This window comes from Trifolium pratense, linkage group LG2 (genome assembly GCF_020283565.1).
Source record: "Trifolium pratense cultivar HEN17-A07 linkage group LG2, ARS_RC_1.1, whole genome shotgun sequence".
Classification (NCBI taxonomy): Eukaryota; Viridiplantae; Streptophyta; class Magnoliopsida; order Fabales; family Fabaceae; genus Trifolium; species Trifolium pratense.
Window position 1 is genome coordinate 4,167,503 of NC_060060.1, and position 144,179 is coordinate 4,311,681.

The following is a 144,179-nucleotide window of genomic DNA, read 5'->3' on the forward strand; positions in this document are numbered from 1 at the left end:
AATTTTATGTATTGAAGGAAAAATGTATATAAAGTTTTAGCGAGTTTCGCCAGCAATATTCACTATAACACTATCTTTTCAACATTAACTTTCTTATTAGACGAAATTCATATAAGTTTCATCATTTTATATAGAATCTATTTTTAATAGTATTATATATATATATATATATATATATATATATATATATATATATATATATATATATATATATATATATATAACAAACTAATAATCCTTCAACAATTTATTTCTCATCTGATTTTGCATTTGATTTTTAAATAAATATAATAAATAAATACTATATATATAGTGGTGAACTTAAAAAATCATTAAAAAAATTCAACACTTACATTTGCATGTTTGTCCCTGATGATAATGCTTGTTCTGTTGTGCATGAGATATTATTTTCTGAACAGAATTGGTTGATGTTTGTAGTTTGTGAGAGTAATTCAGATACCATGCTTCCTGGTAATTGAGAGATCCAAGGATGAGATAAAGCTTTTTGTACCATTGAAAGGGAATTAGTTTTCTTGAAGATCCTACATATTGCCCATGAATCCTGAAAATTCATAAAGGGATAATTAATTAGTTAAGTCAAAAAGAAATTAGAGGCTAAACAAACTATTGAATCATTTTGGATTAATTATTGTAGCCATGCATGTATATACATGTAACCATAGTAAAAAAAAATATATATACATAGTAACCAAAAATAGTTATAAAATAGTATAACTTCCAAGTACTTTTGACTTCCACCAATGTAAATCATTTCTTCATTATCTTATATATGTATATTATATTATGGAATTTATTTATCAAATAAGAGTGAATAAAGTAAGAAAAACTAATCAAACTAATCTGGACCATTCATACATAATTAAATGGTCAAGATTTGTCCCCTTAATTCTTCTTATCCCCTTTGGAAAAAAAATATTGTTCTTAATTAAATATATATGTTTAATTTTAAATTACTATATACATTTTTTTCTTCTTTTCGAATATATCCCTTATCTAATTTATTTTCGGAGATAAAACGATAACATTGAACACGTATATATTCAAATGGTAATTTCAAATTACTAGATGCATTCTTTCTTCTTTTTGAATATATCCCTTATCTAAAAATATGAATACATCTCCGATGGTAAAAGGTTGGAGAAACTTCTGATATGGTGGAACACGAGTTCAAACCACCAATTAGTGCATGTGTGAATTTTGTCGCTAGTTTTTATTTTAAAAAAAAAAATAAAAATAAGTTGTACGAAATTACTAAAATACTTACATTTGGAGAGAAGCTTTTATCTGAAAATTTTTTGGGAGGAGAGTTTGAATCTGAAATAGAAGGTAACCTAAACTCATGCATCATCCAATCAGTTTTAGTCCCTTTAGCAGCTCTACCTTTATAGAAGACAAGTGACTTCTTCAAACCAATGCATTTTCCATCTGATGAGTATATAGGCCTATCAGTTCCTGTGGCCTTCCAAAATCCAGCTCTTGTAACTCTATTGGGCCTTGAACTGTTTCTATATTTTCTGTCCCTTGGACAATAGAAATACCATTCTTTCTCACCACTACTAGCCAGCTCTACTTGTTTACAAAAATAAATAGAAAAATTAAATTAATTTTTTGTCACTAAAAAAATTTCATATTTCATTTTTCATATTCTATTAAATGAATGTCATTTTCTTTTATAAATTTTTAATACATAATAAACATTTTTATGAAATTTAAAACATCATTTTCATTGTGTCTGAAAATCATTTTCCTATCATTGTACCTTCTCTATATATCCCAATTATATACTACAAGAATCTTTCATTTTTTTTTTTAAAAAAAAAATAATTAAATTTTAAATATATATGTAGTCCCTACAAATTTAAAAAGTTTTAAGTTTAAACCCAATAAAAAAAAATTATCATTTTTAATCCTCACCTTTTATAAAAAACAGGGTACATGGTGTATTTAGTCCATCCTGTTTTTCTAAAGGCATGGACTAATAATTCATAAAATTTGTGTAGGGATCTAAATAAAAATAAAAAATGAATATTTTATTACTAAAAGTATATATTTATCCAAAACTTAAATAAACACAAATTTTTTAAAATAAAAAATGAATTGTTTTTATTTTTTTTTACTAAAAAAGAGCCTTAAAATTTAAACTTTTTATGTTCACTCCATCGAACATTTGAAAAATAAAAATGAGTTTTATGTAAAAAGAAGAGAAAACTAGAAAAAAAAATAAAAAATAGTGATTGTGAGTTATAAGAGTTCTTACTTGGAAGGTCCCATGGATCATGTTTGTAAATATCCACTTGCTTAATAAGTTCAATAGGAAGAGACTTTTGTTGAATTTTTCTCTTAAGGTAAAAACCAACAAGCTCTTCATCTGTGGGATGAAAACGAAAACCAGGCATCAAATCATCAACCTTATTATCCATCTCAGTTCTTTCTTCCATTTTCTCTTTTTGTGTTTGAAATAAATTTTTGTTCAAGATAGAGAGTGACTTCAAGATGTCAATATACTTGATATGAAATCTGCAAGAAGTTTGAACCTAGTAAGTGACAAAGAAATATGAGACATTATTCATATTATTATATTTATTTATTTGGTTATACTCTTTACATATGAATTGAAACACGAATTCGAATTCACCACAATCAAGATTGCACGCATTTATTAAGTTAGTAATTCTGAGCCGTTGGATTAAAATCATACAACTCTGATATGCTTTTAAAGATTGTGAGGTTCACATTGTTAAAAATTTTGGACATGGGTGGATTCATAAATTTTGATTAATTGACGCATGATTATATATTATAATAAATGTTTATATAAAAATAAATTAATGTATATTAGCGATAAAATATAGCGATCATTAAATAAAAATTAAAAGTTTACAAAATTATACCATTATATATATTCAAAAATTGAAGATAATGTAACATCTTAAATTTTCTTTAGATTAAGATCAAATATCTCAAATTTTCTTTTAAAACTAGTTGACAAACTTAAAATTAGAGTCGTCTGATATTAATCCAAACGATTTCATCATGTTGTACAAGTGAAATATCTAATAAGTGATAATCCAAATTCATGGAAACAAAACCAAGTTGTGCTTTGTAAATTTTGGAAAACCAAACAAATATACAAGTTAAAAGCTCTTAAAAGAAGTTTCATGTTTTGTGCTAACTCACAGTGTGTACAAATTTGGTTAGTCCAAGGTGTATGTTTCCAAAGCTTTTGCCTCCTTCTTACTATGCCTCAAATGAAGTTTGGTGGTAATATAAAACTTATGAGAAAATATTATTTATGCTTCTCATGAACAACTTTCAAGGAAGATGTTACTCAAGTCAAGCAGAAGTATATGGATCACTCTTTACATCCTCATCTAATATATATAAATTTTTTTTATGTGAATAACATAATTGAGGATCAGAAGAGACTACAGAATTAGTAGCTTTCTAAGGTATTAATTAAATATTATATTGTGATGTGATTATTCCATTTTCACACTTTGATGATGCTCATAAACAGTTCATATAATCTTCAACAAATCAAATACAAGCACAAAATGACAAGCCAACCTTCTAATCTAATTATTCTTTTATTTTTTTTCCTTTACCATGATATAAATATGAAATTTCTTTCGAGAAATTTATGGAACATACAAGATAGATTCTTTTTTTATAATCAGATTTTTTTTCATATACAGTAGATAAAAATTGAACTTCTAACCATATATTTAAGGGCACGAAACTCTTACGGCCAATTCTTTTATTTTGTTTTGGTGTACAATTTTTTTATTTTCTATAACCATATAATTCTATTTTGGATTTTGGTTCGGTAAAATATTAGAAGACCCACAAATTCATTATATTATAATCTTAATGTTGTTCTCAATCTGATTAATTATTTGCTTAATTCTTTTGAGGGGCCCCTTTGTGACAATTTTATCATGTTCCCTCCATGTTCCGTGGCAAATAAGAACAAATTGTAGTATTTTAATATTGCAATTAAAAATATTTTTTTCAATAAGTTATTCTTTGTGATAATGAAGGCATTCCCACTTAAGGTGTTTTGAAACACAGTATACTTAAGTAAACAATCAGTTGACCCTCTAAAAGGACCTAATAAGGGACAGAAGAATTCTTGTTCTTCAATTCTAATAAAAATGAGTTAAATCTCGCATTACTTAGAAAAGTGGAGGTTGTGCATTTTATAAGTGAGATGTCTCACAAACTTAACGCCTTAAGATTTTGAGTGAATATGTGGTGTCCAACTCACTTATATGGTTGCTCCTAAGTCTAATGTGGATGGTCTCTCGGGCTGTCCCCTCATGACCCAACAGTGGTTTCAGAGTCGATTGTTCAACAAAGAGTTCGATCGACTCCTTGCATCGAGAGTATTCCTAACAATGGTGGTCAGGCAATGTGTCTCATTGAGCAACATCTATGGCGGTGAAAATGTTTGGATGAGAAAAGCTTCCGCTAAGCATAATGAATTGAATAACTCACACTTGAAGGATATATTGTGTGGCAAATGTGAAGTCAGTTAAGTCTTACATTACTTTAAAAAGTTGAGATTTGACACTTTCTAAGTGATAGACCTCATAAACCTAATATCTTAAATTTTGGATAAAAATACAGTGTTTTAAACCCAATATAAATAATACTACTCTGTCCCAAAATATAAGGGAAAATTGATCAAAGAAATTTGATGTATCTAGTCCAAATTTTTAACCAAATACATCAATTTTCTTTGACTAATTTTCCCTTATATTGTGGGACGGAGGAAGTATCTCAGAATGCCCCTCATAACCCAATATCGCAAGTTTAATATAGTCGGATACATTAGTTTACAATTATATAGTCAAATTGTTGAGGGCATGAACCTCTCATTGAGCTTAACTGAATGACCCAACTCATTACGATCCATTCAAAAAAAACAAAAACTCAATCAAATAATTCATCGATATAATAAATACTTAATAACAATATATCATAATTTATATTAACAATAATTTCTAATAATTGATTATTGTCAATTCATAAGTAATTAATTAATTAATTAATCTAACATGAGTATGTTATTGTAATTTAAGGTCAAAAATATAATTTTATCCTCTATGAAATTTACGATTCTATTTGATGAGAACTAATTAAATAAACCCTTGGACCAATTACCTAAACTTTGGTTAACCAAAATCTAAAGTGACATTTTAGCAGCATAATTAAGTTTCAAATTTTATTCCAATTTTTATTCTTGATTTTGCTTAGTTGATATACTAAGTTACTATCACCACAAATTCAACCCTTATCTGTTAAAAGAAGAATCGCTGTAAAGAAAATTTTGACAGATTTGTAAATAGATGAAAAGTTTCTTTTTGAACAAGGTAAATAGATGAAAAGTTAAATTAAGTTTCTATCATAGCTGCCATAAAATCTCTTGCATGCATTCAAATAATTAACCAAGTCTAGATTAACATAATTAATAAATATAAATATTACATGAATGGATTGATTGAGGAACCAAAAACATGGAAACAGGTGGCAAATTTCCAATCAACTTCGTAATTAATTTTTCGAAAATTGAGGTAATGTTTATTATATTACTAATAATAATAATAATAAATAAATTAATAAATGTGTTAGGATGAATTAGTTATAAAATTAACAATATATTTCATGCCATCGTACAAATTTATCAATAAAAAAAGGTAGCATAACAAAATGTAATCATCATGATTATATATTGGCATCTAGAGTTTGACAAATTAATGTAAGCATTTAAATTTTTTTTCTCATTTGATAAAAGAATATATTTCTATTTCCCTTTTTAAAGAATATATTTCAATTTCCCTTTTTACATGTTTACCCAATTGCTTTTCGGATTAAGTTAACATGACTTAGTTGTCTATTTTTCTTTTCATAAAAATGAATCTAGTCAAATTGAGTCACAAAAGGTTAATGAATCCCTCCAATCAATCTAATCTTAATTTAATAATTACAATATGCTAGAAAATATTCAAAAAGGGATTTTGTTAATTTTTCACCATAAAAAATTATTTCATTTAAAATAATAATTAATATTATTATAATAATTATGAGATCAAACCTTGTTTTATACATTTGAGTTTAGCTCGTAAATTATTAGTATTATGCCACTTTTTTTTTCTTTGTCTAATATTTTAATGGCTAAAAATATCACTTTAAAGATGGATAAGTAGAGTGTCCGAAGTCAATTTTCTTTTTATTCCAAATTAAAAAAATATTAATGAATCCACAAATCATATAATTCAACTAACAAAAATACCAAAATTGTTATGTCAGACGTCATGACCGAAGTTCAAACTCCAACTTCCTCAATTTTTGTTTATGAATTTATGATAGCTTTACCATTTTATTTATGTACCAAAAGAAAATAATGAAAGCGAGTTTAACGTAAGTAATTATCAATATATGATAATTATTATTCTTATATATTGGAATATTCTTGGTTTAAAACACTCTCTATCTTTCACACGGAGTTACGTAGTTCCAAATATTTGTGTAATGCAGTGTTATTTTCTCATTATCCTCTTTCTTATCCAATTGGTTCATAGATCATAGATTTCAAGTTGTCATTTTATTTTCATTTTCCAAATACACGTTTTCTTGACAATTTTTAACCTTTTTTCTTAAATAAAAAATTGTAAACTTGTCGTCCGCTTGTTGCTTTATATAATGAAATACAAATAAAATTAAAATAGGAAAATTAAGCTAACCTCCTCTTAGGTGTCTATTAAAATCACACTGACACCCCTTCTAATTTTAAATTTTACACTAATCTCTCTTAAACACTTAACAAATACACAAACAATTCTCTTCTCTATTAACACCGTTAAATTTTTTTAATTGAAAACAGTTGGTTTTATTTTTTTTAACGGAAAATATATTACTCCCTCGGGCCTTATTTATTTATTAGCAAAAGTTACTTTTTAGATTCATTAAAAAATCAATGTATCTAACCTATATTAAAGCTAGATACATTGATTTTTCAATGAATCTAAAAAGTAATTTTTGCTTATAAATAAGGCCGGAGGGAGTATTAATTAAAGTCGGTCTCTGCACAAAATGAACAGAGACCGGTAAAAAATGGGCTACAAAATAAAAACGCAGTATATAAGCGAAAATAGTTGGTTCTACTGGTTTAAGATTTTTAGGGTTCTTATTGAAAGAGGGAAAGGAGCACTTACAACTTCCTTTATATTGAAGTCGAACTCACATAATAAACATTCCTCAAAAGTCAAAATTTTGAACCTCTCCTACAATTAAAAATCAAAATATAGTTTTACTATTAGTAATCTGTTCATGACATCACTGAGTTATTCTTATCGTAGTGTGTTCATCGTAGTCTTTTTTAGTCAATTTGCTTTGTATTATTTTCATATATATCAAGAGTTTTGTTTCCAAGTTGAGCTAAGTCATGTTTATTGTGAAAATTACTAAAAGGAGGTTAAAGGGTTTACTTCTCCTTCTAAACAATAGGGAGTTCCATAGATGCTAAATCAATAGAATTACGATGTTGAACTCAAAAACAAAAATAAATAAATAAATAAATGACAAAAATACAAATAATATACCATAATGTATTAATTATTTCTTGAATATTAGATAAATACACACAAATTGTTTATCTTCATTTTCATGTGTTAAATAAGAATCTTGAAGTCCTTCATATCGATCACCAAAAATACCACCAACCAATTACATGCACCAACAAATTATGAAGTTTAAATTAAAAAATTAAAACTTTAATATTAATAAACCATACACAATTCCCTCATTCTCGTGTATTAAATATGATTCTTTGAGTCATGCATATCAATCGTCAAAACACCCACAACCAATTATCACATGCAAAACCATAAATATATTAGAATTCATTTTCTCCTTAATTTTCCATATAATACTGAAGTAACAAGGTTTGTCACAAGGAAGGGGGGTTTGAATTGTGACCCTTTAAAATTTTCTACTGCAAAATAAAGTTAGACAATAACAGCCTACAAAAGCTTGATGGTTAGATCAACTGGAGAACGTTCTCCTTAAAATGTAAGTGCAAATAATCAAGTGATTAGTGTGTATAGTGTTTGCACAAAATAAAAGAGTAAGGGAGAAGAGAATCACACAAAGAATTTATCCTGGTTCACCCCTTAATAGTATGGGCTACTCCAGTCCCCACTTGCGTGAGATTATCCACTATAATCTAGACCAAGATTACAGAAACTTCCCTTTGATCTAAGCCCAGATCAAAGAACCCTTTATGACCTAAATCCAGATCACAAAGTATCCAGCTATATTCAGCTGATCTACCTTTACAAGGTAACCTCAATCAATTATACCCAATTGACTTGAGAGAATCCTAAAGATTTAACAATGATTCTTTTGGATCTAAGCTTATACACCTAACCGGATGTGAAGCTTACAAATTGATACACTCAAAGTACTCTACAAAATATGATCCTAGATTTCTAGAGAGCTTTAGAGTATGAGTGAAAAGAAGAGCTTGATTGCTTGAGATGGAATGTATTTAGATTGCTTTGTGTGCTTCAAGTTCTTGCTCTTCCCATTAAACCAACGTGCTATTTATAGATGGAGATGCTCCCTTGTTGCTTGGACATCACACATATTCGTTGTGAGTGGAGAAATAGCCGTTGAGAGACAAACAAACCAGCCCATGTGATTCTGTCCTTCAGATGCTTCAGGAGATCGTTCTTCTCATGGTCTCTGACAGTCACTTGTACTTGTTGGTCAGAAATATTCTTTGGCCAACTGTAAATGGGTTGTCTCTGAGTGTATATCCGTTGCAAATGTATTTCCCATGTGTGGAAATAGAATTTGAATGCCTTTAGATAAGATTGCCACCTAAGTGCAGAAACTGGGAGATCATTCTCCAGGACGTTGGAGACCATTCTCTGAGATGGTGTGGATAAGGTCCAACGAAAATATAGCTGTTGCAAGTTGTTGCAAGTTGTCAACCAGCTGTAAACTCTTCATCAAAGGCATAGAGTAGCCACTGTTCACTTGTCCTTCAAAGGACACATGAATAGTGAATTTTATGGAAGAATGTAGCCACCCTTGTCATACTCTTGTACTATGGTTCATATATGATTCTTTATGCAAGCTGTTAGTACTTGTTGTTGAGTTCTCATTGGTCTAGATTATCTTCTTTAATGATGTTCTTGGAGAACATAAAGCCTTGTTGCAAGATGTGAAGTTATTATACCTTAAAGAAGCTTATTCGAGTAAGCTCAAGAACCAAAATCAATTCCTTTCCTTAAATGACTTATTTGAACTGTTATGATCTTTAAATAAGTCCAACTTAAAAGTTCATTCTTGTCTTGCGCAAAGTTGACTTGAATAAGTGCTTATGCTTTTGAACATGTTAGTCTGGAGACCAATCTGAGATCAATCTCTGAGGCAGATTTGTCTAAAACATGTTTGATTCTTTTCTTATGAGTGAAATAAGGTTAATTTAATCCTTTGCATCTGTTCTTAAATTAAATCACTCAAGAGCACTTGTTAGATCACAAAATGATCAGAATCAAATTAAAATTTAATTAAGGGTTGTTATCTTTAAAACATCAAAATAGGATTTTGTCTCAACAATCTCCCCCTTTTTGATGATGACAAAACCTTTAATTAATTTTTGATTGTGATTCTGATTAAACCATATTCAGTAATAATACTTGTGATTTAATCATATAAAGCTCCCCCTCAATTTTAGCATTCTTTATCAATTTATAAAATATGCAAATGCAAATTGAGTAAAATATGTAAATACATAAATCAAACATATCATTCATTAATCAACCTCATAATCAGGGAATATGACATTGTTCAAGTACATGATTAATGATCAAAACATAATAATTCAAAAACATAATCTAAGTTCTTAGAATTCAAACAACATACAATTAGAAGTTGAAACCAAAACAACTTCCAATTATATCTACAAATTCTAAGACTGAAGTACATAAGGCAAACAACAACATAATCAAAAGAGTTTTTAAAACATTTCAAAATATCACAATCTTCCCCTAATTACTACAGAATTCATTCTCCCCCTTTTGTCAACAGCAAAAAAGGCTTGGGAGGTATGAAGGAGTGCTACTGAGGATCTGCAGGAGAGGAAGGATCAGAGTTAGAGTCTTTGCCAAGTTCTGGAAAATCTGGAACTTGTGGAGGAGGATTTGATGGAGGTGGATTGATACGCATTGCTGGGCAAAATTCTTCAATGAGCCAGGTCCTAAAGAGCTGGTGCTCATGGATAGTGTAGTTCATCAGAGTGTTGTTGATCTTGATGGCTTGAAAGAGCTTAGCCATATCTTTCTCAACTTTTGACCTTTTGATGGGTCTTGAGTCAAAAGGAGGTAAGTTAGCAGAGTTTTGGGATGCAGCAGAATCAGTTGATGGATAGCTAGTGCAAAAAGAGTTCATGGAAGCAAAGTTTTGAGGGAAGGATGGCAGAGATGGACCAGCATCAGTATAGATAGGCTGATGGATTTTTGAAAAATCTGAAGGAGTTGAAATAAAATTTTTCAGAAAATCTGTTGTGTCAAAGGAGGTTTGTGGAGAGGTTAATAATGGTGAGAAGATGGATGTATTGACAGGATTATTAATGGTGGAAAAGTTATTATCCAAGACAGAGGTGTGTGGATTTTGAGGGTTGCCTAAATCATTTCTTAGGTTATCAAACTCTAGGGATACAAAAGGGTTGAACTGAGCAGAAGTGGTTTTCTCACTTACAGTTTCTTTGGTTTGATCTGTTGGAGCTGAGACTGGGAGAATGATCTCTGGATGGTCTCCCTGCTGTGTTGTCATGACTTCAGCTAGAAGGTTCAGATTGCTATCCTTTTCAAATTCCTCTCTTTTTCTTTTCTGGCTTGGATCAGGAATGGTGTGGTCTTCAATATCTCCTATGAACTTCATTCTTCCAATATTCTTTAGGGAGAATGTGGTAGATGAATTCTTTCCTTCTTCTCCTTCAAAGCTTACTTTGAACTTGTTAAAGACTCTTGTTAGAAACATTCCATAAGGAAGAGTGACTTTTCTGGATTCATTTTCAATGACAGAAATCATATGCTTGAGCATGACAAAGGGTAGGTTAAGAGGAATTTTGTTGAACATATGATACATTATTAACATATCATTGTCAGTGACTTTATCCTTGCTACCTTTTCTGGGAAAGATGGCATGAAGACACATGTTGTGGAACATTTTGAACACAAGTTTGAGTTTGGAAGAGGATGGATTTTTGAGAGGGGTTCCGGGTTCAAAAATTTCAGACATGAATGTTTCCTTGTTTATTCCTGCCATGGAGAACCAGCTTTCTCCATATAGTTTGTGACCAGATGAGGGTACATCTAGGAGTTCACTTAGAAGTTGTTCAGAGACCTTGAATTTTACTCCTTTGAGTTCAGATGCAATGTAGGTTTGTTCAGAGGAAATGACAGCATTGAAATAAAAAGCTGAGATAAGGTTAGGATAATGAGTTTCTCTAATGTTGAACAAGTTTGTCCATCCAAGAGGGTTGGATTGAATTTCTGTCTCATTTTCATGATCTGGAAGGGATTTAAAAGAGGTGGAGGAGGATGATTTAGTACCTGACTTTTGGAAGAAGCAGGTGGAGGTGAGCGTTTTGGTGATTTGGAGGAGGATGAAGAACTATCCTTCTTGTTCTTATTTCCAGATTTCTTTAATCGAGCCATTTTTTGTGTGGATTGAGAGATGAACAGTGAGAGAGTAGAATCAAGGAGGGTTTGATGAATAGTGGAGAGAGAGAGAGAGATAAGGTTTTTTCGGTGGTTATGATGAAGTGTATTAAGTTTGTATTGATTAAATAAATCAATAAAGAGAGAGTGTATGGAGAATAGAAAAAGATTGATAGATATGTTAGGTGTAGCTTAGTACCATAATGAATAGTGTATAAGTGTACTTAGGGAAGATAAAAGGAGAGAGGTAATAATAATGACACTAAGGAGAGAGAGATTTGCGTGTGAGACATAAGAGAGGTACAAAGGTCTGAAAAAAATGTTAATTTAGAATTAAAAAATTAAGAGATTCTGATGTATTTTAAAAATAACTCATGTTCTACTTTTCGTTCAGGGAAAGAATGTTCTCCTGGCGTTCTCCAAAAGAAAGAGATTTCAACAAAGCTTAGCTAGGATTTTTTATAATTTTTAAATTTTCTTTGATAAAATTAAAACGATCTTCAACTAAAGGTTTTGTAAAAATATCAGCTAATTGAGATTCCGTATCAACAAATATTAATTCAACATCTTTTTTGCAAACATGGTCACGTATGAAATGATGCTTAATTTCAATATGTTTGGATCTAGAATGCTGAATGGGGTTCTTTGATAAATTAATAGCACTAGTATTATCACAAAGAATTTTAATATTTGTGTACCTTAGAGAGAAGTCTTCAAGTTGGTTTTTGATCCATATCACTTGAGAACAACAATTTGCAGCTGATACATATTCTGCTTCAGTTGTTGAGAGTGCTATGGTGTTTTGCTTTCTGCAGCACCAACTTACAAGAGCCTCACCAAGAAATTGACAAGCACCACTTGTGCTTTTTCTTTCAAGTTTGTCACCAGCATAGTCAGCATCACAATAGGCTTTTAGGTCAAAATGTGATCCCTTTTTGTACCATAGACCAACATCTGGTGTTCCCACCAAATATCTAAAAATCCTTTTGACTGCTGTAAGGTGAGATTCCCTTGGAGATGTTTGAAATCTTGCACAAAGACCAACTGAGAATACAATGTCTGGTCTACTTGCAGTTAAATATAGAAGTGATCCAATCATTCCTCTATATTCTTTTTCAGACACAGTTTTACCACTTTCATCTTTGTCTAAATTTGTTGATGGATGCATTGGAGTAGTCATGATCTTTGCTTCATTCATGTTGTACTTCTTGAGAAGATCTTTGATATATTTTTCTTGACTAATAAAGATTCCATCATCTTGTTGCTTGATTTGCAAGCCAAGAAAGAAACTGAGTTCTCCCATCATGCTCATTTCAAATTCACTTTGCATAAGGTTTGAAAAATCCTCGCACATTTTTTCGTTAGTAGCACCAAATATAATATCATCAACATATACTTGCACAATTAATAAATCATTTTCATTTGTTTTTCTAAAAAGTGTTGTATCAATTTTTCCTCTAGAAAAACCATTTTCAATTAAAAATGAGCTTAATCTATCATACCATGCTCTTGGGGCTTGTTTAAGTCCATATAAAGCTTTGGTAAGTTTAAAAACATGATTAGGTTTGTGTTCATCTTTAAAATCAGGAGGTTGATGGACATAAACCTCTTCATTTAAAAATCCATTTAAAAATGCACTTTTCACATCCATTTGAAAAAGTTTAAGACACTTATGAGATGCATATGCAAGTAATATTCTAATTGCTTCTAACCTTGCTACTGGTGCAAAAGTCTCATCATAATCTATACCTTCTTGTTGATTATAACCTTGAGCAACAAGTTTTGCTTTGTTGCGAATTACCTTACCATTTTCATCCATTTTATTTCTGAAGACCCATCTAGTTCCAATGATAGAATGATCTGCAAGAGCTGGTACTAGCTTCCATACTTCATTCTTTTCAAATTGTGAAAGTTCTTCTTTCATAGCAATTTTCCATGATTCATCAATGATAGCTTCATCTATGGATTTTGGCTCAATTTGAGAGATCATAGCTAGATTGTTCTCATTAAGTTGAAATGATCTTCTGGTTCTTACACCTTCTGCAGTATCGCCTATTATTTGTTCTTGAGGATGATTGTTTACAATCTTCCACGTTTTAGGAGGTTCTTGAGGTGGTGATTCCTGTTCTGCAACCTGTTCTTTTGATGAGCTTTGCTCATCTTCATCATCTATTTCTCTTACACATGATATATCATCATATTCATCAAATTTTACATGCATGCTTTCTTCCAAAGATTTTGATGTTAGATTATAAACTCTATATGCTTTAGATGTTAAAGAGTATCCTAAAAAGATTCCTTTATCAGACTTAGAGTCAAATTTTCCTAGATTGTCTTTAATATTTAAGATCTAACAATAACACCCAAAAATGTGAAAATAAGAAACATTTGGTTTTTTATCTTTCCAAAGTTCATAAGGGGTTTTGTTCAAAACTTTTCTAATAGACATTCTATTCAAGATATAGCAAGCAGTGTTGACAGCTTCAGCCCAAAAGTATTTTTCAACATTGGATTCGTCTATCATAGTTCTTGCCATTTCTTGTAAGGTTCTATTTTTTCTTTCAACAACTCCGTTTTGTTGAGGAGTTCTTGGACAAGAAAAGTTGTGAGAAATACCATTTTCATCAAAGAATGATTCAAAGTGGGAGTTTTCAAATTCTCCACCATGATCACTTCTTATGGAGATGATATTTGAACCTCTTTCATTTTGAACCTTTTTACAAAAGATTTTAAAAGATTCAAAAGATTCATCTTTATTTTTTAAAAACAAAACCCATGTGTATCTAGAATAGTCATCAACAATAACAAAACCATAGTTTTTACCACCTAGACTGGTAGTTTTGACAGGTCCAAACAAATCTATGTGAAGTAGCTCAAGAGGTTTTTTAGTTGAAATAAAGTCTTTTGGTTTAAAACTGCTTTTAGCTTGTTTTCCCTTTGTACAACTTTCACATAGTTTATCTTTGTCAAAACTTATCTTTGGTAATCCTCTTACTAGATCAAGTTGAGAAAGTTTTGCAATTGTCCTCATATTTACATGTCATGCCCTTTTATGCCAAATCCATTTATCCTTTTCAAGAGATACAAAACATGATTCAACAGGCAGTTCATCTAGATATATGACATACACATTCTTTTTTCTTAATCCATTAAAAAGTGTTTTTCCAGAAGATATTTGTTTAATTTCACATGTATGAGTTTTAAAAATGACTTCAAGACCACTATCACACAATTGGCTAATACTTATTAAGTTATGTTCTAGACCTTCTACATAATGAACATTTTCTAATTTAGCAGAATTAATTTTACCTATTATACCTTTACCTTTGATGCTAGCTTTTTCATTATTTCCAAAGGTAACGGTTCCTCCTTCCTTTTCTTCAAAGGAAAGGAAGCTGTGTCTGTCTCCAGTCATGTGCCTTGAGCAGCCACTGTCCAAGTACCATGGCTTTTTCTTGACTGCTAGCATACATTCCTGCATTTGAGTTTAGTAAGACTTTTGGTACCCATATGGATTTGGGTCCTTGTTGGTTAGTGTTTTTAAAATGCATTCTCTTATGAGATGGTTTTGTGTATGCATTCCTTTGAGACCAGTTTTGGAGATTATCTGGAGAATGATCTCTCACAGAATTTTTTGATCTTTTCTTAAAACAAAAGTATCTTATATGTCCATGTTTATGACAGAAGGAACAAAACAGTTTTTTTACTTTTTGATCTTTTTTAGGTAAGAAAACTTTATCATAAATTGTTTGATGAGTTTTGAAGCCTATTCCATTTTTATCAATTACTCTTTGTTGAACACCTAGGATGTTTTCAAAGGTTTCAGTTGCTTTTACATATTTGGCTATGTCTTTTTCTAAAAGTGAAATATTCTGTTTTAGTCCTAAGTTTTCTTGTTGAACAATAATTTCTTCTTTACTTAACTTAGATACTTTATCTAGATCATTTTGAACTCTTTTTAAAGTGTCTTCTAAGGTTTTATTTTTAGTTTCATACTCATCTTTTTCTTTGATGACTTTAGTAAGTTCAAATTTATACTCATCTCTTTCTTTAATAATTTCAGTGAGTTCATTTTTAAGTTGATCATACTTTTGAGCAGTAATTTGTGAATCATACAAGAGATTATCAAATAGTTGTTCAGTTTTCATGCATGATGAACAAGGTTCAAGATTTACCTCATCAAAGTTGGTTCTGGTCATTAGGCAGACATTTGCTTCTTCTTCTTCTGGTAATTCTTCTAGATCGTCCCATGTAGCCATCATGGATTTGTTGTAGGGAGGTTTTCTTTGCTTCAGCTTTGGACATTCATTTTTGTAATGTCCAGTTTGATTGCATCCGTAACACTTTACTTGGCTTAAATCAGTTTCATTTCTTCTTGGTGGAAATGAATTTTTGATTTGATTTCTTCTCATCATCAGCCTTTGGATTCTTCTTGAGAGAAAAGCCATTTCTTCCTCATCATCTTGTTGAAGAGGATTCTCTTCATCACATGTTATTTCTCTTTTAAGGTTCTCTTTTACTTGTGATTCTAGAGCAATCATTTTGTTATTTGCTGGTTTCTTTTCTTGAAGTATTGCTTCATGAGCTTTTAAAGATCCAATGAAATCTTCAAGATCCATTTTCTTAAGATCTTTTGCTACAGTTATTGCAGTTACTATGTGTCTCCATTCTTCTGGTAGACATCTTAGTAGCTTTCTTATTCTCTCATGTGTGGTATATTTTTTACCAAGAGAGTTTAGCTCATTTATGATAACTGTAAACCTTCCATACATTTGATCTATAGTTTCACTGTTACTCATTTCAAACAGTTCAAACTTTCGTACTCCTATGTCAATTCTTGTTTCTTTTATGTGGCTGGTTCCTTCATGGTGTGTTTGAAGAGTAGTCCACATTTCTTTGGCCGTCTTGCATTCCATGATCCTGTCATATTCTTCCCTGCACAAAGCACTTTTAATAAATAATTGAGCTTTAGTGTTTAGTAGTACCCTGTCAGATTCCTGAGTTGTCCACTCAAGCTGTGGTTTTGGTGTGAATGAATCTTTGACCAGTGGAGTATAGTCTCCAACTTCTACAACAGTCCACATGTTGATGTCTTGTGATCTAAGAAATAGTTCCATCTTGTCTTTCCAGTAATAGTAGTCATTTCCTTCAAAAAGAGGTGGTCTAGTTGATGATCCTCCTTCTGAGATGAATTTTGCAGGTTTAGACATTACTTCCTTCCTGAATCTTTTCCTCAAGCACTTGTTAGATGCTTAGACTTTAGAGGCAGTGCTCTGATGCCAATTGAAGTAACAAGGTTTGTCACAAGGAAGGGGGGTTTGAATTGTGACCCTTTAAAATTTTCTACTGCAAAATAAAGTTAGACAATAACAGCCTACAAAAGCTTGATGGTTAGATCAACTGGAGAACGTTCTCCTTAAAATGTAAGTGCAAATAATCAAGTGATTAGTGTGTATAGTGTTTGCACAAAATAAAAGAGTAAGGGAGAAGAGAATCACACAAAGAATTTATCCTGGTTCACCCCTTAATAGTATGGGCTACTCCAGTCCCCACTTGCGTGAGATTATCCACTATAATCTAGACCAAGATTACAGAAACTTCCCTTTGATCTAAGCCCAGATCAAAGAACCCTTTATGACCTAAATCCAGATCACAAAGTATCCAGCTATATTCAGCTGATCTACCTTTACAAGGTAACCTCAATCAATTATACCCAATTGACTTGAGAGAATCCTAAAGATTTAACAATGATTCTTTTGGATCTAAGCTTATACACCTAACCGGATGTGAAGCTTACAAATTGATACACTCAAAGTACTCTACAAAATATGATCCTAGATTTCTAGAGAGCTTTAGAGTATGAGTGAAAAGAAGAGCTTGATTGCTTGAGATGGAATGTATTTAGATTGCTTTGTGTGCTTCAAGTTCTTGCTCTTCCCATTAAACCAACGTGCTATTTATAGATGGAGATGCTCCCTTGTTGCTTGGACATCACACATATTCGTTGTGAGTGGAGAAATAGCCGTTGAGAGACAAACAAACCAGCCCATGTGATTCTGTCCTTCAGATGCTTCAGGAGATCGTTCTTCTCATGGTCTCTGACAGTCACTTGTACTTGTTGGTCAGAAATATTCTTTGGCCAACTGTAAATGGGTTGTCTCTGAGTGTATATCCGTTGCAAATGTATTTCCCATGTGTGGAAATAGAATTTGAATGCCTTTAGATAAGATTGCCACCTAAGTGCAGAAACTGGGAGATCATTCTCCAGGACGTTGGAGACCATTCTCTGAGATGGTGTGGATAAGGTCCAACGAAAATATAGCTGTTGCAAGTTGTTGCAAGTTGTCAACCAGCTGTAAACTCTTCATCAAAGGCATAGAGTAGCCACTGTTCACTTGTCCTTCAAAGGACACATGAATAGTGAATTTTATGGAAGAATGTAGCCACCCTTGTCATACTCTTGTACTATGGTTCATATATGATTCTTTATGCAAGCTGTTAGTACTTGTTGTTGAGTTCTCATTGGTCTAGATTATCTTCTTTAATGATGTTCTTGGAGAACATAAAGCCTTGTTGCAAGATGTGAAGTTATTATACCTTAAAGAAGCTTATTCGAGTAAGCTCAAGAACCAAAATCAATTCCTTTCCTTAAATGACTTATTTGAACTGTTATGATCTTTAAATAAGTCCAACTTAAAAGTTCATTCTTGTCTTGCGCAAAGTTGACTTGAATAAGTGCTTATGCTTTTGAACATGTTAGTCTGGAGACCAATCTGAGATCAATCTCTGAGGCAGATTTGTCTAAAACATGTTTGATTCTTTTCTTATGAGTGAAATAAGGTTAATTTAATCCTTTGCATCTGTTCTTAAATTAAATCACTCAAGAGCACTTGTTAGATCACAAAATGATCAGAATCAAATTAAAATTTAATTAAGGGTTGTTATCTTTAAAACATCAAAATAGGATTTTGTCTCAACAAATACTACATGTATATCATTATTATTTTCATATTTTCTTTTGTATTTTTCTCTTTTCCTTCCATTTGCTTCTTGATTATGATGTTACATTTTGTGTACACTTCGATGTTGTTTCTGTGTTTTTTAAGATAACTTTGATCTTTTGGTGGGTCGAAACCTTGATGTCATTGATCTTTCTGATGGTTATGACCGTTAGATAATAGACCTTTAAGTACTGGGCTTCACATGTTAGAAGTCTAGTCCGAGTCAAAAAAGATGTTAGAAGTCTAGTCCATTAGGTATTATTATATATTTTTTTATGTAATCCTTATCAATGGCGGAAGTGGAAAAAAAAATTTGGCGTGGGCCACTAAAAATTTATAGTAATATATATGATTTTTTTTAAAAAAATGTTCCTTATAAAAAGGACTGGAAGGAATAATTTTGCACAATGTACTAAAAAGGACCGGAAGGAGTAATTTTGGGTTTTTGGTTTAATCTTTCTGTTTATGGCATGGTTATGGAATTCTTCCAGCGAAATCAAGAAAACAGATGAAACCGCTCTCATGTCTAGTATGATGTTTTTGTTCGTTGAAGATAATTTGGATCTTCTTATCGTTCTTCGAAACATGGTGTCTACGATCTTTTTTATGCTTTTGACTGGTGTTTCATCGAACCTGGTGCTAGATTATGTATATTCACCAAAAAAAAAACTAGATCTTGTATGTTTTATTAGATAAATATTGTTTGGTCAAAAAATTAGAAAAATACTCTAAATAGCCAAAGCTTACCTACAATTAAAGAAGTTAAAACTAGCCCTACATATAAAATTATCATTTACCTCAAATTACCATCTCTAGAAATCTATTTCACTATTACATTTTGTTTCTGAATGTATCAAAATTACAATATTAGATCTACAAGTGTTTTTTTCATTAATTATTTTGGACTTCAAATATGTTTTTAGATAGTTAATTTGGTCGTCGTATATTTTTTCGTTAGTCAAACATACAGATGAATTTGAAATATTTAATTTGGTTTTCAAATCTATTTTTCGCCAGTCAATTTAGTTCTCAAAAGGCATTAGGAATATATTTGCAATTTCAATATATTTATAGACCAATGATGGTTTTTGAGCACCAGATGCTATGAATATTTTGAAAAGAGTTCAAAGAGTTATGTATAGCAATGTGCTGTCTCCCAGGTCTCTAGACATAGTATTTAAAAGGATTGATTTTGTCATTCAAAAAATGTTAGCAGCACAGCTTGTTACTTATTTACCCTCCATTTAAGTGTAATTATTATACGAATATATATATTAACAAGATGATAGTTTGCCCCGTTTTTTGTTAGAAATTGGATCCGGATTCTCTATTGTAATATAGTTGCACACAGTTATGTATATTGATTTGAGCAACTAAATTGACTGGCTTTTACAATTAGTTTGGCAATCTTTAGTTTGACATTGAAATGCATAATTTTGTTTCCAAACAGATATATTTTAATTTAATTCAAATTTGGCCTTTCTTATTATTCTTCAACATTAATTTAAGGAGAATTTCTTGATGAAAATTGCTATTTTAGCCCCCCTTATTGCTCTTAGACCCCCCATTATGACCAAATTACCCCTATTGCACACTTTCGGAAGTTAGAATCCGAAGTGCTCTTCAACCTTTAGCTATGAATTCTCTTCCCAAAACTCACCACTTTCCTCAACTCTCTTTCACTCACAACCATTCTTCATTGCAAACATCATTCTCTACATTCTCTTTACCTTCTCACCAAACACCAATATCACCCTTATTACTACCCTCCATCAAATCCTCTTTCTCATCCTCACCAAAAAACAACAACAACAACAACAACACTTTTCAAAATTCAACGACAACCCTCCATCAAAGTGTCACGACCCAACTCCAATCGTGACCGGCGCACGAACTAATACTAGTCCGGCAAGCCTAATGACCGAATTTAACAAACAATAAATATATTATTTCCAAATGACTATTTACTTTAGAAAAATTTTACTGAAATTTCGACAAAGTCTCATCTGTATTTTCAATGTTTCCAAATCAGAATAAATCCTGTTTTACATGATACATCATCAACTAGAGTTTTGAGAAATACATGTTTAAATTTATACATTTCAAAACAAGATATTCCTAGACTCAAAATAGCTGCAGATACTCGATCAACTCCAAATATACATATACAAAATAGTTTTTCATCAAGAAGGCCTACCAAAAGAGTGACATTGACAGATCTTTAACTCTGCTAGAAGCTTTCTATTCAGTTGACTTTGAATCTGAAAAACAATATAAGATGAAGGAGTAAGTCACAAGGACTTGGTGAGAGATAACAATCATTACCAACTAGATGGGAAACACACAAAGACACGAGCATTTGATTTTTTTAGAAAGCTTGTAATAATTATTGTATAGTAATAACTACGTAATATAAATAATACTCGATCCAAATCATTATAGAGTTTGAAATTTGAAATAATAAAAATATAGAAATCCAATCAAATAAAAAGAAGTCATAACGAGAAAATCAAGAGACGGCTCCATCTCGTTGATAGCCCTTTCCTCCTAAGAGTGGTCTTTCACTTAGGGGCGGCTCCATCTAACGGATAGCCCTTTTCTCCTCGATTACGAAAATACATCCTCATCTTTAATTATGGAGTCTACAGCTCGTCGATAGCCAATGCGTTACGAGAGAATCGAGAGACGGCTCCATCTCGTTGATAGCCCTTTCCTCCTAAGAGTGGCCTTTCACTTAGGGGCGGCTCCATCTAACGGATAGCCCTTTTCTACTCGATATTATATAACTAGGTGCACCTAGACCGTTACCCTCGTTATCGGTTACTTGATTGAAATCATTATTCTCAAAACATATTTATCAAAATCCACGTTTCACGAGATATTGAAATTTATGTAACAATACCACAATCAAACCTCATTTTCAATTCATTTGCTCAACAAGTCATGGATAAGTCCAAATAGAGTATAGTTAATTTGATGACATGGAAATTATATAACAATGACGAGAAAATGTTCAAAGGGTGTGTTCCCCAATTTTATAAATACTTTAACATAGAAAATAAGTAACATAAAATTGATAATAGTAGTTAAAATAAGTAGTAATGATTATCATCAACTCACAACTATGACGAATCAACTTCGTTCCTAACAATGCCTTCCGGAATGATCACCGAAGCAATTTCCACCGAATCTGAACATCATACAATAATTTCAGCTCTGGGGAAACTTATTTAAGATCACACTACCAATAGATTTGAGAATTAGACAAACCCCCAACTTGTTAGAGTTAGAGTTTGAAAGGGACTCATGAAAATCTAAGGACTATATTACCAGCAAATCCCCTTGTTGTGGGATTTAGCCCAACTTTTGCAGCAAGACTATTTTTTGGAACCTAAGGAAGTAAAAGAGTTAAAGAATGATTTAGAAGAAGCTATAAATACAAAGTTTGATATAAGAAAACATATCATGGATTTACCGTTAGAATAAGAGCCCCATTTCGAACGTTAAGTTGATTTGCAATTAAATCTGGAGCAATATCCACGTTCAAACCAGCTCTAACAACCTTAAATTGATAAATAAAAAATAAAAAGGACTCAAATACAAGGGTATATATCTTGAAAAGTTATAAAATATGCTGCTATAGACAATGTTTGTGTTTATGTAGAAAAGATAAACATGGACAGTGGCGTACGTATGAGCATAAAGACATAAACGTTAAATTGTACAAATATAATATATCTAAAGGATGCATTGCCAAGATAAAGAGTTAATATCTAACTACTTACTTTTCCAAACTGAATCAACTGAGGAACGATTCTAAGTACAGTTGAAGATGGAATAGCAAATCCAACACCAGCTGAAGTTCCTGCAATACCGACAAAAATGGCAATGAAAGTGAGGAATACAAAAGTGATATAAGAAAAACTAGAACTTTTGGCTTATGAAATCACTTCCTCGTGCAAGGAAATTCAAATACAGCAACAATTCGATGAGATGAAATGAAATGAAAAGTAGTTAAAAATTATTCTCGTTATCGGTTACTTGATTGAAATCATTATTCTCAAAACATATTTATCAAAATCGACGTTTCATGAGATATTGAAATTTATGTAACAATACCACAATCAAACCTCATTTTCAATTCATTTGCTCAACAAGTCATGGATAAGTCCAAATAGAGTATAGTTAATTTGATGACATGGAAATTATATAACAACGACGAGAAAATGTTCAAAGGGTGTGTTCCCCAATTTTATAAATACTTTAGCATAGAAAATAAGTAACATAAAATTGATAATAGTAGTTAAAATAAGTAGTAATGATTATCATCAACTCACAACTATGACGAATCAACTTCGTTCCTAACAATGCCTTCCGGAATTATCACCGAAGCAATTTCCACCGAATCTGAACATCATACAATAATTTCAGCTCTGGGGAAACTTATTTAAGATCACACTACCAATAGATTAGAGAATTAGACAAACCCCCAACTTGTTAGAGTTAGAGTTTGAAAGGGACTCATGAAAATCTAAGATTTTTACTATCTATTCTAGTTCCACTACTCATCCAAGATAGATATCATTTCTAAATTTTTATGAATCATAAAGTTTTACCTCAAGGAGTATCCATGAACAACTTTCAAGAGATGGGTTCTCTTCTTCTTCCTTTGAGCACTAACCCCAACCCCAAAATCATATCCAAAATTACTTGAAGGACTGAGATTGCTTTGCTTATATGTAAAATTTTCTATGATTTATGGGAGAAATTGGTGATTTTTGAATGAAAGAAGTGGAAAAATTGAACTTGAAATGAAGGTGAAGTGTTGGAACTGAGAAATAGAAAGTGAAGAGGAAATGGAAACGTGAGACAACAATGGCGGTGCGGTGTGTTATTTCTTTATTTATTTATTTATTTATTTTTATTATTATTTTTTTCTTAAAATATTAAACGGTGCGTTTCACAAAGCCTTTTTCCGAATTGCTCCAAACCCTTTTCAACCTCTTGAAAAGAATTTTATGCATGATCAAAACTTAAAAGTAGCTTATTATTGCCTTTTTTTCTCTTAAACCCAACTCTAAGAATAGTGTAGTAGTAGTAGTAGTAGCAGCAGTAGCAACCTAACAGATACATTTTAATTTTTTAATTTAACACAATTCAAAATTAAACCTCCATTTTCTTGTGTTTTCCTGACCTTCAACATCTCTAATCGTCACATGTCATTATCAATTTATAATCCTTTCCATCATCTTTAAAATGAACAAATAAAAACACATTTGTTCTTAATTTACAATATATCTTGATGATGCATATATACTTCTCAAGAACTTTGTTCCTCAAGTACCACAGGCAGCTCCAACTTTTCATCACCCCTCTGAATCAGAAACATTACTTTATCTCCTACATTATATTCATCTAGTACTTTCAACAACTCTCCTCTGCTTTTGACCTACCAAAGGATGCACCAAAGTTTTCAAATTAATGAAAATATATCGTCGACTTATAAGCATAGGAAAGGTCAAATAAAAGTTAGTAATATGAAATGAATGTTTTGGCTTATTAATGAGCATCACTTAACTAAGCGCATATAGGTGTATATTTTAAGCTATTTCTATAACAAATGTAAAATAAAGTTGAACTGCTTTTGGATAAACTATACGCTGTTTTCATAAGCTATATGGAGAGCTTATGGAAATAAGTTGAAAACAACTTATAGACATGTCATCTACTATTTCCACAAGGTCTCTCTATCAGTCTTACAAATGCTTATGTCAGTAGATAAGCTCAAATAAAGCAATCCAAATAGGTCTTCAGGGCCGTTTGGATTTGACTTATTTTTTAGGTTATGAAAATAGCTTATGCAAATAAATAAAGCTTTATGTTAATTTATAAGTTTTCACTAACAAAAATTGTATATCTTTATAAGTTGTTTTCTCATAAACTACCTTGAAAAACTTATAATAATAAATAAAAAAGTTTATTTATTTGCGTAAGTTGTTTCACATAAGCTCAAAAACAAGTCAATCCAAACAGGCCCTTAGTATAGGTATGTATTAGAGTTTTGGAAAAAGAAGGCTCACAGGCTTATTGTCAACTGCAATGATGATATCTCCAAGGACTATATTACCAGCAAATCCCCTTGTTGTGGGATTTAGCCCAACTTTTGCAGCAAGACTATTTTTTGGAACCTAAGGAAGTAAAAGAGTTAAAGAATGATTTAGAAGAAGCTATAAATACAAAGTTTGATATAAGAAAAAATATCATAGATTTACCGTTAGAATAAGAGCTCCATTTCGAACGTTAAGTTGATTTGCAATTAAATCTGGAGCAATATCCACATTCAAACCAGCTCTAACAACCTTAAATTGATAAATAAAAAATAAAAAGGACTCAAATACAAGGGTATATATCTTGAAAAGTTATAAAATATGCTGCTATAGACAATGTTTGTGTTTATGTAAAAAAGATAAACATGGACAGTGGCGTACGTATGAGCATAAAGACATAAACGTTAAAATCGTACAATTATAATATTTCTAAAGGAGGCATTGCCAAGATAAAGAGTTAATATCTAACTACTTACTTTTCCAAACTGAATCAACTGAGGAACGATTCTAAGTACGGTTGAAGATGGAATAGCAAATCCAACACCAGCTGAAGTTCCTGCAATACCGACAAAAATGGCAATGAAAGTGAGGAATACAAAAGTGATATAAGAAAAACTAGAACTTTTGGCTTATGAAATCACTTCCTCGTGCAAGGAAAATCAAATACAGCAACAATTTGATGAGATGAAATGAAATGAAAAGTAGTTAAAAGTATTGCAAGTGGACCAAAAACATTTCCTGAGCTAATAATATTCAGATTGTTGTGTATCATAGTTAAACTCATGATTATGATGGTAACAATGATGAAGAAACTTGCCTGTCTGAGTAAATATTGCGGCATTGATCCCAATTAAGCTTCCTTTCGAATTCAGAAGTGGACCTCCGCTATTAGATTCACACTAAAAGTAATAAATGAAAAGTGTGATATATGAAAACAAGTTATCACTGATCATCAAAGAGCACTAGTTGAAAGCTTATGGAAACATGCACAACTGACGAGATGTCCTTAAGCTATTTTCATAAGCTCTACAAGATAACTTATGGAAACAGCTTATGGTTTATACGAAAACAGTTTGACTTTATATTATCTTTTGTAATAGAAATAGCTTATACATAAACACTTGTATGGTACTCCCTCCGTGACACTTTATAAGCAAAATTGACTTTTTAGGTTCATTGTATATTTAATGTATGAACAAAAAAAATCAATTTTGCTTATAAAGTGTCACGGAGGGAGTAAGTGTTTATGCTATAAGCACTTAATTAAGCTGTTCATACAAACAGGTCAGTGAATTGCACAACTCTAGGGAGAAAGTTGGTAAAGAAAATTGAAAAGTAATTTCTTCTTAGTTCAAATATATGTCAAAGGGGGCATAGTATTACCTGTTTCCAGGATTTATGGCCGCGTCAGTTTGAATACCACCACCAATTGTTACACCGGTTTTACTAAAAATATCTCGGTTAAGTCCACTAATAACCCCAACTGTGAGTGTGTGATCAAAGCCAAATGGATTTCCAATCGCCAAACATTGCTGTCCAACTTTTAGAGACGCTGACTCCCCCACCATGATAGGCTTTAAAATCTCTTTAGGAGCTTCTACCTGTATTTGTAAAGTTATTAATATATCATCATGTAAGATACATGCACAAGTTAGTTAACCATTTAAGTTAGATAGTAATAGAAGATGTGATTTACACATTCATTGGTTTAGGGTTTCAATGCATCAAATTGAACACGGGGGTAAAATGCGCAAGATCATTTCCAGAGAACATAACAGCAAAAAGAAGTCAAATTTGGAAGCAAAATATTCTATATGGATGTTACCACTTACTATCTCAGTAGTTTGTATACGATGTAAATTTAAATAGATATGTTGTTAAGTAGATTACATACTAATAACAAGTGATTTACACGCAAATAAAAATAGTTCAAAAGTTTATGAATGCAGATCTTTTAATACCCATGTGGAATGTGTATGAAATGATCTGCATTCCGTTATGGATATGAGTTTCAACTCGAGAGCATAAACATACAACACAATCAAGGCCTTAATATGTGAATAAAGATCTTCTCATCATCTTATACGACATTCAGAAATCGCACAAGATACAACATGAATAGAACCCAACTTCAATTGTTTGTGATCAAATCCAAAAAGTTGAAAAGAAATACCTTCAAGACAGCTAGATCCTTTAAACGGTCAGCTCCAATGAGGGTACCTTCAAAATTCTTTTGCACCCTTTATAAAGGAAAGTGTTAGAGATACATATATTGATTATTAAGTTTAAAACAGAAAATGCAAAGAAATTAAGTGTCCTTGAGCCTCACCCTTCTGACGCTAGAATATTAATTCGTGCAACAACCTGACCGGGACTTGGATTTCTCGAAAGCGCATTGCCAATTACTGAGTAATACAAGAATGTAACTGTTAGAATTAAGATAAAAAAGACATTTAATATCCAAAAACTTCAACGAATTCTTATTATCGGGTCAAGAATTCATGTCAAAATTATGAAATCAAAGTTAATGTGATCAATAGAGGGAAAAGATAGATCCAAATAAGAGAAGCCGTATGCACATCCACTCAGTGTCATAGTTCACTAAAATCTTGGTTAGGAGAATCAATGCTAAATGTTTGTGTATCTGGTTTTAGATATGCACGAAACTACATTCAGACTTGGGCCTTATTTGGATAAACAGTTAATAAAGCACTTATAGCATATTTTCATAAGCTATCCTGAAGAGCTTATGGAAATAAACTGTTTCCATAATATCTCCCAAACAGTTTCACAAGTGTTTATGCCAGTAAATAAACTCAAATGATTCAATCCTAACAGACTTTAAACATAGAACTGTAATTTCTCCACTGATTCTCACCGTGATAATTTGTCACAATGTGGCCCTCTTCATCCCAAACTACTCCAGAGCCATTTCCTTCGGGAATCTGCCAGTATGAATACAAAATGTGACTACATTGTTTGATTCCTACCATATATCATTAATATAATGTTGATCAATAAAATCGATAATCAGATATAGGTATTATTTGAATGCTAAATTACCTCAACCACACCAGTCACATTAAGTTGAGGACGCAACGTCACATCAAAGATGTTAACAACAGAGTTTGTGTTATTTTCAAAGAGTTGAACAATTCGGTCCTGCCAAATGAAGATTCAAATCATTAATTGAGAGACCTATTTTCTAATTTCTGAATCAAATCTTATTATGAATAGTAAAAACAGATGACAGTATATATAATATTACCAATGACAGTAAATATAAAAACAGATGAATAGTACATTTACAATTCGATTCAATAAGATACATTACCAATGAAAATATAATATTTTTAAGTAAAAACAGATGACAGTAAAATTATAAGCTGATATATTATATATGAACATCAAAATAATTCAAGATTCAAGTCATAAATTAAATGACAACAGAAAATTGCACGGCTGTACGAAGTTGACAAAAAAGAGGTTGGCTGCACTAACATTAGAATAAATTGGGATTCATCACATTAAATCGACATTCAAGATGGTATTCATATTCAAAACAGATACACGCTAGGGATTCATATCAATGGAGTTTAGTTTTGTAATGAATCGAGATACGACTTGTATATATCATAAGATATTGATAACCATGATAGGAATAACCTTTTAGGAACATTGCTATTGAAGGATTCAAAAGTGTCATACAACCAATATAGACAAAGGAGGGGCTAGAGTTGAAAGGTTACCTCTGCAGGAAAGAGTGGTCCAGAAGAAAACACGGGTGGTGTCACTTCTTCGATGGTCACGGATGTATCTCCCAAGGCTAGGGCTGTACATTTACAATTCGATTCAATAAGCTATTATAGGAGTGAAAATCCTATTGAAGTAAGATGAAAAGAGATTATGAACATGTCATCATGAGTTATTTTTATGAGTTTATCCATATACTAACTTACTAAGATAAGTGCTTATTATATGAAATGAATCTAAAGAGGCTTTTGGATAAACAATTTAATGACGTGTTTATCATATAAGGATTTATTACAAATTATTTCTACCATTTTGAAAAAGAAGGGTAAACTCCATATATGTTCTATATAAGGAGTTTCGTAATGTTTTTAAATAAGCTGAAAATAGCTTATGGACATATCATAAATTATAGGCAATTTTAGTCCAGAGGTTCCTAATCTTAATTTGAAGTTTCAGATTCCTTCTTTATCTTCTTTTTTCTATGTCGGTCCTTTAAGAATTGAAACGTCAACACCATTAGACTTGTTACAGAATCAACTTCGGAAAAAAGATAAAGGATGAATCTAAAGCTTTAATTAAGGACCTCAACTGCTTATCTTAAAACTATGCCAAACAATAGCACAAGTGCTTATTTCATAAAACACGTTCAAATAAGCTATGAATAAGCTATTTTAAAAACTGTTTATATACAATCAAACAATTGAAACATGAAAACAGAACTGTGCGGACCTGACAAGTACCTTGAAGAACAGAAATAGGGAAACAGTGTCAAACTCGCCATTAACACACGTCTTGTTGGGGACACAACAATCTTCCTCAGCATGGCATCAGAATCCTGAGTTTGATCTTGAACAGTCCTATAAACACACATCAACAACAGTTACAATTACAAGTTACAAAACCCTTCCTAAGAGTAAAAAAAAAAAACTTTTGTGATGAATGACATGCAAAAAAAGATTGAAACTTTGGCCATAATAACAAAAATAATAAAACACCCACTTGCATATTTTTATTTGAATCTTAAGGGTTAAATATCTTTTTGTTTTTCTGTTGTCATACCAACTTTTTAGTCCTACTTTTTAAGATCTGTTTGGATTGACATTTTTGAACTTACCTAGTAGCATAAGCACTTGTGATACTATTTGGAAGAACTTAGAAACAACTTATGACATGTTTATACTTTATAAGCTTCAGGATAGCTTATAAAAACAACTTATAGCTTGTATGGAAGTAGTTTTACTTTATTATATCTTTTGCTATAGAAATAGCTTAAGTACAAACATATATATGCTAAACATTTGTGTTAATGAGCGCTTAATTAAGTTGTTTATTCAAATAGAGTTAATCTACTGACATAAGCACTTGTGAGATTGTTTGAGAGAACTTAGGAAAATAGCTTATGATATTTCCACTAACTGTTTACAGCTTAATTTCATAAGCTCTTAGGGATAGGATAAGATATAAAAACAGCTTATAGCTTATATAAGAAAACTCCATTTTATCTTTTATTATAGAAATAACTTATATATAAGTACCTATATAATAGTAAGCACTAATATTTATACTACAAGGGCTTTAACTAATTTGTTCAAACAAACCATTAAGGGCCTGTTTGGATTGACTTTATCTACTGACATAAGTTTTGTCATATTATTTGGGAGGACTTATGAAAACAGCTTATGACAATTTTTGTTAAAAAAATTCAACTTATTTTCATAAGTTCTACAATATAACTTATGGAAATAGTGTCACGTTGAATATATATAAAAAAAAAAAAAATAAGTAAAAAAAACAATTTATTGTTATTTTATCTTTTCCTATAAAAATAGCATTAAGTAAAGTTATACATAATAAGTGCTTGTGTTATAAGCTGCAAATAAGCTATTTATCCAAACATACCCTAAGTCTCTTTAGCAACTAATTAAGGAATAAAAGCATACAATTTTGTAAAGAATGAAAATTTGAGATAATTACAAGCACTAAAAACATATATAACACAAATTATTATATAAGTTGAAAGAAGAAAAGCGTATATAAGGCCCGTTTGAATTAGCTTATTTTTAAACTTATGCAAAAAGCTTATGCAAATAGCTTATAAAAATACAATTTTCACTGGTCTGAACTTATAAAATAGAATAAACTTAATTTATATTGCATAAGTTTTTTTGCATAAACTCAAAAATAAGCTAATCCAAACGGGCTCATAGTATATGAAGGTGAAACCTTGAAATGGAAATGGATTGGTGAGAAAGAGCATCATTAGGGGAGTTGGAGCAAACAGAAGAAGATATGCAAATCTCACGGCGACTTAGAGCAGTGCTGCTTCTCTGAGTTGGCATTGACATACACCACAAGTTGCATGCTGATACTTGCATTTTCTTTTTCTCTCTCTGAAGAAAGAAAGAGAGATAAGAGAAGCTATGTTGTTTATTTGAGTTTGAGTCAGATATTGTTTTGTGATTCTCGGAATTTTGACGCATGTATAATTTTTTTTTTGGTTACAAGACAGAAATGTACAAACTAGTTTTAGTTCATGTTTAAAATAAATTTAAATATGTTTTTAATTCATGTAAAAAAAATAAAAATTGTTCATTGCAATAAAACTCTTATATTTTGCCAAACTTCCGTCGGTTCAATGATGATAGGTAGTGGTGATAGGCGCTGAACTTGATAGGGAGGACTGCGATTTGATACCCCGCAATTGCGATTGGGAGGGGACCGAAACCACTTGATGTCAGAACTAATCCCCGAACCAGATTAAACTGGTGGTGAAAAATAAAAAAAATAAAAAACTCTTATATTTTTAGTCATTTTTTTACCAATCAATAAAACTCTTATGTTTTTAGTCAATTTTTTTTATTGAAATTTAACATTGTAATATTCATTTTTAATTTCAGAAACTAAAATTAACTATTCAATATGATAATTTTTATCTGTATCTATATCTATATAGAAAGAGGATACAAAATATTCACAAAAAAAAAAGATGATACAAAAAATTTTGGTGTGGACTTTTCATAATATCAACAATACCTTGATTTTTGTTTTGAGCTGCAAAAAATTTTTATTAACAAATTCACCATAACATAAACATGTCTTTTTTTTTGTTCTTCTTTTGAGCAACAAAATTTTTTTATTAACAAATTTACCGTAATAAAAGACATGCATTTTCTTTAATTTTTTTTACATGAATTTACATAATAGATACAGACAGACGCGGAACGCGCCATATCTAATCGTTAGTTAAAATAAAACAAATATGACAAGAGAAATATAAAAAATTTACATATAAAATGGAAGAAGAAAAAACTTTGTCTAAGAATGTAGTGGCTAAAAAATTTAAATTAAAGATAAATAAGTTGGTGTCTGTTCGAACCGTAATTTCAATATTCAATATAATATAAATTGAGCTATGTTCACGTGAGAATATTTTAGTTTTCTATTTTCATCAAAACCAAAAAGGAAAAAGTTAATAAATAAATAAATAAAATAGTGAACAAATAAAATAAAAATTTATTCACCAAAAATAAATTAAGATAAATTTGTTCTTTCCTTGGATAAATTTCCAAGACTACCCTTGTACCTAATTTCTTCAGAAACTTGCAATGGCGGCACATATCATTATCCATCCATCACCAACCATTGTTAAGGGTTTAACCTCCCTTCACTCTCCTTCTCCCATTTTCCATTCTTCTGCTTCATATCAATTTTCAAAACCCTAATTCAGATGCTTATCCCCTTTTGAACAAATTCGATTCTGTTCCCAAATTTCAATGGCTAGAGGTCCAATTTCATCACTTTTCTACTTATGCACTCGAAAAAGAAGATATTTTTCAAGTTTCAAAGCTCTTCTCATCAATCACTCATTGATTTCATCTTCAAATTCTCAATTTTATGACCATTTTCGCTCCTTTTCGACCCATTTGATGAACTCTCGTTTTGTTCCTGGTTTGTCTCAAAGTTTGAATTTTTCTGGCTGTAGAAATCTTCCCATGAGACCTTTTTCAACAGACGGCGAGGAGGGTGGCGAAGAAACTGCTTTGGAGACGGAACTCGAAAAGGGTGTTGGTGACAATGTTGATTTTGAGCTTGGTAATGAGGTTAGTGATGATGTTTATGCTTTATCTGAAAATGGGGTTGTTTTAGATAATGGCAATGATGAATGCAATTCAGAGATTGTTGATTCTGTAGAATGTAGTGATAATAGTAGTAGTAGCGATGATAGTAGTAATGATAATGTTAGGCATAGTAATGAATTAGAGAAGAAGAGTGAGGTTGATTTTACGCACGTGGTGTCGCGTGATCCTGTTGAATTGTATGGTGAGCTTAAGAGTGTGGAAAAGGGTGCAAAGTTGATTAGAGCTGAGGTGGAAGTGTTGCAAGATGTGTTCCACTATTTTGCTAAATCAGGTTGGGCTTCGAATCAGGCACTTGCTATTTACATTGGTTTGTCGTTTTATCCAACTGCTGCACACAAGTTTCAGAACTTTTTCAGGTCGAAATGTCCTGAAGATGTTGCTAGGTACTTGATTTCGCTTGGTCCGTGTGATGAAGCTGTGAGGTTTTTGTTTCCTGTATTTGTTGAGTTTTGTTTGGAGAATTTTATTGATGAGATCAAGAAGTTTAGGGAAATGGTTAAGTCGGCAGACCTCAGGAAACCTCACACTTGGTTTCCTTTTGCGAGGGCCATGAAACGGAAGATAATTTATCACTGTGGGCCTACCAATAGTGGTAAAACTTATAATGCTTTGCAGAGATTTATGGAGGCGGAGAAGGGTATTTATTGCAGTCCACTTAGATTGTTGGCTATGGAAGTTTTTGATAAGGTTAATGCCAAGGGTGTTTATTGTAGTTTGTTAACCGGTCAAGAGAAGAATTATATCCCGTTTTCAAATCATGTTGCGTGTACTGTGGAAATGGCTTCGACTCAGGAATTGTATGATGTGGCTATTATTGATGAGATTCAGATGATGACAGATCCATGTAGAGGGTATGCTTGGACTAGAGCGCTCCTTGGGTTGAAAGCTGATGAGATACATGTATGCGGTGATCCTAGTGTTTTGGATATTGTTCGGAAAATTTGTCAAGACACAGGAGATGAGTTGCATGAGAAACATTATGAGAGGTTCAAACCGTTGGTGGTTGAAGCAAAAACACTGCTTGGAAATCTTGAAAATATTAAGTCTGGGGATTGTGTTGTTGCATTCTCAAGGAGAGAGATATTTGAGGTTAAGTTAGCCATCGAGAAACACACTAATCATAAATGTTGTGTGATATACGGAGCTTTGCCACCGGAGACTCGTAGGCAACAAGCTAATTTGTTCAATGATCCAAATAACGAATATGACGTTCTAGTTGCTAGTGATGCAGTGGGGATGGGCCTGAACCTTAACATTCGAAGGGTGATTTTTAATAGCCTTTCGAAGTACAATGGTGACAAAATTCTTCCTGTTCCAGCGTCACAGGTTAAGCAAATTGCAGGGAGGGCTGGTCGAAGAGGATGCCTTTATCCTGATGGACTCGTCACTACCTTGCATTTGGATGATTTGGATTACTTGATCGAGTGTTTGAAACAACCATTTGATCATGTGACGAAGGTTGGCCTTTTTCCTTATTATGAGCAGGTCGAATTGTTTGCCAGCCAACTTCCTAACATGACATTCAGCCAACTTTTAGAAAAATTCGGTGAAAATTGCCGTTTGGACGGATCGTACTTCTTGTGTCGACATGATCATATAAAGAAAATCTCTAATATGTTAGAGAGGGTTTGGGGGTTATCTTTAGAAGACCGATTTAACTTCTGTTTTGCCCCTATTAATGTTAGGGACCCAAAAGCTATGTACCACTTGCTCAGATTTGCTACAGCGTTTGATCAGAAGGTTCCTGTAAACATAGCTATGGGCATTCCAAAATATTCGGCCCGGAATGATACAGAACTTCTAGACCTTGAGAGTAAGCATCAAATATTATCTTCATATTTATGGTTATCAAACCACTTTGATGAGGAAAAATTTCCATATGCGAAGAAAGCTGAGGCAATGGCTTCAGACATTGCTATCTTACTTGGTGAATCACTCAGCAAAGCAAATTGGAAACCTGAGTCAAGGAACATAAGGAAACCAAAAGAAGAATCTCAAGAATATTCAAGACCACAGTCTCTTATTAAATTATATGACAAGTAAGTACCCTTCATCATATAGCTTCTTTGTTTTGGTATTTATCTATTTTACTGTTACCCTTCCTTTATATGACCAGTAAGTGTCTCTAGGATTAATTACAATAATATGCTTTGAGATATATAGAAAAATTTGTTATGGATCCTGTTTATTCAAAATTATTATATATAAATAATCAAGTTAGTGAGCAAATTAGAATTAGATTAAGGTCCTTGTGGAGACTTGTTAATTTAACAGTTTATATAGGGTGTAGAACATGTGTGAAAAAGCTTCCTATGGTTTGTGGCCCTTTTGAGGGCTACAAAGTAAATACTGCATTACGCATTTAATGCGTGCAGTCCGAAATTATGTGTTGATTTTGTAGGGTTTTAAATGAAGAACTTAAAAGAATAAAGACTTTGAAATATGAATATGGTTTGATATTAACTAAGATTATGATTTGTGATACAAAAAGACTAAGCATTAACCTTAGTTTATACATACGACTCCAAGTCCAAATCTGGATAGCATAGGCAGACAAATCATGATAATAACAAAACTATGTAAACTAATCTTACTTTAATATAAGAAACCAATCATATGAAATAAACTAAGATACTACTAAGCCGTAAGCTTGTTACAAATTTTACCCTTTGATAGATCACATCATGAACAAAAGTCGAGACCGAATTGCAGTTGGGACAAATGTTGTCCATATTACAATTAAGGAAGGAAAAAAACCTAGTGTGATTGTGTGCAAACGGATCATTAACAACAACCAAGAGTTATCCCATCAGGTGGGGTCAGCTATCTGATATAAACGACGACATAATTGGCACCATATCAGACAAATTGGCACCATATCGCAAGTAATGCAAAACTAGTGCCAAACTGTAACCATGACTAAACAAGAATTTTATAAAAAACACATCCGGTCATAGATCAGATCATCAGAGAAACAAGGATAGATCATCTAGGTAGATGGCGTCAAGGTTCCACTAAAGCTGTAAATGAGAGAGACCGAGAAGCTGTAAGCAATGCATTTTGGCTAGAAATTGTTTTCTGCCCAATCCTTTGGTCATATAAGGGTAAACATGAAGGCATTGCTAGGTATATGAGTAAAACAAAATTTGTCACACACTTAGATAATTTATACACCAGCATTCGTGAATGTGTAGGAGAACTATTTCAGATTTTTGCTGTGAAATACTCCCTCCGTCTCAAAAAATTTGTCTCAATTTGACTGTGTGCACTATTCATACAAGCTACTTTGACCATATTTTTTTACTAATGTATAAAGATATATTAGCATATGAGATCTTGTTAGATTTGTCTCCATGAGTACTATCAAAATATCAATTTTTCATAATACACAACTAAAAATATTAATGATCAAAATTGTGCATCGGCAAATGTGCAGTAGTAAAATGTGACAATTATTTTGGGACAGAGGGAGTACAACTCAGCATTAAAACTGATATAAAGTTTGAAGGATTTTGCGTAAAATGACGTCTTTGATTCATATTGTCTAACATTCCTTATTTCCCTAATCTTTCATTACTAACTACGTATATATTTTTCTATTGTTCAGGAAATGGAGTGAAAATTCGTCACACTCTAACCGTTCAAAGAAAATAAATTTTGTAACATGATGATGACCTTGGAGGTAATTCCCAATGGATAACTTTTCATTTTTTCCTAGAGATATTAAGACTCATGGAATCCAACATTTTTGTGAATTGTTCTGTAAATAATGTTACTGAATATGTGAATACCTTAAATGACCTAACTGTTACAAACGTGAAACATAAAGAACCACCGAATGTATTTGGCATATATAAATACATATGAAGTTTCACTTCTTTTTTTTGACAATGAAGTTTCACGTTTTAATTTTATGAATTTTTGTTCTTGTTAAATGTAAATTTGTGTTCTCTTACCAAGCCATGACTTTTGAGGTTTCATATTTGGTGTGCAGATCATAATCAACAACCACTACAATAGGATTATGAAGAGAAAAAAGAGGAAAAAAGACAACTTTAGGAATGAAGCATACTGACATTCATAGAGGGGAGAAGAAAGAAAGTAGGAACTAGGCATTGTGCATCTGTTTATTTTCTTAGATAAACAAAATTGGAGCATTGTTATTATTTAATTATCCTTGTGTAGACTAGAAATTTTGTTGTAGGCTTCATTAAAATTGTTATTATTTAATCCTTTTGTAGCTAAAGAGGCTTTTTGCCTTTAGAAATGAGGGCTAGAGCCCCAAGATATGAACAAGCTTTTATTATGACTTAACTGATTTTTGTGATTTTTTTAAAATAATATATAAAATTTATTTGGTTTACCTATAAATTATATAAATTTTTGAAACCAGAGGGTTAATACAAAACAAAAAAGACATACGTCATCGATATCTAATGAGTGTTCGCTAGTTTGCCACCATAGTGTATAGTGTAATGTTGTTTGTGACATCTAATGAGAGTTAATTATTTTGTCACCGTCTGTGTAAATTTGTTTTTACACACGACTTTTAATTCAATTATATTTTCTTATGAAAGTATATGCATTACTTTCTATACATATTTCAACATATTAAGGTCATTTAAGGCATAGAATTGTATCTTACTTATGGAACAAACAACTCGTTGACCATAATCAACTAATATCACCACCACACAAATGAAAACATGTGCAAATAGAATCAAGCCTTCTATATTATTGATTATTAAGCATTTTTTTTTTCATTGTGAAGTTTTTCAAATAGACTTGAAAATCTGTAAAAAATCATATAATAACACTACAGAAATTGAAAATACTCCATTATGACTTGGAGAACACTCCATGGAGAAACTAACAAACATCAGATACCTTCAAATTATATACACTTGTAAATACAGATAAAATAAAATATAAATTAAAAATATTTTGAAAACACAATTCAATTTATGAAAGAGTACCTCACCAATAATAAAAAGTATTGCAAAATTTATTCCGCAACTGCCTCGTTAAAAACCTTTTCAGGAAAAGAGTGCAGTGCAATACAACAAAATCAACAAAATACATGACAAGCAAACAAAATTTAGCACTCAAACTTATGACAGACAAAATCACAAAGGTTCCATGATAAAAATGTTTTAACAGGGAAATAAAAGCACATACTGCTTCAAGCAAGATAGCGGTACGTGTTTCTGTCCGTATATCTCTCTAAAAACTCACGCTCAATGAGGGATTCAATCCCTTTTTTAATAGCGGCAGGATTAGGCAAAAATTGTGCCAGCAGCTGTTTTGTGACCTCGGCGATGATGTTATTATATTCTAGAATCTTTCTAGTTTTCATTACCCTCACAATTGCTGCCTCAATCTGTGGCTTTCTATCTTCCTCCACTCTTTTCCGAGTTTCTACACTTTCTTGTTCAGACTCCCTCTGCGCAGCTACAGTCCCTATCCTTACCTTGAAGAGCTTGTTAGTGAATTCGTCATTGAAAAAGAATGCATCATCTTCAGCTATGTCCTTGCTCATTGGCTCTTTCCGAAGAACATTTTTGCCTTTGACTAAAGCTAAAGACTGAAGGCACCTCTTCAAATCTGACATGGGTATTGCTGTAGCCTGCTCTATCTCCTTGCAACTCAACCAATCATCATTATTGAAAAGCATGAGTATAGACATCTGGTATGTGGAAACATTCAGCTCATGCTTCCGGCCCATGCCAAATGTAGCCATTAAATCAGCAGTCCCCGTATTAGTTTTCAAGGACAAACTCCGTCCAATGTGTTTACCGAGATAATAATTACGAAACTTCTCATATGCACCTAGAACTTCAGATGGAAGATTACATTGAGGACTGGACTGAATAGGCCATGAATCTGTTGTAAGCACCTGGACAGATAGTGTAGGGCTATCTCCCAACTCAGCACCATGGCATGCTAAGAAACCTTGCATCATATCATAAGAAGTATTCATGTCTGTAAGCATTCCCTCTAACTTAGAAGTGAATTGATATCCACATTCTGTTTTGAGCTTAACAATCAAACTTCTTTCTGCCTCATCAGATACGTTCTTCCCTGAAAGAAGCCTTTTTGCTAGGTGTTGCTTATGATACTTTTCAAACACGTCCTTCTCTTGCAGATACCGGAAAAGCCTCATTACTTTGTCTAGTACAATCTCCACATCCTCCTCACCAACCCCCTTCAACCCTCTGCGAAGCTTGTCATCCACAAACAAAGAAATGAACTCTGGAGACCGAGCATTCAAATTGATAAAATATTCAAATGCAGAGTTCAAGGCATTCTGAAATTTCATGTCGTTGTTAAACGCCAATGTAATAGCTTTGTCATATTTTTCCTTCAAATCCAAAAGATGCTGCACCAAATCCACAGGATCTTTCAATCTCTCGGGATCCATAATTAACTGCTTACCAGTATCCCGTATAAAAGAAGTCATGACATCTTTAACAACTGTCAGTCCAGAAGGTGTCCTGGAAAACAAGTTATACATTCTTTCCAAGTCCTCATATTTGTCACCCATAAGCATATTAACAAGGCCTGAATTCTCCATATGAACAAGTGTCTGCATATGATTTTCAATCATTTGTTTCACTACCACTCTAATTATCTTTGACTCACAGCTAGGATCCAAGTAGTCAGATACTCTCTCCCATTCTTCATTTATACGCCTCTCAGCTTCCATCAGATAATCCCGACAATCGCCAGAGTTAATTAATTCCCGGGACTCACTACCATAAAAAACTTCAAAATCTGCAAGAAAAGGCTTCTTAAAGTTCTTCTCGTAAACAGGCATACCGAGATCCATTAGCATCTTAGTTATGTTCCCCGTCAAGCCTGTGCTAATTACTTCACCCCTCCTTTCTCTAAGCACAAGATTAACAAGTGTATTTGGAAGCTTATCACGAATTCCTTTGGAACCGATCACAAAATCTATCCAACGACTGTAACCAATTTCATGAATAGTTATTGTACCCTGGGTTGTTTTTATGAAATTTCTATCCATGTACAACAGTATGTCATGGACGAATCCCAATGCCACTTTATGGTGCATCCATTTCCTGTTGAGCTCTTCCAAGAAATTTTCATCTCCAGCAGATTCAATTAATGCTAAAATTTCTCTTATTTCAGCAGCCAAGGTCGTCATAATTCCACAGTAAAGTTTTTCCCCATCTTTCAGTAGCACCATATGATAAGCACTCCTGAACAAACAAATTATGAATATAAATCTCATATGCATACACACACACATAGGGTTGCTAATTCACAACATTCTACATTTATATATCCATTTATAACGACGTACAACATGTACAAACAAACGATAACATTAAGCATAAACAACATAGCAGTCAAGTGGCACCGCCTTATGAACCTTATGTTTCTTAAACCAAGTGACAAGGCTACCATGGTAATGAGTAGCTAAAGACACTTTTGTTGGGATTAGATGTAATTAATTTTATTAGTATGTGTTTATCTTGATCATGGTGTTATGTATGATTCTAGATTATCTATTAAGGTTGATATTATCTTTGATTTCAATGTTTTATCTTTGGATTTAAATTGTTATAGACATATACCTTTTGAATCTAAGAACTAGGATGATATCTATTAAAGTCTAAATTCTAGAGATAGATTTAGGTTTAATATTCACTTGAAGTATCGAATCTTAGTGTTATTGTATTGATTGACGATCCGAGACATCGGAGGTTAATAGGTACAATAGATATCTCGGCGTTATCCAGACACGGAAACATTCGACGAGCGATACGTGATAATATTGGTAGATGACTAAAATCTATATAACTGATTAGGGGAATACATGCGAATGAGTTAGCGATGTCTAAATCCCAGCAAACTTATCTCTCTGTGATTTTAATCATTTCTTTACCATCACTATATTTTCGTACTTTCTCATAAACAAACTCTGTCAACGACTTTATTTAAAATTATATTAATTGTTGAACGGCATCAATATTGCATCAGTCCCTGTGGAGACTAATGATCAAGTAACTGATGTGCTAACTTGGCAAGATTTGTAGATAATCGCCTTACTGTGATATTACATAATAAGTAATTTAAGAGAAATTGCATTAGTGCTTCAGCTCTATTTACATAGCAGTGAAGTACTTGTAATGGGGTGATATATGTTATAAAGTATAAACATAGCTCTTTGCCTTCCAATATAGTATCCTCATATTATTTTTCTCTCATAAAACAACAACAAGTTTTTTCGATTCTGATAAGCTTAAAATCAATTTCTAATAGCCCTAAACTCAATTTCTATAACACTTAAGGTATTTCCTGATTTTAGCACCCTCAAATTCCACAAAGATTGAAATGTAATTCTAAAACAACAGCACTAAAAGATTACACATCTTAAAATTTAACAATTCTTGAGAAAAATCCACATCTAAGACATGTAATATCCATATCATCATCATCATATATAAAATATCAAAAACTATATCATCATTTATCACAAAAACTATAATCATCAATTATCATGCATAGCATATCGGCTTGAAAAGAAAAAGTGAGTAAGATGAACAAACGTGTAAAGCTCATGAAAGGAACGGGTTGAATTGTTGTTGTATATCTTTTGAACTTCCTCTTTTATAATCTTAAGTGCATTTTCAGAATAATGGGGGTCAGACATCAAGAACTTCCGCATGGTTAAAAGAAACTGGAAAATGAAAAAATGTAATGAATGAATTAGCTCTGCTAACAAAAACTATACTTAATGACTAAGTAAAGTTAGCGGTCTGCTAAATAAAATAATCAATATGGCTCTCTCCCTTTTTTCTTTTTTATTTTATAATTAAGTTTTTAGTATTAGTTTTTTCTCCTATGTCAGGACTTGAACTCTGGAGTTTGGATCTCCTGCTCCTTAACTCTTAGCTCTCTCCGTTTTAAAATGAGTGTAATGTTTGTTAAGGTTTTGTTGGAACAAGTGTGTAACTTGTAGAAGGAGGGATCCGACCACACTTAACCACCCTGTGTGGTCACACACACCTTTTATTTTCCGCAATTTACTTTTCTGTCATTTATTTCCTGCATTTTACTAACTACCCGCAAAGATATCTTTTTAAACAAACAAAGCGAAGGCAACTATCCTTATTCCTAAGCGAAACTAATAACCTTGACACAATTCCCTATGGAGAACGATAAACTTACTACTTTATTACTTGGTAGCGATTCTGTGCACTTACAGAGTTACCGTCAGATGTGTTGATGAATTTCTGTTAATCCTCAATTTTACGTTTCGGACTAGTTAATTATCTCGTTTCTCATCTCATCTCTCAGTTATGTTCGAGTATCTTTACTAGTGAATTTTTCTTCTATTTTGATGCATGTGTTAATGTTATCGTTTTCAATCATATGCTTGAATCAATTTTGTTTTCTGCTTTTTTCTTTTAATAGTTGATGAATTTTTGTTTAATCATGTTACAGTAGGGGTGTGCATGGTTATGAACCGAACCAGATTAGAACTAAATTTGTGGTTTATGAACTTAACCAAAACCACTTTCATCTAAAACCAAAAATTTGGTTCAGTTCAAACTAGTTTAGAAATTGGTTTATAATAAAAACCTGTTATTATTTAAAATGGTTCTAAAACCAATTATAAAATCTATCCAACTTTTTTATAAAATAGATAATAATCGATGAACCCAATCTAATCAACTATTTTATAAAATTCAAAGGGTAATATATTTATTTTTGTAAAATTTAATGAATTAAATTTATTCTAAAATAGATACAATGATATATGATAAATAAAATATGCTTATAATTATTTTAAACCATATAAATGAATTTTTTTATAATAATAAAATTTATTATTATAGCTCAATGGTAGTACGAAGCCCCGAGAATGAATTCCATAATTAAAGTCAGCATGATAGTAAGAAGTCCCTCCTTGTGGTTTTCTACATTATTCTTAGCAATTGTGTGTGCCTCTTTCAAGAGGCACAATACATCGTCATTAATTATCTTGAACACCTCCTCTGAATATTGAATAGCTCTTATAATATCAGTATGGTGGGGCACTACATTAGGCCCCATCCCATACAAACATACAATGCTCCTTGCAAGTGCAGAGGAACATTGTAAGTCATCCATGGCACCTAAATCAATCTTCTGGATTCAAAGTGTCGATTCTTTTGCAGCTTGCCCGCCATACATAATAGTCATCTTCCCTTTCAAAAAGGCATAGCTCAATGGTACTTTGTTATTGTAGCGATTCTAGCTGGAATCTTTCTAGTCATAACTGCAATAGTAACTTGTTTAACGACATATTATAAAGTACAACTGCATAGGTTGAGATACCAATCAAGGGTAGACTTGGAAGTTGCTATGATTGTTTTGACACATTATTCAGTATTCAGCCCCTTCCAACTCTCGGCATTCGTATCCATCATCATCATGAGGGTTGCTGCTGGCGTTTAGATATTCAACATCAAGTTTGCCGCCATCCAATTTTTGATCATCGTATCATGTTTAGATAGTATTTAGTTGGGATTAAAGTTAGGAAGTTATTGTTATGAGCGTTTATGGTTTTATTTTGATCATCGTACAATTTTAACAATGTTATCTGTCATTATTATCTCATGTGACTTTAGGACTAACTTATATTGCTTCTCTTCATAACAGTTGTCGATTTCTTTATTGGAAACTCGTCTCACAAGATCTCCATCAAACAACACATTGCTTTTAGCTTATAGTTGATGAATTTCTATTAAACGTCAATTTGTTATGCTTTCTAAGACAATAAATAAGGTTTCTCGGGTCTTTGCATGCCTTGTTTTATTGTACATAGAAAGTAACTCATAACAAAATTGTTTGATTGTCATGTTAATATCATTGATTTTCTCATTAATAGTTGAAGTTGGTTACCTTACTCTCTAAAGTGTCCCTTTAGAAGAGCCAAATCCAAGAAATAACAAATCATGAAACTAAAAATCTTAACACAAACCAACACGGGGATGTGAATGAAAAAGTTCCTCAAAATGATTTTCAACCATAATAATTTCAAATGAATACATGAACCACAAGGTTCCAAGTTGCAAGTCATTAATTAATTTACAAAACATAATCAATGATCTTAAGAAACAAAAATATAATAATCTAATACAAAATTGTTTCTTGGACACAACTTCTCTGTATGATCAATGACTTCCATATAAAATTACAACTAGTATACAAACCCTAACCAAGAAGAAAATAAGGATTAAAACTATCCCAGACAGAGTGGTTTCCCATCTCAGAGAACAAGTTGTTAGCAACATCTTCTGTCATTATTTTCTCATGTGACTTCAGCAATAGCTTATATAGATTAGAAATCAAAGGGTTTCTAAGGAATGGATTAATGGCTCTTCCAATCACAACAACATTAGGTAGAAGTTCGGCATTGTTATTGTCCGAGACAATGAAAATGCAGTTCGAAAGGGCATAGAAACCAAGTAAATTTGCATATATGGGTAAAAATGTATCTTTGTGGTTACCTAGGCCTCCTACCCAATCAATTTGCTCTTGTTTCCCGGTAATGTTTTCAGCATATGACACCAATTGACGGGAAAATCTACTTCGCCATCCATGTAAGTAGCTCCTTAGTTCATCTTTGTCAGCCCATGACTTCAAAATAGGTAGCTTTTCCATATTGGAACAACAAATTTGGCTGATCAACAGCTTCTCTTCATAATGGTTGTCAATTTCTTTATCGAAAACTCGTCTCACGAGATCTCCTTCAAATGATACATTGTTTTCAGCTTGTAATACCCATTGACAAAGGTAGTTGAAGTAATCAATCCAGTGACCAAAAATAGAAGAGAGATGATCGAAACAGAATCTTATCACTCTATCTACTTGGATTGGAACCAATTCATGAGGAACTTTGCTTCCAATTCTTTCTGAAGTAAAACACTTTTGAACATCTGAAGCAAGACTCAATCTAACCGAGTCGTCTTCGTCTTCCAAAAGCTTGATGCATGTGAACCATGCATTAAGCACATGATGAGCATACGAATTCACACTTCCATTTTTTACAAAACAAGAAGGCAATGTGGCAGAGGGAATATGATCGTTGTAAACAATCGAGCCAAGGAGCTCGGCCTGCTCGAGTATACCAGACGCTATTAAGGATCCAGCCGCTGCGTGGCGCATACTTGTTTGTTCTGATGGTAAACTGCATTGCTTAATCATGTTACAGAAATAAACAATGCAATCGAACAACCAACTTATCTTCTGATTCCTTTCGCCACAAACCACAAACTTCATTGCTTCGTTAGATGGAAAAGAACTTGCAAACAACATTGTAATTCTCTTAGCACATACTCCAAGACAATAAATAAGGGTTTCACGGGTCTTTGCATGTCTTGTTTGATTGTACATAGAAACTAACTCATTCCAAAATTGCGACACAGAGTCAAAGTCCATTTCACCAACATAACTTGTGTCGGTGCACTTGTCATGGCTAGCTTTTTCAAATTGCAGCAAATTCCAAGCTACAAGGATCCTCAGAATGTAATACTTACACTTGTGGTTCTTCTCTGATCCTAAAATCTTCACCAATGTTCCATGAAGATTAGTTTTTGCCCAGAGGTGAATAATACTAATGTCGTCAATAGAAAAATCACAGAGCTTGCTACCAGACTCGGTCGCTTTCAAGAACTTCAGCAGCCACTTCAGTGTTGCAAGTCGAACTTCATATAATGAATCAGACAAGCAGCGAATCAACCTATCCAAAATACCAGTCGATGCATTCTTCATATCATGTTTCGGCAATGATTTTGTACTGGGAAGACAATATTTCAGTGGCAAATGGGTTGAATCTTCCTCATTCTTAGATGTTTGAAACAAACAACCGAAATAGGAAATGGCCGCTTGTTCACGGAGTTCAGCAATGGTTGCGTCATAATAAGGCTGCCCATAAGATTCCAAATCTAAGCATTCTGTCGACAACTCCAAAAGTAGGTTGCGAATGGCAAAAAAATGTTGGGTTATCTGGCATGTCCTTGCAATATGGAGCATTTGATCCAGAACTCTTATGAATGTTTCATTGAGGATAGGGCACTGGCATCGAGTAGGTCTTCCAATCCATGACCGGGGTATAAGAATTTGGATCAACTCACCAATGAGATCTTTCTTCGAGTTATCAGCAAGATTACTACAATTTACTTCCAGCAGAGAACTCAACTGCAAGAGAATTCCATGGATTAAGTTGTAGGAAATCCCGCGGGAACCTGATTTGACAAAGTTTTCTACACACGGCAGCTCGGAAGCAATGCTGAGAAGGACTGACAACAACTTCTCGTTTGATACAAGACTTGTTAGAGCTCTAGATGCAAGAACACGGACTCGTAAATTACTTTGGGTTGAGCACCTCCTAATCCAAGGCATTAAAAGAGATGGGTCTAGTTTATCTCCTCTTTCCCCAGCAATTGATGAAGGCTTCAGCCTTGATAAAAGAATCAGAATCGGGTACAAACTCGGATGCAGATTATTTCCCCTAACAGATTCTAAATCTCCTGAAGATGTAGGACCCAGAAACTCGGTTGCAACTTCCAGTTCATTGAAAAGAAATGAATGCAGTGATGGATACCTTGAAACCAAAAAAAAAAATGTTACGAAGTCTTTAGTTGTCAACTATTCACATTAACTAGCAGATACAAACTAAAAACAGACAGTGCTATCTAATATCTATAACTATAAATGTGAGACAGAGTCCGTAGGCTGATATAAATCACAATTTCATGAAAATATTTCCATAAACAAAAACCAATTTCAACTTTGAAAATTAGAAGGAAACAAATCATGTCAAGACAGTAAGAAGGAAAGACCACAAATGATCCAGTACATGAATTTTACTACTCTCTGCAATATAAAAGTAGACAAATAATGCCAAGTGAACGATTTCCATAATGATCCAATGAAATCTACACTTATCAACAGAAAATATTCAAAATAAAACACAGGATCGGAGAATATGATTGTAATCTTAAAACAAATCGATATGATAATGAATTCGTGATAAAGCGAGCCATTTCATGTTCAGAATGTAAAAATGCCCCAACTTTCAATCCCCTTATCATGCGTCAATGTGCTGAATATTTTCAAAGATCAACTCACATATTAAATGGAATCCCAGAACTAGTTTTATATCTCTAATATTCTAGTAAGACTAATATTAAGAAAAAGTAAGTAAATTTGGGATTCAAACAATTTCTTCAAATTTGACCTAGTAAAACTAATATTAGAAAAAGTAAGTAAAATTTGGGATTCAAACAATTTCTTCAAATTTGACCTAGTAAGACTAATATTAGAAAAAGTAAATAAATTTGGGATTTAAACAATTTCTTCAAAACTTGATGGGCTAGTATACTAATTCCTTCTTTATTTCAACCGTCAATCTATTATATAAAATTGTAAGCTCCAGTTTATTCATTACATATTCGATTTTAATTCCACAACATGCAAACACAAAGAATGCATCCAGGAAAATAAAGTAGTTAAATCCAAGAGTAACGCATACCTGTGAAAAAACTCAAGCCCGCTTATTGCTCGTCGTGCTGATTCTCGCTTATGAACATTGAGGAATCCAATCATGCGACGAACCAAAGCAGTGTAAGCCAGACAAGCACTGTTTCGGATTTCCCAGTATGGAGATGAGAAAGAGCGAATAGACAAAATCATAGCCTCGGCAGAGAAACCAGATGTATCAGTAGCCAAGTTAGAGTCATTGAATGCAGCTTTTAGAACGTTAAATGCATGCACTGTAGGAATGACACCTTCATCTCTGATCTTTGATGACATCTCTCTCACATTTCTCTCAGCTTCCTGTGTAGAACTATTTTCTTTCATTGAACCATTTGACTTGCATGGGTTGTCTTTCAAGTTATCACTTTCGACCTGATTCAACATAGACCCATTTCCCACATCAAGAAGCCACCTTAATGCCCTTGGAAGGAGCTTCTTTGGTGTGCCTTCTGGCTCTGATAGGAACAGAGCAGTAAATGCAGCGGGTATTCCGGCACTTCTTCTCAGTAAGTCATCCACTACTTGTCCTTTGGCCACTGTTCTTTGCATGAGTTGCTCCATCCATGACTCTGTCAATTTATGTAGCCTGAAGAAGATACACAACTTAAGTGGCAGAAAAATGATTTCCGATATAACAATTTGGTCATACTGATATAATATAACATTCATTTATGTAGAAAATAATCTTCAATACATGAATGATGAACAAGGCATTCTCTGTGACAAAATAGTAACTACAAAATTTACACTTCATTTATCATACACATATCATATTGAATATGCCTTTAATTTTGGTTATTTATAATTCTTAAAATTCTATATATGTGTAGTATAAATATTTATAATCTATTCTATAGAAATGATCTTGCTGTTTATTATTCTGCAGTAGCATTTTTGGGATTAACCGTTTCACACCTTATCAGGGATTGATAACTATCAACAAGAGTTAAACTTAGAGATTTGTGTTTGGTAATGCATCATGTTATTACACATTAAATATAGATTATAGAAGATTATATGGAGTTTTCCTTTCCTCTGTCTATGTCCTACTCTAACTAAAGTAAACCTTATAATTTCGACAATAAAGTACTTTCTTTATAAGCAAAGCTACAAAGCAGTTCATATAAATAAATAAATTACAAAATTCATACCTTGGGTCATTGGAGCAAAGTAAACGATTGCAAAGAGCTGTGAAGCCAGCACGCGTCTTATCAATCGCACCGTTGTGCTTCATCTTCAAGAGAACTTCTAAAAAATGATTTCCAATTGTTTCAAGTTGTTCCAAATCAAGCACAGCATCAGATGAACTGTTAACAGTGTCAATAGAAGCCCCCTCTAGCTCAGACGAATCTGAACATGCATTACTTGGCAATGGTACCTTTCTTATAATAGTCCCCAAAAGAAGGCTCACCTGAACAAGAAAACATAGTGAAATCATGGTAATACTAATAACCAAATATGTGTGCATGTACAAAATATGTATATATAATGTCACAATTCCTTTTAATTTAAAGTAAATAAGTAATTATTTTTTTGACAAATAAGTAAATGAAATCATAATTTTTTGAAAAACTTAGATACAGCCTTTTTAAACTCCAAACTTTTCAATTCAATGTCGCTGAAGATTGTACGGATAGCATTTTTATATTTGATAAATAAAGGCTGACTAACAGATTCTCGCTGGTCTTATATGACAACTACCAGTGGAGGAGATAAAAACTCCATACTTTTGAAAATGTGTGTGTGTGTAACCTCTTTCATAGTTAAGTACCTCTTTCATAGCCAGCCAACAACCAACCATGACAATCTGTTCTGATGCTCTGATATCATGGGAAGGCTTTGAATTATTGTTCTCATATTCAGATGAAGGCATATGCTCATTGTCATGATCTGGTACATCCAACAAAAGATCATCACCATCAACCATCTCATCCATATCTTCAGGCAGATGCCAAGCATCTGCAGAAACCACCCATAGTGCCAACGAAGTTATCCGCACAACAAGGTCTAAAAGTCTTTCCAGCAAATATCTCATCTCTGAGATGCTTGACGATACGACATCAGAATTCCAGTTCAACTCCTCAAACGCGTAACGTAGAGCAAGTAATACACCATGGACAAAGCTGTTCTTGCATGCTTTAGTAAGATCTTGCTCTCCACCTCTTACAACAACATCCAGCCAGTCAATCATTGATTTCAAATACAGTATTACAGGATTCCTTAATTTACTAGACTGATTAACCCCATTTACTAATTCAGACTTTGAGCTTAAATGGGAAATATTGAATGGATCTTCAATCAACCAACCTAGATCTATTGCATACTTTCTAAATATAAGTCGTAAAGTCAGAGCACCGGCATCACTTTCCCTTACACGTGGACTGCAAACTAATTTCATAGCCCAAGCAATTACCTTCTTCAGCATCTCTTCACTTGAAATTCCAGGTAGTGGGTTCGGATAATGGAGTAATATCTGAAACGCGCTCTCTCTCAACCTGTCCCAACTATCAACAATGGAACCGACCAACAATAGGGTTGAATCAGAAGAAGTCATACCCTTGCTGTAAGGATAGAGATGAATTTCCGACAATGAATTGTCGGACTCCTCGATTATCGATGACTTAATAGACCAAGTGTTTATCATAATCAAGATGAGATCTGTTGCCATTATTTTTCTCTTGTAAGGAGCAGAAGGATAGCATGAGAAAAATAAGAAGCCACTAAACCACCTCATAAAGTGGAAAAGATCATCTGCTCTTTTCATTGTCAATTCCTTATTCCCTTCTGAAGGACAATCCTCTTTGTTACCTTTAATACGTTCAAGAAGGTTCCAGCTTCCTTGCTTGAATTGTCTCTCTAAGGCTGTTCGAACCCTAGAGAAGAACTTACGAAACAAGCTTCCCCACTTCATCTGAAAAGCTGTAGAACAGCACCTCATATTTAAAGGCACAGCTTCCTTCATTAAAGTGAGCTCTAAATGAGAAGGAAGACTCGACGTTTTGGGATTCAAGAAAAGAGACTCCGCAGCATCTACACGTAGTGACTCATCAACATGGGTCAATGCATTTACTAGCCACAGAACATGGATCTTAATATCTATTCCCTTAATGCATACAAGAGCATGGCTTTGTGTTCCAATCCCATGCTCTTCTTCATTTGTGGAAGGATTTTCACACCAATCAATGTCCCCTTCAACCAAAGCTAGTGACCGAGATACCTTAAGCAAGGAAACTAGAATAGCAATTTTCTGTTCAAGATTCAATTCCAGGTTTGCACAAACAAGTTCTGGATATTGCAGTCCCTTTTCATCCCCATCTGGCCCAACCGAAACAAAAGAAAGCATAGGAAATATACTATCCACATCAATTTCCAGCAAAACTGGCAGAGCATAAGTATTTAAATTGGTGCGATGTTTCGAGAACCCAGAGGCCAACCCATACATAATTGGGGGAAGACAATACCCTCTATAGAGAGCATACCCACCTTCAATACCATCCATCTCCCAGCACTCATCACGCAAATATTCAAGAAAGCACTTCAGAAACGACGTTGCGGCACAACACACATCATCATCAACATAAGCATGTATTGTCTCGAATAACAGGTCTGGACACATATCCAACATTTTTTTCGCTCCCAGCCTCTTGGTTAGCAATGCTAAAGGAATGTATCTCCCCTTACACCGTGACCCCAAAGAAAGAAGATCTGCTCCAATCTTCCCCAAAAACACTTTAATCTGTTTGTCTCCCTCCGACCAACGCAGGGAGGATTGAATATCCATAAAAAGATCAAAAATGAGATGAACCTGTTTCACTGTCTGACTCAAAGAATCCTCCAAGTTATTCCAAATAATCCTAAGTATCCGCATCCCCATTTCCTCGGGAATAGGATCGTAATCTCCCGACAGATCAGTAAGATTCGACAGCATCGACGTTTTTATCTGCTGCAAACAAATTTGCATCACAGTCAATGCATGAAAATTGAAATGACTATCAGTAGGACTCTCACAATGCCTACATAGCTCAGGCAAAATTCCATCATACAATATAGACTTCTTCTTAACACTCCCTTCACAACCATCCACAACACTAAATTGAGTATTAAGCAAGTTTCTAGAAACCGCAGTAAGAATCCCTCTAATCAAACAAATCCTACTGAGAACAGAAATACTACATATCCTACGATAAACATCATCACCCTTACACGGAACCTTCCTAACAGCATTCATAAATTCACTATCACAACAATCAACATTTCCAACACTACTTGAATCCGAAACCTTCAAATTAAAAATACCTTGCATCAAAACCAAACCAAGCTCTTCCGAACTAATACAAACTTGAAGAGCAGCACAAAGAGCAACACCAGCAGCAACAAAACAATCCCTAGAAAAAGCATCAGACCCCATCAAACTCAAAACAACACTAACGATCCCCTCCATCACACTCGAAAACCCATCAATTGCAATCCCATTTTCATCACCACAACTAAACTTTGAAGGAAACTTCTGAAGCAAGTAATACAAACAAGACATACCATCTTGACACTGTTCCATTACAATAGGCGAAGGACGAGACAAATCAACATTCGTCTCCAAAACAACGCCATTTAAACTACGAACAACATCAGCAGCAACCAAAACAGCACAAAACTCAACAACATCATTCAAATAACCCAATTTCGCCAACCCCATAACAGAAAGTGCAACACGCGACACCGCAAATCGTTTCCCTTTACCATTACTATACTCCTCCACAACCTCCCTAAAAGACCCAGATAATATCTCATGAAAATTTTTAACCTTTGGCAAAACTGAAAGAAGGGTTCTATGCAAAGGTGAAGAATTTTCCAAAAACAGAAGCTCAAAATAGAGCTTCGACACAATAACGATTTCGGGTCCCGAATCAGGTTTAGATTCATTGTTAATGAGATTGATGAATGATGCAGCTAGGTTTTTGGCAAGGGTGAGTTGAGAGTAAGTTGAAGTGAGGGTTGTGAATTGAACCAGGTTGTGATGAAAAGGGGAAGAAGGATTAGGGTTTTGGTGAAGGGAATTGAGATAGGAAGAAGGGAAAACGACGGCGTTGTAAGTGTATTTGTGACGGTGTTGAAGTGCACGCCACTTCGCTGACATGTTTGATGAAATGCCTCAGAGAAAAGAAAAAAGTGAAAATTTGGATTTTCGAAGATGAAAACGACGGCGTTTAGGTTCAGTGATTTAGGGTTGAAGAGAGGGAAAGAGAAAAGGGAAGGGTTGGTGGAAGAAGACGGCGGGAGAAGGTGGTGAAATATCTGTTCTCTCTCTCTCGGTTTTGTTTTGTGCGTTTTTTCGAATTTTCAAAAGCGTGAACCCTAGGACCAGTAGAAAATTAAAAATTGGATTTTTTTTAAAAATAATAATAATTGTCTTTTCTTTGTCAACCGCAATCGAAATTTGTAAGTTATTACTTATTAGCTCTCATCTTTACTAGAACATCAATCAATCGTTAGTTGATTTAGTGGTGATTGACGCTGAACTTGGTAAGAAGAATCACGGTTCAATTCCCCGCAACTGCAATCGGGAGGGAGATGAAACCACTTAACAGAACTCTGAACCAGATTAGGCGGTCCAGTGGACCGAATACTGATGGTGAAAACTAAATGTGTTGAAGATATATTGTTAATATCATTCATATGAAAGTCTAGTTGTCTCCGGCACATTAGCATGATGATGAAATTAATAGGTTTCCCAATGTGTACCAATTGAACTATCTGCAAGGAATCTGATAAAACACACGACTTTCATGGATCTAACTTGCCAATAGAATATAATGTCAACCAACGACTACCATGGAGGTTATTTCATAATCCAAGATCAAAATCAAATATTTTTGTGTCGTCATTAACCTATTTTGCATTTGAAACCATCCTCCAACATATGTAAGATATGGGTAGACTTCATTTTGAAATTACTTCGAGTGTGCCAACTCAATTAGTTTTTTTTTTAGGAAAAAAAAAAGGAAAGAGGATATTATTAATTAAACTCGTGAATAAAAATAAAATTTGCTTTCATTGAGAGTTGAACTCAAGACCTCCCGCTTACTAAACGGGTGCTCTAACCAACTGAGCTATGAAAGCAACTATATATATGAACTGATGTGTCAAAGTTATATATGTGGTAAAAATTATGTGTCAAATTATTTGTTTTTATCCATGCAACTGATATGTCAAAATTTAGATTTATGAACTCTAAATTTATATATGTGGGAAAATTTGAAATTAACAGGTCAAAAATATTTCAACAACTGAATTTAAGTAAAAATGTTCAAGATGAATATAAATATAATAGAAATTGTAAGAAAAAAGTTTCTCTTAACTTTTTAGGAGATCTTCAATGGAGTTCTGAAATGAATTTTTTTAAAAAAATCATTTCGTACAATTTGATGGTGATGAGTTGGAATCCATAAAAAAATTATATATACCTTAAACTATTTATAGGTTGCTTAAAAACCCAACTATTTTAACAAAATAAGTAGTGGCTGTGTAAATTATGTGGCATAGTGTAAGATATAGTTTTTTTTAATGTTAAACATGTTTTTGTTCTCTACAAATTAATGTAGTCTCTATTAAATTTTAACGGTAATGTTAGCCCTCACAATATTGCAGTTTATAAAAATAGTCCTTATTTGGAAAATGATTTTTTCTAGGAATACAATGAAAGGATGAAAATCTTTTCTTAGATATTTTAAATATATATACTTGGTTAACACTTAAATATCTTTGTCTACAAGTAAAACTGTAATGCTCTTTTACTGCAATAATGTTTAGTTTCTTTTACTGAAATAATACTTCATTAATAGTAATTTAGAGATTCATGCTCTCACAAAAATTGTAACATCTATGTATGTACTTAGAACTGTAATAGAATAATCGGTGTTCTCGAGTAACCGGCTGAGCCGCTAAAGTGGCTAAAGTAGTTATAAATCCCGTTAGTAAAATATATCCTATAGAGAGTCCATCTATTCCCAATTTCCAGTAAAAATCAAAAAAATGGATCCATTTATAATTCTCTGCCAGTTGAATTAGTGGATCATCCAATTGGAAATGATAACAAAATGCATAGGTTGTTAGAAGGAGATCATATACAAATGCTATACCACCTAATTACCTTATTTCCCCTAATGACCCTTTAAACAACATTGAAGCTAGCTTTAGCTTTGCATATCCTAATACAAGAAAAAAATTCAAATTGGAACCCATGTTTATATTTAGAAGGTTATTTAATGCAAATTCTGATCAAATATCCACAGATTTAGACAAAATAAAGATATTTGAACAAAACTGCGACTAATCAAGAACAATAACAGTAAATTTGGCTCTATTTGATTGCATGAAAATTTTGCGATCAAACCACGGTAATTATGCTGGCATAAACCCTAGATGCTATGTCTATTGAGCATGAACACAATCACCAGAAAAGCACTATGACTTGCCACCATCATTGAACAGGTACATACATCATTGAAAAATTCACCTGAAATTTCAAACAAATTAGAAACGATGCAGTAGAATGCGTTGATCATAAATATTCATGCTTTTTCTACTTCGAGTGATTTTCATGTACTATGCATATGCATGAAATGTTGACGATGATTTTGTAAACATAATAGATCAGATCAATATTGTATCCAAAAATCTAGTTGTATCACTGCAAAACCTTTCAAAATATTATAGCACTTGAGTTACTAAGGAATAGAAAGGTTACTGAGTTCTTCATTCATATGAATTCTCAGCCAGACTTCATTGCAGAAATCTAATACTTCGATGGTTGTTGCACAATATTTCAATGGAAACGAAGGTTTTTTCCAAAAATTAAATAAATATCAGAAATATCAATTCACAATTGCTTGACCTTGTAATTGACTAACAGTGACACTGTCAGTCCAGGGATAATACTACCATAACCATTCACAGCAACCAAAGGGTTATCAAGAAACAATTTTATAAAATATTTTCAATTACATTTTCTTCAATATATAAACTTTAATCATCGTCTAATAAAAAAAATGAATGTTCAATCTGTAAAAGAAAACAAATGAGCTTGTCAAAGAAGGAAATAGGATGGGAGATAAACTCAAAGCCAGAACTAAACATAAACCAAAGTAAAAAGACATAATGGAAGGTGAAACCTACAAAGGGAAGGTAAAAGGCAATACGTGTGGTCAGTTACATGGATCAAACAATATCATACTGCTCTATCATATATCATATTTCTATCCAACTCATTAGTCTCTAGATCTTTCTTAATAGTTTTTCTTATAGTTTTACTACAGAATCCACAAGTCTTCCTCTGCCTCTAGTGATTCCTCCATCTGATCTACTCTCCTTACTACAGAATCCACAAGTCTTCTCTAATCTCTCTACATAGCCAAACCACCTAAGGCTATTTTCCACTATCTTTTCTATTATAGGAGCTACCCCGACTCTCTTTCTAATGTTGTCATTTCTAATTCTATTCCGTCTAGTTTTACCATAGAATATAAAAGGCGATAGCAAGGAAAAATGATATCATATGAAGAGAATAACCATCAAATACGGTGACTAACAATATTCTGTAGTTAGAATATAAAAATAAAATATAACCAAGTTTATCAACCAATTACTGAACCACTAATTCTTTTAAACTACATAGTAAAGATGTCACACTTCAAAGTATATGTAATTTTTTATTTTTTTGGAATATAAGTATATCTAGTTTACTTGTAAAAAAAGATAAAATATGTCAAACTTAATTCAATTGATGAAAGAGCATTTTACTGGTAACGTATTGCAATATATATTATAAGTTAAATGTCTGATCTGGATAGGAGCACAATTGCACAAGTTACCAATCTTGAATAGAAAGAATGCTACTCAAATAGGTATCAGTTTTTTTTAATCAAGGGGTATATTTTATCATTTCTGTTAGAAGCTTCTTTCACAGGGAGAATGGTTGATGAAACACCAAATCCAAAATGAAAAGTATAATGCTGTTAAGAGGTTCAATCTAATAAAAGATGTTCAGTTTATTGCAATTGAGAAATGTATGAAACTGAAAATGTATTCAAAGTTTTGCAGTCCAAAGAGAAGTTGCCCTAACGAGGTTAGTTTGTTGACTATGCAAAGAGTGAGCTGCTCAACTTGCAGCAATTAGTAATGAGAACTCAAGCTTATGACAGATAAAATCACAAAGGTTCCATGATTGCTTATAAAAAACAAAGGTTCCATGATAAAAATGTTTAAACAGAGAGAGATAAAAGCACATACTGTTTCAAGCAAGATAGCGGTACATTTTTCTGTCCACTTTATCCCTCTCTAAAAACTCACGTTCAATGAGGGATTCAATCCGTTTTTTAATAACAACAGGATTGGGCAAAAATCGCGCCTGCAGCTGCTTCGTGACCTCGGCGATGATATTATTATGTTCTAGAATCTTTCTAGATTTCATTACCCTCACAATTGCTGCCTCAATCTGTGGCTTTCTATCTTCCTCCACTCTTTGCCGAGTTTCAATATTTTCTGGTTCGGACTCCCTCTGTGCAACAACAGTCCCTATTTTTACCTTGAAGAGCTTGCTAGTGAATTTGTCATTGAAAAAGAATGCATCATCTTCAGCTATGTCCTTGCTCATTGGCTCTTTCCGAAGAACATTTTTACCTTTAACTAAGGCCAAAGACTGAAGGCACCTCTTCAAATCTGGCATGGGTATTGCTGTAGCTTGCTCTATCTCCTTGCAACTCAACCGGTCGGCATTATTGAAAAGCATGAGTACACACATCTGGTATGTGGAAACATTCAGCTCGTGCTTCTGGCCCTTACCAAATGTAGCCTTTAAATCAGCATTTCCCATATTAGCTTGCCAGGACAATCTCCTCCCACTGTGAGCACCGAGATAATAACTACGAAACTTCTCACAGACACCCAAGATTTCAGATGGAAGATTACATTGTGGACTAGATTGAGTTGGCCATGAACCTGTTGTAAGCACCTGGACAGATAGTGTAGGGCTATCTCCCAACTCAGCACCATGGCATGCTAAGAAACCTTGCATCATATCATAAGAAGTCTTCATGTCTGTAAACATTCCCTCTAACTTAGAAGTGAACTGGTACCCACATTCTGTTTTGAGCTTAACAATCAAACTTCTTTCTGCCTCATCAGATACGGTCTTTCCTGAAAGAAGCCTTTTTGCTAGGTGTTGCTTATAATACTTTTCAAACATGTCCTTCTCTTGCAGGTACCGGAAAAGCATCATTACTTTGTCTAGTACAATCTCCACATCCTCCTCACCAACCCCCTTCAACCCTCTGCGAAGCTTGTCATCTACAAACAAAGAAATGAACTCTGGAGACCGAGCATTCAAATTGATGAAATATTCAAATGCAGAATTCAAGGCATTCTGAAATGTCTTATCATTGTTAAACGCCAGTGTAATAGCTTTGTCATATTTATCCTTCAAATCCAAAAGACGCTGCACAAAATCCACAGGATCTTTCAATCTCTCAGGATCCATAATTAACTGCTTACCAGTATCCCGTATAAAAGAAGTCATGACATCTTTAACAATTGTGAGCCCAGAAGGCACCCTCCGAAACAAGTTATAAATTCGTTCCAAGTCCTCATATTTGTCATCCACAAACATACTAACTAAGCCTGAGTTCTCCATATGAACAAGAGTGTGCATATGATTTTCAATCATCTCTGTCTCCACCACTTTAATTATCTTTGACTCACTGCTAGGATCCAAGTAGTGAGATACTCTCTCCATTTCTTCATTCAAACGCCTCTCAGCTTTCTTCAGATAATCCCCACAATTACATGATTCAATGAATTTTTGGGACTCGCAACAATAAAAGTCTTTAGAAACTTCAATAAAATGTTTCTCAAAGTCGTTCTGGTAAACAGACAAACCCAAATCCATTAGCATCTTAATTAAGTTCCTCATCAAGCCTCTGTTAATTACTTCACCATTCCTTTCTTTAAGCACAAGGTCAATAAGAGTATCTAGAAGCCTACTTTGAGTTTTGTTGGAATGGATGACAACATCTCTCCAGAGGTTCAAACCAAGCTCATGAACAGGGGTTTTACGGCTGCTTGGTACGAATGTTCGATCCATGTACATCAGTATGTCTCGGATCATTAACAATGCCTTGTTATGCTCTACCCACTTTCTGTTGAGCTCCTCCAAGAAAATTTCTCCTTGAGCAGATTCAATTGATTGGGAAATTTGTCTCAGATGAGATGTCATGGTTGTCACAAGTCCAGAGTAAAGTTTCTCCCCAAATTTCTGTAGCACCATATTATAAGCATTCCTGAACGGACAAATTATAATCCCAGATTATAATGATTAGCGGGGGAATACAGAATAACATAATGCTATTGACTTTTATACAAATTTAAATAAATGGCAAGTTTAATGGAGGTCTATAGCATGGTATGAATAAATACAGAATATACAGACTGAGTTCTTAGAAAAAAAGAGCTTTTCCTTCTCACTAAGTGGCAAACTAACTATCCAAATATGATTAAGCAGAAGCATGAGAAAAGAGCAAATAGGATCTAGAGAATGTTCCAATATGATATGTTACCAAGATGAAGTCAAGGAAAAAATGGACTTATGCAAGTATGTTATATACAAGTATCTACCAATGCCTAGCTCGATGCAACTTGCTAATCAACCAAAACAGAATAAGAGTAAGTAATATCGACATTAAAAAACACTTTCTGTTAATGATTTTCATCATTTTCTAATACAAATCATTGAAAGATTAAAGAAGAAAAAAAACCATGAGATTTTTATAATTATCAGTGACATCAAAAAATGAAATCACAAATTTTCCCAAGTCAAACAGACCATAATAATATAAAACAACCTAACAATTAACAACCTCAAGCAGCCCAACGTAACTTGCATATGTCAACATTCATATGAACAAGCGACAATCTAGTGCCATAAAGCATGGTTTGAATTTGCAGTAAGCAACCATAAATCCACAATTAAGCCTCAATATCAATGTCTTCGAAATCTTTGCGACCACGGTTAACAACATTTGTCAACAACTTTTATCTGCAACCTAATTTAAAACTGTAAAGCTTCCACCATGGCAGACTAATTCAACAATTCAATAGCAACTCCATCCATTGCATCAAAACTACCCCTCATTTTCAAGACCCAACACACACACATGTAACATAAACCTCAATTTTTTGCTAATGTTTCAAAACCTTCTTAATCCTCAAATTCCTCGAAGATTAAAAAAAAATTCAAAAATCCACATCAAGACACTTCACATCAATATCATCATCATCATCATATATAAAAAAAATCAAAAACTAAATTATCACAAAATTAATCCACAAAAACTATATCATCATCATATACAAAAAATCAAAAGCTAAATTATAACAAAATTAATCCACAAAAACTATAGTATCATCCATATCATTTTGAAAAGAAAAATTGAACAAGGTGATTATTATGAACAAACCTGTAAAGCTCTTCAAAGCTAAGTTGACTAGAATTATGATTGTAAATTTCATGAATAGCATGTTCTAGAATCTTCCAGGTTTTTTCAGCATAGTTAGGATCCAACGCTACTCTGTGCCTATACGGCTCAATCACAATGGATCGCTTCTTCATGGTTAGGAAATTTGGGGAAACGGATCTGTGAAGTGAAGTGAAAGAAATCGAAGATGGAAGCGAAACCCTAGAAGTAGAGTCAATTAGAATTGGGGAAACTAGGGTTTCATTTGGGAAGTGACATTTTTTTGTTAGAAATTAAAACAAAGAAGAAGAAGAAGAAGAAAATTAGAGAAATTAAATAAATATGATTTTTGTTTTTATTTTTGACTTTGGTTGACTTGTTTTACTACCAAACTTTATTATATGTTAGGGATTTATTGTATGATAAAAAAGATAAAATATTGAGAACTTATGATAAAAATGATGAAATAAAAATATCGAGAAGTTTGTGTTCGTTTAATGTTGTTATTACGAGTAATTGTGCGGATTAGTTTTATAAGATAGTACTGTGGGACGTGGGTAATGTGGTAAATTTTTCATTCGGCAACATGTTGATAGTTGTCGAGGTGTCATTTTCTATCGTAAGATTTGGAAAATCTCTTTGAGTCGGGAGAAAAACTACATGCTAGGTAACTTCTTACTTTGTTATATTATCTTGATAATTATCTTGATAATTGCATATATATTTAGATCAGATTTATAGTATAGAGGAAATGGATTCAAGAAAATAAAATTTGAGTAAATAAGTATTCATTTGGTTCTCAATTTCTAAACAACTATTAAAACAATTTCTAAATTTAAGAATTAATTAGAAAATATAGTTTTAAAATTGCAATGTGTCAGTTAAAATAGTCTTTCAATGAATTTGTCTATTTAGAGACTACGACATGACACATTAACGGAACATGTGGCAATTTACATGGATCACACGTCAATATCACATCACTAAAAACTAAATTGTATATAAAATTTATGTTGTAAAATTTATTTAATAAGTTTAGATTTTAATGTGACAATCCTAAAGTTTACGGTTAACATAGAACGTTACATGTTCACTTCATGTCTCATGTCAACTTTAAACCGCAAAAGTTAATTAAGATATTTTTTTAGTGGATGAGTTACAATTTCAACTTTCAAGTAGTGTAAATTAAGGAATTATTTTGACCAATCACAATTTCGATTATCAATTTCCATATTTACTCATTATTTTAATCAAAAATTTGAAGACATCCTATAGAAAGAAAAAAAATACTAAAAGAGTCTTATATTCAAGGATAACAGTAAATATCATCCACCTAATACCGTTTAAATTAAGCAGGTTAATTTTGTTTTTACCTTAATTATTTTGTTATACTCATCCGTTTCAAAATATAAGCAAAAATTAGTCAAGAAACTTGATATATTTGATTAAATATTTGGGTCAAATACATTCACTTTTTAAAATTTGTAATCTTGTCAATTTAAAAGTAAATCTTACCTGATATAATCCAATCCTATAATATTAATTATAGCTGATAAGCACATGTATAGCAGGCTAAACAATATTTGCCGTCTAACGTGAGATATGATTTTCTTAGGATGTAATATGTTTTTCGTCCTTAGTTTTTATTTAATTTTGTTTTAGTCTATATAAAATATTTCTCCCTATAGTTTTAGAATATGTTGAGTCTATTATTTTTGAATTATTTTTTGTAAACATTTTTTTTAATCAACTAAACAGCCCATTAAAATTAATCACTTCTTTGGTTGGCACAAGATGTGCTCAAAGAAAAGAGGTAAACTAAATAAATACAAACATGTGTTCAAAATTAAGATAACGAAACTAAATTATTAGACTTAAGTGGTTAATGAGTTTCACCAAAAATTACGGATTTCGGGAGAACCCGGGTTCCACTCCTGGGTGGAACAATTTTTTGGCCAGACTTTACTTACCTCTCGACCAAACTCTGGACTACTAGAGCCCATTTCTTGGTCAGACTTTACTTACCTCACGGCCGAACTCTGGACTACTAAGGTCCCCTTTTCCTAGAAACCAGATGGTTATAAACAAAAAAAATATTAAGATAACGAAACAGGTGTTCAAAACTTTGTACAAATTATTAGAACATTATAAAAAATTCTTTCGAAGAAAATGAGTTCAAAATTTGATATATTACTTTTATCTTAAATTTTTAGCGCTTCAAAAATTCATAATTCATTAGAAATTCTAATTATAGGTTCACAAATCACTAATCATCTCAAAACAACATTTGAACGTGTAAAATTTAGTGACATTTTTGGATTCGTACCACGAAAATATAACTTCTCTTTTTACAAAATACAACTTTTCTTTTTACAAAATACGTTATTAAGATATATCTATAAGATATAGTTCAACTAACAATGTTGATAAACCCACTTGGGTTGGTGCATTGGTATTGACTTTAGATCTGAGAGTGTGCTCCTCTTGAGATCTGAGGTGTAAATTTCAACCGTGATTATCACTTCTCCCACTGATAATTTTTCTTTTTTAAAAATATATGTCTAGAATTTCTGTAAATTAACTAGCTCGTATGTCTTATTGGGCTAGTATTACTACCCAAACAACATGAAGGTTTACACTTTTGAGGATTACTGTTGGTATCATGCTTTTTGCTTTTCACACTCCTTCCTTTTTCAAATTTCTTTTACCTAAAAACTCACAATCTTTTTTATATAAAAGCTAAATATCTTACTTAACTGCACATTCACACCCCTCACATTCTCTCAATCATACAAGACATATGATTAAATATGCTTTTAATCTTATAGAAAGTCGATAATTGATTTTTAATGTGAATTTTTTTTTTTTTAAACTTTGTATATGGCCTTAGGACCGACTAATTCAAGGGGACAAATCTCACCGCCCACTTGCAGGGGCCTCATTTAAAGCTAGAGTTTGTTTTTCTCTGTATGGACTTAGCTCACTGAAATTAGCACCAGGTGGAATCGAACCTGAGACCTTGAAAATTCATTACGGTCCTTAACAAATTTTAAATAGAACAATTTAATTCTTGGCCAAAAATTAGTGCATGACATTTTTATATTAAGGATAAATTAGTCTCTTTGTTATAATAAAGTTGAGTTTTTTTTTGTCATGGATTGAGTTGTTCCGTCAAAAAATTGTAAGAGATCATAATGGGTCTTCACTTTAATTTTTACTATTATTATTTTTGATCAAGTAGTTTAATGGCTGGAATTTTACCATTAAAGTGAATAAAATGAGTATTCAAAATTCAAATGAGTTAATATCACGGGGATTATGTTGTAAGACACAACATAGAATAAGTGAATTTGAATTTGTGTCTTTTACAAATTTTGGTAAATTTCAACTTTTGAATCTGAATTTACAATAACAGTAACTAATGAAGCTTTTCAAACTATACGTTGTACAGTAACTTGTTAGACACTGAGTGATGCATATATAATGAATTATCTTTTACAATCAAAACGTTTTTAGAGTCTACCATTGCGTGGTGTAAAATCAAATAATTCCTATAGACATTAATGATGATTTGTTTTCTTCTAAGAAAAATAATTATTGGATGTATTATTTGATCCTCTAACAAATAAAGAATTATATAAGATTGCAACTGCAATTATACCGTGATTAAGAGAAAGCTAACATGTGCTCTATATTAAGATACTCAATATAGCTTTCTCAAAAAAAAAAAAAAATACTCAATATAGAAATTTTGTTTTAAAAATCATGCATTCATCTTTTCAAAAGTTCAATGTTAAATTTCCACTTTTTGTATTTTTTAATATGTGTTCTCAGGGCACATGTTGATGACCCTAATTTTAAAACCATTTTCAATACAGGATAAACGATAAAATAAAATGGTCCCTCTCTAAAACAAAAAATAAAATAAAAAATACATTTAGTAGTATTATGTTTTGAGAAGCAATGAGTTTTTTTTTCCATGTGCAAAGTGACAAAATCAAAGTCACGATTGCTTAATTCCTTACGATACTCGACTCCCTTACTACTAAACAACAATTATTTTCTAACAAAAAATGTCTAATATGATTAGAGCACTGCTCATAAAAATTCATCCATGCTCCTCCATCACAACCAAGTTTAGCCGGAACATCTACGCAAACATTCATTTCACGATAGAAACGATACGTCCATCCCAATCCAACTCTAATAAACAAAGGATATGTTGCATCTCTCGAAACTACCTACAACTGTGCAACTCCTATTGACTTGAATAGTATCGACTATCACACGAGAATCCACATGAAGCTTGACTCGTCGAAATATCATTGTTCTATACTGTTTAATTTGTAGTACAAAATAAACTTTAAAAACATGTATAGAAATATGCTCAAGTTTTGTGAATTTCTCACTTTCTTGATGTAAAAATTCTCATCCAATCATTATTATTGACTCTACAAAAGAACCAATCTGCATGTCATTCAACAAATTTTTGGGTTTCAAGTTTCTTGTAAAATGCCAGACATGATCTCACTTGTTAAATTCATTATCACTCATGAAAGTTTGCAAATATATGTCCACATGCCAAAAGCTACATCATGGTAATGCCTTTGATCATTATTTGCCGTTATTGCAAAAAAAAAATAGTGTGTTTTCCCTTAACAAAATAAAAGCTAATAAAGTGTGACAACAGTAAGATAAGTTTGGTCAAATCATTAAGAAAATGATGAACAAGGCCCCCACCCCAAAAAAGAGAATAGAATGACCTAGCTTCATGGAGGGTCGGGGTATGTTCTGTAAGGATGGATCAATGGGCCAGTGCCATTTACTTTATATACTCAAATCCATTGAATATAAACCTAGAATTTCTTCTTTCCGCGGCTCCTGAGTCTCACATGCGCCCTCCGATCTTTCAATCCTAGCCCCCTCACAACATAAGATGCAAGTATGTAAATAGCAAAAACTGGAGGAAAAATAATATGCATCATAGAAATTGAACTCAGTTCGTATTCTAGAATGCGGATCTTATAAAATCTAATATTTTTGCATCTTTCTTCCTTCCTTCGCCCCTATTTTATAAGGTTCGCATTCTAGAATGTGGAGTGTTTTTCCCCAGATTGTGCGCCCCCTAAGTTCGCTACTTAAGTAGCGAATGAGGTATTTTTGAAATTTCTGGGAGCAAACGAGGACTTCCAGGGGACGCGAGAAGAAAAAGTCTAAATCTAGTAGCTCTATTTGCAACGAAAGATTGACCCGTGAAGACGCATATATAGTTATATGGGCAAAAAATTATTTTATGTAGACCGGAGTGTTTAATAAGCTTTTATTAAGGACAAATCGTCAGGATAATTCAAGATTGAATCCTGAATGAAACAATTTTTAATTAGATATTACTTATCTCTTGATCAAACTCTGGAATATTAAGACCACTTCTCTAAAAACCAAAGGATTAAGAAAATTAAAGGAAAAAATTTCTTATACATTTTAATGTTATTGAATTCTTAAGACTAAAACAGAAATTTAGACATAGAAAAGGGAAAAATGGTCTTAATTTTTAACCTTATTTGTTTTTTCAAAAAATATTATGCACTTCTATTCCTAATTATAGCATTTGAACATTATAATTTAGAGCTGCAAACTTATAAAAGAAGTTAGAAGACTAAGGAAGTAACATTTTGATACTACATGGGGTACCCATTTAATGTAGAAGACAACTATTTTTTCCCCCTAAACATTATGTGTTGAATGGAAATATGTATGATGTGAATCATCATACACAATTAGAGCATATGGGACATAGGGATTGTACAATTTTCATGGTGTTCTCAAAAGGCTAAGATAAAGCAAGTAATAATAAATAATTTGTGGTAGTGGATTAATAATTGTAGGTTTGAATAATTAGTAGTGTGGGGTATTAGAATTAGACCCCTCTTAGCTGCTTAAGATGATTGAACCAAATTGAATATCAAAGTTCTTTTGATTGATTATGATATGTAAGATTGGAAAGAGCAGATTACAGCTACTACTATAATCTAAATATTTTTTTAATATATAAATTTCCTTAAAATAGGTGCTTCTAGCCAATAGAAAATAGGCCCCCCAATCTCCAAAGTATGTGTGGTCCTTAATTTTTGACCTTACATTTTGAGCCTTCAATTGACCAATGAAATATAGAAGTTTATTAAAAGGAGTAAGGACTAGCTTAGGGAAACAATTAAATAAGACAATTACAGTATATATTTTAATGGAAATAAATTAGTCATAATTAGTTTTTTTTTATATATAAAAAAAAGTTTAAATCAGTTGAATTTCAATACTCATCGAAATAGATCTCAAGATTCAAAGAATGCCGTCAAACAAGACTGTTACCCAGTAATATAATTTAAGTCACAAGTATGAGCTAACTTCTTATCGACTAGACTATACTACATTGAACAAAATAATTTTAATTAAGAAAACATATCACATGCATGTTACATTATATAGTTGGTGTTAGAAAATATATACACAACGAGACTAAATTAGCTTTTGCCAAAATGACATCCCATGTTCCCAAAAGAAACTACAACACAACCAAAGCCACTTCTTCAATTTTCTAAGTTTTTCTTTGTTTTTTCATTAAAAGAAAAATCAAAACTATATCGGAATTGTTTTATTACACTTGTGACTATAATAAACAAACTGTTCCTAAACTTTTGAGCTGAAAAGGCCCCCCCCATGAACACAAAAACACATTTAAGTACAATTGACACTGTTGAAGAACTACCGACCAATTCCCATTTCTTTCTGAGTTTGTGACCTCAATTTCTATGCCTATAGAAATTTCTATGAAAATAAAATTAAATGTATTTGATTTAAAATTACGAGTGAATACATTAGTTATTTTGATCAACTTTTAATTATTAAAGATAACATGAGCAAACTATACTTCAAAACCGTTTGAAATGCAAATGATATCGACAATTGTGACACTTGATTTGATTAATCAAAAACAAATTTGTAACTATTGCTTATTTGAAGAGTAATGCAAACAAATTAACATTCAAACCCGTACAAACTTATTCCAATCTAGGTATATTCATATGGTAGAAACTAAAGCTAAAGCTAAACATAGTTTTGTTGTAAAGCATGCAACTTTTTTCCTCCATCAAAGTAAATTTGACCAATAATAGATCAAGCATTATGATCTTATTGTGGGGAGTTCCAATAATACTCCACGTCGTCGCCAACCAAATTATATGACGAATTCGCTTGCTATGATTACCTTTTGCTAATTCACCAAACAAAGTGAAATGACTTGTAACGTCCTCAAAATGGATGACATTAGTGTCCAACCAAACAAATATTTTCTGCCAAATTTGTGAAGTAATGCAGCAAGTGAACAAAATGTGTTGTATGTCCTCTACCTCTTTGAATCAAAATACGCAACTTCTCTCATGATTATTCGTGATAATACCTTTGTGAAATAAAGCCTCCCGGGTTGGTAATTTTTCAAGTAACAACCGTCAACCGAAAACGCTAACTTTTGATGGAACATTGTTCTTCCATAATCTTTTCAATGCTGCCACTGTATTGGTATCCAGAGTAGTACCTACACGTCTGTCCTACAAAACCACGTACGTTGATCGAACCGAAAAAGAACCATCAGAATTTGATGACCATCTTCGCCTGTCGCTGTAGAAGCTCTGTTAGGCCGAACTTGTTCAAGCAATTGATGCAATTCATTGAAGGATTCAATATCTGCATCATCAAGTGCTTCCATCCAATTGAGTTTCCAAGACCACATGTTGTTATTCCATATCCCCATATTTGAAATTCAAGCATCTTTATGAGTTGATTTTTGAAACAAAGATGGATACAATTCACTTAACGGTACCATTCATAACCATTTTTCCTTCCAAAAAGCTATATTGTTACCGTCGCCGAGAATGCTACTAATATTATTAACAAACCAGCCCTCTTCTTCCGCGCCTCCTGTTTTCCACATATCCCGCCACCAAATTGAAGCATGTTTGAGACCCTTCATCCCTTCCCCATAGAAATAATCCATTTGAGTTGGTCTAGTGATGTTGTCTTGGGTCTTTGAAATATGTTCATCTCAAGGTCTTAAGTTTGATTCCATTTAGTGTCAATTTCGGTAGACTAGTCCATAAAAAGAAAAGAAAAAAACTCTACTTTAAATGGAGTCCCCACGTTTTTTTAAAAAAAAAAAAATATTTACTAAAAATAATATTCGGAATTTAGTGATAATGTTAAGCACTGACTTTTAATGTGTTGCATGTAACTTGTTAGCTTGTTAGGAATTGACAATGACTTGTGGAAAATAATATTCGGAATTATGTCAATTTTCTTGTGCGTTATTAGCTACTAGTAATTTTGTTGTGCGTTATTAGCTACCAGTGACTTGAAATTATGTTGTATAATTTCTGCGCCGGAAAAGTGTAGACGATATAATTAATGCACAAGAAGCTACAAAGAAATGAAAAAAAATAAAACTAACATACCACTACTGATATTTATAATAAACAGACGTGAAAACTAAGCATACCACTACGGGTAAAGGTAATGACCCGTAGTGGAATCCCCATTTCTTTAAAAAAAAATGGAAACCATACATACCACTACGGATATTCGTAAATACCCGTAGTGGAATCCCCAATTCTTTAAAAAAAAACTGGAAAACCATACATACCACTACGGATATGTGTAAATAACCGTAGTGGAATCCCCATGATTTATATTAAAAAAATTTGAAACCATACATACCACTACTGATATTCAATATAACCGACGTGGAATCCAATACATACCACTACGGTAATTGGAAAAACCGACGTGGAAAGTCCATAAATTTTAAATAATAATTAAAGAAGAAATATACATACCACGACGGGTATTAAAAGACCCGACGTGGAAAGTCTGGACTTACAACGACGCCAGCATTCACTACGGCCACGGCCAGTAGTGGAAAGTCCGTTTGGCCAGTAGTGAAATCCCCTTTCTACACTAGTGTCAATTTTTTAATGTATCAAAAAATCACATTTACTTATAATACTGACAAGAGGAGCGTATAATATAGTTGTGAATGTGATGTGAGCATATAAGATTATAAGGTTACATTAATTCTTACAACTAAACTTTATATTGAAGAAATTTAATCTCGTTATTTTGAGATTATAAAGCTAAAACTCTTACCACACCTCACATGTAAGAGCGATCATGAGGTATTATTTGGTCATATTTCTTTTATTAATATATATATAGAAATAAATATTAATACATAAAATATTGTTGATTTTGTCTTAATAATTATATTAAAATTATAAATTTTTATAATAGAAAATTAAAAATATTTCTAGTCAAAATTGTGCATCGATATGGTGATCACAGCGAGTAAGCGACACATAAAAAAATGGTGGAAGTATTTATTTATGGATCAAATAATGAAATTAGAACTATTCAATGTCATTATTAATTCAACGACATTCACAACTATAGTGTAGTCAACGATTTCACAGCAAACAAGTGTTTATATTTGTTTCCAATGTGTTTTTTTGTTTTTCTTTCTATTTTGTTTTGGGTAATGCTAAAAAGTATTCCAAACTACTTGTTAGTTATACTAAAAAAGAAAAAGAAAATTAAAGGTAAAGTTAATGTTAAAAAGATAACTTTTTATATTTTTAAAATATTAAATGCACAAATTTCAAGATCAAAATTCCTTATTAGTATGCTTAACTAATTCTATGAGGCACTGTTTAACATTTTCCTTTGGTTTTTTAATATATTTTGGTGTGCTATTTATAACAATTGAACATAATCAAACTTTTTTCAAATAAACCTAATGTCTAAAAATTATATCTTAACGTGAATAAGTGACTGTTCAAAATTCAAATCATGATTTCTACGGATGTGATGTCACTACCAACTAATGAGATGGACAACATTTTAAAAATTTATAGTACTAGTAAATTGTAACGATGTAATAATTCATTCATGATCAAATAACTGACACATACAAAAATAGGGTATTGCTAATACCTCGGAGTCACTAGTTAATGAACTAAAAAGAGAAATAAAAGAAACGATATGACCAAAAGTTAGACTTTTAAGGTGTTCGACTATACAACTTTCAATAAATTTTTTTAAATTTTTACTCTTAACTAGTGTCTTAAGAACAATAGTTATTATTTGCCATAAAAATAAATTGTCACAAATGACTAACATCTTTTAATTTTCAATATTTAACAATTAATTATTTTATCCAATTGGACGATCTAATTAATACATTTTTTATTACTTTCAATTCAATACTTTTCATTTTACATTTATTTACCCTAAAAGTGAATACACTAATACATAATAAATGCGTTTTAGTAAAAAAAAAACTTTTATCTGTTTTTTATGTATATATACACTTTTCTAAAATATATGCGTGTAAATTAATCAACTAGGTCAGTAATTTTGAGACCGATGTATATGATGTATTAGTTTTTTTTTTCTTCCAACAATGGATGTTTTAGAAATGCTCTTATTATTCTAGCTAGTAATGTTTAATTATTATACTTTTTTTGCTAAAATTTAATTTAGGATAGATGATAAGATAATACCTCAATCGAAGAAGAAAAAAATTAGGGTTCAAACAACAATGATAGAACTCGAATTTAAAATCTTTCAAATTTAAAACTTGTTTTTTTACCACTTAGACAAAATACTTGGTAATGTTTAACAAAGTTAAGTTAATCACACCAAAAAAAATGTTAAGCTAATTTTAAATGGTTCCATAGATTAATTCAAAGTTCAAAACCGACAAATAATAGCATATGAAAATTGCATAGAACCGGAATTATAGGCTAGGCCCTATCAAAAGGAATCAATGAATGAATATATGAATAGTAGTAGTATCACCCATTACATTATATTTTGGGTCCACTGGCCCAAAATCATGTATAAAAGCCCATTTTAAAGACATTATGATTGATGGATGACTAAAGTGTTGAATATATTGCTATTTGGATGTGACTTTGCAAAGTATTAGGAATGTTTTTGTAGGGTTACTAAGTGGTTTTTGTGTATACTTCCAAAGTGTACGTGTGATTGTGACAACAAACATAATTTTGCATGTGTTGAGATTTTATTTTAGGCCATTGTAGCTATGAAGATTAATTTGGTGCAAAATGTTTCACTTCATTTTCTCATTCTAACCACTCCTATCCTAATCCTATTCCTAATACATACAATGGATTTTAATTATTATTAACTTCACCTTTAGAACTTCTTTACTTCTTTGGAAACTAGAGGAGATTAAATATTATATTTGTTGATGTATATGGTCAAAGAAGTGAGTTCATCTCATCTCATTGCTATTAACTCTTGACATTTTTCTATTAGTTAAAAGTATATTAAAGAAAATAGATGAGTTTATAAGATGGTACTTATAGACCAAGCTCAAGAAAAAGAAAAAAGAGTGTAACAAAATTGCGTAACAGTGACATGAAGGTGCTCTGGTACTTGGCATATAGAAATTAAATGTTCCTTGTGGCTGATTAAAGAAAATAATGTTAGTGAATGAACTGATAGAATTTTCTGGCAGGGGTGTGCTTTTTGGAAAAATGGCTTAATAGTGTAATTTTGGTGTATAGGTTATGTTGTAACCTTATATATGTAAGGACATCTTTGTATTAATTTATGTCCCGACTTTAATTTGGTGGAGCTCTGCAACTTTTCATAAAAGGTAAATAGAATCCTCCTACTATGATGTTGAGTCTAGATTGATCTTGTTTATTTGGGTCGGAGTACCCCTGTACTCTTTTTAATAAACTTACTACTTTTCTATCACGTGCAAATTTGCACATATTAAAGAAGTTTAAAATAGTAAATTTATATTGAAACTTTTGGATTTTATATTAAATGTATAATTTTTTAATAAATAATTATTGTTTTTCAATAAAAATTTCTAGTTTTGTTTGATTTAACATGTGCGATATTGTACATGTCAGACAAACCCTAAAAAAATTAATATCAAAGTGATTATTTTTTAGTTTGAAAATATTGCTAATAGATGTAGTGAATTTCTCTCTTCCCACATAGATTTTCCGGTTGTCTTTTATACGCCAACAAATTAATATGATCGCTCACAAGTCACAACTTAGTTAGAAGTTGAGACCCCTTCCATTTTTTGTTTTCTCCATTTTTGCCATTACTAAAATTTTGGGAATATAAATGCAATAATGTAATATTTGGTAGGTTCAATATTTTAATGGAGAGAAAAAATGGAGAGATCCTAATTTCTTAGTTAGAGTGTCGAAATTAAATACTACCAGCACTTTCTATTTATACACTACTTCAATATGTATTGAACATTTGATTAATGATGAAATGTTACAATTTTATTTCCCTTAATATGAAGGCAGAGGAAGTACTACTTGAGAATGGAATTTTGGGTTATATTAATATTTATGGTTGGGATGTGGTTTTAATTTGACTCATACAATTAGGGAAGGCTGGCTCCATTTTAGTGTGTATTATACGTACAGTTTGGTGTGTGAAATTATTGCTCTTTCATGAATGGTTGTGATCATCATTAATTTATGTAAGCGACATAAGTTTTCACTTAAGTTAGGGACCACAAAAATTCTTATTACAAATAATGTGCATATAAATTTGTCCTATTGACCTTTAATTTTGTATCATCTAAAACTATAATTTCAATTTAACACATGAATAATATGATATATCTATCTTATAAATGCAACTTAATATTATTTTTTTTTGAAATATAAATGCAACTTAATTAGATGGTAGATATAGGGACAATTAATATGTATGGGGGCAAGTTTGATTATGACATTGTTTAATCTTCAATATTTAGTGTGTTTGTGTGAATGAGTTTTGACAATAAACTGTTTTGGAACAAGAAAATATTATATATGTGTCTTTGGCTTTAATAAAATGTTTATAATTTAATCATGTGAGAGAAATTTTATTTAACACACTCGTTGAGATACAATTTTTACTTTTAATATTGTTTGTTTTCTCTTCTCAGATCTGACGTCAACACTTATTCAAATCATATTTTATACGATTTGAATATGATGTTGAATTTTTGTGCGAGAAAATAACGTTCTTGGTGATTTGCCAGAACCAAGTTGTCTGTGGTGCTCGGGGATAAGCGAGTGTGAGGATCATCTTTTTTCAACTTGTGATTTTACCTCTACTATGTGATACTGTATTTTTAGTTGGTTTGGTGTTATGAAAGATCCCTTGATTTTGCTAGAATTATTTTGTTCTCAAACTTGCAATGGGAGGAATATAAAAATGGCTTGTTGTTAGTTTGACATGCGACCTTGTGGGTAACTTAATTTTAAAGCTCGTAATGACTATATTTTCTTTTCCAAAGTCTTGGTAGTGGAAGAGATAGTGAGGTCTATTAAGTGTATTTCATGGAGGTGGCTAGTGTTGAAGAAAAAAAAGCCGGATAAATTACTAGTTGATAAAAAAATAATAAATAATTGATAAACTAATTTATGGCGGATAAATTTACAGTGGATAGTATATAAATTAGCTAATTAAATTTATAGTGTTTGATAAAATTAGCGGTTAAATACAATTATAAATTTAAAATATATAAAAAAGATGATTTTTTTTTCCAATTAAGATAATAGTAGTAAAATTGAGAGAGAAAAAAACAATGCTTTAAACTATAGGATAGTAAATACTCCCACAGTTCCTTATTATATGAAAAAATCACTGTTTATATTCATGAAATAATTTACGTATATATATGGTCTATAGTATAGATTCAATGCATTAATGATAAGTGCGATTTATGGTATAAAAAAATAAGCATTCATAGTATCATATTCACATAAATAACTCAGTGCAATATTAAAACTACTCAACAATTAATACTCACAACACAAATAAATTTGGAGTATGATTTTAAGTATAAAGGTGTGTTTGTTTGAATCCACACTCACAACACAAATAAATTAGGAAAGAATTGACAAGTAGGCAAAGATATTGAGATTATTTGTGCAAAAAAATATTATTGGGATTAGACTTTGTTATCCATTATCCAATTAACGCAATCTCTTAATCAATTACATATTTTTCAAGATTTCAATTATGCGTTCATCTATCGCTCACATACATTTCCGTGTCCGGAGCATGACGATATTTTCGTTTATACCTATTAACCTTGATGTCTCGAGCGCTTAATCAATATAACAGTGTTACGATCAAATAGTATTGTGGCTATGAAATTAACATTATGTCTAACTATTAAGTTCCATAGATGAAATTATTCCACGTCTCTTAGATAATAAAAGGATCTGGCTCCTTCTAAATCAAAAGACCAGTTTGAAAGTTTTACGTCGATAAAACATTAAGCATATAAATAAATCATCAACATAACAAAATAAATACCGGGGTTGAGAGTTTACAAGATAGTTAAGCGCTCGTTTGGTTCCACGTTTTATGGTTTTAAACGCGAGTTCCCAGACCCAAACGTGATTCCAACCCTTTTGTTTGATGTTTGGATGATTGCAAAATCAAATTTCTCAATCGTGATTCTAACATTAAACGCGAGTCCACTTAAAGCTACAAATTGGAGCTTCTGCGTTAGATCAAAATTAATTTCAAGATTTTTATTTCTAGTGTCAGATATAGTTACCTAATTACCCTTAAGTTCTTCATCAGATCTGCTCTTACAAAACCAGTTCTAACTCTTGAAGATGAAATAGAGAAAAGAGAGTAAAACGTACTAAAGAAAATGATTTGCTTCTTGTTCTTCCGTTCAAGTGGAGTGTGTTTCTTATTTGCTGTGAGTGAACAATAGCTTTCTCAAGGATAGAAACGACGACAAATAATAATGGGTTAAAGGATTTTTTTTTTTACTAAAAGGATGGTTAAAGGATATAGGCCCAATCTTCTCTAACAAATAAGGATTATGGCCTAATAATATATTTATTTGACAAATTTTTTTTATAACAAAATTGTTTTTTACAGTAAAAATTATAACAATATGAATGAAATGTATAGTTATGACTGTATTATAAATATAATCATAAACCCATTTTGGTAATTAGACACCAAAAATAATTTTGATCCAAATTATCCAAATAATATGAGATGGTAAAAATCACTTTAGATTAATGTATCCAAACATAAAACAATTTATCTTCGACTCATTTTTAACTTAAATCAATTTTATCAAACTCAATTCTTCTCACCGCAGAACCAAACACAGACTAACTAAATCTAATCTCAATTGAGACAATTAGTCATAACATTTTTTCAAAAGGATGTTGTGGGATATTATTACATTTTTTACACATAATTGTACTCTCCCAAACTCGCAATTTAGTTTCAAAGACCGGATTTTCATTTTAAAGGGTTAATCCAATGCTTTTCCCATTTAAATAAACCCTGTTAACGACTTTATTTATTGTTTTTGAGCAACCTTCAAAATTTTTGAGGCTGTAACAAATGTTTTTTTTCCCTTCAATATAATATTAATTATTATTTTTCAATTGTATTATACGATGTGGATCATTCTATGTAATATATTTCACTTTGAAATTGTTGTGAATCCGAAGAAAATCACACCAATAATTCTTTAGTGTTGGAGCAAACGAATAAGCAACCAAACAAAAATGAGAATAAGAAATTAAACACAAAAGCTAAAACTATGAAAAAACATGAATAAATTGTTTATCCAGTTCGGTTAAAACCAACTTACTCTAGGGGGAGAGAGAACTTTTCGTTCCACTATCAATAGAAAACTTGATTACAATGAGATTTCACCACAAGAGTTACAAAATTTAGAGTTTTTTTCTAAATCTACATTTTTTCTGAATCTCTTCCCGTGACCAAGAGATTCAATCAATAAGTGTTTTCGGTGTTACAATGATTATCCCAACCCTAGAGTATACCCAAAAAGATCCCCTTTTAACCCTAGATTGATGTTAATGAACAATCCTTTGCAAAACCCAATTTCTCTCTCTTCCCGGCAGCTGAGCAAAAAAGGACAGCCTGAGTTAGCAAGTTAAGAAGGTGTGTGTTAGCAAGTTATAACTAAAAAGTAGTTAAATACACCCTGAGGTGCATGTTGCTAATGCACACCTTCTAAAAAATAAGTGGGTGTACGTTAGCAACTCCTATAGGCATTTGCTATAATACACCTACTTAATTTTTAGAAGGTGTGTGTTAGCAAATGATAACTAAAAAGTAGTTAAATACACCTTAAGGTGTACGTTGCTAATGCACACCTTCATAAAAAATGGTGGGTGTGCATTAGCAAATCCTATATATATATATATATATATATATATATATATATATATATATATATATATATATATATATATCAGCGACCTGCGTTTTTCCTGTTTCACAGTCCAATTCAAAGGCAATTCTCAACAGAAATTATGATACCTAATTACCTATAAATATGCAATGTTTAACAAGAATAATTTGCTTTCCTTACAAAAAAGAATAATCCAAAATTTGCTTTCCTAGCAGCAGATTCTTAGCAGCGGTTACTATAATAAAAGAAAAAAATTTGTTACTCCAACATTTTTTTTAATATTGTAATTCTTAGCAGCGGTTACTATAATAAAAGACAGAACAAATATCTAACAACTTTTCCTAATATTCGAATTATATGAATTTTTTTTACACTTATTAAGAAAACTAAAATATGATAATTTAGAGTTTTTTTCCACCTTAAAATAAATTTCTTAAGAAGATGTAACAACGATTTCCATCGCTGATTGGTTATTGAGAAAAGTGGAAAGAAAACAAAAATGTAAAAACAATTTGCATTTAACTTTTTATAAAAATATGTAAAAATAATTTTTAAAAAATAAAAATAATCAGAGTGATGCTCACACCACTACACTCACTCATTCCATCGACGGGAGAAGAGGTTCAATCCATAGAGTCCCAGGAGTAAAAAGGGTGAAACCCATGAGTATTGATGTCTAGGACCAGGTGGAAGGAGCCATCTCCATATTCTCTAGTGAGCTAAGTGACTTCGTAACCTTTGCGTAATACCTGGGAAGGAAAATGAAGATGAGGGTGGGATGTACACAGCAATCAAAGCAACCTATAATAAGCGTTGATCGTAATAGGCCTTCGATCACCAGGATAGATTGAGTAAGTAATGATATCCACTACCTTAACTTAATTTTTTTTCTCTTATAATTTTAGATAAAAAAATTGAATTTATCAAAAATATTGAGTTCAAGTGATTAATAAGTACTTCATTCGTCCCAAAATATAAGCAAGAATTGGTGAATCAAGGTGTATGTATTTGGTCCAAATTTTTAACCAAATACATCAAGTTTGTTTGACTCTTTTTTGCTTATATTTTGGGATAGGGGGAATATTTTCTATTGTTCGAGAGAACTCGAGTATAATTCTTAAAAAGAGTAATTTTTAATCAGACTTTACTTATTTCGCAGTTAAATTCTGATTATCTAAGTTTCATTTTCTAGAAACTAATAAAAAAAGAAAATTATCTTTTTTGGTTGTTTATTATTTAGATATTTTAATATGGCACAAAGTCCCATGACAGTGTTTAATGTTTCCCTTATGGCTTTATCAACCTTAGGTTGATTGAATCACATGCTCTTGTAAATTACAACCACATTTTAAAGAAGAGTTCACATTCACACTATAAATCCACACACACCCTCCTCTCTCTCTTCTCAATTCTCAAATCCATGTTCTCTTCTCTCCACCTTTGACCACTGTCCAACAACTCACTCTCACACTCTCTACTCCAACAACACACAACACCTAAACTTTTCCAGCAAAATAAGTTTTTTTTTTTTTTTTTTTTTTTTTTTTTTTTTGGTTTTTGATTTCTTCAAATGTTGTTAAAATCAAAAACCGACATTGACACTTCCTTCATTACATAAAGACACTAAAAGGGTTGCATCAGATCTCTTTAAAATGTTCAGAAAAAACTCACATTACATTTAATCCAAGATCTCTTTTTTCATTGCATAGAACAACTAAACACTATAAAAATCCAATTTTTCACCAACCCTTTTAATCAAAATTCAATTTTTCATTACTATTTCATCAAAAGACTGTGTTTTTCATTGTTGGGTTAGTTCATTTTGTTCTAATGGCTGAAGCTTCTGATGTTAAAGCTTCATTGCCTGAAGCAGAGAAGAAGAAAGAACAAAGTTTACCCTTTTATCAGCTTTTCTCATTTGCTGATAAATATGATTATTTTCTTATGATCTCTGGTAGTATTGGTGCCATTATTCATGGTTCTTCTATGCCTGTTTTTTTTCTTCTTTTTGGTCAAATGGTTAATGGTTTTGGTAAAAACCAAATGGATTTGAAGAAAATGACTGATGAAGTTTCCAAGGTACTATAACTAAATTTAATTTTATAATTTTTATTCAAAATTCTTTATAAACAATTTCATTTCAGATCTATGTCATCTAATTTTGTTCTTCTTATGATCATCATTGCAGTATGCACTTTACTTTGTGTACCTTGGCCTTGTTGTTTGTATGTCATCTTATGCAGGTATGTTTTTTTTTTTTTCATTCCAATTTTCAATTTTTTATATATTTTTTTTTAATTTTAATTTTATTGATTTGGTCCTAACATGTGAAGAAAATTGATTAAAAGACATACATGTTGGACCATAACATTTTAGTCATTGTATATGTGTCTTTGTTATGTGTATGTGTATATGTGTGTGTGTTTTCTAGCCACTTCACATCAAATAAACAAACAAACACACTTGTGTCATTTTCTTCCTTTCACTTGTCAATATGCCTAACATTATCTAAACAAATTATATTCTTCTCATCTCTATCATCATGTATTTACATTAATTTTTATGTATGGTACACATTTTTTGTTACAAAAATTAATAATTAAACTACTATATAGTACTATTCAACAAAATTTTAATTTTTAAATTTTTTTTTTACTAATTTACCAGAGATTGCATGTTGGATGTATACTGGAGAGAGACAAGTTAGCACCTTGAGGAAGAAGTATTTGGAAGCAGTACTTAAACAAGATGTTGGTTTCTTTGATACAGATGCTAGAACAGGAGATATAGTTTTCAGTGTCTCAACTGATACACTATTAGTCCAAGATGCTATTAGTGAGAAGGTGCTTAATTTTAATCTTTTAGGACTTACATTAATTTTGGTCATTTTTAGTTATTATTTTCCCTTTATAGGGACTAAATGCATTGACTAAAATATATATATTTTTTGAAAAGAAGTTGATAAAAATAGAGACTAAAATTGAATATATTATTTTTTTAGGAATTGAATTTTTATAGACAATGAAAATATATTTAATAATTTTTTTAAAATTTCAACTTCTTGGTATGAAAAATAAAAAAACTAACATATAGAAACTATTTGCCTTTGGTGGTAGTTGATGGTATACATTAAAGTGGGTCCCTTTTATGATCATAGCTCAAAGTGGTGCATGTTAGCTAGTCTGTGCTTAACATGTGCCTGTGGAGGTTGCTTACATTATTAGTTTTTTTTTCTTTCTTCCTTATAGAGTTGTGTAGTATAGTACTAATATCTACGAAGCACAGACACAATCATCGGATACAACACAACACGACGACACGTGTGTTGGGCACCAGACTCACCTTTTATTTTGTTACGTAGACTAGCACATACATAGATACCAGATACGACACTGACATGTCAACACGTGCCGGACACCAGAGACACCTTTAATCTGAAGTGTTACACTGACTAATTTTGGTTGGTTGGACTATTATTTTGTGTGTTTATAGGTTGGGAATTTCATACATTATCTATCAACTTTTCTGGCTGGACTTGTGGTTGGTTTTGTGTCAGCATGGAGATTAGCACTTCTTAGTGTTGCAGTGATTCCTGGAATTGCTTTTGCTGGCGGATTATATGCTTATACACTCACCGGACTTACATCGAAGAGTCGCGAATCATATGCAAATGCTGGCATAATTGCTGAACAGGTTAAGATTGATTCATCCTTGAAACTTAAAAAACATCATGTGAATGAAATAACTCGTTTCTTTATATGAAAAGTAACACAAATAAATGTACATTTTTTGAAAAATGTTTAGTGAAAAGCTTTTTATTCCTTTTTAACTTTTGAATACTATTAGCGCATGCCGATTGTTATGAATTTGTGCCATGGTTTAAGTTCAAAGAATGTTTTAACTTTAAATGATGTGTTTTAATGTGCAACACTCATAAAAGTTCATATCTTTTTTCCTTTTTGAGTAAAGCAAATAATCAAAAAGCATAATGATGATGGTTTTGTGTTGCTTTAATGCCAACTATAGCCTTTGTTTACGATTAATTAATTTAAAATAAAGTAGTGTTTACTTGAAAATTAATGTGTTTTTGATCAAAAATTCTAATCATTTAACTTTTCTCTTGCATGAAAATCGATGTAAGATCTTATTCTTTTGCATTGATTTCCATATACGTTGGTTTGAAAAATGACGCGATAAGAACTAGTAATCTATTAATACAGGGGACTAACAAATCAATTTTCATTGTTATTTGCTATGTGTTCAGGCAATTGCTCAAGTTCGAACTGTTTACTCTTATGTCGGTGAGAGTAAGGCGCTGAATTCTTATTCTGATGCAATACAAAACACATTGAAGCTTGGATACAAGGCAGGAATGGCTAAAGGTTTAGGCCTAGGATGCACGTATGGTATAGCTTGCATGTCGTGGGCGCTAGTTTTTTGGTATGCCGGAGTTTTTATCAGGAATGGACAAACCGATGGAGGCAAGGCATTCACAGCTATTTTCTCTGCCATTGTCGGTGGAATGTGAGTGATCAATTTGATTTTATTTTTTTTTAGTTTATTATTTCAAATATAGAATATCAATAATTTTCGATATAGTAGAAATATTTGTTTGTGACATGTTTTTTATTTGCTTCAACAGGAGTTTGGGTCAGTCGTTTTCGAACTTAGGTGCGTTTAGCAAAGGCAAAGCAGCCGGATACAAATTGATGGAAATCATCAAGCAGAAACCAACCATAGTCGAAGATCTGTTAGACGGAAAGTGCTTAGCCGAGGTTAATGGCAACATTGAATTTAAAGATGTTAGTTTCAGCTATCCCTCAAGGCCGGATGTGATGATTTTTCGGAATTTCTCAATCTTTTTCCCTGCCGGTAAAACCGTTGCGGTTGTTGGTGGTAGTGGTTCTGGAAAGAGTACCGTTGTTTCCTTGATCGAAAGGTTCTATGATCCTAATGACGGTATATACAACTAAAATCAAACTTTGTTCTTTTGGATATTTCAAAAAAAATTATTTTCGATGAACAATGAACAACTATGCTGATCTTTCGAAATGGCTAAACAGGTCAGGTTCTGCTCGATAATGTGGACATTAAGACACTACAACTAAAATGGTTACGCGATCAAATTGGTTTGGTGAATCAAGAGCCTGCGCTATTTGCAACTACAATTCGTGAGAACATACTGTATGGAAAACCTGATGCAACAAATGATGAAATTGAAGCCGCAACTTCTGCTGCAAATGCTCATAGCTTTATTACATTGCTTCCGAATGGCTACAACACTCAGGTATTAAATTTTTCCAAGCATAACAATTTTTTTACCAATTTTCCTTTTTCGGCGTAAAATTGATCATTAAATACTAAATCAATGTTATCTGGTTTTCTATCAGGTTGGAGAGCGAGGAGTTCAATTATCCGGGGGACAAAAACAAAGGATTGCAATTGCGAGAGCTATGTTGAAAAATCCAAAAATCCTTCTCTTAGACGAAGCGACTAGTGCTCTCGATGCAGGATCCGAAAGCATCGTTCAAGAAGCACTAGACCGTCTCATGATTGGTAGAACTACCGTGGTCGTTGCTCATCGTTTATCAACAATTAGAAATGTCGACTCTATTGCAGTTATTCAACAAGGAGTAGTTGTCGAGACCGGAACACATGAAGAACTTTTCGCTAAGGGAGGTACTTACGCTTCTCTAATTCGATTCCAAGAAATGGTTGGAAATAGAGACTTCTCGAACCCTTCAACTCGTAGGAATCGTTCGTCGCGGTTGAGTCATTCGCTTTCAACAAAGTCTTTAAGCTTAAGGTCAGGAAGCTTGAGGAACTTGAGCTACCAATACAGCACTGGAGCCGATGGTCGCATTGAGATGATCTCGAATGCCGAAACCGATAAGAAAAATCCTGCTCCGGATGGATATTTCTTCCGATTACTCAAAATGAATGCGCCCGAGTGGCCTTACTCGATAATGGGAGCTGTTGGATCTATTCTTTCTGGATTCATTGGTCCAACTTTTGCTATTGTTATGAGCAATATGATCGAGGTTTTTTACTATAGAAACTATGCATCCATGGAGAAGAAAACTAAGGAATATGTCTTCATATACATCGGTGCCGGTATTTATGCTGTTGGTGCTTACTTGATTCAACATTACTTTTTTAGTATCATGGGAGAAAATCTCACCACAAGAGTTAGAAGAATGATGCTTGCAGGTATGTCTTATTTTCTCCACTAATTCTCTAATTTTACCTTACATTTTTGAAAATCATATAAACTAAGAATTTTTGTTATTTTTTATAGCTATTTTGAGGAATGAAGTTGGATGGTTCGATGAGGAAGAGCACAACTCAAGTCTTGTTACAGCTCGTCTCGCTACGGATGCAGCTGATGTGAAGTCAGCCATTGCTGAGAGGATATCAGTAATTTTGCAGAACATGACATCTCTTCTCACTTCTTTCATTGTTGCTTTCATTGTTGAATGGAGGGTTTCTTTACTCATCCTTGGAACTTTCCCTCTTCTTGTTCTAGCAAATTTTGCTCAGGTAAATCTCACTCCAATATAGAATAATATCATTTGCATAAAAATTTGTTTAACCTCCCTTAGTCTAGAAATCATGCATTTGATGCGATCGTGGAATTTGAACCAACTGATCTTAAGTAACGATCACTAATGTGCTGACCGCATGAATTCGAAGAAACCCAAATGCAAGGAATCTTGATCTATTATGCAACATGACTTGTTATATCTAATCATTAACAGTCTAACTTTGGTAAATTAAAGTTAAAGCGTGAGCCGCTCGATCTTAATCTAACAGTCCAAATCAATGACTAGATGATAGTACATGAATGTAAAGAATTCAAATTCCCAAAATTGATTTTTTATTCTATTATAATTATAATTTGCATGTGTTTGACCCTAATAGTAGTGTAGGACCACACTAGGGTAACTCTAATTTTTTTTGAAGCAAGGGTAATTCTAAATTTTAACATTAGAGATTCTTACTTTATTACTTGTATTTGATCCCTTACCTTACAATATATAGGAACACTTTCCCTTTTACAGTGTAAGAATCTAACTTCACAAAAAAACTGTCATTAAACGACAAAAGCTAAAACAACTAAGACCCTACCCTAGTTGAAGGATGCACGTGCTTCCTTCCAGTTCTGTTCATTAAGTGCAGTGATATAACTCATTATTTTGGAATATTTAAAGCTCATTAATTGCACTGAAAAATTTATTTATTATTCATATGGGGTATTACGTATTAGATTCCATACCTGACCATCACCTTTGATACTAGTAGACTAGTCTTCCTACACTTTCAACATTACATATATATTATATTATATTATATATTATATAATAGTACTATAGTACTATTGGTTCTCACAATCTTTGCCAACTGTCATTAGGATATTCACTCATATACATGTATGAGCATGTGTATATTACGGATTACGGATCCGGATTGAGTGCAGTCACAGATTGCATGCAGTCGTGCAATTTAGCAATTTGAGACCGTCCAATTGAGATAAGATGAAATAATTTTATATTTATGCTCCGTTTGGATTAGTTTATTTTTGAGCTTATGCAAATAGTTTATGTAATTTTTATGTATTATTATAAGTTTGTCAAGGTAGTTTATGATAAAATAGCTTATAAAAATACAATTTTCACTAGTGTGAACTTATAAAATAGTATAAAATCTAATTTATATTGCATAAGCTATTTGCATAAGCTCAAAAATAAGCTATTCCAAACGGGGCCTTAATTAGAATAAAAAGCTATCTAAAGACCTAAATTTGGACGATTTTAAAATACTGACTGCACCCTGATTGCACTCATTGTGAGTGCATTTAATCCAATTCCTTATATTACTTATCATTTCTACGATGAGTGACCTATTTGATAATTTCATAACATATTAATAAAAGTTTTTAAATACCAATGGGTGTTGGATTTAACAATGCCTAAACTTTCCTAGCATAGCAAACCAATGTTCGAATCTTGATTGAAAGAGATATCCATATTTAGTGTCAGACACACTCGGATAGGATTATTTTTGTGAAGAGGACTTGTAGGAAACAAAAAAAGTGTATAAATAAAAGTTAAAGAGAATAATAATTTTGAAAAGTGGAAATATTGACTTGGAAGTGATGCAAGTAATATCACTTATTGTGGGACAAAAAAAATATTTAATTTTAAAAGGAGAAAAAGCCTACATTGGTATTCATGAAAAAGAGAAATAAAACTATTGTTAGGCCCACATTTGTTAAGAGTATTTTTTGGGTATTTGGTTCTTGCAATTCATAGTATGTATAGAGGAAACTTCATTAGTAATTTTTTATTATAACATATTTAATTAATATATTTTCATAAAATCCTAAACTTTTTAATTTGTCTAGGAATTTGAACCCTATTTTTGTTGCCTCCTACCCGTGATCTATTCATTCTTTTTCAGGTCTAGTTAATTTGTCTAGACATGTGACCTCTATTTTACACACATATTCATTTAGAAAATATTTTGTTTGTTTTGTTTTTTTATAAGGTATTTTGTGTTTATTTGCAAGTTTTTTAACCATTGGAGATTTGGACTATGCACGTGAGATCATGTGGGACTTTTCTTCTCTTGCATGATTTTGGATTTGGAGATCCTCATAATTTTTCTTGTAGTGTATTTTTGATACAAAAAATAAATATTTTATTTAAATTAATATAAGTATGATAGTATTATTTAAGTTATCTTTTTTGACCAAATTAATTATTAATTACGTTTTACAAATTCCTAGAAAAATGTAAAAATGTTACATTACAATGTTTTTCTATAACATTGAATTCCCGTGAACATAATTTAGTTGGTTGAAACATTACAATACGCAGGTCTCTAGTTCAAACTCATGATTCTCTGTATACTCCCCTTAGGGGATGAAATTCTAGAGATGAAATTCTGGTTGCCAGATTACTTGACAAAAAAATAAAAATGGAATTACATAAATTTCATTCACATGAATCATTTACAAACTAAGGTTTCAATCACTTAATATCCTACAATTTGCGCATGCTTTAGGCACAGAACAATAAAAAAAAAAAGATTGATTGGTAAGGGATGTACCTTCCAATTAATATATCATGTCAAAGCCTTTAATACAGTTGGTGGTGTCCTTATTATCTCAACAATCTGTCCCTTCTATAGGACCCACCTTTTAGTCCTTTTAATTCTTTTTCTTTGATTTTGCTCAATTTTCATGCACCCTCTTTGAAACCTTATACCAAAAAAATGAATTGAGCAATAAATGAAATTACCAAAAATTCCTTTGTCTTATATCTTATCATATGAATGGCTTCAATTATTAAAGTTACCGTTATTTTTAGTAGTTATTATTTACCACCTAAGGATGTGATGTGACTCTTATCTTGCATGGATTTTAGTAGTTATTATTTCCTTAAAGGATTTGAGCAGAATGTTATCCTGTTGATTAAGTGCTAACAATGAGTTTTGCTATGTATTTGTCTTTGGATTTTACAGCAACTATCTCTCAAAGGGTTCGCCGGCGACACAGCGAAGGCTCATGCAAAGACAAGCATGATTGCAGGAGAGGGAGTAAGCAACATCAGAACTGTTGCAGCATTCAATGCACAAAACAAGATGCTATCCACCTTTTGTCACGAGCTACGTGTCCCACAGAGCCAAAGTCTGCGCCGAAGTTTGACATCAGGACTCTTATTCGGCTTATCTCAGTTAGCCCTTTATGCATCTGAAGCTCTTATTCTATGGTACGGTGCACATTTAGTAAGCAAAGGCCTTTCCACATTCTCAAAAGTCATCAAGGTATTTGTTGTCTTGGTGATCACCGCGAATTCTGTGGCAGAAACTGTTAGTCTTGCTCCCGAGATAATCCGTGGTGGTGAAGCTGTTGGTTCGGTTTTCTCAATCCTTGACCGATCAACTAGAATTGACCCTGATGATCCTGATGCAGAACTGGTTGAATCCGTTCGTGGTGAGATTGAACTTAGACATGTTGATTTCGCATACCCTTCTAGGCCCGATGTGATGGTGTTCAAAGATTTCAGCCTTAGAATTCGCGCAGGTCAGAGTCAAGCTCTTGTCGGGGCAAGTGGTTCAGGGAAGAGTTCTGTTATTGCATTGATAGAACGTTTCTACGATCCAATTGTTGGTAAAGTAATGATCGACGGAAAGGACATTAGGAGGTTGAATTTAAAGTCTTTAAGGCTTAAGATTGGTTTAGTGCAACAAGAACCGGCGTTATTTGCATCTAGCATTTTTGACAACATTGCATATGGCAAAGAAGGCGCAACCGAAGCTGAAGTGATCGACGCTGCCCGTAAGGCCAATGTGCATGGATTTGTGAGTGGTTTACCCGAAGGTTACAAGACGCCAGTCGGTGAAAGAGGCGTGCAACTCTCCGGCGGTCAAAAGCAAAGGATTGCTATTGCAAGAGCTGTTCTTAAGGACCCTACAATACTTTTACTTGACGAGGCAACAAGTGCGCTCGACGCCGAATCCGAATGTGTACTACAAGAAGCCTTAGAGAGATTAATGAGGGGTAGAACCACCGTACTCGTGGCTCATCGTTTGTCTACCATTAGAGGGGTCGATTGCATTGGTGTCGTGCAAGATGGTCGCATTGTCGAGCAAGGAAGTCATTCTGAACTCATTAGTAGGCCAGAAGGAGCTTATTCTAGACTCTTGCAGCTACAACATCATCACATTTGAGACATAAAAAACAGATTTTATTTGATAAAATATGATTATGATGATAATGACTTTGTGAGTTGATAATTATGTTTGGTCCCATTAACCTCATGCTTTGATTTTTCCTTAATTTAGATGTAGATATGTGTTCTATATGAGGTTTGTACCTTAAGGACAAAAGTACTCTATTTTTCAATAGAGTATCAAGTATTATATATTATTAATTATTAATCATATTTTCAAAGGTGCATAAGCATGTTATCTATCTGTTTTTGTTTTAGCTTTTCTTGTACTTTACTATTAATATAAATTCAGTTCCAACAATTGCATGTTGTGTTGCCTTTTGCCTTTTTCTCCATGCATGTGTGTTTGTCACATGATCTTTTTTTTAGTTGAAGATAAACACAACTTTTTTCTTTGAGAGGGTCCCTAACAAGGACTAGTAGCAATGTTTATCTTTTTTTTAACAAAATGGAGATTAAATAAGTTGAGGCATGTGGTATGAATTATTATTGGTAATAAGGGATGGATGAAATATTTTTTTAATATATGCTTTTAAATCTTTAAATGACCAACTTGATGTTGTCTAAAAGGATTTCCTTCTTTGGCCATTCATTCAACATGAAGGAAACTTTATCACTACAATTAGCTAAAAATGAATGCTCCTTTATATCTCAAGGATTTGGGAAGGGGGTATGATCCATATGCTGTAGGGCATGTTTGGATTCACTTTCAAGAAAGCCAAAAGTGATTATAAAGACTTATTCATTTTGGTAATTTGAGAATGTTTTTAGCTAAGATTTATAGCCTATGTTTGGTTCTAAGTTTGGACTTCCTAAAAATCTTAGCTAAGATTTTACCACAAATTTGCTATGTTTGGATCCCCACTTTAATTGATTCTAGTCCCAAAATCAATTCTACACAAAAGCTAAGCATATGCTTGTTTCCGCGGTTGCATGGTGGGTTGACCAACAGTTAGGATTTATTGCTTCTTAAAATCATTTTTGTTACCGTAAAACCAAACTTCAAGACGTGATTTTTACACTCAGATTTATATTTTAACTCGCTTTTATATGGAAGTATCTATACATATACTATTTAATTAAAATGAATTTTATAAAATCAACTCGATTAAAATAATTTTTTAACTACACAAGTAACCTTCACTGAAAAGGATACCACCATACATATGTGTACTTGCACTACAAGAAAAGTAATCATCAAAGAAAAGTTAAAAGAGTGGTTGGTCCCTTTTGAAGGTCCTAAAAAAATTTGAAGTTCCAATACAATGTCAGTGTAACAATATAAGAGAAAATTGTGATTGAGAGTAAGTGTAAGGTAAAGACAAAGGCATAGCTATAAGCAAGAGGAAATGAGAAAATGATAGGTGAGCTAGGAAAATAGTGGTCATAATTTTGGGTGTGGAAACAATTTTTTTTCAAAGACATTTTCCTGTTGGCAAGATTGATGTATCACATCATTGAGCCTCAATTATGTATGCCTTGCATGTATTTTTGCAAGATATATTTCAATTCAAGATGATCTTGTTAAGCCACTACAAGCCTAGGGCTAAGCCTTTTTATACAAAAAGACAAAAGTTCTCCAATTATTTGAGATATAAATTGTGTAATAAGATGAAAAATGTGTACTTCATTGCTATAAAATTGACATAATTTGTTTGTGGTTCCTATAAAAAATATATTTGTTGTTTTTAGTTCAACATTTAATTAAAATATTGATTTTAATTTTCCTCAATCTCTCATTTGAAACTAAAAGCACAAAAAATTATCTTTTTAAGAGACTAAATAAATAATTTTTTTGAGGAAAATTTTCCTAGCCAAATATTAATTTGTTAATTGTTATCAATTTTTATTAGAATAAAAAATATATTCAACATCCCTAAAAAATATATCTAACATGTCTAATTTTTGTAAGCCTTCAATAAATAAAATTAAACCCAATAAATTTAAGAAAAATGCTAACATGTCTAGATTTATTCAAGGCAAATTTTCCATCTATAAAATCATATTCAGCTCGAAGAATTAGTCTCTAAAATTATTTGTACAAATACTTGATTCACACACTATATCCAACACTTTTAAGCATGAAAATGACATTTTACCAAATTAGTGAATAAAAAGAATTTTGTGATGTGTATATATATCTTAGGGAGTGGAATGAAGAAATTGCATTGGTTAAGGTTAGAATTAGAAAGGAAGGTAATTATTATGATATCACATAAAGTGAAGAGTCTAAGGTCAAGATGTAATTTCAGAAAAAAAGAGCAGAAGTGAATCTAGTGATATATACTGTGATAGATTATGGAGAGTGAAGAAAGAATCTATCTAAGTTGTGTTGTGTACTCTCACTATGTTGTTGTGAAAGTGGTTAAATGGTCCACAGGCTGTCTTTTTTGCAGTACAACTTTGTTGTCTACTACTACTTCCCTTTCTTGTTAACTTTGCTATTTCTTACTTTTACTATTTCAAAGTACTTTCTTTTATACCTTCATTTTCTTTTCATCAAAATAAACATATTACTAGAGTTTTTGGTATTTATTTATTATAAGAAAAAGTTTGTTTTTTAAGTTTATAAAATGTTTGATGTATCTGGTCTATAAGATACATCAATATGGATCAGATACATCAAATATTTTATAAATTTAAAAATATCTTTTTTTATAATAAAGATTAAAGGAAGTATAATTTTAGGTAGTAAATGTAAAAAAAAAAAAATTATCAACCAATCACCGTACTTTGTTCAATCTTTAAAATGCACTAAACAAATAAAATAACACTTTTTTTAGGATATATTCTATCTAATTGGTGGTCAGGACCCTAATTTAGGTTTGCGGATAACTTATAATGAATAAGTTCGTACGATCAAATAAACATGTTTAGTGACGATTTTCTCTCATAAACGTAAAATATTTTTTAACTAGTTTATAGTATTTTATAAGAAACTACGTTAAGTAGCATTAGAACTTATAAATTACATGTTTTTTTTCCCTCATTTTTATTATCCTCATTATTTTAATGGAATTTTATGCCATTTTATATTTATCGATTAACCAACCTCTCAAATTTTACTAAACTCTTTAATTTAACTACTAACCAACTTATCAACACTATCAACCAATGTATCTATTACTTTTTAGAGAAACATAGCCTAAATCTTCATCAAATGGTCATATATACTAATTAACCCTTTGATATACAAATACCATATTGAAATATTTTCATGAAGCCATAAACCCCCACCTTCTCAAGCTCTCTCACAATACAAGACATATACTTATTAACGAGCTCTCTCTAGGACGAATTGTTCAAAAGAACCTGAATTTGATTTCTAGTAAGAACAATTTTTGACCAAATTTTACCTATTTTACGGCTGAACTCCGGATTACTGAAGCTCTATTCCTCCGAGAATCAGACAGTTAATAAAAAAAAAATGCTTGTGAATCAAATGGTGCAGCATGACTGAATTTTCTGTGTAAAAGTGGGTCCTCAACATGTTGAAATTAGATTCTAAAATGGTACATTTCAACATTTGTACAGAAAATTTAAACCAGCTTTTATATTTTGTGTGAGTCTTTTGCACAACATACATTTTTGACCATATAATGTTCTGATTCTGAACATTTTCAGAATCCAATAGTTCATCAACCTAGCCCCATGTCTTCTGGCAACACCACACATACATTGTATATAATTGAGGTTTTGAATTTTTCCAATTTATAGTGTGCTTATGGCAGTGCATGATGAGATATAAAACATTATAATAAAATTGACAACAAACAATTACTGTTTTTTTCTGGTAAATATATTGCATTGGATTCACTGGCTTCTTGACCCTTAAATTTGACTTATTCATTTACAATTTCAGAGATAAGATTATAAAGGGACCCTTTTTGTCAGTTTGTTATGACATCAAGCATGGTAATTTTCTTCAACACACTTTTGATCTTACCTCACTCAATCTGACACTATTGTGGACAAACAAAGGTTATTGAATTGAAGCAAAGGTTCACTTGTGTTTGGTATGACTCATGTTGTTATACTAAAAAAAAAAAGAAGAAATTCTTTTAAATTTTAATTAGTTTGTCTTAATTATAATAATATTTGTTTTGTGTTTTATACGACCTCCATGGAGAGGGGATGAATTTGCAAACACTTTAACGCCAAAGTTAGTATGTATTTGCGGTGAATGTTAGCGTTTAGAATAAATCAAGATGTTAGATGTGGTATTTTGGACTTGGGTCAGTCCTAAGTCCAATCAAGAATCGTAGGACTTTAAGGGTGGATAAAGTTTAATATAATATACGGTAGATGTTGCTCTACGTAACTATTAATGTTAAAAAAGTTTCATATCGGTCATAAGATGACCTAAATATATGTTTATATAGTAGGATAATCCTCGCCATACAAGTCGATTTTTTAGGGTTGAATTAGCCCCATTATTCAATTCTGATATGGTATCAAAGTATCTTCCACCCAATTCTCAATTCTAATAATTAACTCATAGTATTACTCGGTCTCACGACTGAGTCAATGATTAAACCGATATCATTTCAATAAAAAAGCTGGATATAGAGCTAACATTTTATTTAAAATAAAAATAAAATAGAAAGAATAATCTATGAACACAATATGTAGTACATTCCTTACAACAATGTTGGGAAATTTATGAGGTGAGACAACTTGCACATCTCTCTCACAATGATAGAGCTCCAAATTTACAATTTTAATATTTTATTTTTGGATAAATTTTTAATATATCTTTTTGACAAATTTACAAATTTTAATATCTTTTTGAAATCTTAATTTTTTTTTAATATCCATTTATTTTTTATAAGCATGGGACATAAACCAAATTTAATAATTTAAGTTTTTTTTTTAATTTAAAATATAATAAATTTGACTCATTTACAATAATGACACTAAAAAATTAACCGCATTTAACTAAATTTCTTAGGACTAATAAAAGTATTTGTTTCTTTTCTTAATTTCATAATAGTGACACAGGAGAAATGCTTTTCAAATTTTAGAGTTTTTTACTCTTCAAGCTACTTAGCCTCTCAAACTTTTATATACAAAAATTGAAATGTCAGTATAAATTATTTACAAAGATTCCTATGACCACATACCCCAAAAGAGAGGGTAATTATTTTTCAAAGTGTTTGCATATGTTACCAGTTAAAAACACATCTGTTCAATGGTCAACACATATTAATGTTCATTGCATAGTAGTGTGATGTAACAGCCATATCATTGGGAAGCTTCATAAATAGCTTTCATGTTGAGAATGTGGTGACTTTAGAGTCCACGAGGGGTTTAATTATGTATCAATACAATTGTAGGAGTATTTTTATTATTCATTTAATAAAGTAAAAATATATATATTTTTTGTAGGAATTTGCCATCAATATTTGAGGACATATTATATAAAAAATAAATAAAAATATTTTAGGACATAGAGAAAAACATGGAACCATGTCACAAGCTGGGATCATATAAAAAGTGAAAATACACTCAGCTAACAAAAATAGATTTATTAAATCTTCCAAATTTGTGGTACAAGATTAAAATTTAGTGAAATCCACAAAAATTTCAATTAGTAATAAAAAATGTACATTAATGATTTCTCCATCATGCTTCTTGAAAAAAAAATGATTTCTCCATCATGGCTACATAATAATTATTTGAAGAAACAACATATTTAATGTTGTAATGATTTCGATTGATGTATTCTCTATGAATTTGAATGAATAAATATTATTGTTTTTGAGTAAATAAAAAAAAAAAAACATATTTGATGTTGTATTTGTGGACATGATAAGAATATGTGCATTAATAAAATTCCACACATAAGAGAGCAGAAATACTACTCATCATGTAATGTTGAATCAATCAAATTTTTGTTAACACGTTTGTCTAATTTTGATTTGTTAAAATTTGTCTTTTTATTATTTGGAAATAACAACTTGATGTTAATGCATGTGCCTACTTCTAGGTTTATGTGTCTGCTTCATGATCCAACATTAATTGATTCATCCCTATCACCAAAGTTTACAACTTTTTCTTGTTCTCATTCTTCATTATTATGTACTTGCATTTCTTTTTTACTTTCCCTTTCTTTCTTTCCATCCAATTCTCGTTTATGAAATTGATCTTATTGAGATAAGTGTTGTGAATTCGGACCGAAAACTACATCAATAAAACTTTTGATGTGTGGGACAAATGAATTGAAGCATTGTGGTCGTGGGTTCGTGCCCCACGGTGGACGTCAATTGTTGTGAATTCGGACCAAAAACCACACCAATAAAACCTTTGACGTGTGAGACAAATAAATTGGAGGAAAACAAATCTTCAAGAGTACGGAAAGCTACAATCCGGGATTTGAAGAGGGTATGGTTTAACTTGTGGATTGTCCTAAAAATCCAAGGGCAATTGGAGGCAAGCATTTTTCGGGAGTACGGGGAGGTAGACTCGGGTGGCCGAAGAGGGTGTGGTGTAATCTTGTGGAACAACACGGTGGTTGATGGAAAATTGACATCACCATCGTTTTAAAGGCAAGGTGGAGATTTGTTGCAAATTGCCTTGAAAACGTGGAAAAATAGCAAAAGCTGTTGTTTTGGTGGTTTTGGTGCCCTAGGCGAAATTCTAGTGCCCCGGGCGAAAATTTCAGTAGAAATGGAGTTGACATTCTGTTTCTACGCCCCAGGCGGAAAAACGCGCAGTGTTATATATATGTCACGTTTTCTGATATTTGTAAGAGGTTTTTAGGATTTTTAAAGCCAACAAACAGACTAGGGTTAAAAGAGTAACATCTTGGGAAGACTCTAGGGTTGGAGAATCACTCTATCACCTTGGGAAACACTTGTTGATTGAAATCTCTTGGTCACTGGAAGAGATTTGGAAAAATGGTAGAATTAGGGTTGAAGTCTAATTCTTGTAACTCTATTGTGAGATTTCATGGTAATCAAGAACATCATTTGATAGTGGATCGGAGAGTCTCTCTCCCCTAGATTAGGTCGGTTTTGACTGAACTGGGTAAACATTCGCCTCATGTTCTTTACGGTTTTATCGCTTATCTTGTGATTATTATTGCTATTTCCACGTTTTGATTACTTATTCAATTTGCTCCACACATCAAGATTATTGATGTGATTTTAAAGAATTCACAGCAATAAGATCCTGATATGTGTTGTTTTGTAATTTTCTATTATTATTATTATTTTGAGTGTTTATAGTTCTTATATACATCTACAACATTAACTAAAAGTGTTGGATTTGTGACATGTTGTTATTAACCCAATAAATATCATAAGTTTAATTCAGTTGGTAAGGACATCACATATATTATGTAAGAGCTATAGTTTGAATTCCGGACACTCCAGTTATTCATTTTAAGGTTGAATTTCTAACCATTAAGCTACTAGACTAGAAAAAAAATCTCTTTCAGTTACCCCCTTATAATGTGAAGATTATGTCTTTTGAGCCCTTCATTGAATATGTCATCTCATCATTTATGAGAAATCTTAAGTTAGTATATCACATGAGGGGTTAAAAGAACGAAATATTAACATTAGGATAATAAAAAAAATACTATAAAAGAGAGTTTTTTTTTTTTTTTTTACTTAACTAACATTATAGAGAGTTAAACACTATTTTACCCAAAACTTTATAAACTAGAAATCCTCCAACCTCGGTTATAGAAAAACAAAGTTCCTAGATTTAAGAGTAGAATAATAAGGAGATTGAGAATTCGATCTCCACTAGTATATATGTAAAAAAATGAAGTGCACTCTAGTTTTTTTCACACCTGGTAAAAAAAAAAAGGTTTTTCTTCTCTTTATTTTATTGCTTAATACTTTTTCTGGAAAAGAAGTATAAATAAAAAGGAGTAATAGGTTTTGTTGAGTTCTTCAAAGGTGATATTGGTAAGTTAGGTCTTCACATATTCTAATGGTCTACAAAATTTATGGGCTTGGCCTTTTTCTTTGAGTGTTTTTTGGACAGAGAGCCCAATTTATATTATTGAAGGCCTATAATATATGATGACGGTTGATCTTCGCCCCCTTCTAAATTGATAAGAATCTCACTATGTTCTCCCATCTAACGAGACATATTTTCCAGTGGTACAAATCTTACCGGGAGATATATTTCGATAATGTTTTTTCTAGTGTGAGCAATCCTGGAAGTGAAGAACAACCATTTTAATTACTTTTTTTTTATCAAGTTAATTACTTTATTCTCAAGCCCAAACTAGTAATGTTATTGGATGTTTGCTCTTTTTACTCATGTTGCTCAAAACAGGCAAAACACACTATCAGAAACTAGGTCGACATAGTACTTACGGAGAAAAAGGATAAAAAAAAACTACCGAGATTCGAGGGGCTTTTGAGAAACACAAGGGAGGGTGAATGAATTTGCGAACAAACTAACATATAGTTTAATACAAGCATAAAACAACAAGATGTCTACAAATGTGACAAAATTAAAATGATTGGAGTACCTATTTTTTTGGATCGATAACGTTGAGGTAGAAATCAATGATTGATCCATATATAATAAATTGAAGTTTATATGTCAATATGATTTGAGCTATAAAGGCTAATAGGTGTCAGAGGTCTTTGGTTAAACTCCAGAAAACGGATTAAAAAAATATTAATCTAAAAAATTAATATCATTGGCCGTTTCAAAATTAAAAATCTGACTCAAACGAATACCGCAACAAGATAAAAAAAAACTATATAATTAATGTCGTGCCAAGACAACGAACAAAATAACAATGTGCTCAAACTTTTTTTTTTACTGAAAAATAGAAAAGAAAAACAAAATCTATGCGTAATTCACTTAGTAGATAAATAAAGACAAAATACAAACTACTCAACACATTGAACAATATTTAGTTTTATTTATGTTTAATTTGAATTGTAATTGTTTTAGTTTTATTTTAGTTAAAGTGATTTAAGCCCAATAGCGGCCTAAAGACTTGGCCTTATGGCCCATTATTGAAATATGAGGACTCTTTCCTTTAGAACCCCCCCACCCCACACTTACATATCTTTTCTCACCCTCGAAATTCTAATTTTTCCCTTGAATAAAAATTTCGGAATGCGTTTGCCGAAGTTTTTCAAGGTCAAATTTGGGAAAAATTCGGAAACTACGTTCCGGAGTTTGTATTCAAGACCAAAAAATGCTCTCTGATATTTTTATTCAAGGGTAAAAATGGAAATTTGGGTGGGAGAAAAGATATGGGTGTGTGTGGGGGGAAGATAATTTTTCCTTTCCTTTAAATTTGTAAGACTCCAATTTATTTAACATTGAAGTGAATTATAAATTTGTTTGAATTTTATCAATGACTTTTTCATCATTGTGGCTATTATCTTAATTGTGACACCTTCCTCCCCGATCTTCTCAATTTTATATATCCATGTTTGTTTATTTCTTCCCTTTGGTTTCCGCCTATATTTGTGCCTAATACATGTATGCTTAATTTTTTCCCTTATTTTCTATTTTGATTACTCCTTCATGTTCAATAAATCAACGTAGTAAATGAAAGACATAATAAAATAAACAGATATTATAATGAAGGGAAGCGCCACAATTAAGATGATTAATAAGTCAAGAAGAATTGCCACAATGTATGAAGATATTGATAAAATTCAAACAAAATAAAATTCAAAAACTCAAAGAGAAGACATCACTTGCTCACCATTTTCATTTAGATGAATATTCTAATTCATTTCAAAGTTAGAAATCGAGAGTGACTTACAAGAATATTATATATATAAAAAAGACTTCTTCTTTTAGCACGTGTCCCCGGTCTTCCAATTTTACCCCCTTGTAACGTAGGAGGCGAGTGTGTAAATAGCCAAAATTGAGAAGAAAAAAAATAGTTCGCATACTAGGATGCGAAACTTATAAAATAGGGGCGAAGAAAGTGTGAGAGATACAAAAATACTGGATTTTATAAGGTTCATATCCTAGCTAGGATGTGAAATGAGTTTGCATTCTAGGATGCAAACTGTTTTTTTTTTCCCTTCAGATTTTGCATCCCTTTGAGTTCGATACTTAAGTAGCGAGGGAGATATTTTAGAAATTTTCGGGAGCGAACAAGAACATCTAGGGGCGTGAAAAGAAGAAGTAAAAAAAAACTCTCCATATTCATACAATGGGCCATATGTCTAAATTTCTAGGCCCAAATTGGGCTTACATAATAACTAAAATAAAATAAAAAATCAAAACTATTACAATTCATATTAAACACAAAAAAAAAAAAAAAAAAACTAAAAACTATTCTGAATTCTACATGAAAATGTTCTTGTTCTTCTCATCAATATGAGTAATATAATGTAATTATTTTTCTTCTTTCCATCTCATTAGGACGTGCCTTATGTTCAACTTTAGTGTATTGTACCTTTCTTGACCTTGGTCGATTTTTGACTTGAGATCTTAACTAAAGTTTATATCTTTGTTGGAAAATTTCTAATAATACTCAAATATCAAGGCAATTCCTACATTGATCACGTTCCATGGGACCATATGAACACCATATTTAATTACATATACCTACTTGCATTATTGTACATGTGGGGTAAAAGAGAAAAGGAAAAAGTTTTTTATTTGAAAAACTTATTCAATGTGTGGAATAATTTTTGTTTATACTTTAATTATCGACTTTAGGTAGGTTATGTGTTTATTGTGTATATATGTACTTCTTGTGTTTGTTGTGTATATTTGTTTAATTATTTTTTCTTATTGAAAATATAAGTAGCACATTAGATAAAATAGTAAAATTAAGGCTTAATTAGTCTATTGGTCCCTTAAAGACATTTTAGGTTTTACAATGGTCCCTTAAAGAAAAAAAGGTCCGGATTGGTCCCTTAAAGAAAAAAAGGTCCGGATTAGTCCCTTAAAGACATAAATGTTTGTCATATTGGTCCTTTCCGTTAAATTTTAACTCCAAATATAACAAAAAATTCCAATGGTTAAAATTTTAAAAATTAATAAGGTTTTTGGTGGACTACTTACACTTAATGACATCCACAATTCAGTCAACTAAAACTAACGTTTTTTGTAAAAAATTGACGGAAAGGACCAATGTGAGAAATGAATGTGTCTTTAAGGGACTAATCCGGACATTTTTTTCTTTAAGGGACCATTGTGAAATCTAAAATGTCTTTAAGGGACCAATAGACTAATTAAGCCTAAAATTAAAAGAGTTTATAAGTAAAGAAGGTGAAATCTAATTAGTTTAGACAATTAGGATCATAAGGACGATGCAATGTGTAAAAATTTACTGCAATTGAGAGGTTGTGCTGAAAAATCCAACATGATCTTAATTTTCAATATGAACTAATAGTCTCTATTGGTCCTACACTATAAAAGAAGAACTAAATATTTTGAACCTTGATTCAACTACAACCAAAAAAAATACGAGAGACTAATCCACTTGTAGGGTGAAGTATTGAAAAATAGGGTGATTGTTACCCCCTCCCTCCGTTTATGGTAGAATGTAGGTTTTCTGAGCAATTTAAAAAGAGCGAACAACAATTATCTAAAAATAGCAAGACTCCCCCCCAAACTTAACTCATTAAAACCCAATATGTAACAAACTTCTCCAAATGGGTCTATACTAAAATATCCAACAATTCGAGAGTTTTTTAATCACTTTCACGACATTGCCTGAATTCTTCTCTATGAATAACTTATGTCATTTTGCATGTATCATCACAATCTAATGAAAATAATAACATGTTTAGATCCACTTTTATCGAATGTCATCGCATGTCTTTTTATGTTTCTACCGCTGAAAAGAAGAAGCTACAAAGTCTAGCTTCAAGTTAAACGCACGTCTAACTGATAAACTTATGTACATCAGAAATAAGAAAAGAAAATATAAATGCATATTCATAATCGACAATTAGAATGGGAACGTGTAGAAAATATATAATAAACTTTTAACTAATAATGGTCCATCTTAGTTTCTCGATAGATAATATAGTGGTCCATCTTAACTTTAATCAAGGTTTTCTGAAAAGATATTGTGAGGACTATATATGCATATTCAGCAACCAAATAAATTAAAGGAACAAAAATCTTAAGGTGAAATGTCATTTTCTCGATCTGCACATATTTCCTAGGAACAAATTTTTATATAATATATCATAATATAATAAAGGTATTGATATTTTTTTATTTTTTTTCACCACCAGTTTAATCTGGTTCGGGGTCAGTTCTGACATCAAGTGGTTTCAGCCCCCTCCCGATCGCAGTTGCGGGGGATCGAACTGCGGTCCTCCCTACCAAGTTCAGCGTCAATCACCACTGAACCAACTGACGATTGATTTATTGATATGTTTTTTTGTTCCTTCAAATATTAGTCTCTAAAATATTTTTTGTTTTTGTTTAGTCCACTAAATTTTGAAGAGATTGAAAAAAACAACAAGAATCAAAATATTTTTTTTATTTTTATTTCCAAGAATTTAAAAACAAACATTCATACGGGGACTAACAAAAAATTGACACACACACACAAACATATATATATATATATATATATATATATATATATATATATATATATATATATATATATATATATATATATATATATATATATATATATATATGGGGGCTGCTAACTTAGACCCAGTTGGGTCTAAGTTAGCAAGGTGCACCTTTTCAATTGGACCAAAATACCCATTCTTTTTAATTAATTAACCAAATTACCATCAATGGACGCGGATCCAGTGTCGCGCGCGTACCGCAGGACCATGGTTACAGGCCGTTGATTTCCATCAGACAGCCAAGCTCTGATCTCATCAAGACTGTCTGATCAATCAGACAGCCCAGATCATCCGAATCCATCAGATTCCAGCGCATGCACCACACTGGATTACACCCTGGAGAGAGAAGAATCTACTTTTTAAAAGTAGGACACGTGTCGCTGTCTGATTGGCTGGGCGTGATTTTTTTCCATTTAATACTTTGAACTCAATTATTTCGTTGTAAATTAATTTTTTATTTTTTATTTTTATACCAAAATTCATATTTTTTTTTTCTCTACAAATAGAGACTTGGTTCGTTTGATTTGGACACAGAAAAAAAAAACCCAATTTTTCACTACCTTAATCTCATTTTTCACTACCTTACATCAACTCACTGAAACCATTCTACCAGGAAAATGGTTTCAGAGTACAAATCTCTGAAACCATTCTACCAGCTAAATGGTTTCAGAAGCAAATAACTAAGAATCAACTTACTGAAACCATTCTACCAGCAAAATGGTTTCAGAAGCAAACACAATTAATAAATTACTCACTGAAACCATTCTACCAGTAAAATAGTTTCAGAGTACAACTATGTGCAACCATTCTACAAGCTAAATGGTTTCAGAAGCAAATAACTAATAATCAACTTACTGAAACCATTCTACCAGCAAAATGGTTTCAGATTACAACTCTCTGAAACCATTGTACTAGATAAATGGTTTCAGAAGCAAACACAATTAATAAATTACTCATTGAAACCATTCTACCAGTAAAATGGTTTCAGAATACAACTATGTGCAACCATTCTACCAGTAAAATGGTTTCAGAAGCAAACATTAGTTTTTAATTACCGTTTTACCTCATTTAATTAACTAAAAATAGTTTCAGGTCTCCAAAAATTTCATAAAATATACCAAAAGTTCCAGAATATTATCTACTATTTTCCTGGTATAATGGTTTCAGTGAGTTGGTTGAGTGGTGCGTGTTAAATTACAACACACAAGTAACGTATTTAGTAGACAAAAAATGAGATTAAGGTAGTGAAAAATTGCATTTTTTTTTCGGTGTCCAAATTAAACGAACCAAGTCTCTATTTGTAGAAAAAAAAATTTATGAATTTTGGTATAAAAATAAAAAAATAAAAAATTAATTTACAACGAAATAATTGAGTTCAAAGTATTAAATGAACAAAAATCACGTCCAGCCAACCATTGTGTGACACGTGTCCTACTTTTAAAAAGCAAATTTTTCTCTCTCCAGGGTGTAATCCAGTGTGGCGCACGCGCTGGAATCTGATGGATCAGGATGATCTGGGCTGTCGGATTGATCAGACAGTCTTGATGAGATCAGATCTTGGCTGTCTGATGGAAATCAACGGTCTGTAACCATGGTCCTTCAGTACGCGTGCGACACTGGATCCGCGTCTATTCATGGGTATTTTGGTTAATTAATTAAAAAGAATGGGTATTTTGGTCCAATTGAAAAGGTGCACTTTGCTAACTTAGACCTAACTAGGGTCTAAGTTAGAAAACCCCTATATATATATATATATATATATATATATATATATATATATATATATATATATATATATATATATATATATATATATATATATATGTATATGTTTTTTTATAACAAAAATTGATATATTTGTATAGACTAAAAACATATTTAAACAAATAATGAATTTAATTCTAATAACTAGGCATGCAAAGCCACATTTAAATGTTTCTAGACCGAAACTACCCCAACTTTGATAGAGAAAATCTACTTTGACTAAGTGCGGTTTCAAGTTTTTCTTGAAATTCAAAGTTGTGTGGTTGAGAATATTATTTTTTATATATATGAAGATGTGTAATACATTTTCATCCTCGACAAAGATCGAGGGTGTGGGGAGGAAAGGAAAATCCCACTTCATCCAGTCTATTGCCATACCTACCTAATATTTAATTTTACTATGTTAGGTAATGTGTTAAGAACATTCACATTAACACTCTTTCTATAACACATTTTTTTTATTATTCATGTGAATCTCACAATTTTAAAAATCCACCCAACTTAAAGTGACGACATATGCACATGTTAACAAGACCCTTCATCAAATTAAATAGAGATTGTTGAAAAAAAGTGTTTAAAGTGAGTATTCCTACAGAACTACTCGATGATGAAATAGATAATCTTCATAATTTCAACACACATATTGTCAAAGTTTTTTTCCCGGCCTGAAATCCTACGACAATCAAAAGGACATACTAATGTTGATGTTATTGCAAAACAACCTTAAATTTAGCTAAATTAGTCAAAATGAAAAAACCTTAAATTTAGCTAATGGAGTACTATACATACCTATCCTACCGACAAATTAAAAAATTGCAATTTTGTTGACAAAACCTAAGAAAAGAGGAAGACGAAGAAACAATGGTTTTAAGTTGGTGAGATTGAGACCCCTGCCGCGAGATAATATTATAGATGACCCTAACAAAGGAAACATCAAAAGAAAATCAACAACCAACCACATTACCGTTAATTTGTTCCCTTGGATTGGATGCATATAATAATATCACTTTTTTTTTTTCTTCACTCTTTTCTTCTTCGTTAGAATAATATAAAGAAATTAAGCTAAATTGTTAATCAATAAATGAGTTCCTCCCCATTTATTGAAATGAAAAATGTTATTTACACAAATTTTTCAAGACATACTTGACAGAATACATTGTTCATACCATACTCTCTCTCTCTCTCTCATGGAAAATTGGATAATTTTCTTCATCGGTGGATGAAGAATAGCGAAATACTGTAAAAGAAGAGAGAAACAAAGAAGAAAATAATGTATGTTTAAAAAAAATAATGTAAAAAAAAAAGAAAGATAGAAAATTACTGGAATACCCGTATCTATTGTGTCTAAATATCATCATTTCCTAGTTGAAAATGAAAATGAAAATGAAAATGAAAATAATATAATAATATTTCTTTTAATTTAAATAATATTATGTACCCAAAAAAATTTATTATATTGCATCTATCTCTTTGCTCTATTATAAGCACAACCCCAAATCAATAATATTTGGGCGCACACACATTAAGGAAAAAAATTTAAAGATAAATGATTAAGTTACATCAATTATTATCAATCAGCTCTTTTATCTTTAAACTTTTTAAAATTATGTATGTGTGTCTAACACATTCGACTTATGCCCAATCAAGTCTTTCTCCTGAAGAGGATATAAACTCCTTAATCAAGGGCAACACAACATGTTTTCAGGCTGGTGAGAGGGACTAAACATTTACTTTTAGATGACCCATTTAGCGACTAAATTTTGTAATCGACTATTAAATTAGTCCTTAAAACCATTTGCTAAATGAATTTGTGACTGATTTATAGGTGAAATGGATAACTCAACTGGTTAAACTAGTTGAGCTAATGGTTAAAGGATTTGGAGGTCCAAAGTTCAAGTTCTGATAAGGAAAAAAACTAAAATAACATTGTAATATATTAACAATTTGCCTATAAAAAAAAATATTGCTAAATTATTAGTCGTAATGTTAGCAACTGAATTGATATTTTCAATCTATTAATTGGACTCTAAAAACATCCGCATCCAATCAATATGGTCTCGCTTACTTTTATATATTATTTTATATTATCTAATTATTTAATTTAATATGAAAAGGAACATAAAAGAAACATACTCCTCCGTTCCATTTTATAAGACCTTATTTGACTAAATGCATTATTCATATGTCTTGTTTTGACTGTATTTTTCTAAAAATATATAAATGTAAATATTATCATATAAGATCTTGTTTGATTTGTTTCGATGAATATTTTCAAAATATCAAATTTCTATAATTTTTACTAATGCACAATTAAATATATTCGTAATCAAAGTTATGCATTGATGTGCGTGCAATGGTCAACTAGTTTTTATATTTTGGAACGGAGGGAGTAGTTGACAAATGATCAATGTCAACTTTGAGGAACACTATTTCATTAGCAAATATCCAACCCACTCTGACATAATATCATTGGTTTATCTGAGGGAACGACCAATATGTATCCTCTAAGCTCATCACTATTTTTGGTGACTAATGATAAAATTTCATAAATACAAATTGGAAAAAAAAAAAAGAGAAAAAGAAATGATACTTATCATTTAGGAGAGATTCCATGTTTGAAATTTTGGGTCTGCTTGTTTCAGCTTTAAGAAAATGGATTTTTCTTTATATTTTTGAAAATAAATTTTTTAAAATTGTTTTTCAAAATATTAGAAGTTTTTTTATATTCATTTTTTCTAAATTCAAACACTAATTTGGACATCATATAACATAAACACACATTATTGAAGATCAAAACATATTCAAAATCACAATTTTTTGAAAAAGTTGTATTTCAAAAATGATTTTTATGAAAATCTATTTGAAATAGCTTCAAAATTAAATGATTTTTCAGAATTTTGATATCCAAAAAAAGTTTCAATAAAATGATCAAATACATAAAATAACATTTTAAGAATAACTATTTAAACCAAATTTTTATTTAAAGCTTTTATTAAAAAATTCTTTGTTAATTTTTTTTTACTCAAAATTATGTAACACTACAAGAATCTATTTAAAAAAAATCTATAACAAACAGACGATTTAACTCCTTTGAGACTTGCACAAGGTTAAAGAGAGATTCTTGTAGTGAAAATTTAGTGGATTTGATTGGCTCTTTAAAGAGTTAGTTTTTTTGTCTTCCTTTTTTTCAAAGACAAAATGAATGTACTCCCTCCACCTCAAAATATAAGAGCATATTGACCATTGCACGTATGTCAAGATATAATTTTGATTACGAATATCTTTAATTATGTATAAGTAAAAATTATAAAAATTTGATGTTTTGAAAATACTTATCGAAACAAATCAAAAAAGATATTATATGATAATATTTATATTTATATACTTTTAGAAAAATACGTTCAATACAATACATATAAATAGTGCATTTAGTCAAAATGGTTCTTATAAAATGGGACGAGGTAGTATTAAATAATCATAACCAAACAAAAAGTGTGCAAGATGGAACAATACACAGATAAAAGTAAAGCATAGAAACAAGCAAGTCAAAAGCACCAAAATCAGACAAATGATCCAAATTACAAAAGCATATAGAGTTAGCTTAGTAAAAGTAGATTATGGAAAAAGTGAAAGACACACTGTCAATAGTTAAAAGGCTATTGACGTGTTACAAGGGATATTGATTTCTTGTGTTGTTGTTCAACTAACTTAACTATATCAATAACCGGTTTGAGATTGTTGGTGTTTTCCTTTTAATTTTTTAATTTTTATTATCAAATTTTTATTAATGGAAGTAAAAGGATACTCTAAGTCACACAATAAAATCAGGTCGAAGTTAGGCTTTGTTTGGATGAGAAGAGAAAGTGGATGGAAAGAAAGTAAAAGGAAAGAATGTTGAAGGAATAATTATGAGTAGAAAGTGAATAGAAAGTGAGAGGAAAGAAAGTTATACTATTTAGTAAATGACATAACTACCCTTATTTAATAAAGTATATTAAGGTAGATTTTTTTTTTAATAATAGGTAAAAATGAAAAAAGTTCCTGACTCTGTTAAAGTTTACTCAGATTAGTCCTTCAATAAAAAAAATCTATTTAAAAAAGTTATACATAATCAAAGACAAAATTGATGGTTTAGTCTTTATACATCATGACATGATGCCTAAACAAAGATCACACCATTAAGCTATTATACAAAGAACACCCCATGCTAACAAAAAGTTAAAGACATCCTTGAACTATCAATTTGTACCAAAACTCCTAATTTAACCACCACAAGTTCTATTTATTAACAATTTGCCAACAACGATAGAACTTTCAGACAAGTGATAGCACATAATTCAACCTTACAAGCATTGATACATGATACCACAAAACACACCCCAAACACAATTCTTCCATCACCCTTCTCTATCATAGAGGGCACACAATTACAAATATGTTTACCTTTTTATAAACACATCAACGGCTTATTCCCACCAATTTGCAACAACAAAACAAAAATTTCTATCCAACCTTAATTACAAATAAACCAAAACCACGAAATAGACTTGATACAATTCATAACCTTTTGAATTGAACATCTTCTTCATCTTTAAAAATAATGATATTTCTCATCATCCAAATACTCCAAGATATTGTTAGCTGGAGTTTAGTTAGTTTATTTTATTTAGAAGCTTGTTACCAAAAAAGAATATTTATCTTTGTACAAAATAAAATAAAATATTTATACTAACGTTGTATATGAATTAAGAAAAGTTTGTTAGGTGGAATGAGATAAAATTTGTTTGGGTTTAATGATTCAATGGTGTAAAAAATATTTACACATATATACAATATGTATATAAATTAATTACATATTATAATAAAGGCGAAGTTAAAAATGCATATTTAACTCATTTAAAATGAGTAATATCTATCTTTTGGAAGAGGTAAAATGAATAATATCAAGATTATGAAGTTGGGCCTGTATTACCGTGAAGAATATGCTTAAGAAGCCAGTGTAGTCTTATATGACTTCGGTTTGCAGGATACGAAACCACGTAAGTTCGGTTTGCATGCACCGAAGTTGTTATAAGGGTAAAATGATCAACAGGGGGCGTGGGAGTAATATTAGGGGGGGGTCTAAAAAGCAATTTTCGAAAAATTATATGATAATAGGTTTCTAAAAAAATTAAACGGCTAACTCACAAAAGATTCAGTGTTTTTCAATCTCTCTTTATTAAAAGAATAATTTGAAAGAGTCAATCCAAATTGTATAGGTAGAGCACCACTTAAATATTCAAATGTGAGAAAGCTCCATCGAGACTTTCTTAGATGAATTATAAAAAAATTTAAAAAAAAAATTCTAAGATCAATTTTGAATAAATTTTTAAACATCAATCTAGTGTAAACTATATATATTAGGCATTTTTCCACTCTAATAAAAATACAACTATTTAATTCCATGAAATCTGTTTGTACTCCTTAGACCAACCGACCAAATTAAAGTTTGAATGTATATCCCATGTAGTAGTCAGTACTAAAAAGCCAAAGAGTTCGGTGTTTCTTTTTCTATTGAAAAAATGATTTTATATTTTATTTTAATGAAAATACTAACAAGTGTCCCGCAATACTTTTTAAGCATTCTATTTAAAGAAATTATTTATTTAAAATGTTAAAATATTTGAATTTATAATGTTCTGACTTCAGATATTTTCATAAAAATTTTATAAAAATTTATTATTTGAGGTGTTTAAAGAGTGTTTCGGAAATACTCGTTAACAAAACCCTTATTTTTAATTACGAAATCACCATATAATTAGGTTTATAAAATGATCAAAAGCACTTAAGCGTGGCGCTAATTAACTAATTACACTTTTGATTGGGTTTGAACTAAAAAAAGTTGCGTTCCCTTCAAAATAAAGTAACTGAATTACGGAACTATACGCATGCATTACTAAGAGGAGACGAGGGAAAAGATTTGTAAAGTTGTTTTAAATTTTTTCCATATTTACTTTTAGACTTTGATTTTTTGTATCATCATGACTTCCAACAGAATTCTAACTTCCAACTTCCTGTCGGGTTCGTAGATAAGAAAACTATAGTGTCATATGTCAGGTTTAGTTAGCCCTTTTTGACCATAAAATAGAAACATTTTACTAGTAGTACTTCCAAATAATTTATAGGTATGAATAATGAATCGGTTCAAGTGGTAAGAGTCTTGGTCCTCTTAAGCATATAATTATAGGGTTTTGATTCATGACTAATGTATATGGAGAAAATTTTGCTGGAGGAGAGAACCCACCTTATGTGTTCCCTAATTGCATAAAAGAGATGTTCGATTCGTTGCCTTCACCATCGAGCTTCAGCTTCCCATTCCCGGTGAGAGCTCGGGCCTGAGAGAGAGAGAGAGAGAGGGAGAGAGGGAGAGAGAGGGACGCCAACATCACCGACGAGAGAGAAGGCGGTCGGTGCGAAAAAAAAGTGATAAGAGAAGGTGACCGGTGTGTTGCTCTACCGCGTGTAGAATATGCTTAGTTTCCAAACACATATCTGATATGTGTGTAATGAAAATAGAGTACTTCCTCCGGTGCATTTTATCAGTAACACATTGAGAAAAACACACAAACTAAAGAAACTTATTTTTTTATTAAAAACCCTAAAGTGTTATGTTTTATTACAAAACTAACCTTGAGAATTACTGGGAAAAACAGGCATAGAGAAAATAAAAAAATGCAATCAACAACACAATAATATAATATAACGTCGAAACTCCAAACCGAAGAAAAAACCGGCCGTTGTCTAAACCGATAACCAGAGAATAAACACTATGTGAAAGTTGTTACAACACATAGACTTCACTCTCAACCACCCCATGCCCCAGTACACTGTACACCCACACTCTCTAAAGTAAATATTTGAACTACATCTCAAATACTCTTAAACAAGAACATAAGAGAAAAGAAAAACGACATAAATATAAACTTAAAGTGTTTACCAGTGCTATTGCTTGGTGTGTTGAAACAAGGAACTTGAGGTCTCTTTATATAGCATTGAACTCCTCCACTCTTTTTTCCTTCATTAACAATGTGAGACTTACATTGCAATCAACCCCAACAATATCCACCTTGATTGTAATAGTTTTCAATCTTCATTGTCTACACCGACAATCATTATCTTCTGCTTCCATTGTCTATACCGACAATCATTGTCTTCACCGACAATCATAATTCTCATTGTCAATACCGACAAATTAAATTATCATACTCCACCATAAAGAGTACACTACACTTGGAACTTAACCATCCCAAGAATTTTCTTCACTTGGAACTAAACCATCCTAAGAATTTTCTTCACTTGGAACCAAGTCATCCCAATAATTTCATCTCGAAACCTTGCTGAAAATTTATGGTACAACTTCCATGTCAATCGATGCCCATGTGCCACCTGAACAACTTCAAACTGCTCTGAAAACACCTTCATGCCATTGTTAGACTCCAACAATTTTAGTTTAGTTACATCACCTAGTAAACCTTGTTTCACTAGTCCAACTAAACTCATGTCACTAACAAGTACCCACCCGAAGATCCACAACTTAACTAAAACATGAGAATCACCACTAGTAACCGATGCATAACCAATAATAGTAGAACTATCTAACATGTATCTACCTGCTATCTATGCATCAAAGTTCAAGAAAATACTTCGCATCGTGTTAAAAGAAACTCACTCATACCTTGAACCTTACAAGCTTTCCCGTCTCCAAGATGAACAACTCCACCTTCAACTAGCTCTAGGGATTCAAAAGTATTTCTTCTTCAAACACATATGGTAGGAGCTTCCAAAGTCCAATGCTCAACACTCCAATGATTCCCAACTTCCACTAGCACCTTCGCATCCTCATAATAATTTGTTGTTTCAGAAGTAACCCTAATAATTTTAAGTTTTCCTTCATTCAGGAACTAACTTGACAGCGCGTGACACTTTCACATATGACCCCAATTCTTATCATTTAATTTGTTGTATGATTAATAATCGTTTTAGTAATCTCTGAGTTTATAAATAGAGACAAATTTTATTTTTTAAGATGGTTTTATAGAATTAAGTTAGACTCTATCTAAATTTTAAAAATAACAAACAAAATAATAGTTCTTACTATCCTAAAATATTTTAGGTTACAAAATATATCACTTCTTATTTTTATTTTTAGTCTCTATAAAAAAATATTTTTAATCATTGCAAATGTTTTTTCCTTTTTAATCTTAATCCCTAAAATACTTTTTAGTTGAAATAAAAAACTAAATTTGGAATTGGTTCTTATTAGACTTTTTTTTGTCAAATAACCTAGTGGCTATAAAATTATAAGTAGAATGTCCGGAGTTCGAACACCAACTCTTACACGTATAATGCGATGTCCTAGCTTACTAAGGACTAATTTAAACATCAACAAATTCTAAATAGACTAAAAGACTAACAATAATCAAAACCAACATTTGTATTTGCAAGGTTTAATTTTTTTTTACTTACCATACTAATTAAAGAAAAAATGTAATATTTGTAGAACCAAAAATATATTTAAAACAAAATCAACATATTTCCACCCTATCATGTGGAGAGAGGTTGCTAATCAATAAATAGATGGACAATTCACCTTATCTCAATTATATTTTTCTTTAATGTATGTATCGAGTTAGCTTCCTACATGAGATATTATTTGATTGCGACATTTTTAATTTCTATGGCCCAATTTGATTAAATATAATTTTGAGTGTGGAGGATCATATTTGAAGTTGATTGAGTTTGGCTAAGTATACATGATCAATCAAGAGTTAGTGAGCTAAATATAAGAATAAATCCTAATTGCCGGTTGTTAGCAAAAATATTACGTTTTGTGTAAAATAGATACAAAAGAGTAAAGACATTATAGGTCCCCTCAATTTTACATGAGGGGTCTCTAAATTTTATATGCACGTGGTAATGTTTCATAATAACGTGAAGTTTCCAATCTCTGCTTGATTTTGGAAACCCTTTTCCTTCATTATATAGGTACTAGCATGGGTCTCATAACATGACACGTGGCATGTCGTTTGAACAATGGAAATTGCATGTGATGACCTTAAGGAAATAACATGTGACACACCGTACATGAAAATATTGGGGTCAAGATTTCGTGTTGTCGAGATATCTGATTTCATGTAGTTAATACTATTCTGTTTCTGAATATAAGCAAAAAAAACAACTAGATCAAATAGAGTATTTAAGCCATTATGGCCCAGATATATATTAATTTAATTTAGTGAACATAAAAAGTTGTTTCTTTGTTTATATTCAGAATCAAAGGGTATAATGTAATCGTTAGGTTAAGATTTGATAATATTCTCGGAATTCAAAATCTATATTTAAGGTTTATTTTAGAGTGAAACAATTAAATTCGCCTTAAGGAAATAACATGTGTGACACACCGTACATGAAAATATCGGGGTCATGATTTCGTGTTGTCAAAATATCTGATTTCATGTAGTTAATTAATACAAATTTGGTTCTGAATATAAGCAAAAAATAATTAAATCAAAGGGAGTATTTAAATCATTATGGTCCAGATATATGTTTTATTCAATGAAACTAGAAAGTTGTTTATTTCTTTATAGTCATAATCAAAAGACATATATTAGTAGTCGTTAGGTTAAGATTTGATAATAATCTCGGAATTCAAAATTTATATTCAGGATTTATTTTCGAGTGAAACAATTAAAGTCCTAACTTCAGGTTTACTATTGATTTTCTTTTTATAATAGTTTAATATATAATATTTTTTTACGATAATAAATTTAACTCATTTCACTCAACAAAATAGTGTAAATATAAAAATGAGATATGATAAAAATCACGGTAACTAGCAAAAAATAATGACATGTGAATTAATAACATACGAACAACATATTGTTAATTTATCTCTGAATATAATTCATCCTAAAGTTTTAGAAACCTCCAACTCCTTTATTCTTAAGCTCAGACCAGTTTATGCACTCATCTAATAATAGTTATTTATAAATAAAAAAAACCTAAAAAACAATATTTAAAATAAATTAAAAGACATATCTCAATTTTTTTTTTTTTGAAGAGGCATATATAAAAAATTATATTAGTTCTCACTCAATTTGGTGTTAGGCATATGTTGACAATCACATAAGTTTTCATCAACGGTCTAGATCATTCGACTACATCAAATCCATTTCCAAGATAAATTGGTCCTTAATTGCTCACGTAGTTGTGTCCCGGCCTTAACAAAAATTAAGGGCAATAATTAAATAAGTGGCATGGAAATTGCCATGAGTGCTCCCCTTTTTAGATTCACTTGCTTGCTCTTAAATCAAACTCTTCATCATAACATAATTAATTAAACACTTTTTGTTTTAAAAAAATTAACTAAACACCTTAAACTTGTTGTTTTCTTGAATTTTACTTAGCTTAATTAGCTAAATTAAGATGGTGATTTAATAAAATGGTCATGCTAATTAAAGACATTAAAATCATAATGAAGCATCGGTTTCATTGAGATCTAAGTCACTTCCTTTAAATATATTATTATATTTAAATTTTATTTTTGAATATTATTATAGAAGTCTTGCTAACGTGTGCCTTAAAAGCATATATTATACAATCTAAATGTAAAATAAAAATACAATAATTTAATTTTTGAAAAATTGTATGTACAATTTTTAAGAAGAATATTTAATGTATCTTTAGCATATGTGTAGTTATTTTTTTCGTCTACCCTCAACTTATCATATCATATAAGTAGTTATTTATACTGGGTTTGACATTTGAGATTAAAACCAACAATTTTTAAATTTTCAAAAATTAAACTCATACAGAAAAAGAAAACTTACAAGCACTAAAATCCTGTCAAAAAATAAAAGCACTAAAATCACTAAATTAAATTTTTAATCGCAGACTAAATTCATATTTTAATTTTAAAGGAAAATGCTAAACAGTGTTCTCGAGACACTGATTAAGAAAACAAAAATAGTAATTTGGAACATGTGTAGTAACTCCTCAAAAGTTTTAAAAAATGTTATTTTCTATTCAAAATTTTCTTTTTTGATTTTCTTAACCAGTATTCCGGGGGTACCGGTTAACATACCAAATTTTAAATTCATGACTTAAGTGTTGACTAATAGTTGCATGCCATGTCGACAATCTTGAGTAGTGTTTAGTTTTATGATTCACTAGCCAGAAACATTGGAGCGATGAATCATGAAGGGAGGTACTAGTGTTTAGGGTACAATTAATTACGTGGAGTTATGTGATTAGTAGAGGAAATTTTATAATTAACACCCTTAATTGTAGAGGATCAGTTTCCTATAATGATCACATGGTCCTGTTAATAGAGACATGTACATAAAGGCCCACTTTGTTAGCTTAAAAACATGACAAACTCATCTTACCGCACATCAAATTAAACCCCAATTTGGGAACATATACAAAAGAAGAATTCTCTCTCCAATTTTTTCTTATAGAAAAAAAAAATAGTGTTTTATTTTTAACCAGTCAAAATGAGACTGCGAAAATTTTCAGATACAATAAGAAAAAAAAAATCGTGAAAACATAGTTACACCCTGCACAAACATGTAAACGGTCTCGAACACCAATTATGATGGTTAGATACTCCATTCGTTCTAAATCTTTAGTTTTCTTAACTTTTAAGTTTTGTCCCAAAACTTTATTCATTTTAAGAAACCAATACACATTTAATGATATTTTACCATTTGTACTCTTACTAAAGTTAAAACATTAATTAAACATATTTTCTCTTTCTTAATAAAGTAATGGTAAAAATAACTTTACCTATCATTTTTTATCATTTCTTAATCTTCGTACAAAACTGCAAAAGGATTAAAGTTTTGGGATGGATGAAGTACTAAATTGATATTTATCGTCTTTAGCCACTAGATTAACCTTAAGTATGATAACGCCACTTGTAATATTAGATTTTTTTTTTAATTTTAAAATATAAATTTTGCAAATTTTTTTGTGACGCTTTAATTTTAACAAATCTGATACTCGTTTGTTCTTTATATAAAGACTTAATTGGTAAATTATATCAAAGAAATATTTCTTTTGTCAAGTAGTTTAGTGACTAAAAGTTATACTTTTAAGGTAGATAAATAGAGTATTTATAGTTCGAACCCCGACCCTTACATATATAATGCAATATCCCTACTAATTGAGTTAAACTAATAGACATATCAAAGAAATAATAATAATAATAATAATAATAATAATATTTTCTAAATTTAAAACCCTAAAAACTAATAACATATAACAACAAACATTTGCCTTTTAATGAAAACTAATGCAAGCCACTAGGTTTTCATGAGAGAAATGAGAGCAATGGGTTGTTGTTGTTGAATTTTTTTCTTCTTCTATGAATTTTTATTTCGTTGGATTTGTTGGATGAATCTATAAACATATGATGAAGATAAAAAAAAAACAAGGGGAGGGAAGAAGATAAAAATCATTTTTTTTCTTTTAAAATATTAATTCTGTGGCAATATGTGTCACTAATGGCATGTCTACATGGTAGTTCTGTTTGCTGACGAGGAAAAATATGACAACAGAGCAATGTTTTAAGAACCGGACCGGAGGTCGAACCGTTGTGACAACTGGTTCAAGGGTCAACCGGTCGGATCGGTTCAACCGTTATTGAACCGTTTATATTGAACCGTTCATATAATTTTTTCACGTGTTTGAGTCTATGGTTGGAAAGGAAAGATTTTTGATTTTTTAACCTTTCAATTTCAATCCATCGTTTTTTTTAATTAAAAAATCAGTTTTTTTTTTTTTTTTTTTAAGTGAGAGAAAAACCGGCCGGTTTTCCGGTTCACCGGTTCACACCGGTTCACACCGGTTCATACCGGTTCACACCGGTTTTTGACCGGTTCCACTGACTAGCGGTTCTTGCTAGTCGACCGGACCGCCGAGGGCACCGGTTCGTGGTCGAACCGGTCGGACCGGCCGGTCCGGTCCGGTTTTCAAAACATTGCGACAGAGACTAAAATTGCTGACGGAAAAAAAAGTGGGATATTTTTTTACCATAAATAAGAAGTATGGACTATTCTTAACTATAAGACAAAATATATGCACTAAAAACATATTTAACCAAGATTAAATATACCACTTTTCAAGTCTATATTTCCTTTTTTAACAAGTAATCTAAAGATCACTCTATCCTTTTCCATAAAAAAAAAATTAGCTTCATTGTTACTAGATCAATATTTTAGACTCCTCTCTCAATTTTACTTAGTGGCAACAAACCTACGGCACTACTTTCCCAATGCAATTGTTTTCTGCAAACCCAACATAGGTTTGGTTTGAGGTAGATGGAGAGGAGGCGAGGGGGAAGCGAGGGGGTAATCTTGACAAAAAAAAGATATATTTTTATTAAATCATTTTTTATAAAAAAAAATGTTTTTTATTTTTGAAAAAAAAAACAAATATTCGCTTTACCAATTTGAAAAATTTCTTTTTAATTTTAATTTTTTTTTCAAGAATAAAAAACGTTTTTTTTTTTTTAAAAAAATTTAATAAAAAGAATCAATTTCTGGTCAAGATTACCCTCTCACCTCCCCTTCTCCTTCATCTACCTCGAACCAAACAGACCCTACGTAATTGTACTCTCTATCTCTTCCTTCATTTATGGTCCCTTTCTCTCCCTTTATATCTCTCTTATCACTTTCTCCATTTCTTCATTCATACCTATAACTTTTATTTAAACTCTATTCCTACCATTCCCCTACCTATATCTTCTTCCTCTCATTTTCTCCACTATATAGCTTGTCTTTTGTTTGTTAATTTCCAACCAAATAAGCCAATTAATTTTTGTTACTTTCTTTATTTTATAAACTTATAAATAGAACCGTAGCTTACACCAACATCTAGGTATATATTATGTCTAGCAGAAGGTCAAGGCAACAATCTTCTTCTTCAAGAATTTCTGATGACCAAATCATTGAACTTGTTTCCAAGTTGCGTCAGCTTGTTCCTGAGATTCGTCATAGACGTTCGGACAAGGTATTTCAAACTCCCTATGAAAATGGTCCCCGCAAATATCAAGAGTTTTAATTTCTGTCATTGTAAAAATATATATTTTTTTTTGTTTTTGGTCATTGATATTTTTCTTTAAACCTTGCAAAATATTTTCATATATATGTTAAATTTACTCCTTGTAATATTTATGTTAATTTTTATTTAAAGGACTAAAATCAAATATTTTACATAGACCAATTACAAATATGAATCCATTCTATAAAGACCGGCCAAAAAAAACAACAAGGACCAAAAACAAAATGTTATATATTTACTGAGACTAAAATAAAATAAAATAAAACATTTACAAGGACTAAAATTAAAATATAAGAACCATTTTCATATTTAAGCAGTTAGTGATTATGTTAGTTTGTGAAATTAAACCTAAACTTCCTATTTAAAAGTCTTTCTCAATGCCTCTTAGCATACCAATAAATTGTATTTACATGTTCCAATTATAATACATACTGGTGTATATTGTTCATATATATTATAACAAAATAGTTCAACAAAATATATATTAATTTATTATATTGTTTAAGTATAGCTTAGTTAATTAGCTGCAGCAACTAGTTCAAATTAATTGAAAAAAATTAGACACATCTCGAACCAAGTTTTGAAAGGGAAGGTCTAGGAAGAAGCTAAGTATAATTAACTTAATAGGATATGGCTAGCTCGTGTAGCACATGAGAGTCATATCATAATAATAGTAAATGGTCAATGGATATATATAATCTGAAAATTACTCATACTAGCTAGTGGACATTTTTTATCATTAAAATTTTATAATGAGTTGAGTCTCATAGTTAATCAAAGTCAGGACATGCTTCAAAAATTTAAAGAGTGGGTTACATATTTCTGGACTATAGTATATAAGTATAAGTAAAAGATGAAGTTATATATATATATATATATATATATATATATATATATATATATATATATATATATATATATATAACGGTACAAAAGAAAGTTCAAAAAAATAAGAAATACCAGAAGTACACTCCACCAAAATATAAATATAAAAATATAAAGAAAGAAGGAGACATACCACTACCAAACTAGATTCCCTTAAAGACACCACGAGAAGAAATGAGTTTATTTTTCAGGCAAATTGCTTACCACTTCAATTTTTATCCATATTCAAATTTAAAATTTCATAATTATATGTATGGTATTAAGTGATGTTTATCACTTCAATATTTTTGGTGAAGTGCTTACCATTTCGTATAAGGATAAAAAAAAAATTATATACTTGTTAGAAAACACATTACGAAAATATTTAAACCGTTATATATATTAAAATGTGTAAATTATTTATTAGAGTATATCTTTTTTTTTTTTTTAAACCAAAAAGATTATTAGAGTATATCTAACAATTTGGTCAACCAGACAACGTCCTGGTCAAACTTACGATGGCTATAGGAGCAAACTGTTACCAATCACACCGACTCATACATGTATGTATATGTAGTTTTGAAATATGAATAATGAAAAATAATGTAGAGTAACGTTTTTTGGACGTCATAGGTATATTCTAAATATTAATGTAATAAAACAAAATAATGTTATCATATATCTATACTATATATAAGGAGAGTATATGAGTTTTGGTATGAACTTTTCATAATACCAAGGATAATCTTGAATTTTTTTTAGTAGCAATAATAATCTTTTATTAACAAACTACCCTAACATAAAACACGTTTTTTTTAAGCAGCAAATCTTTTATTAACAAACTCACCATAAAGACATTTTTTTTGTTGACATAAGTTAGACACTGTCTGACCCGCTAGTAAATAATAAATTGGTTTAAATGGTAAAAAATTTAAACCTCGTAAGCAGGTGGTAGAAGTTCAATTTCTGACTATGAATATTAATGATCATTAACAATGATACATAAATTTTTTATAATATATCATATGGTAACTTAAAAAAATATAATATTATTAAATTTGAATTTTAGAATTCTCAAATTCGAGTTCTACTATGCCTTTAAAATAAATTAAGTAAATATAAATATTTTCAAATTTTCATAAGTTTTCTTTTAACTTAATTTTTTCTACTTTAGACTGGACATAATCACCGTACCTTAAATTTCATTTCAGGAAATAAAATAAAAAAAATACTTTTCGTGCATTGATAATATTGTAGGATAATAATAAAAGTATAATGCAGGACCCCAGAAAGGAAAAGATTTAAAAGGTAAAAATGGAAACCGCAGTGTAACAGTGTTGTGGTTAATGTGTACTAATCGGTGAAACAAGACTTCTATATGTGCATGGTTTCTGAAAATGATTTTGTAGTTTCTATGTGGTTTCTGAATATGATTTTGTAGTACAAGTAGTACGAATGGAATCTTTTCTATTTTCCATTTAGAAAGATATATTTTAGAGATTAAATCTTATGTATTGACAATATACTTTTTACATGTATATTTATCAAATTATATCATAGTGTCATATTTATATATTAGATTATTTTTAACTTTTTCTTCTTTAGCTTGCACTAGTTTTTTGAGCCTTAGTTTTGTTTTAAAATATTTATAATTATATGGCATGATTTAATTGACTACATATGTAAACAAAAATTATACAAATTTAATTTATTATTTCATTTTATATGTCAATTAAATAAAAAATATTTTATCCTACCAAAAAAAAAAGGATTAATTCTATACAAAAACATCAATTCTTGTTCATATATAAGTTTAACTACAAAATAAAACCCTATATATTACCCTATTGAAAGAAAAAAAAACTTACTAATATACATATTTTAGTAGTGAAATTTATTCATATATATATGGAAGGAGTAATTGGTACGGTTCATCACATTTATGAGCAATGGTCCTTTGAACAAAGGACATTATATATATCATATAGTATATAAATAGAAGAAAGAAAATGACTCTCATAGTAAGTAATTGAGATATTAACTAATTTAAATTTTATTGTGTAGGTATCAGCATCTAAGGTCCTACAAGAGACTTGTAATTACATCAGAAGCTTACACAGAGAGGTTGATGATTTAAGTGAAAGATTGTCTCAGTTATTGGTCACAATTGATGCTGATAGTCCAGAAGCTAATATTATCAGAAGCTTAATTAATCAATAATCTCTAATTTTAATTATGAAGAGAAATATATATATTATATTTATAAGAGTGTACTTTATTTTAATTATTAGGTGGGCTAGGTAGAGTGTATGTGTAGTTTGAGGTGTGTACGTAATTTTAATTGGCGGATATTTTATGAAGCTTTTGTAATTTTAATTAAGGACTTTGTGTAGCTATTATATGGGCTATTTATCCATGTGCCTCATTTATAGATGGCAAAAATGTATTTGTTGTTAAATTTATTAATTAAGGTTAAAATTAGCACCGTGTACTTCAATAACTTTTTTTTTTTGTAGCTGACTTCAACATTGAAACTTAATTGGGGAAATATTTTTTGGGGGTTACATGCTAAAAAAATGGCAAAGTAAAACTAAATTTTGTTTGTTGTAATCTTACTTGTCTAGTATGTTATTTTTAGGTGGTCGGATGTTGAGTGGATTTCTCCTCGTAGTATTCTAGGATGTTTTGAGGTTTTCTTAGACTTTGGTATGAGTAGGAAAAACAGATTGAAGTTGATATATTAATTTGACAAACTATTGTGTAGACTATCTAGAACTCCTGAAATGACGTCTTTTCTCGGAAGAGACTTTTTATGTTGAGTGCCTAGTGAATAAGGTGAAACTTTCATCTTGGAAATGATTCATAGATAAAAACCCTGGTTCCTACCGTTCCTTTTACAAGTGGAGTATGCACTCTTTCTATTGCTAGAACTGGTAGAGTCTGTCGAGGTGTTAGGCATGTGAGGTCTGATTGATTTGAGGCCTCCTGTGTTTGTCGTTCTTGGTGGCTGATCCTTGCCCCTCCCTTAGATGGGTACTCCTTTGGATCTTCTTGCGGTGGTGGGTCATGTTTAGCTTTTGGTGTGTCTTCTTGCATGTTTTTAAAGTTTGATCAGTGTGGCGGGATGTACTTCTGGTACCCTTTTGTATTATGCTATTTAAAAAAAAAATACAAAAATAAACTCCTTCCGATTTTGAATGAGCTAAAAAATCGCATTTGGTGATTTAAAATATAAATAAATATTTATTATACAAAAATAAACTCCTTCCGATTTTGAATGAGCTAATTAATCTGAACTAAATTTAATTAGTTTTATAATGAGATAGTTTATAAAATATTATTCAATTAATTTAATCGTTTAATAATTTATTTATTTTTAAAGAACAAGTTAATTTTCAATGAAGAAGAATATTGCATTATTTTTTTTATTACTTATTCAATTGCAAATAGAGGTGGGAATAGGCTAGGCCGAGCTAGGCTTTGCTAAGCCTGAGCCTGGCCTGTCAAAAAATCGAAGGTCTGAGCCTGGCCTGTGGCCTATCATAGGCTTAAATTCTAGGCCTGAGCCTGGCCTTTTGAAAGTCTGATGTGACCTGTTAGCCTGTTTAAAAGCCTATTTCATATGAACATATTTAAATAAATAATTATATTTATTTTGAAATATACTTATGAACTAATAAAATAATGTTCCATTTGATATTTTAGAGAATTTGACTATATATGTCATCATATTTCAATTCTAGTTTATAATAATACATTTATATATGTTAAAAACTAATGTAGATTAATAAACTTAAATTACTTAAAAAGTTAATAGATTTATAATTTAATCAAAGTATAAATTTTAATATATAAATAATAATCGTAATAAAAATATTATTCATGTTAACTTAAATAGGCCGGCCTAGTAGGCCTCAAAGGCTTTTTTAATGGCCTGCGACCTGGCCTTTTTAGCTAAATAGGCTTATAAAAAAACATTGACCTGCTCTATTTAAAGAAATAGGCTGGCCTGGCCTGAGCCTATGTAGGCTAGGCCTTAAGGCCATGTAGGCCGGCCTGGCCTGTTCCCACCTCTAATTGCAAATTCACACTAGTGGAGGCACCAAAAGTAAATAAAAAATTCACACTAGTCGTTTTAGTAACGGGATATGATGAGTGGTATTTTTTTTTTTTTTTGACAGAGGATATGATGAGTGGTTGAGTCTTGCATATATATGCAAGTTGGGTGTTTGCCCCAAAGTTAAGCTAATTAGCAGAAAAACTTGACCCCCTTTTATCATCCTCTATCTTCTCTCTACTATTTTATTTTTTTAAAAAAATATCTTTTTTCTAATTCAAAATTGTTTTTTATTTTTATAAATGATTTAAATTTTTTAAAAAAAATAAATTTGAGTTTTTTTTTTCCATTTTAAAATATTTTAAGGTTTTTAAATTTCTTCATTAAAAATCTGGAGATTTATCACCAAATGATTTTATTTTTAAATCTAGTGATTTGTGGTTGCCAAAACGACCACATATGTGTGTCAGTCAAAATCCTGATGATTTTTATTTAAATTAAAGAAAAAGAAAGATATTTGTAGTTGATTATTATATGACAATAATTCTGTCACAATTAATTGTTGTGACCATTTTCCTAGTTTGTGAGGGCTTTTGACACAAAGTTATATACAAAACTCGTGTTTTCTTCCTTCTTACCCTTTGCAGAAGAACTTGTTGAATCCATGCTTGCAACATCGTCTTTACTAAGATTCTTCAATTCCCAAACTTGAATGTTGTTCTGATTGATTCTTGGCTGGTTTCCTTGTTTTTTTTTTTTTTTGAAAACTGACTGATTTTCTTGTTGAATATGTTGTTCTGACCACTGTTTTGATAGATTCTTGGCCGGTCGACACTTGGTGGAGACCGTGGAACTTCATCTTCCGGTGCTCCACATAAATTATGAACTCGACTAGAGAACCTGTTATTACATGTTTGACAAAACGTTTGAAATCGAGGCGATTCAGATATTACAATAACAAGTATACATATTAGCATAAGAACGATCAATGAAATGAAATTTTTGGCCTAAGATTTTTGTTTAATGATTGTAATGAAATTTTTACTAAATCTATCATATATAAGATAAATTTTAAGGAAATTTAGGAAGTTTTTGAATGTTCTTAAAATGATATTAACAATTATTAGTCTCTCAATTTTGGAGAATCTCTAATAATTTAAAAATTGGATTGAGAAACTTTGGAACAACTAACTATAACTATATTGATGTTTTCTCTCCAGACCCCCGCCTTTCTTTTCTACCCCTGAATTTCCATTTTTGTCCTTGGGTTGTTACGAACCAAATTTTTTTGTCATGCTAAAAAATTTCGGTTAATATAAACCGAAATATTGTGTTCCAAATTTTTTTTTCCAGATTTCCTGCATAAATTCTGCATGAGACCCTCAACTTCCACAATTTATTTGAAATACTAAACGATGTCCGATTTGAGTAAACGACCACTCGTTGGAAAGCTTAGGGTGTCAAGAATACAAATATAATTTTTGTTTTGAGGGTTAACTATCCAATTGGTTCAGTTTGACCAAATAATGGGTACTGGTACAAAAACAGAGCAGAAACTTTTCTCAAACTTGTAGGTAGATTTTCTCATACTATACTTAATGAAATTTAACAAGTCCGGTGTCAATCATGTAGTAAATCTTGTCTTCTTTACACTAGATTAAAAATAATTAGCATACGACTTATATTCAGAGAGCTATGCTAAATTTATCCCAGGTATCTCTACAACAATTTTTGCAGAAACTTTTCTCGAACTTATAGGTAGATTTTCTCATACTATACTTAATGAAATATAACAATTCCGGTGTCAATCTTGTAGTAAATTTTATCTTCTTTACACTATATTAAAAATCATTAGCATACGACTTATATTCAGAGAGATATGCTAAATTTACCACAGGTATCTCTACAACAATTTTTGCAGAAACTTTTCTCGAACTTGTAGGTAGATTTTCTCATACTATACTTAATGAAATATAACAATTCCGGTGTCAATCTTGTAGTAAATTTTATCTTCTTTACACTATATTAAAAATCATTAGCATACGACTTATATTCAGAGAGATATACTAAATTTACCACAGGTATCTTTACACCAAGTTTCACATAAACTTTCTTCTTTTCTTAACATTTATGTTATTTCGGTTTATATAAACCGAATTTTTTTCCATGTTTAAAAATTCCGGTTCGTAGAATCCGAAATAAGTTGGCCAAATTTTTTCAAACCGCAAGGGGCAAAATAAGATTTTTGAGGGTATAAACGAAAGGCGGGGGGTCGGGAGAGAAAACATCAACTATATTAGAAAAAACATGTCAAGGCCCAAATGGCCCAACTTTTTAGAATACAAAGCTTCCAAGATTGAGGAAATATCTTCTGTTCGAACCCCATTTAAATTTGACAAGACATAATTAGCAATGTAATCATTTTAAATGGGGTATAAACTCCTGTGATATAACGGTTGAATGACCCAAATAATTAGGCTTACACTTACACTGATGGGTATTTTTTTCAAAAAAAAAAATTCCCCCATCCCCAACATGAATTTTGAAGTGAATATCCCCAAAAAAAATTATATACTAAATTTTGTGCATTTAATAAGTACAGGTCAATTTCGTCAAAAAAAAAAGTACAGTTCAATGTACATTTTAATATACTAAATTTTTGTAAATATAAAAGTACACTTCTTAGTAATTTATCTCATTTTCAAAAAAACATATGAAATTTTAAATATGAAAGGGTGAATCGCATTTTTGTCGGATAATAAGTTCAATGGAAAGTTTTCTTATTTCTTCCTTTCTGCGATTTTTATTTTTTTTTATTTAACTAAAGTTTTGGATTTGAAAGATATTAATATGGTGTTATTTATCTTTAAAATTAAATTTATCTTTAAAATTAACTAAGTTTTTTAAATGAAAAAAAACCTTAAAAGGTGATATTTATTCATTTAAAATAATAGAGTATATAAAACGCAAACACAAATTAACTGTTATGAATCATGGAATCGAATGGATAAAGATCATAGATGTCGGCAAGATAGAGTGCATAAGAGTATTCATGAGGAAGATACTCATAGAAATTCATATTGAATGAATATAGATTGATAAAAGAATGAATTAAAATGTACAATGGAGTAGCTTATTTATAGGACTATTTGGAGTAACTAACTCCCTAACTAACTTTCTAACCTCCTAACTAACTTGGTAACCTATCAACTAACTCTAGTTGATTAACTAACTATCTATATTCTTAACAGCCTCCCTCAAACTCAACATTGGAAAGTTTTCCAATTTGAGTTTGAATTACATGTAGTTCTCCAATGAAAGTGCTTTGTTTGAATTTGCACCAATAGCCTCAAAAGTCAAACCTTCACAAATTCTGATGTGAGCAAATCAAACTTGCAGGAGGATAGTATCAGCAACCATTCCAAAACAGGGAATTATCAATGGTATGCAACTCCAATAAACCACTCATCATTCTAACTACACACATTGAACACAGCTATAAGGTAATTTTTGCCACGTGTCCTTCTCACAGAGCTGCAGAGCGAAATTGAGCTGGACAAACAGACAAAAAACATACTGCTTTTGGCCAAATTTTGAAATGTTATTCCCTCCTTCAGTTTCTTTACGAAATGGGCCAACAAATGACAGTCCAATGCTATCCGGCCCAGCAAAGCCCAGTCCGTCTAGAGGAAAAGCTTTGAGGCCAAACAAAAAACAGCTGTCTTGGAGACAATATGTTGACCCGTCCTTTTCTTTAATCAGGTTGGTTTACTTCTTTTGACTAAGACATTATTTTCTTTTCTTTTACACCTTCCCAAAAACACCATTTTGGTGAAAAACTCTACATCAGACACAGTTTTTTTGTGGAATCAATTTCAAATTTCAAATTCATGGGTTTCATTTCAGTTATTCCCTCTTCAGATCTCTCGCTCTCTCTTCTTTCAGTTTTCTTGAAACCCCTCTCGCCTCCTTCTCAGCTTCACATAAAAGGAAAAGAGCATGATAGATCGAATAACAAATTAGAGTGTGACTTCTTCAACTTTGTAAAGTAGAAAGGTTTTAACTTGCTTCTCAATCCTTCCTTATTTCATGATTTCATTCATATTCTGATTTTATGTTTTTGTAATGTTATTGTTTGTTCAGATTCACAAAAGCAGCAATGACAAAGATCGATGAAGCACAACACACATGTATTGTTTTTCTTGGCTTTGGATTTCATGGGTTTCACCATTGTTCTGTTTAATGTTTTCTGTGTTTTCACCATTGCTCTTTACTTAATTTGATTTCACACTATTTTATTATTTACTTAATTTGTTTTTCGATTTCAATTTTTATTTCTGATTTTTGCATTTATCTCTCATTTTTTCTTACTTTCAGGTTCTCCTCTAGGTTTCATTGCTGCTTTGAAGAGAAATGGGGTTTAAAGGTATATTTTCACAGCTATAGCTATTTACTATATTTCTACAATTTCTTCAATGTGATGCCTCCGTCACAGTATAACTTCATCAATTATATTGTGATACTTTTAATGACTTTTATTTTGATTAGATAGAAAGATTTATCGTCATTCTTTGAATTCCTTACTTTAGTGAGAGTTGGTTAGATACATAGCTTTATTGTATTTGAAAACTACTGATTAGATAGATTTAATTTTTTATTGTGAAAGTGAGCACTCAAAATGTTTGATGAAATGTCTCAATATGAAAAATGGATGACTTTGTGGTCTTTTTTTTGTGCTTTTATATGAAATCATATCTGTAAATTTCATGATATGTATTAATCTGTGTGATATTCTTTTTTGGCACGCCATAAAAGAGGGTGCAACCGCAAGAAATCAAGCTGCCTAAAGAAATATTGTGAATGCTATCAGGTACTGATTCTTATTATATGATGTACACCTCCACTTTCAGTTATAATATGAATTACTTATGGTAGTTTTCTTTTAAAGGGGGGGTGTTGTTTGCTCCATTAGCTGCAAATGTGAAGGGTGCAAGAATGCATTCGGCAGAAAGGATGGTAAGCTTTCCTCTGTTTTCATTACTTCCTGATTCACTGTTCACGGTGGATAACTTATGCTCATAGTGGCTGTGATTGTAGGCATTCTATCTATTTTTTGTTGAATTTGCAATTTGTTAGGTTAGTGCTGTTAAAAAAAATTGTTAGGTTAGGCTTTTTTGTCGAATGAGATGTTGTGATTATTAGCTTCTACTGTATTTCATGTACTATTTTTTTGAAAGATCATGATCATGTTATAATAGTTGTTTTGATTATTGATGGATAAGCCAAGGGACAAAAAATTTACACAAAGCTCTTTAGGATCACCAACATTCAATTGAATACATTACAATGGTCACTCATCTAACTACTTACCATATGTCAGAACTTCAAAAGTTTGTGTTAGTAACACTACCATAATGCTTTGGATTCCACTAGCAAGTAACCATAACTGATATTTATAGAATGCCTTAAGACTCATTTTTATTGCTCATTGTGATTTTCTGTTCAGAACTGATATTTATTTTATCACTTAACCTACATCGTGGATTAACCTTTAGAGGGACACCTAATCATCCTAACATGTAGTTGTCTACTGTTGTTGTTTGTATGCACAAAGCTAATGACACAAGTAAGGAGTTCAAGAGGAAAGTCTAGAGAGACAATATGACAATATAGTTTTACCTGTTTTATGCTTCTTAGGTTTCGGTAAAGAATAAACGGACTCTTCTCTTTAATGGCAAAAAGGGATTTGCTTTACTACTCTATGATAGTTAGATGGTTTCTTCCGATCATCTTAGTTTCTTAATTGTTTCTATTTTCAGGTTTTATCAAGTAATTTACAAAAGATAACACTGGTCTCTTTCCTAATTGGCACAAGTTTATTTGGATGGGCAACCAAGCAAATTATAAATGTTATTCAGGTCTGTACAGTGTACATGATTTATTTATGCCTGCATATTTTAGATGATGAGAGGCTCTATATATTTAGTTTTTTATTATCACCATCCTATAATGGGAAGAAAAAGAAAATCTGAACTCCGAGAAAACAGGGTAGTGCTAAATTGTTCATATATTTTAATATTGAATATGTTCTTTGGTGTTGGGTCTAATATGACATTGTGTGACAGGCTTGAGTTGCAATGAGACTTTGCTATTTATATGATTGAATAGTATAATTATGAAGTGGATGAAGAATTGTCATTTTTTCTGTGATTATTATATGGGGTGTTTCAATTTTTTGAATGAACTAAAAAAGATGCAGGCACATCTTATCATTGTTTGGTTGTTTGTTTTATACTTCATACTATATATTATGCACACATAAAAGAACGGATAGTACGAGATGTAGAGTTTTGTCTTGGATTCAAAGAAGAAGGCATTTTAAGAAGACACCATGTTTATGTAGGATTAGTGAAAGAATTAGTGAAAATAGATAATTTGTTAGCTTTTACATCACCAACTTTCAGGTATTTATAAAAATGGTGTCTTCTTCTTCATATTTTTTTTAATGATTTATTTATATTTTTGCATAACCTGTATGAAATCAACTGTAATAATCTATTTGCACTTTGCAGGCCAAAAGATTTGTAGACTATTGGCTACTTTGGTCCTCTAAATGAAGTTTTCATGCCTCATGATTATTATATTAAGTAAGCTTATTTACTATGTCTTAAACACAACTTATATATAGCTTCTATGTGTTTTAATTTAAAGTTTTAATTTTCCAGTTCAATGTGTTACATGTGAAGTTGTATAGTGTTATATAGAAATTGATTGATATTTCTAATTTCAAACATGCGTTTGAATCTGCTTGAATAATAATTTATAATATTTGAATGGTTTGTCTACTTTAACTCCATGCTCCGGGTTAGATTAGATGCGTTGAAGCCATAGTCTCATTTTGAATCAGCTCCTTAAGTTTACAATGACTACCATATTCATTTTATCTTTTTCCCAAGATACCATTCTTTTAATTATTTTAGTCACGATCATGTTTATGTATTTTGAAATTTGGATTCAATCGTATAAGCATTGATCTGAAACTTGCAAAATTTCAGACTCATTGTGCCTAATTTAATGTTTCCTTTTACTTTGTAAATTTGTCAATCTGATTTTGTTTCTAAAACTTTTGCGAGGTTCAACAGTTGTTGATGTCTTTCAGGATCTATTGGTTAAAGTGGATACAAGCTAAAGGGAAATATGGGAATAACTTTCAATATCAAGCTTTCAATATTTCTCACTTAATTAGACTAACTACAATTTATTAATTCTAACTTCTATGTATTATGGATTCAATCTTACCAAGTTAGATTGATTGCAACTTAAGAATTCCAATTTTAATGATAAAATGGTTCAATCTCATCTAATTACATTAATTTTCACTTACAAATTCGATCTTTATAATACAACAGAGTAATATAATCAAAGTTTTAGCATAAATAATGACATAAGATTATATCTCTAAAAAACGCACGGGAGCTATATGATTTTATGTAACCTTTATTACATTTTTCTTATTATATGGTTGTATTGTGTTAATTAACATTTGTCTAATTGTTATATTTAAAAAATCTTATGTCATTATTTAATCATATAAGGTATTTGTGTCCCCGTGCGTTGCACGGGTGCCCTAACTAGTAAACTACAAAGGCCAACAACACTGACAGTGCCTTGTGCTACTAAAATCCAAGTAATTCCTCCATATAGTATAGGTTTAAGCAATGCTCCACCAAACCAAATCCAAACAATTTCAAACTGTAGCAGTAAACTAATCATGATGATAGATTACCAACTCCAAAACAGCAAAAGGAACTCCCACATATGAACATCCAGAGAACCGATTACTACATCCAAAGCTTTCATAGATGACATTCCACTTTAAGCAACAATCCACTTTAACCATCTCCACATTTACTTTGAGCAAGCAAGAATCATAAAATTGCATAGATGACATTCCAATCTCAGACTCAATCCATAGCTTGATTCAAATAACCCAATTATAGACATTTAACACTGTGAAACCAAACCAGGATATCAACACAGGCAAATCAGGAGAAGGTAACATGTTGACTTCCAAAAAGTCTTTACCAAATTGAGCAGCCAAAATTATAGTAGCAGTGACACAAACAAATTACTAGTAAGCAACAAAAACCATGAGCATTATAACCAATCTGCTACTCAAGAGGTTATATCCATACTCACAACATTCTAATCGAACTGAGAGAACAAATCACATAAGACTTGGACCCATAAACCAGTCTTGCACAGAACAAAACCAGGTAAAAGAAATCCACAAGAAATTGTGACTTTACTTCATTTACAACAAAGTCTACACTTATTCATTGATTCTAAGAATTCATTCAATTTCACAATTGAGGCAAATAACAACTAATCATCACAAACACACAAGTATGCTTCCAAAGGTATTGAAGTCATAACTACCATCAATCAATCTTGAACAATGTTGCATAACCAAAACTTGAACCATCTTACAGAGCTGACCCCTATATTGTGATAGCCTCCCTCAAACTCATAGTAAGAGAATACTTAGTATGAGTTTGGAAAACAGAAACCAAACAGAAAACAAAGACCAATTTGACATAGGAAAGTTCCACTGGGATCGAAGGGAAAGAGCGAAATTGAATCGAAAATTGACATAATAGAGAGCATAGTAGCAGAACTGGAAATCACTGACATAATTCCACCGGGATCAAAATCGACGATGCACTCATCATGTAGTTCGAAAAGCCAAACCTGGTTGTTGATTGCGGTGCTACTGATTTGTTGTTTCTGTTTTCCGACATAGAACCAAGAAGCGAAAAGCCTTATGGCGGCAACGCCGTAAACAGATCGTAACGGAACTCTACCTTTGACCTGATTCTCTGATTGCTTGATTTCTGCAGAAACGCGAAATTCAGATTCGTTGTGGTTCAATCCCTTGATTGCTTCAGAAGCCACAACTTCAGAATCAAGATTCTTCGATTTCTCGTCGTCTTCCGAAGCGGCAAACTCAGATTCTTGGAACGCAGATTCCTCGACAATGCTGCAACATGAATCCGCAAGAATACATGTTATCTTGCCAATCTTGATGGAAAATCCATCAATTGTTGGCTTGATTGGAGTGATCAAAGGTGATTGAATGGTAGTAAAATCTGAATTCCCGAAATTGCCGAAAATGATGTGATTGCAGAGGGTTGAAGGTTGAATTTCTGATGCAGAAACCTCCATAGCTGCATCACGAGAAAGATCTTCGTCTTTCTCAATGGCTGAATCGAAATCGGCAGCGGAATCTTCGTCTTCATCCCTTGGGTATCGCTCTGATACCATGTTATGAATCATGGAATCGAAGGGATAAAGATCATAGATGTCGGCAAGATAGAGTGCATAAGAGTATTCATGAGGAAGATACTCATAGAAATTCATATTGAATGAATATAGATTGATAAAAGAATGAATCAAAATGTACAATGGAGTAGCTTATTTATAGGACTATTTGGAGTAACTAACTCCCTAACTAACTTTCTAACCTCCTAACTAACTTGGTAACCTATCAACTAACTCTAGTTGATTAACTAACTATCTATATTCTTAACATTAACATCGTTAAAATTAAAATCGATAAATTTGAGAGCAAACTTGCAACATCCAAGTTAATAAACAGTAAATTGCCTAGAAATAATATGAGAAAATCAAAGTGACAAGAATATTTATCTCTCAATCTACAATATTGATGTTTCACGCCATATGTAAGCTGAATTGTCAATCTGAATGAAACGAATACCGTAACAAAATGAAAAATAAAAAACGCTGCAGTTACATTACAAGAAAACAAAAACTTATTGGCTGTCAAAAGCCATCATAGCAACAACTTTTTGGCGGCTAACTGGTGACCAAAATCCGTCAACAAAACAATCGTCGGTAAACATATTGGCTGCTAAACCATCAAAAAGTGAAGGACAAATTTCGGGACAACATGTTGACAATGTCACATTGATATAACAAAATTATGAAAAAACACCAGAAAAATTTGATGTGTGTAAAAACCACTTGTTTATATTAAAAGCGAGAACCAAAGGATGCAAAGGATGAATTTGGACAAAAATTGTAAGTCAACCAACACTCTTATATGAAAGACGGAAGTGGAAACTTAGAGAGAAATTAGAGTTTAGGGAGAAAATAATAGAACTTAGAGTTAAATATGATTTTTGTTTTATTTAAAAACAACTTAAATATATTTTTATTCTCTATAAAATTGTGTAAAACTTTTGGTCCCTAAACACTATTTATTGACTTTCAGTCTTTAAAACAAAATATAGTAAAACGTTTTGTTCTCCAAATTCTACGGTAGACTAGTTGCGTCGCTCCCAGAACCATCAAGTAAATTAAGCGATCTGGTGGACCGAATACTGATAATAAAAAAAATCTTCATTTTTTTTTGTTACAAAAGGGGCCGAATAAAACTTCAATTTTTTTGGGTACATAATAAAACTTCAATTTAGTTATTAAACTACATAAAAATAACAAGTACTCTTTCATGTATTTTCAAACCCGACCTTATTGCTTGTGCCACATAGGATATTATACATAAATTGAGTCGAGTCATTAACTAATTTTTACTACTTCATTAATCATAATAGTGTATATTGTTAACCACTTTTTTGACATATATATCTCATCAATCACTTTGACTACTTCATTAACAAAAAAAACAAAGTCATTAATCAATTATTTTACATTATATAGTGTCATTTTTTAAAAACTATTTGACGGTACATAATGTAAAATAAGTGCTTAAATAACTGACATTTTTGTTATTAAATTTAGGGTAAATAGTGTTATACCCCCTGCAAAATAGGCGAGTTTTGTGTTACCCCCTGCAAAATATTTTTTTGAGATTACCCCCCTGCAATGTCAAGATTCTTTGCGTTACCCCCCCCCTGGCTCAACAAGTGGGCATATGACATGGAAGAATCTTGACGTGGCATGACACATGGAAATTAATTTATTTTTTATTTATTTTTAATTGCCAACTCATTAATTAATGTGGGTTTTTAATTAAAAAAATGAAAAAAAAACTTAAAAGTTGTTATATTTTTATGAACTTACTTAAAAGAAAGTTTTTTTTTTTTTTTTTACTAAAAGTTGTTATTATATATATATATATATAAAAAAATTCTTATATATATATATAATAACTAATAATAGAGTAACCAAAAAAAAAATGAAGATGAAAAAAAAACTAATAATAATAATAGTAACCAAAAAACTAATAATAATAATAATAATAACTAATAATAATAGAGTAACCCAAAAAAAAAACTGCAATCACTTAGTAACGCAAGAACAATCGCTTTGCCCTAACCCCCAAATTGAAATTGAAAACGAAGAACAATCGCTGCATATGAACGGAACGAAAAAAAAAGTTTCTTTAAATAAAAAAATTTCTTTAAAAAAAAAAGTTTCTTTAAAAAAAACTTTTTTTTTTAAAAAAAAGTTTCTTTAAAAAAAAAAAATTTCTTTAAAAAAAAAGTTACCGTAAAAAAAAAAGTTTCTTTACAAAAAAAAGTTTTTTTCATTTTTTTTAATTAAAAAATAAATAATTACTGAGTTGGCAATTAAAAATAAATAAAAAATAAATTAATTTCCACGTGTCATGCCACGTCAAGATTCGTCCATGTCATATGCCCACTTGTTGAGCCAGGGGGGTAACACAAGGAATCTTGACATTGCAGGGGGTAATCTCAAAAAAATATTTTGCAGGGGGGTAACGCAAAACTCGCCTATTTTGCAGGGGGTATGACACTATTTACCCTTAAATTTATGACTTTCTTCTGGTTTGATTAAAAAAACTGAGCATTTCTTTTTCCACCCATGATATGTATATATCTTGAATAAGTAAATCCGAAAAAGTAAAACACAATTTTTCTCTCCAAATAAGTTTGGAAGAAGAGGAAAATAGTGACATACAATTTTCACACAAAATTAAATTATTCAGAATAATCTAAGTTTGAATTTCGAGTACAATAATATTTAACTAAACTTTACTTATATTCATATCAAACTCTAAATTACTAAAATTTCTTATTTAGGAATTTGAAGATTAACATTAAAAAGGAAAAAAAAAAAGAAAAATCAGTATTTTTATTTCGTTTAAAATTAAAATTCCAGTAGTGTGTGATTTTCTAGAAATTATGAAAATGAAAGTAGCTCAATATAGGCAAAATTACACTACAGGTCCTTTATCTTATTTTTTTATAACACTTTAGTCCTTTATCTTTTTTTTTGTAACACTTTAGTCCTTTATTTTTTATTTATAACACTTTAGTCCTTTACTTTTTTTATTTGTAACATTTTAGTCCTTTTTTTTTAACAGTTTGATCCCTTATCTTTTTTTATTTGTAACACTTTGGTCCTTTATTTTTTATAAATAAATAAGATAAGGACCAAAATGTTACAAAAAAAAAGATAAAGGACCAAATTGTTACAAAAAAAAGATAAAGGACTAAAGTGTTACAAAAAACTAAAATAAAGGACCTGTAGTGTAATTTTGCCCTCAATATATTTATAATAAGTTACAACCCGAAAATAGCTATATAGTGAGCTGCTGCAAGTCAAATCATCAATCTCTATTATATGATTGTCCCTACATATTGATCTTTGCCTATCGAATGCATCCCAGTAGAAAAATAAATGACTCGTGAAAATAATTTAATTAGTTAGTCGAGATATTACATATAATATGTAAAAATTATAGTTCAAATTCTAATACATTTATTTATTTATTTTAAAAGATAAAATTTTAATCACTAAATTATTTAATCAAAAACAAAAAAATGACAAATACAATTATCTAATTTTGGTGATGTAATTCGCATACACAATATGTACAAACAAAAAAAATTATAAGTTCGAACTCGTGTTACACATTGTGCGGATACACACTTGCCACCATAGGTTTATCTTTAGCTGAGTTTACTTGGTGGAACTCTCCTTCCATTGACATTAGAGATGACATTACTAGAAATAGATTTGATTTCCCTTATTTTAGATTTTGTTAATAGCTTGAGAGTTGGGTTTGGTTCCCTCTACCTTTTATATCTCACTTTTCTCTTTAGATATTACTATTTGGTATTTTATATATAAAAAATATCAAAATCAAATCCACATTTAGCTGTATTACAATTTTATGAAAAGATATAACGTTTGTCTGATGGAGGAGATTTTAATGTTAAAAAATGAAATGATAAAGAGGTCGTCGACGATTCAATCCTCATTTTTTTTTGGTACAAATTCAATCCTCATTTCTAATATAATGCTAACAAATATTAATAATACTAACATTGATAAGTTTTTTTTTTTGGTACAACATTGATAAGTTGTTTTTTTTTTTGAAAGAACATTGATAAGTTGTTTTTTTTTTTTGAAAGAACATTGATAAGTTGTTTTAAAACCTATATTATAATTTAGTAGTTCAATGACAGACCATATCATTTTTAATAAAATATAAATTTTATAATAATAAAAAGTAAATAAAAGATTTTATTAACATTTAATAAAAATAATAAGATTCATATAAACAAGATCCATATTAAACTCCTTTAGATGATTCATTTTGAGCAAGAGCAAGAATTCTTATTATACAAGTGACCTTAATGCATATCTTTGTGGGGCATAGCTAGACATGCATCCAATGTATTTGGTCTAAGCCTTGGTATATTGGATGAGATGTATGTATGGAACCCAGTCACCCACCCCCCACACTATTTTTCTCTTACTTTTTTTTTTTGGGTACTATTGTAATCCATTTGTTTACTTTTAAAAATAAAAAACTAAATTGGGAAATCTTCATTAATAAAAAATAATACTAATAATTATTTTATAATATATTTTAAAAAAATTAAACTACATTTAAAGTTATAATTGTCAAAATTTTACCACTAAACCAACAAACACTTCATGGAGAATCCATTCTCTATTTGTTTACAAACTGTAAGATAATATATGTGTTGCTAAATATTAAAACAGGGATTAAAAACAGAAACTAAAAATATTGACGGAAAAAACTCCAGTGACTAAAAAGTGTGAAAAAAATCTTCAAGAACTAAAATAAAAATTCTGGAAAATTATAGGAACCAAAAATATATTTAGCCTTAAAAAATATTTACATTTACATATTCTAATACTAACAATGCGGTGTATGTGGTTGGTTTCTTTCTCACAAACAACATTTAAAAGCTATAGCTACAAGAGGCTTTTTCTCTATAGAGTAACATGAAAAAGAAAGGCATAACTTCTTTTTCAACATAAAGCTGACTATAACTATTTTATTTTCCACAAGAATCTTAAAGCTTGTGATACATTCTACCTAAAGTTTAGGGGATTACCTTATGTAATTTTATAAAAACAAACTGATATTATTGTATTTTTTTTAACCCTTTGCGACGGTTCCCAGTTAAGATGCTTGATGATTCAAAATTCTATCGCAAGATAAATAAAATCTGACCAATAAATATTTTTATCAGGAATCAAATTCGAGTTTTCTGTATTCTTATATAAAAAAGATATTCATGTGAAATAAAGTATGAATCTATTGATTTAGTTTGCAAAAAGTGATTAAGGCTTGTAACTTGTTCTATAATTTAAGAATGAATAGTTGATACTTTTTTTAAAGCATAGCTAACATTTAATTCTTTTTGAAGTATTTTGTGACTTGTGAGAGTGAAACAAGAGAGTGAGAAAATGAATTTATGAGAGAGATAGAGAGAGATGTGGAGAAAATATGAAAATAAAGGATATAGGTCCCATTTTTTCTAGGCCCCATTTTCTACATTAACAAGATTAAAATTGGAGTTAAGTAGGTGCACAAAAAAGTGAGCTTCGGTGACACAAATCATTTGTATGTATCATTAACTTCTTCTTACCTTTATTAGTGGTGCAGCGTTTTGCAAATGGAAGCATATGCACCTCTAATTTTTATATTTCATAAATTGATACAAGTTATAGGTACGATCCTTATATCAAAGCCGATGGTGAGAAATTTGGATAATATGCATGCGATTTTAAGTTCATTTTTTATTAGCAACATTTGTAAATAAAAAAAGTTATATGTTATGAAATTAAATTACATGCGGCCGGACCGTATGAACTGCAAGCAGTCTGAATCGTCTGATCATAATTAGACTGTTTAGCTCTTAAGACAGTTTTATTTTTATTTTTATTTAATATACAATTTTAAAATGATATCTAAACGGTTCGATCAAGATTAGAAAATCTGAAACTTATCAATTATATGACAGTACCATTTTTCGACATTACACAATTTGATTCCTATTATGTTACACTTAATTAGGTGCTTTTGATTTGGCAGCCTGCAACAATCATAACATTAACAGCCTAGAAAAGTCCTTTTCAACATTCAAGTTCACCCTTAGAATATAGTATAATGTATTGGTTAATTTGCATGAAATCAAAATTAGTTATTTTTCTTGCACCTATAGAGTTTTTTTCAACAGCCTATGATATGAATGTTTCTCTCCCTTATGAAATCAGAAACAATAATAGACCTCTGTAGCATAAAAAAAAGTCAAGATAGATATATAATAATAGACCAAAATTGTCTCTTTTTCTCTATACTATAGCATGTAGGTGGTGCTTGAGTTCGAACTCGGACATTCACTTTTTTTCCTCGGTATTTTTTCGTTTAATTGTTTACCACTAGGCCAATTACAGAAAAATATAAATAACTAAATTAGATCTATTTCTTATTCAAGCATCTTTTTTAATGTTGAAAAATAAGGCTTATGTTTATGGCCAATTCTAACATGAACAAGTCCATCAAGTTGTGCATGGTGCACAAGTAAGGCTTATGTTTATATGCATTTGAATCATTGTTGTGTAGTCATAATTGGATGAATGCCGTATTACTTAGGTTGACATTGTCATGCATTCATTTTGTATCCACTCAACTTAAATTGATCGCAAAGCTATGAAGTATCGACACAAACATCGAATATAACACCAATGACACTATTGATACTAAGTGATATCAATAATAATTTGAGAAAAATAAATATTTAAATATAACATGTGTAAATATCTTGTCAATATTCGATACTGACTCGTGTGGTACACCAAACACATACCCTTAATGTAATAGACATATAATTATAAAGCATTCTCTCAAGCTCCCACTTTAATCACAACATAACATTACAATTGAAATTGTCCAAGGAGAAAAACAAACTTTGAAGTGAAAGCATGTAAAATCCTTGTGAGGTGTGAGTTGCAACCATTTAGTTTTGCAAGAAATGAAATTGTAGCCTGCTTTGTTTCATGAAAATTATAGGAAAACAAACAATAAAAAGTATACACTATGAACTAATCATACACAAATATTCACCCTTTTTATATCCTTCCTCTTCTCCCATAAGATCAACCACATAAAATTCACTCTACATTAAAAAAAAATTAATTATAAACAAAATACATAGAACACAAAACTCAAACATTAGTTCTAAGTATCTATGTTAAATGTCACAATGAAATATGGAACTAGAGACAACACATGGAACATCTAATTAGTCCATTTTCATTACAATTAGGACACCTTTGAAATCCACACTCACCAACTTCATAATCATGTTTTTGATCATAATCACCTTCATAGTAAATTTTACAACTTCCATAACATGTTTCACAAGGCACAAACTTTATATCACCACAAGCCTCACATCCACCATCACTTCCTTCAATATCATGAATCTTCTCACAACAATCAAGCAAATTCTCAAGATTCTTATCATCATGTAGTTTTTGAATTTCTTCAACTCCACCAATATATTTACTTCCAATAAATACTTTTGGTAATCCTCCTTTACTATAATTTCCTTCACCAAGTAACTCTTTAAGCTCTTCTTTGAATCCTAAATGCATTGACACATCTCTCTCATCAACCCTTATGCCTAATCCTTTCAAAATCATTCTAACATTGCAACAATCTTCATAAGTTTTTCTCACCATACGTAGGCTTGTGAAATACAATACAACTTTTTCCTTCTTCCCATGTGAGGAAACCTTGAAATCAACAAAAACATCCTCACTAATTTTCTTTTCCTCAAAAAAGATTATGTTTTTATCCATCCCCTCTTGTTTTTCTTGAAATGAATTCTTGAATGAAGAAACAACTTTAAAATTATCAAAATCTAAATCTTCAACCTTGAGACTTGAATAATTTAATCCCTCCTCAATAATCATATGATCCAACTTGGGTTTGTGTAAATCAATGTCATCATCATTCTCCATGAAACTAGCCTTTTGTGGATCAACATGGCCATTAACATTGACATCAAAAGAGAAGGTTTTTAGGTGATTTGGTGATTGAAAAGGACTTGTTTCTTCAAGACCTTCCATTAGTTCCCATGTATTGATGATAGTTTCATTCTCAAGCTCACAAGTTGGTTTTGTGAGTGGAGTCTTGTTAATAGCTTTTGGCAACTTCTCAATCATATTAGACCATGTATTTGCCTCATTCTCTTCTTTCTTTTTGAAACTCTCAGTAACCTTACCATTTGAAAACATAAAATTTGTCCCGACCTCAGGTCTGTTGCACTGTTTTTCCCGAATACTGTCTACGTGCAACAGATTTGAGGTCGGAACAAAACTATTGCCTTGACTATGAGATACAAGTTCCAAAGAACCTAATGTTGTTGATGTTAATGCCACAACATGATAACTATCTCCTTTGCTTTGAGGTGGATGATGAACATGCATTGTGTAGCTTCTAGAAACAGAGCAATAAGGGGTGTTACAATGACTACAATATCCCTTTTGTTTGGAACTCACACAACCCATTATGACAAATAATATGAAATTGATCAACACACAAAGTGTGAATCACACAATAAAAAAACCAACTTTGAGGAATCAAAAACACCCCACAAAAATATAAAGGAAATTAACAGAAAATCTTATCCACTCAAAGTGCTTGTATTATCAAACAAAAACAAAATGTCATGTAAAATGTACAAAAACTTATTTACCCAAAAGCGACTGCATAAGATTTAGTTTCAAAATTGAATTGATTGCAAAATGAAATAGAATGGGTGAGAGATCAATAATTCAATCACCATTCATCATGATTCAATTCTAAGAAAGAAATTTGTGAGTAAAAGGGATTAATATTATTATTGAGACAAAGCAAAAGAGGAACTAGAAAAAAATATAAAAGGAATGAAATTTGATGAGAATGAGTTATTATAGAAAATGGTTGAACACTATGCTATAATGAGAGATATTGAGATAACACAACCACACACACTCTCTCTCTCTCTCTTTTCAACAATACGAAACATCAATGGAAACTCTCTCGTTACTTCCACCCACGTTGTTATGTTATGTCATTGTTGTTATATTCTTTAATTAATAATTTATGTTACATTTTCAGTTTTATATTTTGTTTTTGATTCTTTTAACATTATATATGTTTGATTTAGGAGGAAAAAGAATATGCACGGTCAACCAATATCAATTATATTTTTTGCCACATAATTTCACTAAACTCACTTTCTTAATATGACGTGAAAGAATGTTTCATTCTTATTGATTGTCGGCGTAAAATTAATTTACACTGACAGTACGTAGTCTTTAAATATTAAAAGACAGATTTTAGGTTCAAAATTTTAAGTTTGAGTCATGTTAATATTCTTAGAAAAAATAAATGTAAATATTTTTGTAAGTGTTAAAATCTTTTTCTACCTTTGAATCGGACATGATAAGTTAATAAAAAAAGATTATTAGAAAAAATAAAATATTATAAATTATTTTTTTATAAATAAAAATTTAGGTGACTTAAAAATTAACTAAACACACACATACGGTCATTGACCAATGTTCACGCGTGAGCAGCGGTGCCGGTTGCTAGCTAGATCCTAAGAAGATTTTCTAGAAACAATTTTTTTATTCCAGCACCAATTTTTTTGACTGATTCTGGAATTTTGTTTTTTATGCATTCTAATAATTCGATTATATTCTATATGCAAATAAGGACTTTTAGCCTTATGTAGGAATTAGAGCTCACAACCAACCATATTATTTTCTAGAACCGATCATATAATCCGTAAGCAGGGTCAGAGCCAAGAATTAAAATGTATAGGGGGTCGAGTCCAACAAATATAATTTTGTAAAGTACAAATAAATTTTAAGTATTCAATTTATGCAAATAATTTAAAAATGTATAAGTAAAAAAAAAATAATAGATTGTTTTTTTCTTAATATTTGTCAACGTCTACGGTGCACCACTTGGTTAAGTGGTGCACGGTGTACAAATTATGAATAACACTATAACGAATACGAATTTTATAAAATGTACCGTTGAATTGAAACTTTATATCATATAGATCATCCATGAAATTTTTTAAAGAAATTGAAAATCATTTGATACGTTATTGAGACCCATCAAGTTTAACGGTTTATGAATTTTTATTAAATACCATTAATCTTTATAATATAAACTTTTAATCCAACGATAAATTTTGTAAAATTCGTATTCGTTATATAGTATAATTGACAACTTGTGCACCATGCACCACTATCAAGCGCACCACTTAATCAAGTGATGCATGTTAGACAAAGCCTTCAACTTATATCTTTCAATTAAATTTAGAGGAAAAAGAATATTGTAGACTTTCCAATTTAATATCATGAAGTGCAATGAAATATAATATCTATGATAAAAATAGTATAATTTTGTCCTCGTGAGCTTAGCCATTTGGTAAGGACATCACACAATATGTGCAGAAATCTGGGTTCGAACCCGAGATACTCCACTTAAGATGGATTTTCTAGCCATTAGGCTACTTGACCAAAAAAAAAATAGTATAATTTTTCATTATTTTAATGAGTATATATTATTAGAATTTGAGAGGCCTATACTCAACCACAAAAGTTAGCTTGAGAGTTGATGTTTGCACTACACTTATAAAGGCTATCTTTGTCATATCTCTAGCCAATGTGGGACTTCTAACACACCCTCTCACGTCCAGGACTGAACAAGCTGGAACGTGAAATCAACAACAACGGGTGCCCCAAATATGGGAGGTCTCCACAACAAACAACAAATGAATCTAGGATATACTCTGATACCATACTAGAATTTGAGAGGCCTATACTCAACCACAAAAGCTAGTTTGAGAGTTGAAGTTTGCACTACACTTATAAAGACTATCTTTACCATATCTCTAGCCAATGTGAGACTTCTAACAATATCCCACTCCTTCTTTTTTTTTTTTTATGTGATTAAAGAAGACATTTTTGTATGACTAACAAGTATTTTTATTGGATAAGCTAAATTGGAGTAGTCCACATGCCTTCTCTTTTTTCAAATTTCAACCTTCAAAAACTTGTTACGTTCTCCATCAACAATATACCCGTCTTTTCTCTTTACTTTCTTGAAAAAAACAACTCGCATTGTCCAAAAAAAAAAAACTAGGGTCATGTTGGGCTATTAGGCCAAAATAGTGCATATACACTTGCATTTGTGACGTATGAGCCCATTTGAAAATGCAGGTTATTTTTTTTTTTTTTGTAATAGCATAGTTCTCTAGCTTGGGTATTTGAAAGAGTTGAATCTAATATTAATTTTTATTTTAATGCTTTGCTATCCCCACCCCACAGTTTTAAATTTACATCCCATCTCTTATACTTTTATCAAAATATTCTTATACTAGTAATTGAGATTTTTCTTTTAGACAATATATTTGGAGGTTTTTTTTTTTTGGGTCAAGATATATTTTGGAGGCTTACACATTACAGTATAAAATATTTTTCGTACCTGATATAAAAAATTTACGAATCTAGAAAATTTAAATTACAACCATTATTTTGAATTTTAAACAATGGGAAACTAAGTTTTAAGCCTTTGTATTTAGATTTTTAAAATATCATGTAATATTTAAATTTTTACACAGAATAATTTGTAATTGTTACATCATTTAAAAAAAATTATAGTAATTATAATTATTTTTAAAATGATATTATTAACAATCAAATTCTCGTAAGAGTAGTTCAGTTGACAACTATCAATAATATTATTAAAAGGACAAAACTTATATGCATTTCTTTAGATGTTGTTATTCCTATTCCTCTCACAAAAAAGGTAGTTATTTATATTTTTTAATTAAAAAAGAAAAAGAAAAATGTTTTTAAATAAAAATAACTTCCTCCATATATCTAGCACAGTAAAAACTGTGTATATGAAACTGTGCATAAGTTTGGTCCTTATTAAAATGGATGAGGTTTAAAGTTTAAACTTCAAATTTCTCACTTCTCCACACTTATATATATATATATATATATATATATATATATATATATATTATCTTGTATGTCTCATTCTGCTGATGCTGATAGATTAATACCTTTAGTTAGGTTCGAACCTAGAATCTTCCTGTTATTTGTGTGAATTTTAGTAGTATTTATCGCTTAGTTTACGATAAAAAAGTTGGAATTCTCTCATGACGTGGCCAGTATATTACAGTCCATGACCATGTTCCTTTGTTGGAATGAAATGCATAGAGCATGGGAGGTTGGTTTCTATCCAACTAACACGAATAGGGAGACTAGGGTGCACTAGGTCTCTAATATGTCTTGTTGGATCTGAATTTTCTTTCCAAACCCAAAATAGCAAACATGTTACTACCCAAATGACCGAATGTAACTACAATAATCAAACTTAAAATTTGAACTGTTTTATCTTAATCAAGTTAACCAAATGTTGTTGATTGTCTATAAGTGACAAAATTATAATTGCACACAACTCAAACTCAATACCACCAACATTTCGATCTACCCGTCCACAACTTAACACAATAACGTCCAACACCATCACCACACCACCGCCGCATCTCTCCCGTGTTTATGCACGACTTTCATGTATCTTTGTAAATTTCACTACGACCGTTATCTCGGCACTTGTCGATCGTTACATTGTTATGACAACAACACAGTCAAGTGGCCTACCTTAAAACCAAATGTGTGGGATCCTTTGATTCCTTGTGCTGCCTCACCTAAGCCACATAAAAATGTGAATTATTCCCAAACTAGAGTTGTTGTGTATGTCTCGAATGTCCGGTAGGTCTGTAGGCACCCTAAGCTATGGCATTTATTGTATTATTGGTGGGGTGCTGAAATGAATTTATATACTAGTCTAGTACTTTTCATTTTTCTTGCCATGGGGTACGTATCTTAATATGTTTACAAAATGCTAGTCTATAAAGTCTACTAAGATAGGATATAAAGATAGTAATGGAGACAAAGACACATATAAGTTGTTAATTTTCAAGGCTCTTCATATTTGGAAACATCAATTGGTTACTATATGCATTTTAATTCGAATATTAACTAATATTCTATCAATATGTTCTCTTTAACATAAAAAAGTTTTTATCTACAAATAAAATAAAAAGAAGAAGAAAAATCATGTTGTCATTTCATGCAATTACTACAAGAAATTTGACTTTCAGTGACAACAAAAATATTTTCAATAAAAGTCAACACTTCATTTGTATCACCCCATAAACTAATATCAATGTAATGTAAAATTAACCATTGAATGGAATTTTTTTATCTTTATCGTATCATCTAAATTTGTTTGATCATAAAAATTAAAAAATGTTCATTAACAAATAAAATCATGTAATTGTGTGAGTGTACAAATTTTCCCATATTACACATACATACACCATTTTCTCTATATGTACGAATTCTATTATCGAAAGTACAAGAATTAAAAAAAGAATTGAATAATGTACATTATATTTCCCAAATTATCTTTTAGAGAAAATGATCTTGTAATTCACACCATTTAGTTGGGGATTATTTTGTGAAGAAAAAATTTATTTTAATGTAACTTGTAGTTTGAAATTGTTCTTATAAAAAGGGACACATGTCTTTTACAAAAGAGTCTTATCGAGAAATTTCGTTTAGTTAATTTGTTATGTATACTAAGTGGTTTATTCCTCTAAAAAATATGAGTGGTTTATTTTGTGCATAGGAAATTATTAAGTGGAACAAATGTATTTTTTATATTCTTTTTAACTCTATAGAGATTGATTCTCATGTTTATTTTGCTTTCTTTTAAATTCATATTAAATGTCTAGAAAATGAAAGAAAAAAAAAACTAGTGGAAGCAAGGAACATGGGAACAGAGGAGCTCAGGAGCATGTGGAGAAGATTCAGAGCACTTTGATGAATTAATTTTTAGGAAAAAAAGAGCAACAATATATTAATAACATAATCTCATTTTATTCCAAAGAAGATTTTTGAGTTATGCCTACAAACTTCCAATAAATGTAAGTAAAATTCACATTTTTTTTAGATTTATTGTATAATTAATGTATTTAATATATAATTTATATCAGATATATTAAATTATACAATAAATCTAATAAAATAAATTTTACTTATATTTTTATTACAAAGGAAGTATTGAGACACTTTGTGGGATCCATACTCCAATGATGCCCATTACTACATTACTACCAACACCACATAAATCAATGTGCAAACTGAAAGTGGAGAAAAAAAAAATGTGCAAACTGAATAGATCAGGTATTGGATTCCTCTCATCAGGCCATCCTTTAATATGCTTAGCATTGGAAAAGTGAAAGCACCCAATGATTTCTCCAACAATGCATGATTGACACACATCATATCACATTTTCATATACTTTCTCTGACATTAATTATTAAAAATGGGATTTTCTAACTTAGACCCTAGTTAGGTCTAAGTTAGCAAGGTGCACCTTTTGAGTTGGACAAAAATACCCATTTTTTTTTTTTGAAACAATAGAGCAACTGGGACATGTATGTAATTTGCATCATAAAAATACCCTTTTTTTTTTTTTTTTAAACAATAGAACAACTATTACATTTTTTAAATTTCTTCCAAATTTCGACCTCATTTTACGTGCGAATCGAACGCCGATTTCAA

The 144,179-nt window shown here is 31.3% G+C and overlaps 10 protein-coding genes, 1 long non-coding RNA gene, 1 other non-coding gene and 1 pseudogene across 18 annotated transcripts in view; 4 read left to right on the plus strand and 9 right to left on the minus strand.

Annotated features, from left to right (window-relative positions):
- The window catches only part of LOC123908779 (protein FEZ-like), a 4,474-nt gene extending 1,024 nt beyond the window's left edge, over positions 1-3,450 (minus strand). The window contains exons 1-4 of one of the 2 annotated variants that reach the window (XM_045959508.1): positions 3,199-3,450; positions 2,279-2,538; positions 1,286-1,587; positions 354-562 (exon numbers count right to left, since the gene is read on the minus strand). In XM_045959508.1, the coding sequence (XP_045815464.1) occupies positions 354-562; positions 1,286-1,587; positions 2,279-2,459 (692 nt within the window). In that variant the 5' untranslated portion in view covers positions 2,460-2,538; positions 3,199-3,450. Of the gene's footprint in view, positions 1-353; positions 563-1,285; positions 1,588-2,278; positions 2,556-3,198 lie in introns of both variants that reach the window. The other variant, XM_045959509.1, reaches the window with a different exon arrangement.
- An 8,751-nt stretch (positions 3,451-12,201) lies between these two features.
- Positions 12,202-17,213, minus strand: LOC123910244 (annotated as a pseudogene).
- Positions 17,214-22,061: 4,848 nt separating this feature from the next.
- Positions 22,062-22,892, minus strand: LOC123910247 (protease Do-like 8, chloroplastic). The gene is made up of 4 exons (XM_045961335.1): positions 22,877-22,892; positions 22,543-22,694; positions 22,233-22,319; positions 22,062-22,148 (listed from the first exon to the last, which is right to left on the minus strand). Exons 1-4 carry the CDS (start codon positions 22,890-22,892, stop codon positions 22,062-22,064), a joined length of 342 nt encoding a protein of 113 aa, XP_045817291.1.
- A 978-nt stretch (positions 22,893-23,870) lies between these two features.
- Positions 23,871-31,107, minus strand: LOC123909911 (protease Do-like 8, chloroplastic). Its single transcript, XM_045960846.1, has 13 exons — positions 30,841-31,107; positions 29,347-29,474; positions 28,614-28,696; positions 27,928-28,026; positions 27,743-27,809; positions 27,194-27,269; positions 27,038-27,104; positions 26,248-26,465; positions 25,682-25,749; positions 25,341-25,420; positions 25,030-25,116; positions 24,838-24,945; positions 23,871-24,206 (listed from the first exon to the last, which is right to left on the minus strand). Exons 1-13 carry the CDS (start codon positions 31,095-31,097, stop codon positions 24,078-24,080), a joined length of 1,467 nt encoding a protein of 488 aa, XP_045816802.1. The 5' UTR covers positions 31,098-31,107; the 3' UTR covers positions 23,871-24,077.
- A 1,077-nt stretch (positions 31,108-32,184) lies between these two features.
- Positions 32,185-37,070, plus strand: LOC123908657 (DExH-box ATP-dependent RNA helicase DExH18, mitochondrial). 3 transcript variants are annotated; one of them, XM_045959365.1, is made up of 4 exons: positions 32,200-32,400; positions 32,600-34,795; positions 36,364-36,438; positions 36,751-37,070. In XM_045959365.1, exons 2-3 carry the CDS (start codon positions 32,610-32,612, stop codon positions 36,422-36,424), a joined length of 2,247 nt encoding a protein of 748 aa, XP_045815321.1. In that variant the 5' UTR covers positions 32,200-32,400; positions 32,600-32,609; the 3' UTR covers positions 36,425-36,438; positions 36,751-37,070. The 3 variants fall into 3 exon arrangements, with proteins under 3 accessions (XP_045815319.1, XP_045815321.1, XP_045815320.1); XM_045959363.1 differs by having other exon boundaries at positions 32,185-34,795; XM_045959364.1 differs by lacking the exon at positions 36,364-36,438 and having other exon boundaries at positions 32,200-34,795.
- A 597-nt stretch (positions 37,071-37,667) lies between these two features.
- Positions 37,668-41,530, minus strand: LOC123911063 (cullin-3A-like). Its single transcript, XM_045962400.1, has 2 exons — positions 41,333-41,530; positions 37,668-39,979 (listed from the first exon to the last, which is right to left on the minus strand). Exons 1-2 carry the CDS (start codon positions 41,449-41,451, stop codon positions 37,939-37,941), a joined length of 2,160 nt encoding a protein of 719 aa, XP_045818356.1. The 5' UTR covers positions 41,452-41,530; the 3' UTR covers positions 37,668-37,938.
- A 2,233-nt stretch (positions 41,531-43,763) lies between these two features.
- On the minus strand, positions 43,764-53,094 carry LOC123911064 (thyroid adenoma-associated protein homolog). The gene is made up of 4 exons (XM_045962401.1): positions 49,084-53,094; positions 48,464-48,723; positions 47,308-47,898; positions 43,764-46,377 (listed from the first exon to the last, which is right to left on the minus strand). Exons 1-4 carry the CDS (start codon positions 52,444-52,446, stop codon positions 43,986-43,988), a joined length of 6,606 nt encoding a protein of 2,201 aa, XP_045818357.1. The 5' UTR covers positions 52,447-53,094; the 3' UTR covers positions 43,764-43,985.
- Positions 53,095-53,355: 261 nt separating this feature from the next.
- Positions 53,356-53,429, minus strand: TRNAT-AGU. Its single transcript has one exon. It is a non-coding gene; the product is annotated as a tRNA-Thr (tRNA).
- Positions 53,430-54,333: 904 nt separating this feature from the next.
- On the minus strand, positions 54,334-60,236 carry LOC123911065 (cullin-3A-like). The gene is made up of 3 exons (XM_045962402.1): positions 59,819-60,236; positions 56,598-58,642; positions 54,334-54,825 (listed from the first exon to the last, which is right to left on the minus strand). Exons 1-2 carry the CDS (start codon positions 59,968-59,970, stop codon positions 56,602-56,604), a joined length of 2,193 nt encoding a protein of 730 aa, XP_045818358.1. The 5' UTR covers positions 59,971-60,236; the 3' UTR covers positions 54,334-54,825; positions 56,598-56,601.
- Positions 60,237-77,383: 17,147 nt separating this feature from the next.
- Positions 77,384-87,092, plus strand: LOC123906409 (ABC transporter B family member 19). The gene is made up of 10 exons (XM_045956309.1): positions 77,384-78,197; positions 78,307-78,361; positions 78,786-78,961; positions 79,611-79,811; positions 80,383-80,642; positions 80,761-81,077; positions 81,182-81,405; positions 81,509-82,328; positions 82,417-82,658; positions 85,644-87,092. Exons 1-10 carry the CDS (start codon positions 77,949-77,951, stop codon positions 86,850-86,852), a joined length of 3,753 nt encoding a protein of 1,250 aa, XP_045812265.1. The 5' UTR covers positions 77,384-77,948; the 3' UTR covers positions 86,853-87,092.
- A 27,808-nt stretch (positions 87,093-114,900) lies between these two features.
- On the plus strand, positions 114,901-118,632 carry LOC123911440 (transcription factor PRE5-like). The gene is made up of 2 exons (XM_045962853.1): positions 114,901-115,224; positions 118,204-118,632. Exons 1-2 carry the CDS (start codon positions 115,102-115,104, stop codon positions 118,357-118,359), a joined length of 279 nt encoding a protein of 92 aa, XP_045818809.1. The 5' UTR covers positions 114,901-115,101; the 3' UTR covers positions 118,360-118,632.
- A 5,038-nt stretch (positions 118,633-123,670) lies between these two features.
- Positions 123,671-127,665, plus strand: LOC123908642. 4 transcript variants are annotated; one of them, XR_006809654.1, is made up of 8 exons: positions 123,671-124,252; positions 124,340-124,386; positions 124,574-124,622; positions 125,012-125,066; positions 125,145-125,212; positions 126,016-126,114; positions 126,769-126,843; positions 127,330-127,665. It is a non-coding gene; the product is annotated as an uncharacterized LOC123908642 (long non-coding RNA). The 4 variants fall into 4 exon arrangements; XR_006809652.1 differs by having other exon boundaries at positions 123,672-124,252; positions 127,339-127,665; XR_006809653.1 differs by having other exon boundaries at positions 123,672-124,252; positions 127,356-127,665.
- Positions 127,666-136,254: 8,589 nt separating this feature from the next.
- On the minus strand, positions 136,255-138,579 carry LOC123908643 (uncharacterized protein At3g28850-like). Its single transcript, XM_045959337.1, has one exon. The coding sequence runs from the start codon at positions 138,041-138,043 to the stop codon at positions 136,745-136,747; it is 1,299 nt and encodes a 432-aa protein (XP_045815293.1). The 5' UTR covers positions 138,044-138,579; the 3' UTR covers positions 136,255-136,744.
- Between the last annotated feature and the right edge of the window lie 5,600 nt (positions 138,580-144,179).

Bases quoted from the DNA above. Each gene is read 5' to 3' on its own strand.
- LOC123908657 (XM_045959363.1), top strand. From the start codon at position 32,391: ATGGCTAGAGGTCCAATTTCATCACTTTTCTACTTATGCACTCGAAAA. The intron at 34,796-36,363 runs GTAAGTACCCTT...TCTATTGTTCAG, and splicing joins CTTATTAAATTATATGACAA to GAAATGGAGTGAAAATTCGT.
- LOC123911440 (XM_045962853.1), top strand. From the start codon at position 115,102: ATGTCTAGCAGAAGGTCAAGGCAACAATCTTCTTCTTCAAGAATTTCT. The intron at 115,225-118,203 runs GTATTTCAAACT...TTTATTGTGTAG, and splicing joins GTCATAGACGTTCGGACAAG to GTATCAGCATCTAAGGTCCT.
- LOC123909911 (XM_045960846.1), bottom strand. From the start codon at position 31,097: ATGCGTCAAAATTCCGAGAATCACAAAACAATATCTGACTCAAACTCA. The intron at 27,105-27,193 runs GTGAGGCTCAAG...TCCTTTATAAAG, and splicing joins AATATTCTAGCGTCAGAAGG to GGTGCAAAAGAATTTTGAAG. The intron at 26,466-27,037 runs GTATTTCTTTTC...TTACAAATACAG, and splicing joins AGGATCTAGCTGTCTTGAAG to GTAGAAGCTCCTAAAGAGAT.
- LOC123911065 (XM_045962402.1), bottom strand. From the start codon at position 59,970: ATGAAGAAGCGATCCATTGTGATTGAGCCGTATAGGCACAGAGTAGCG. The intron at 58,643-59,818 runs GTTTGTTCATAA...TTGTCCGTTCAG, and splicing joins AGCTTTGAAGAGCTTTACAG to GAATGCTTATAATATGGTGC.
- LOC123911063 (XM_045962400.1), bottom strand. From the start codon at position 41,451: ATGCGGAAGTTCTTGATGTCTGACCCCCATTATTCTGAAAATGCACTT. The intron at 39,980-41,332 runs GTTTGTTCATCT...TTGTTTGTTCAG, and splicing joins TCCTTTCATGAGCTTTACAC to GAGTGCTTATCATATGGTGC.
- LOC123906409 (XM_045956309.1), top strand. From the start codon at position 77,949: ATGGCTGAAGCTTCTGATGTTAAAGCTTCATTGCCTGAAGCAGAGAAG. The intron at 79,812-80,382 runs GTTAAGATTGAT...CTATGTGTTCAG, and splicing joins CTGGCATAATTGCTGAACAG to GCAATTGCTCAAGTTCGAAC. The intron at 81,078-81,181 runs GTATATACAACT...ATGGCTAAACAG, and splicing joins GTTCTATGATCCTAATGACG to GTCAGGTTCTGCTCGATAAT.
- LOC123911064 (XM_045962401.1), bottom strand. From the start codon at position 52,446: ATGTCAGCGAAGTGGCGTGCACTTCAACACCGTCACAAATACACTTAC. The intron at 47,899-48,463 runs GTATGAATTTTG...TATCTTCTTCAG, and splicing joins CTTTGCTCCAATGACCCAAG to GCTACATAAATTGACAGAGT. The intron at 46,378-47,307 runs GTATGCGTTACT...TTTGGTTTCAAG, and splicing joins GGGCTTGAGTTTTTTCACAG to GTATCCATCACTGCATTCAT.
- LOC123908643 (XM_045959337.1), bottom strand. From the start codon at position 138,043: ATGGGTTGTGTGAGTTCCAAACAAAAGGGATATTGTAGTCATTGTAAC.
- LOC123910247 (XM_045961335.1), bottom strand. The intron at 22,320-22,542 runs GTAAGTAGTTAG...TATCAATTTAAG, and splicing joins AGTTGATTCAGTTTGGAAAA to GTTGTTAGAGCTGGTTTGAA. The intron at 22,149-22,232 runs GTAAATCCATGA...TTACTTCCTTAG, and splicing joins ATGGGGCTCTTATTCTAACG to GTTCCAAAAAATAGTCTTGC.